The sequence below is a fragment of the Anolis carolinensis genome, chromosome 1 (assembly GCF_035594765.1).
Source record: "Anolis carolinensis isolate JA03-04 chromosome 1, rAnoCar3.1.pri, whole genome shotgun sequence".
Classification (NCBI taxonomy): domain Eukaryota; kingdom Metazoa; phylum Chordata; class Lepidosauria; order Squamata; family Dactyloidae; genus Anolis; species Anolis carolinensis.
Window position 1 is genome coordinate 184326100 of NC_085841.1, and position 144179 is coordinate 184470278.

Genomic DNA, 144179 nt, shown 5'->3' on the forward strand with positions numbered 1-144179 from the left:
AGAGACCATGTTGCTCCTTCATAAGTTTACTTGCAGAACGACTCTCTATGGGCATCAATGGAAATAACATAGTTAGCTGCTAGCCTCTTTGGCACCACAGCTGTATAAAATCCACATTGAACTGGATAATATGGCAGTATGGACTCAATCCAGTTCAAAGCAGATATTGTAGAATATCTGCCTTGATATTCTGCGTTATATGGCTGTGTGGAAGGGCCTTTTGTGATGCTAATATACCCAGCATTAATAGTTAGCGGAAATTGTTGGGTTCACCCTGCACTGCTCAAGCTTTACTGATATCAAGTTCCTAGTCCTCAAAGAGATAACTGATCAGAGACAGGACAGAGCCTAGGGAGGCCTCTACATTCCTGTGTGTGTTTGAAAGTTGCCTTCCTTCTCTTTTCAGAAGTCACTGTCTCCTCCCCTTGTGATGACATAGCAATGTAATTCTGGGAGGGAACTTGCTGTCGGAAAAGACTTGTCTCCTGGCAAGAAGGCCATATGGACTTGGGAGCCATCTCTTCTTCTTTCCTGTGTCTCTTTCTGAAAGCATGCTTTTGCCTCTAAGTGAAAAATGTAGTTTTGGGGATCTTTACCTTTCCTTCTTTTTAGAACGAGCTTATTAAATAGAAAACATAACCAAAAAAAAAAAAACAAAGCAAGTTAATTATATACATAAATCTCACAGAGACTCTTAAATTTTGCATTGGTCCAATCTCTTGAGATCTTGAGATACATATACATGTATTCTTCCAGACATGCTTCCTGAAACTAAAAAGGAGAGAGACACAGAAAGTTGAAGTTGCTCCTTGTCAATTGCACAAGATATATATGTTATTCTAGACATATCAACAGGAAGACATGGAAGTGGTAAAAAACACAAGTCTTCCCTTGCTGAGGAAAGAGTTGTCAGGAGTACTGACTGAAAGCTTTGACTATGGGCTAAATATATTGCATATATAGACCCAAATATAATCACTCATCCCAACTTTAGTAGGCCCATTAAACCAACAGAACATTCTCAAGGACTGATTCACCAACATTTCACACCAACAGATTCATCGATAATGGTCACAGACAGCCCAACACAAATATCTCAGAGACCAAACCATTTCACAAAGACACTTGGGTTTTTTTAATCAACCCATCTATTTGATTGCTACTCAGCACAAAAAGAAAGAGAAGAAGAAATAAGAATCAGACGAAAAGAAGAGAGTTCTTCACATACACAAAGTTCTGCGAAGAACTACCCACCTCATTGATGGAAGATATTTCATTCCCAACATGATTCAGGATCACAGAGTCCGGGTAGGTGCGTTGGGATACTTTGATTATTAGGTATCCCTGAGAGTCATCCAGGGACAAGCAATTTCCAGGTGCGTTATCGGTCTGAAAACCAAACACTCTGTAACTAAAAAGGGAACCAAGACTGGAAAAATCAGAAAACACTGTTTTGATATGGACTATTACTTGTTAATTTCAAAAGTCAGTTCTTCAGGATTCATTGATAGGGAAGATAGGGAAAGGTTGTGCATGCTATCTGACATTAATCCTTTCCTAGTCAAAAATAGGTGGCAAAATCCAAACAAAAGGTCAACACAAAAATGATCATTTTGTTTAGTGAAGTATTTTGAATGATTCCTCTGCATAGAAGCACATATCAAATGTGGTTGATTTGCATGAAAAGCATGGTTTTCTTCCAATAACACAAACCCCCTCCGGAAAATGGAGGGTTTTGCACACGCAAAAAATCTGCACACTCAATAAAGTGTTTTATGTGTGAAAAAAACAGAGTTTGGGTGAAAGCATATGTTTTGTGCAAAGGGGGGGGGGGGTTCTAAAACATACATGTTCTGCAAATGTGGCAGTTTGTATGCATTGATGGACATTTTTTGCATGCATTAATGGACATTACAATGAAGAAAGAAAATACAGCATAACTCTTAGAATATGGGGACAAGGAAATGTAACATTATCTCTATAAATATAGAGAAGCTAGAAGGCATGAACTGATGGAATCACAATGAAGAAGAATGGAAGCCACAAACTATATCCTCCCCAACCATCTACCACCAACCTCCCCCCTTTTACCTAAGCACTCCTTCCCTACTCAATTCAAACCCCGCCCCCGCTCTCCCCTCTCCCTATAACCCCCCCCCACTACCTTTCCACTTTCCCTTCCCTATCCCCATGTTTTATGTAAGTTCATTTTGAAAAGCTCAATAAAAGCAATTTTTAAAAAAAGTGAATCATAAACAACAATCCTGTAGACACACTTAAATCTTGCATTCCAGTCACTTTTTATGTTGAATTTAATATTTTTTCATTCTTCTAAACCTGATTCCTGAAAATAAAAAAGGAGAGTGCCCAATCAAAGACATTTTATTTACTTACCTTTCAACGGCGCAATATTAGTATATATTTAAAAAATGGAAACTAGAGGAAATACAAGCAAAAAAACACTGGATAGACAAATTGAACGAGATAAGAGACATGGATAGGTTAACCTTCTTTATGAAGAAAAACACACGACGACAAATAAAACAAACTGACTAGAGACTCTTTGATAATTATGTAAAACTTTAATTTTTGTAAATACAATTATCTCTATATCCCCTTTTTTACCTAAACACTCCCCTACTCAATTCAAACCCTGCCCCCCATCCTCCCCTCTCCCTAGAAACCCCCTCGATACACACACACACACTACCTTTCCCCTTCCCCTTCCCTATCCCCATGTTTTATATAAGTTAATTTTAAAAAGTACAATAAAAGCTATTTACAAAATAAAAATAGAAAGCTAATCATGAACAATAATTGTGCAGACGCACTTAAATTTTTTGTTCCGGACTCTTTTTATGTTGAATTGAATGTGTTTTTGTTCTTTTAAACCGGATTCCTGAAAATAAAAAGAGAGAGTGCCCAATCAGTGCCCAAAAAGATACTCTCTCATAAAACAACTTGTTTCATATCATTATAAAAGATGAAATGAGAAGAAGAAATAAGAATTGAATGGAAAGAAGGGAGTTCCTCACATATAGGAAGCTCTGCGGAGCACTACCCACCCTCTTGATAGAAGTCACCTTCATTACCGCGGATCCCTGCGAGGCGTCCAGGGACTCAAAACCTTGAGGTCTCTTATCCGTCTGAAAAACAAACACTGTGTAACTAAAAAGGGAAGCAAGACTGGGCAATTCAGAAAACACTGTTTTGTTATGGACTATGACTTGTTAATTTCAAAACCTGGTTCTCCAAGATCCATTGTGCTAAGGAAGATAGGGAAAGGTTGTGCGTACTATCTGACATTGCTCCTTTCCTAGTCAAAAATAGGCTGCAAAATCCAAGCGGAAGGACAGCACAAAAAGAATCATTCTGTTTATTACGGGCACAATGTATTTTGAGACATTCCTCTGCACAGAAGCACATCTCAAATGTGGTTGATTTGCACGAAAAGCGTGGTTTTCTTCCAATAACACACACCCCTTCCGGAAAAATTGAGGGGTTTGCACACACAAAAATTCTGCACACACAAAAAACTGTTTTCTGTGTTAAAAAACACCAGGGTTGGGTGAAAACATATGTTTTGTACAAAAGGGGGGGATTCTAAAATATACACATCTTTTGTGCAAATGTGACAGTTTGCTTTGCAGCGTGAACACAGAACATAGTGAACTAAACAGATTTCCTGGCTGGCAAGGGATGACCTTCCCGGGTATTTCCATGCCCCTCTTTGTCAGGGCCAAGAGAGCACCCACCCACCTGGTGCCCCTCTTCATCACAGTGTGTGGGGACAAACAGTGGCACTCTTCTGTCCAGTGTTCACCTGGGCAACCCATAGTTTTCTAGATTTGACTATGAAACGCATTCTTTGACAGCTCCAGGCAACTTTTTGATTCAGACAATTGCAACAGGCCTGGATCTCACAGCGAACAATTTAGAGAGGGAAAGGAGGATCCGAGGGAGGAGAGAAAAATACCAATGTAAATATTGAAGGTTCCCTACCCACAAAAGCATAATTCTTGACCTTCTTCTATTGAAACCAATCCATAATTTGCATTCATTGGTTCTGTAGGCTCCTGTAGATATTAGGGTACGACATTAGAGAAATTTTCCTCTCCAGAATTAGTAGGAGACAACCTAGGGTGAAAGGCTCCTAACTAAACAAGGAGTTTTGGTATATCTAGGTCGCACTGCTCAAAGAGCCCTAAATAAGAATCGGGCTTTTGACCCCTGCTTTAGATCTTTACAGTGATCTCTCTATTCTATTCAATACTGGAATGCTGAGTGCTCCGGCTTTTGCGTTTTCCACAGAGGAAGTCTGTCTGCTTGAGTGTAAAAGGGAAAGATGGATTGGAGAATCATGTGGATGCTCGTCAACTTCCAGTGATTCCAGTCCTTAGAGCTTGTTTTGCTAGTGATCAGTCTACATTGCAGAATTAGAGCATCTGACAATCGCTTTAGCTGGCATGGCTTCCATCACGTGTAATCCTGGGAATTGGGAGTCTAGCAAAGGGCTTGAATCCCCTGCCAGAGGAACAGGCTGCAGACTACTAAGTGCCTACCCGTACAACAGACACTGTCATTCTATGTGATGGGACCATGGCGATTAAAGAGGAATCCCATTCCCGCAGTAATGCTGTACGGATATCCCTAAGACAGAGAAAGGAAAGAAGATGGAACTCATTTCTAATGAAACGCTTCCTCAACTTACCTAAAGATTTAAAAGGAAAATCCTCCTTTGTGGCGTCATTGCTCGCGTCTTTGTAAGTTTTTAGTTGAACGATGTGTTACCAGGTGAGAGTATAGCGGAACCAGTAGCGTCCAGTTAACACCATGTGCAAAAGACTCACACTAGGCAGAGGAATTGAAAAGAACAAAGGAACTTTACTCTTGCTTGTTGAGTTGAAATATAAAACAGTTCTGCAATCATACAATGTCCATGTAGTTGCATAAGATCAATAACCTAATCAATCAGCATCAATATATACAGCACAGCATATCCAAAAATGCTACTTGACCGTAGCTAGAGAGAGAATGTCCCTTTCTGTGCTCTCTCTTGAAGCCCAGATTCCAACTGACAATCTCAGCCACCTGCCATCAAACAGATACATTGTTTTAGGCGTGGCTCTTTTGCAGAGTTCCCTTTGCAAACCAACTTTTGCAAGGATTTCTTTGCAAGGATTTCTTTACACACACACACATATCAATTTGGCGCAATACGATGTAACACTATTGCCAAAATACAAAGTTGCTGTTAGGCAAGTCCTAATGAGAGTGTATGCCAGTAAACACTGTGCACGGGGATAAGAAGATTTCTCTTTCCTCTATGCTGCACCCATCTTCAAAGCAAAACAGACAGGTATGGGGAGAGGAAGGAAAGGATGCTTCTGTCCCCTTCACTAGCCTTTCTGGACAACACACTTTGGCTGGGGAATTCTGTGAGCTGAATCATGGTTGTCCTCATGACATTTCCCCACTCCCAGTGAGCATTGCAGAGTAAATATTAATTTGGCTTTGGCCTGCATTAGTCAATGTCTGGCGGGAGAAGGATCCCACAGCTTGGGGACAGTGAAGAAAGCAAGATGAGGCCTAAATTGGACCATGGCACTGTCTCTAGAAGGCACTCCACCATCAATCACCATCAGTCACCCTTTGCCTGCCCCGATCAGCACAAGGGGAAGTGGGTGGATCTGCATCCATAGAGGGGCCCATGCCATCAGCAAGAAAGGGGAGGATCAGCTCCCTCCTTCTTCTAGTCGTGTGGGCACGGATGCTGATGCCAGGACTGGGCATCTGTGGTTGCCAGGCACTGGTTGGGAGTGATGATGGCATCACAGAAGGTGAAGTGACAGCCATTGGGGCCAATATAGTTTGGACTGAAATGCTGCAGTACTATTTCATGAAACTCCTTTATGAACAATTTCTCAAAGATCATTGTGAAAATTGATTCCATTATATCCTCACATGCCCCAGGTAGAGTAGATGGAAAGAGCAACAAAATAGATGCAAAGAAATAAGTCACATAAAATCTGTTCCCAAATCTTCCTTTTGTGATCGCTGGTTGTTTCTAGTTCCAGACTGACTAAGAACACCCATGTAATCTCTGTAACAAACATACACTGCTGACTAGATCTTGAACATTCCCTGGTTTCTTATGAATTCCAAGGCCAGATTATTGTTTTCATAAACCTTTCTGCATGAGCAAGATAAATATGTCTCATTAAAATTATTCTCTGTCATTCGGGCTGATGACAGTGGTTTCAAGGAGACGTTCAGTAGTCTACTTTCAAAAACATTTTCTCAGCCATTAGTTGAAGGATTGGCAGTCTTTGAAAATGGGTGAATAAATAGTAATTAGAGGGAAACCTAAACATATTCCTTCACCCATCTCCCTTGCTGCTCTACTTTATTTTTATTCAGAAGGAATTTTACATTTTGGTGTGTAACATAGCTGGCGTCCCTGCCAGATCTTTGACAGAAGAATATCTACCATTGAGTCTTAACATGATGAAGTACTGGGAGCTCCATTTCAGAAATAATTAAATTGAAACAGATAAATGTAGAGAACTGGAGCAAAAGTAATTACTACATGGAATCATGGAGAAATAGGTTGTCTATGCAGAGATGACCCTGGATATAAAATGAGCCATGTTGGATCAGACTAAAAGTCTACCTAGTTCAAAATTGTGTTCCCACAATTCTCAACCAGTTACCTATAGGAAGCCCATAAGAGAGACCTGAGCACAATAACATTATCCCACTACAAAGGAACTAATAGTGACAAGCACATTGCTTGAGATAGTGGTGATAATATACCGTGTTTCCCCGAAAATAAGACAGTGTCTTATATTAATTTTTGCTCCCAAAGATGATCTAGGTCTTATTTTCAGGGGATGTCTTATTTGTCCATGAAGAAGAATTCACATTTATTGTTGAACAAAAAATGAACATTTATTATATACTGTACATTAGTTGTCATCACAAATCAGCATAACCAGACAAACTGTGAATCCTATCAAGAATTTCTTGTTACTACCATTATTTCCATGTACAACAATTGATGGTACGTACATTTACCAATCTTGCATGCTCTGGTGTTCTGTTTGACGGGCATGCTTCCAAACAAAACCTTTGCTAGGTCTTACTTTCGGGGGAGGCCTTGTATTTAGCAATTCAGCAAAACTTCTACTAAGTCTTATTTTTTGGGGATGTCTTATTTTAGGGGAAACAGGGTAGTCATCAGAGAACCCCTGTCATTAGGACAAATACATTGGGAAGTTGAAGTCTTTGTTGCTCTAGGTTTTGTTCTATTTTAAAGTACAGTAGAGTCTCACTTATCCAACACTCGCTTATCCAATGTTCTGGATTATCCAACGCATTTTTGTAGTCAATGTTTTCAATAAATCGTGATATTTTGGTGCTAAATTCGTAAATACAGTAATTACTACATAGCATTATTTCATATTGAACTACTTTTTCTGTCAAATTTGTTGTATAACATGTTTTGGTGCTTAATTTGTGAAATCATAACCTAATTTCATGTTTAATAGGCTTTTCCTTCATCCCTTCTTATTATCCAACATATTTGCTTATCCAACGTTCTGCCGGCCCGTTTATGTTGGATAAGTGAGACTCTACTGTACTATACTATTTTCTGACAATTCTTAGCATGAGCCATATTACTTTATTCCCACCTTCAAATGAGTTTCATTTTATTCCTAAAACGGGTTGGAAAATGTTTGTCTTTAAATTTTTTTAAAACAGTTAAAGTGATGTAGTGCATCATTGCATCAGCAAAATTGCTCTTTTGTACTATGGTTATAGGTTTTCTTTTTAGGGGAGGAGAAAATATTCATTTCATATGATACAACTACTTCAGCAAACCACACCCCAATTCTTTAAAAAGTGCTTTGCAAGAAATCTCTAGTCCTCCAAAGAACAGAATGAGTGGACTTGGCAGAACTCAACAAATTATATTCTGAGACCTCACACTTCCTTGATCTTACAACTAGCAGCCAGTGAGAGTATTATTCTCAACGAATTTGCCTAATCCACACTGAAAGCCACTTGAATGGCAAGACAAATATGTACAAATATGTGAAGGGAAGTCATAGGGAAGAGGGAGCAAGCTTGTTTTCTGCTGCCCTGCAGACTAGGACACGGAACAATGGCTTCAAACTACAGGAAAGGAGATTCCACCTGAACATCAGGAAGAACTTCCTCACTGTGAGGGCTGTTCGACAGTGGAACTCTCTCCCCGGGGCTGTGGTGGAGGCTCCTTCCTTGGAGGCTTTTAAGCAGAGGCTGGATGGCCATCTGTCGGGGGTGCTTTGAATGCGATTTCCTGCTTCTTAGCAGGGGGTTGGACTAGATGGCCCATGTGGTCTCTTCCAACTCTACTATTCTATGATTCTATGATTCTATGATTCTATGACATGGTCCTATCTTGAGAGAGAAGATTCTATTAGTTCAGTGACTGAATTGTGTATACTTCTCTTTTTTATTTGTTCTGAATTTATGTTGATGTTTATGGTGAAATAATATATGATCATTTAAATTTAAAAATGTAAATGTTACACGGTAATATTTGAATTATCATTTATTGGTATAGTACATCCTCCATTTCCATACTCACTTTAAAGCAAATCTATAGAATATTTTCCCCTCAAAATTAGCTGAATTTAAGTTTGGGAAATCTCTGAAAGTTTGGGGGAAAGTAAATTTAGGATAGGACAGATAAACAATTGAAGAAACTAACAGATTATTTTATCATTAACAGTCGATTATAAAATTCCAACAGATTCACCAGTTATTATTTTCTTTTAAAATGCATTCATTTTTATAACTCATGAATAATAAAAATACAAGTAATAATAACATAGTCATGTATTAAAAGCCAAGAAAAATATCTGTAATAATAATAATAATTTATTTGTTTGACCAGTCATATGACCATTTCAACACAACACAAATAAAAACAAGGCAAAAAGGATGGGAGGACAGCAGCTGACATTCTATTTGCCGTCAAAATCTTATTTTCCTGATTCTTCTTTCAGGAAATGTGCTCTTTTCTTGATAACTTTCAGAATAAAAAGGCTTACTCTGATTATGGTGGATCTTTCTCGTCCTTGTAAAAGGAATGTCAAAAGATCATTTTTGTTGGGGGACCTAAAATTAGATAGTAATGGATGTAAATATCTGTGTCGAAGTTCAGCATATGCTGGGCAGTCAATCAAAAAATGTTCAATATCTTCCACTATTTGTTCTCCCCAGACACAAAATCTCTCATTCCTTGGGATGTTACTGTAGTGACAAGTTTGCATCATAATACCGAGTTGTTCAAACCTGGCCCTGGTGTATATTCTTCTTAAGGGCAACGGAACTGGAATAGTCAGATAGTGTTCTAAATGAATATTCATTTTGTGGGAGGCTAAAAACTTTGTGGCAGAAGACCTACCTATACTTGCTAGGTCCAATTGAGCATAGATATCATGAGTGCATTGCATGAGCACTTGTTTTGCCCTAGGTCATTCAGAAATTGTAAAAGAAGGCCAATTTTAGCCATCTCATTGTTTAAGGCCACTACCCATGATGACTTGTGGGCATGCTGGTCTTGATCCTCTAAACATAGGCGAGGAAGTTTACTAGAATTCGTCGATTTACTTTTGACTAGTAATTGAATTGTCACATTAAAATTTGAGCTTTTACTGGGAGCATTCCTAGCTCTGCCCTTACTGCAGCCGTCAGCGTTGTTCTGGAAAGTCCCAGGGGAATGTGAAGCTGCTTAACTTGGAAGGCTTCAATCTTGGCCAAATTGGTGTGCCCCCAAAATTTAAATTTAAAGATAAGAAATTAGGATTTGGGGAGAAACAAAGTTTTTAGGACAAGATTTTGAAATTGGAAAGGAAAACCATATCCAAAATTTACGAGAAATTACTAGAGTGGGAAACAGAAACTGAACCAATTAAGGAGTGTATGATGAAATGGGCGAAAAATTTTGGGAAACCGATACAATTGGATGAATGGGGGAAAAGTTGGAATACCAGACTAAAATTTACTTATGCGACGGATATGAAAGAAAACTGGATAAAAATATTTTATAGATGGTATTGGACACCACAAAAAAATTCAAAATTCCACAAAAAGACATCCAACAAATGTTGGAAATGTGGGGAACAGGTAGGGACCTTTTTCCATTGCTGGTGGACCTGCAAAAAGGCCAAGGGCTATTGGAAAGAAATTCATTATAAAATTCAAAAGATGTTTCAGATTAGAATAGATCTGGACCCAAAATACTTCCTCTTAGGGATGCTAAATATAGAAAAAGATAGAAATAAGGAAATCCTATTCTATTATCTTACTACCGCAGCAAGAATGACTTTTGCCAAATACTGGAAAGATAAAGAAGCACCGGAAATAAGGTGTTGGACAAATAAGATCTGGGAAATAATGAATATGGATAATTTAACATATTTATTAAAAAAACAACCAAGGAAGACCAAAAAAACAGATAGACTGGGAAATGGTCAAAAACTATTTAAAAGAAGAAGAATTCAAAGTAATTATTTAAATTGAGACAGAAGATAAAGTCTGCAAAGCATCAGGGTATGTAAATAATTGGCAATGTGTAAAATAGAGATACTAGAGTGTGATGGTGGAGAAAAAGATGGTAAAACTTCTTTTATGCAAGACGCCGTGTAAAAGATGGAAGTCTATGCTTTTTCTTTATTATTATTTTTATGTTTTTTTCTTTATTATTGTTTGTGTGTTTTTTTTCTCCTTTTCTTTTTTCTTTCTTTCTTCTTCTTTTCGCTGTTATATTTTCCTCCTATTTTAATGCTATGTTGAAAAGCATTAATAAAAATTTATATTAAAAAAAAAGAATTCATCGATTTACTTTTGACCAGTAATTGAATTGTCACATTAAAATTTGAGCTTTTACTGGGAGCATCCCTAGCTCTGCCCTCACTGCAGCCGTCAGCGTTGTTCTGGAAAGGCCCAGGGGAATGCGAAGCTGCTTAACTTGGAAGGCTTCAATCTTGGCCAAATTGGTGTGCCCCCAAAATTCAGCCCCAAGTATAAGTGTTGGCATTATTATTTTTTCTTAAAGACTTCCAGGGCGGGTCTGATTGTGCCCGGGTATCTATGATGGTACAGCTTGTAAATGGAACCTGCTGCTTTCGTTGCTCTTTGTATACTATGAGTAATATGGTTAGACCAAGCACCAGATGATGAAAACATAATGCCTAGATATTTGTAGCTATTAGTTTGTTCCAAGTGTACACCATTCATGGTCGAAGTATACTGCTTCCTGTTTTTTCCAAAGACCATAATTTTGGATTTATCCTTGTTCATAATGAGGGAATTTAGCTCACAATACAAATTGAATTTTGCTAGAGATCCTCTCAGTCCCACTGGAGACATTGCCATGATCACTATATCATCAGAGTAAAGTAAGATGTTGATAGTTCTGGTCAGAACTTTAGGGCCATGTAGATCGCCAGAGGATAATGTTTTCACGATGTCATTTATATAGAAGTTAAAGAGAAAGGGGGCTAATATGCATCCTTGTCTCACACCAGTTGACATTTTGATTTCATTGCTCAGGGCTCCACTGGGTCCAAGTCTGACTTTCAGTACTGTATCAGAGTACAACGTAATGATTAAAGTAAGTAATCTGCTGCAAATGTTTGTGGCAGCCAGCTTTTCCCATAATGTCTTGCGGCAGATTGTGTCAAACGCTGAAGACAAGTCTATAAATGCTGTATACAGACTCATCCCCCTTGAATTATACTTTTGGATTATATGCTGCAGAAAAAAGCAATTATCTATGGTTGAACGTCCCTGTCGGAAGCCTGATTGTTCTTCACAGAGAATATTGTTTGCATTTGACCATTCCTCGATTTCAATCAAAAGATATTTTGCATAAATTTTTTGCTGTGATATCAATCAGGCTTATAGGTCGATAGTTCTTAGAGTTGGTTTTTTCTCTGTTCTTATGAATAGGGACGATAATGCTCATCTGCCAGCCTCAGGTATACTGCATGAATTGTTAATGTGAGAGAACAGCCCTGCTAAAAGTTGGGCCCACCAATCACTGTTGTTCTTAAATAGTTCAGCCGACAAAAAATCTTCCCCTTGCGCTTTATTATTTTGAAGTGTGTTGATGATGGCTATTACTTCATGTGACTCAACTTGTGGCCAGGCCGGGAGGGTGTCAGGATTATAATATGTAGTTATGTGTTTTACATTGTTTGAACTGCCTGCCTTATTAAAGAGGTCACCATAGAAGGTTTCTCAATGAGATGCAGGAATTGGGGAGTCTATTGAGAATCTGACTTGTCTCAGTTTTGAAGAAACTAGTTGCCAGAAGACCACTGTGTTCTTTAAATGTAAGGCAGAGTCCAGTTCACTCCAGATTTTTATATTGTATAAGGACTTCTTCTGGGAAATCAGTTTTTATATGATCTTCTCAGGGATAGCATATTGTGGTGCAGATCTTGGTTAGGATGTATAGCTTTCCTCATGCCCTTTATTAGTGACTTCCTCAGTCTTTTGCAATCCTGGTCAAACCATGGGTTTGTTCTATCGATGTAATCTTTTCTTGCGTTGTGTGGTGAATATGTAAGCAGGCTTTTGAGGTTACAGCACAAAACGGAGAAAGTTTGGAGAACCTTGATAGGATTAGATGAAGATACTTTTATCACGTCACCACACGCAACAGCTTGCGGGTTACATAGATATTCTTCAATGGCTGTTAAATTGACTGTCTATCATTTTAATCTCTTACATTGAAGTGTGTACATGGAGTGTATGAATTTTGCATCCAAGGGGTTTGTTGGACGTATATCGGAGTGACTGTAAATAGCTGCTGCCAACAGTTGGTGGTCACTGTCTTCTCTTGGTTTGATTGTAACCTCGGAGAAGAACTCAATGAATTCCTTAGAGACACATATATAGTCCAGAGTGCTACTGGCTCTTGCTGAGTGATAGGTAAAAGGATAACAGTATTTCTTACTTTCCCCACTTAATATGTAAAGATTGAATTTGTATAGTACAGAAATCAGCTTAATCCCTGCCTTATTTCTGACCGTGTCTCTGGAGTTCCATTCAGCATTGAAGGGCAGGTCATCCTTGGGGATGTCAGATAGCTCTGTTCGTTTATTTGCTGAAATTCCCAGTCTTGCACAAAGAACCATCCGGTAAAGAAGGGAAAAATCTTTAACTTGCCGCAGATATCCATAGGAGGACAACTCAAGGGAGACGCCAGCCGAGCCTTCTGATAAAAGAGTTCTTCAGAGTTTCAAATTAGCTTAGATAAATTGTCACTCCCTTTCGTAAAAGTCAGAAAATGATCGTGTTAGCATACCTCAGCCTTCGGACTGTTTAGGACTCTTCATTTTTAGAAATTCTTCCCAAATTCAATGCAATAAGCACTATTTCAGTGGGTCTTTTTTTGCAAGAAACTTTCATCCACATCTATATTTTGATAGGATTCCAAAAAATCATTAACATAAATCTAAAGACTGAATAAGTTAAACAAGGCTCTGCATGTTTGGAATTGATCATTATGGAACTCACGTAAGGATATCCCAAAAATGAATAAAAACACCAGGAGGATCAGCTCCTTCCTTGGGCGTCTTGTCTTTGTGATCCAAGCGGGGGCATCTAAAACAAAAGATTTTATAGTCACTGTTCATGGAAATTACTTCTGAAAAAGGCAAATATTCACAGAATCTACAATGTCAGAGTGTGGCTTTTTTATCCCTGCATCTTTGGCATTTTAGGGTTTCAAAGGCTCTTTGATCTGAGCTTAGAAACAAAACAGAGGTCTAGAGATAAATTTGAAATAAAGGGGCTTATCATGACAGTCCCCAACAGCTATAGACTTAAGCAGCTTTATTGAGCTGTACTATCAAACCAATAGAGTCAGTCGCCATCTGAACCAAGGACAGATCTTTTGCTAAGCCAATGAGTCTTGGTGGCTCATTCATGACTAAGCCACCACAAAATACTTGGCATTAATGGTGCTGAGGATAGCCAGTTTTCTCAACCATCTACCCACACTGCTATGGAGATGGCAGATAACCTCAGAGGCAGGTCTCATCGGATGGATGGGTTATCAATGAAGTTATCGCCCTGCTAACCAAAAAACACTTCGCTATCCCTCAATTTTCCTGTGCTTCCTCTCAAAGTTGCTCTCAGGAGTCTAGATCTCACTCCTGCCAGTGTTCATTTCTTGGGGAAATAGGCATTCAGAATGTCACATCCCTACAACAGGTGGTTGTGTTTCCTTGTATGTTATGATGTTTATGTTTTGTGCCACCAGGCGGTGGGGATGGGGGTTGAATAAATGCCTTTTATCCACCAAGTTTGTAAACAGAGGCAACCGACCACAGCCCTTGTGCCCATCTGGCAGGCACAGGAAAAATACATGGGAAAGTTTATTTGTTTATTTTTAGATTTATAGTGTCATTTTGGCCTAGTTCATCAGATTCAAGATATAGGAAATTCAAGTATTCTTGTCTGGACCAGTTTTTTGTTTTTAATTCTGTCTGTTGATTTTTTGTCTTCATTGTGGAATTGCATGCAACTGTTATTATTAAGATTTTTTAAAAGTAGATAATATTAAATACATTATTTAAAAGGCCAAACAGATTGGGGTTATCTTTTAAAGTTGGGATTAAATGCAGAGGGGGATCTCCCTCCAAGTGACATAGGAGCCACCATCGATCACCCCACCAGCTGCCATTGACAGAAAAGAAAACCTCATTGAAGGTTTGAATGGACACGTTCATCCCAAGGCCAGCAAATATACCCTTAGTGAAGCAAGGGATGCCGTCATTCATGCCACGATCTTCTATGGCTCTTTCTCCAGCAGACAGATGGCTTCTCCTGTGGATTCTTTTGAAAACCCTGAAAAAGAAGAACCTGGTTTGTAAGCTCACAAGAACTTCAAGATTTGATTCTGCTGCCCTTTCTGTGCCCTCCATCTGTCCTGATTTGGCCGCCACAGTCCCAAATCATCCTCTTGTCACCCCACTTTTTCCTCTGCTTTTGAAATAGCCCCGTTTCTCTCTCTCCTTCTCCCAGTGTCCCTTTTGCTTCTCAGCTGACTTCACTTGCTGCCAACAGACTTCAAGTCCAAAAGTAGTTTGCACTCCATTATCTCCACAGAGAGGAGAGGAGAGCAGGGTGCAATCTTTCCCTTTGCAATAGTTTCAGGCAAAAGCAAACTGCTGCAGCATCTCCTAACTCACGGGTTCTTCTGCATTAATACCTTCTCCATCCTGACCACACTCTGCGGTTATAATGTCACCAGGGGCAATGTAGGGTAACGCATAGAAACAGGTTAAAGCAGATAATTCAAAGTGGTATGGGAGTGATTTTATTTCTCCATCTTCTTTCCATTTAGTGACAGTTTTTTATTATTGGAGGTTTTTACATGCCCCTCAAGGCTCCAATTTCCTCAATTACTCTTAAGACAGGAAGAAGGGGTGGTAATTCCTTTTTAAATTAATTGCTTTGAATGCTGAAATAGCGCGATGTTCTATTTATCTTGGAGATGAGACCCAAATATGAACAGGAAATTCATTTATGTTTCATGTACACCTTGTGCACATAGTCTGAAAGTAATTTGGACTCAATTTTTCAATGACTGCATGCATGAAATAGTTTGTGTACATTCTACCCATCAGAAAGCAAAGGCAGCCGTATCTCAGCCATCCATGTGGACAGTTTTGGATTTTGGAATTCTGAATTCCGGGTGACAGATGCTCCACTTCTCCTAGCAATGGTATGGGGAGTTGCTAGTTGGTCTTTCAGGAGAGATGTATTCAAAACCCTACACACCTACACCACAACCAAAGTAAAACAGACAGTCCAGCAGTTTGAGATGGTGTTGCCATGTCTCAACGGATGGAGGCTCCATGATCGAGGGGCAGCAGACAAGGGCCGTGTGCTGAGAGCCCTGCTGCAGCAATGGGACACTGAGCAGGACTCATGGTGCCCGAGTGTCGCTCTCTTCACCATTGCAACCTGCTTGGCCAAACTCCTCCGTCCTCTCAACTTGTGGTTGTGGAGGGAGAAGAGCCAGGAGATGCCCCTGCCTCATTCTCACTTCCCGGGAAGGAGGAGGGGAGGAGGAGACGATGCCACGTGAAACTCAAGACTCGGGAACAGCAGGGTCTTACTAAGAGGATTTTGCCCAGGGGACTCAAAAAACTTGGGCTGATATATGATTGATGACTTGTTATTTGTCAGGGAATCGTCACCCGTGACCAATTGTGAGATTCTCTTCTTCCAGTGGTGCTGTGGGTTAAGGCTTCTCCAGAAGAAAGCACCAAGACATGCTGGGTAGATTCAAACAGATTTATTGTACGGAATACCAGAATCTTCTCTGTAGCCCATTTATATAGGGGCCCCGCACATACTATAAGGTAATTGAGGTTTTATGGCTGGCCGGTTTTATGGCTGGCCATCTGTTCTTTGTCAGCGCTTGCTCTGTGTTTGGAGATGACATGAAATGGGGGATCATGACATCATGCCCCCTCCAAAGACAGTCCTCCTCCCCTTGTGTGGAGGTTTGTGTGGGTTTTGATCGTGAAACCTTTTGATGAGTATGGGTGCGTTTATGTCAGATTCCCTTACCCATTCTGATTCATTGGGAGGGAAGTGCTTCCACCTAATGAAATACTGGAGTGTTTTTTTTTTACTCTGGAGTCTAATATTTCTGTTACCTCATAGTGTTGGTTGCCCCCTATCATGATGGGTGGGGGCGGGGGCTTGACTGGGTGCCCTCTGTGTGCCATTGGGTGCCCTTTGGAGCTGGTTTGAGCAGACTGAAATGGAAAACTGGGTGAATCATTCTGTAGGTCTGAGGGAGTTCTAGTTCTGCGATCACTTCATTTACTACCTTTTGACCATGAAGGGGCCAATGTATCTGGCAGCCAACTTCTTGGTTGGCTGTCTACGTTTTAGGTATTTGGTGGAGAGGTATACCTGTTGTCCTGGCTTGAGGTCCCAATCTGGTCTCCTGATTTTGAGGTTTTACCCATCCTTGTATTAGGTTAGTTTTCCCAACATTAAATCTAGTCGTGTCTGACTCTGGGGGTTGGTGCTCATCTCCATTTCTAAGCCGAAGAGCCAGCGTTGTCCATAGACCCCTCTACGGTCATGTGGCCAGCATGACTGCATGGAGCGCTGTCATCTTCCCACCGGAGTGACACCTACTATTCTACTCACATGTGCTTGTTTTCAAACTGCTAGGTTGGCAGAAGCTGGGGCTAACAGTGGGAGCTCACCCCACTCCCCAGATTCGAACCACTGACCTTTCAGTCAGCAAGTTCAGCAGCTGAGCAGTTTAACCCGCTGTGCCACTGGGGGCTCCAATAGATAGGTAGAAGAAGCAAAATATATAATTTGTTCTTGGTTAGAGTGGGGAGCATCCTGCTTTGCATCAGAGAATTACATTCAATCTTTTTCAAGACAATATTCAAGTTTTAATTCTTTTTTTTATTTAAATACAAAATAGTATATCTCAACTTCACTTTGGAATATTACACTGCACACACAAAAAAAAGAAAATGGCATTCAAGTTTTATGTCATACACAATAAAATGTAACTAATAACGCAGATATCTACTGGGGATTAGTTCCAAAACGCACATAAATATTGAAAATGATGAAAGCTTGAGAAAGGGCTTTGATCTGGAAGTCAGCCAGGTTGTGGAGATGAGCGAGAGTCACAGGAAAGAGTGATTTGGCTTCCTTTATTCTCCCTCCAACTGTAAGGCTGCTTGATTTTTAGGTCTCCTGTGTTTTTAATAGTTGGTTAAATATGAAGAGCCACACTCTGAAGACACAGCGAACCCACTGTACATTTGTAACTTCAGACTGACTGGGCTAATCACAATTTTGAAATGACTGTACTTTTATATCAGAATGAGGTAGATCTAATTTAGGTTTTAATCCTATATATATTCTCACTTAAGGCACAAGTTCTAATAAAGTTAATGGGACTTAACTGCTACATAAAACTATAGCTGGATTAGTAGCTAAGCATGTCACCCGTACCCGCTACTAACATGCAATTTTGCTTTAAGGTTTTCGAGCTTCTTGCTCCCCCTCTTCCAAAAATAATTATTTAAATATGTAAAACTTTGTTTGTTATGGATGTGACACAATATAAAAGTACAAAAAGCTCAATAAAACAACTACACATTCTTTGATTCAAAAGATCTTTAAGTATTGTGTTATTACTTCTCTACTCATCATTGGTGTTTTAAAAATAGCAGATTTACTGTTTAATGATAGAGACATTTGCGACCTAACCTTTAAATCTTAAAATGGGTTGTATTTTAGGGGAAAGTCTCTCTGTCCCCAATTAACAAACTATCTAAAACAGTGGTTCTCAACCTGTGGGTCCCCAGATGTTTTGGCCTTCAACTCCCAAAAATTCTAACAGCTGGCAAACTGGCTGGGATTTCTGGGAGTTGTAGGTCAAAAACCCAGGGACCCACAGATTGAGAACCATTGATGTAGAATCTCCTAGATCTCTGGCATTCCTATTTTGGTTTGATCAAGTTCACACAGTTCCCTCCCCTAATTTTTTCCACACAACATGTGTACAAAATCAATAGCATATTCTGTATATACGGTATACTGGAAGACATTTGTTCATTCCCATAAAGGGGAAAAAAACATCAAGCTGCTCATAGCTAACCACATGTATTTTCAAATGCAGGCTACAGGCATGATACAAACAAGGAAACCTGAGGAGATCTACACAGATCTACAAGTTGATTTTGCTTACACAAGCTTTTACTCCATTATCATAAGTACAGAAGAATCCTTAGATTTCAAACCAGACTACCCTTCAGGGAATAGTTCAGCATCTGTGAAAAACCATTGCGAATGAACAGTTGAAAGCCTTCATACTTCTGTATCTTTTTGTAAAAATTCAGCCAGTGTTCCCATATCCACAGGAATTAATAAATACTCCACTCCATCGGCATTCTGAAAAGAAGAACACAGTATGGTTCATAGGTGTAAGACTAAAGCTTTTATTAGCAGAATGCCAGTTTACCGATAGGAACAGTTGGTTTAACTATAGGTCTTTGATCATCTCTGAACTATGCATAAGGGTTATTTTTATGTGAGAACACAGACGACCACTCAAAGAAGCATAGCAAACGTAAAGCAGCCTATTCTTCATGTCCTCACACATATGAGCGATTTCCACACTGACTTAGCAGAAGAACAGCAGTCACTCTCCCATCAACAACTAGATGTTCAAGAACCAGTCCTGCATTTAACTGCTGATGGCTTAAGAAATGCTGCCACTTTAGAGGCATGGATCGATGTGCTTAAGATGAATTCAGAAGCTGCCATAGAACTTGTGGAGAGGCTGCAAACAACAATAGGCTTAGACATTCTAGCCATTTTCAAGCTACGTGTATCAAGAGTTTTTGCATACATTCAATAGTAACACATGACTGTTTACATATTCAGTAATCAAAAGGCATTTGCATGTTAAAAAACCTTGGTTCCACTTTCCAGTCAATTCCATGTTCTCACAGTCCTCCGATCACTGACCTGTCAGATAAGGAGGGGCTTCATGTAGTAATAATGGTAGTTCTATTGACATTTACCACCTAATAAATCTTTCAGAAGTACTAGCAGCCACACACATGCTTAACATACAATAGCACTACTCACCCTCTTGGTCCGAATAAGCTTATGATCCCTGAATTCTGTAAGCTGAGCTCTAAGACTGAGGTCACTATTTACTAAAAAGGCCTCCCGGCAGTGTTGATACAATTCTTGAAAGGAAAGGCCTAAGATGAGGAATAAAATAGCACACGTTAAAATAATATCCAGTGAAGAGGAGAAGTAATTCTACTCTCCATTCTACACCTGCTACCACATGCTGCTTCTAGCCATTATGAATGCATAATGGGGAAATGGCAGCTTTTTGGTACTTTCCCTCAAACAAGTATGGAGATAGGAAAGGTGGTCAGTCCTTCATTTAGGTTCTGGGACGAACTATGCTCTCACCTTTTGACAATATACTCAGAAGAGATAATGGTTTCCTTTGTTACCTTGACTTAAGAGTTTAGTTTGTTCCGTGACAAGCTCTTAACTCAAAATCTCTTATGTCAAAGAAAATTTCCGCATTGAAGTGCTATTAATCTGTTCTGGGTCCCCGAAACCTCCCAGACATTATTTGTTACGCATTTTTAAAGAAAATGTACTTTATAAATAACAAATCATGCATAAATGCACATTCACGGAGGACAATAAAAATAAGATCAACTTCAAAATGGTGGAAACAGAAATTTGTGGCAAGGAAGCACATGTCACAAAGTGAAGAAGCAGAACCATCATTTCCTTCATACTGTATTCGTTCCTGCCTCCCTTTCTCTCTTGCTCTCTCTCCTCTCTCTTCATGAAGGCAAACATACCAGAAATAAAAAAACACAAAATTAACTAACCCAAAGTTCCTCAAAGTGGACAAGTGTCAAGGACACTGAGTTAATGACTCGACAGCATAGATACAGATACAGAAAGAGTCTCTTTAATCTTTACAGCAATGGGGAATGCTGAGACCAGTCCAAGTTCAATACGCAGCCAAGACATCCAAAAACAGTCCAAGGTCATACAATATTCCAAACACAGTAGTAGGCAAAACACATTGTCTATTCAATCTGAAGTCAAAACACAGCTCACCAAAACTCCACATAGCGTAAAGCAGATCCAAGAATCTAAATCACTGGCTGACAACATCAAAAGATGACTATTGCTTCCAGCAATGTTCTGTTCTAACCGTCCTTTCTTTATGCTCTTCTCTAACCACTCAACAGCTGGTCTTCCTTCTGTTGGACCTCCTTGGGCAGAGTGCATCAACTCCTTGCCCTCCCTTTTGAAGATCTTCATTCTGCTCTAACTTATTTGCTCCCTCAGAGACCTTCTCCTGCAGAGCAGCATCATATTCAAGCAGGTTCAACTGTTCCTTCTCCATAGGTTCATCTTCAGCTGTCAGAAGGCAAACCCCTTTGTCATCTTTCTTCTCTTCCTGACCCATGGTCCTGACAACAAGGGCCCAAGGCACGGAGCTGGACCTTTGAAGTCCTAAAGCCCCAGACTCTCATGCTGGTGCTCCCTCTGGCACTAGCTCTTAACTCAAAATGCTGATCTTATATTAAAGCGAAACCCAGGCCAAGAGACAGCTCTGAACTCAAAATGCTCTTAAGTTAGAATGCTCTTAGTAGAAGTTCCACTGCATATAAAAAGGAGTCATCCCTTTACCCTGAGCAGAGTGACAAATGTGTCAGCATGAATGTGTAGGCATGAAAGTGGCAGTGGCCCAGAGTAACTCTTCACAGAATGACCCTTGACTTATCAACAGGTCATATCAAAATTCAAATTTTTTTTGCCCCAAAGCTTGCCCTCAACTTATACATGAGATCAACATATACATGATTGTATATTATAATTGCAATGATTAGTTATAGATTTCCTCTTTCCTCTCTCACTGTGCTCTTGATCCATACTATTTCACTATCTTCTGTTATGTCTATGTTAATCTTAATAACTCTAGCCAATGGTTTGGCCTCTAACCAGGCTTCCCATTCTGTCCCCAGTAATCCCTTGCACAGGAGTATTCAGGTACAAAGACCTCAAAACAACAGATGAGTGCCTACTAGATTACGCTACACTGATCATTACATAAATGTCTGGCGAAGAACACAGAACAAGTTCATTTTTTGGTGTTGATCATCGACCATAATAAATAAATAAATATAACACAAAATAAGGGAATATTCAACATGAACAGGTTTTTGAATTTAAAGTGCTTGCACCTGTTTCCAATGGAACTTACTGGTACACACTACATATTCACTAATCTCAGGATTGTTTCAGATTTATTTCAAAACAGTGCTGTTAAATCCTCTCATATACACATGTTTTTAAACACAGTTGAGGAAAATGTTGCTTGTGGAGCACACATGGGGATCACAAGACCATTTTGTTGTTTCTAGGACTCTGTAGCAGCCACCTTAAAAAAAAAGTCAAAAATACCTCTCCCAAAGTGCCTTTTCCCACTAATAAGTTAAAATCAAGTTCCATCTTGCAAGGGGGAAGGCTTTTCCTGGGCCTACAATGGTCCAAGGAACATAAAACTCTCAAACCTCCTAGAAGAGGACTGTCAGGCATTTTGATGCAAAAACATTTAGAGAAAAATTGTTTTGAGAGATGGGGAGCCCTGGGGAAGGTAATATAGTCCTCTAAATTCCAACATTTCCCCACCCCATTTTTAAATGTTACGATGAAGTATATCAATAATTTCCAACAAAGAATGCTGTAATTACAAATGAAACTGCTTTTGTCATTAGTTTCATCTTCAGAAAGAATAAACAAAATTCATAACAACTGATAGATTACCTACCTGGCCAGGAAGGGTTATCCTTATTTTCTAGTTGACACTCTCCCAGAAGCCTGAAAATCCCTCTGAGGAGAAGGAAAACCAAATGCATTTTAAAAAAAATTGGAAGTGAATTATTTTCAAAGAACAACAAAATGTGGATTCAATTTTTTTTAAAAGGTTTGAAATCCACAGATGACCATAAATGACTATGATGACTATGTCCTTTGGCTTGTTCCATCTTTTGCAAACAGGAACACCCTTCTTTAGAATCCATTAATTTCAGATGCTAAATTAACACATACATATTCAACAAACTTGTGTGGGTATGCACAACCTGGAAAACATCACATACATCTAAACAACTCTTCTCAGAGAAAACAAAGAGAAACAATATAATCAGCAAGGAACTAGATTACACATGACCAATAGGATTTTCAAACGATCTGGTGTTCTCCAGATTTTTCCAACATCCAACCTTAACTAGTATGGCCAATAGTTAGGAATGCTGGGAGCTTTGGTCCTCCATGTATGGAGAACAGCAGAAGTTAGGAAAGGATGGTGCGTATTACAGAAAATGACAAGGATCTGTCTCAGTTGTGTTGTGACAAATTAATTCTGAGGCACTAGGAAAATACTGTATGTCAACCTCCAATTTCCCAATACAAAATGTTCTGTTTTCAGCCATTTTTTTAAGTATCTGGATATTAGAATCCTGGTCACAGTGAGGATTTCAAGATCCTGCACTTCACTGATAATTTCTTACCTTGCATTAGGAGTGAGACTATGTAAAACATGTGTGAGGGAGCTCAGAGCCAAAGACCCAGACCGCTGTATCAACAAAGAGTTCTCATAGGATGTTTCTTCTATGTAAGGGCTGTAAGTAGTTGTTTCGTACCACAACCAGTTATACATGCTTTGTTTTGCCTGATCCCACACTATAAGAACCAAAAACAGATAAAAGGAAAGAAAGGATAAAAAGGCTAAGATTCTGGAAGTGTGGTAGAATACTTTTCAGAAATTATTTTGTCAGATACTATTCTAAGGAGATAAGTGTATCATTTTCTCTGTAGTGACACAAAAAATTGCCTCAATATATTTACAGAAAATTTCCTATGCAGATACAACACTTTAATGTAACTATCTATACGACTTTAAAGTCAACAATGAAAAATTATATTTAGTGCTTTAATATGTTCATTTAATAAATTGATCTTCTGCCTGAACACTCTGTGGTATTCTTTTGGAGGAGGCCTGGAATCATTTATACTCTATACAGGGCTGTAACAGCTCTGAACATTTATTCATGCCTCTGAAGATTTGTAAGGTAAAGCTGTTTCCATCCTGATGACATAACAATGACTCCAACTGTGATATGCCTGTTGTCTAAACTCAAATGTAACAAGTAAGAAACAATGTTAGCACAAACTGTGCTTTTTATAAAAGAACACATCCTTAAACTAGTTTCAAATCCTAGTTTGTTCACCCAAAGAAGCCACCGTTTGTGAGAGATTTTCACTTCTTGCCTTTTAAAGAAAGCTCAAGGATTCCAAATCTGGTCTCATTTACATGGCATTTTAATAAAATCAATAATTTGACTTCACTCAGATGTAATACAAAACCACTGTTAATAATTACACTGGAATGCAGCCATAGGATGCATTACACTTCTATATTGGCTAGCTATGAAGACACATAAGTCTGAAAGATCCAAATACTCACTGAGTGGAGCATTAATATGATCAATGGAGGCTATGAGGTAGACATTGGGAAGGGATGACAACTGCCCTAGGATCTGTTGGCTTTTATCTCCTCGCAGCATCTGGCTGTCCAGGTTATGAATGAGCAAATAAAGCTCCAAGGAAGGATCTGGTGATGAAAAAGTGCCAACAGAGAAAGTCAAAAACAACGTGTCTAGAAGATTCTCAGTTTACTCCAGTTATTACAAGCTCACGGTTAGGCTCATCTCCAAATAACAAAACATATATATGCAAAAAAAAAACCCATATTTTACTCTGAGATTTTAAAAGCTATTTTTTCTGACAATCTAAAAATCAAGTCGGTGTCGATCTACACGATCTCTTGCTTGGATTCCTCAAAGTTATGTCTAGCACTTGGGATAATATTTCAAGTAGTTTTGCATGGAAAACTGTATATCTGGATTGCTATAGGCTCAGCCCCTTACTCACTACCCCATAACTTTATATGCTATTTCGGTACTCAGGACATGCTGTTGCTCCTGTAGGCCTTATTCTTATTCTGGTGAGGTAAATCTTGTGTAAATTGGCCTTAGCTACTACCTTAATGCGGCTATCATCATCATTACCTACTGTAATTTTATCCTATTTTATCAATTCCAGATAATAATAAAGATAATGCTAAGCCTCTTTATTTGTCTGCTTTGGTATTAAGTTCACTGTTATTGTTTAAGGTTTCTAAACTAAGATTTTGGACCAGAAGATGCTGGCTTTAGAGACAGGGCGGGGGTATTAAAGACAAGACATGTACATCTTCAGATGAACATTTGGTCTTTATTTTTCTTTTTTTTTTAACCTCGATGCAAAAGATCGGAAGCGGACAATTCTTCCCTCCCACTTTTGTGGGATAACTGTTTCTTCTTCTTCTTTTTTTTTTTTTTCTTTTTTTTCTTTTTTCTTTTTCCTTTCTTACTTCTCCCCTTGCTCTGTTTAGGTTTGTTTTGCCTTGTTTAGGTTTGTTTTGCCTTGTGGTTGTTTATATATAGGGCTTCACCCCCATCTTATTTTCCTACTTTCCTGTTCCACTTATGTTCTCCTACTTTCAATGTAAAGAAAAATAAGTACAGATGGACTACTATGTATGCTAAACGGAACATAATGTGGGTTTGTTTGTTGACCTCGTTCGTTTTTTTTTTTTTCCTTCTTTTATCTCCTTCTCTCTTTTTTTTAATGTATTCCCAATACTCAATGAAAAAACTATTAAAAAAAAAAAAAAAAAGAGACAGGATTTAAGTGCTACTGAGGTCTCAGCTAGACAGTCTGAAATAGTGGAGTGTCTACCAGGCTATTGTCAAACCCAGCGATACCTATTTACCACACACTATTTAATATACAGACAAGCAAGGTCATGACAAATAAATGACGCATCCCAGAACCTACAGCTATTAAGCAAAGACATAAAATAAGAGATATAATTTGTCTCAACCAACTCAACATAGTTTTGGCAGCCACAAAAATGAAGTTTCTGGAGTAGAACAACTGCTTTCAAAGTACGTAAGTACCGCACAATTAAACAGGAAATAACGCTTTCAAACCAGAAACAGAAAAATGTTCGAATTTTATTATGTGGTGTTAATGGCTACAACTAAGTTTTTTTAAATACACAGTAGAATTCAAATTTCTAGAATACTTATCTCTATTCATTACCTTCTTTAAATCTTTTCATGACCATATCCAACTGATCCTGGGAACTGCGAAAAGTGCTCTTGTCATCCAGCACCTCCTCTGTGATGGAATTCAGAATCTAACACAGAAAAGTGACAGGTTATCAGCTTTTAGATTTTTTTAAAAATAGAATAGATCTTATAAGAAAACCAAGGCTGGGTTAAAAACAGAACTGCAACTATTAAAACTGTTTCAACACTCAAAGTTACAAGAATTGAAAATAATTAATATATACAATGTACAGAAGTTCCTTCCAAGTACAAATTCTGTATGATGTGAAACACTCCTTAATGTTCTGTATAGCTATTCTTCATCCTATTTAATTATACTTCCCTCCCAAGAGCTTTGGAGGTACGCCTATGTTTCGCAATCACAAGTTGTTGAGTGTTTTTCAGACTGTATGGCCATGTTCCAGAAATACGGAACATGGCCATACAGCCTGAAAAACACACAATCTCCCCTTCATTAAAATAATTAGCCGCAAGTAATAACAGGCCATATAACATGATGGAAACATTGCTATAATAAACAGCTATACATTCTAGATTTTTCACATCTATTGCAGTAAAATCACTACTATAACAATGTCACCTGAAACAACAAGGATTCTCTTGCTTATCTTCTAGTATGTTAAGCTTCTAATGCAATATGGGCTATCCTCTACTTTTGTGCATTCAACACAGGATAAAAAGGACAACCTTCATGAAAAAGAATAAACAGATATAAATCTTTGTCTCAGATTTAAAGATTTAAATTTTTGCAAGATTAAAAAAACAGTTCCAGAACATGTGTTATCGAAGGCTTTCATGGCCGGGATCACAGGGTTGTTGTATGTCTTTCGGGCTGTGTGGCCATGTTCCAGGAAATTCTCTCCTGACATTTCCAGTTTCAGAACACTTCAGTCTATCAGGACCTTAGTCATTGCCTTTAGAGGTATTGTGAACTAAAAAAAACTGCAGAGAATCTGATAAAGTACTAAAATGTTTGAGTCTATCAATAAAGTTTTAGAATAGGATATTGATTTCTTATTATTTATTAGTTGCCTTATCTGTCAGGTTGTGTGGGCTATCAATAAGTATTTTGTGTATGACTAATGTTAAGGTACCAGAGGACAGTCTACTACAATAGAGACAGCTAATGAGATGTAGTGGTTTGAGTGTTTGGCAACTCTGGAGATGAAGGTTCGAATCCCCATTCCACTGGTGACCTTAGGCTTGCTACACAATCTTAGCCTCCGAGGAAGATAAAGACAATCCTTGCACCCAAACAAATCTTGTCACAAAAAATATGATGATAGAGTTGCCGTAAATCTGACAAAAAATGTCAATGGTATATGTTGGGGTTTGGTTGACACTAGCATTCACATCACCTTTGGCAATCATATTAAATCCACTAAGTTTAGGCAAGAAATTGGAATATAAATTACTTCCATGGCACACTTTCTCTCTAAGCACTGAGACAGAAAATCTAGATCCATTATTAATTTTAATTTGTCCTGCTCAACTGACAGAAATAAAGCTGCCTACCCGAACACCCTTCCTGCTAATGTTACAGAGACTAAGAATGCCACCTTAAACAAAATCATTCTTCTCAAACGCTGGCTAGCAAGTTCAAACAAAACTGTTGCCAATCAAGTCAGCACTAAATTTAAATTCCAACTTCTCCAAAACCCAAGCCTTCAAACTGAATAAGTTGGATTTGAGGGAAGAATGGACACCTGACATTTGAAAATGCATGAAAAACAAGTCTCTTATCCATAGGATCATCATAAGTTGAAGTCACCTAGATGGCAGTTAACAATAAAATTGAATGACATACATTAACTGTCTTGGCTATATTACAAGCGTATTACAAGCAGTCTGTTATCATCAAGTGGTTTTCTGAATGGCCACTTTTAATAATGCGGTTGTTGCAGTCAGGATTCCATCTGAATTCATTCTGATCTCAATAACACCCTATTCAAAATAATATGCTGTATATACTTCAACCTCAAGATTGTAATCCAGCACGTGAGAAAATAAATTATATCCCACAAAAAAAATCATGCAACAAAAAGATCTATTAATCTTAGAATGCCATACTTTGTTTCAATATTGTTGGTGTAATCTGTAAATAATAGCCAAGTTTTTTTAAATTATAAGTGAAGATAGCAAATAACCAAGATAAACTACAAAGAAGTCAATGAACTTGATTTAAGCAGTGGGATTGGAAAAGTTATTTATGCAATCTGTACCTCAGCATTCACAAACTAATCTGAAAGTATGAATGATCATTTTTCTTTTGGCTTACCGATTTAACATTAACGTTGGGGAAAAATCCATTCACAACAATGTGAACAGAGTCCCGAAGAAGAGAAATACGAAAATTCTCCAACAGATCTCTCTTTGAGCCTAGTCCATAGAGCAAAATATTGAATCCCAAGCTGTAAGAAAAAGTAGAAAAATCTGAGGTTTGCATATCATTGTACAATCAAAGTGTACCGTTATGCCTGATATGAAATATACGTTTTGACATTGTGATGAGACATGACATTCTGTTTATGGCAAATTTGAGGCCCAAAACATAAATAGAAGTACCTTCCAGTTTCTATTTTGGAAGTTCAGCAAGCCACTTTTTTGAACTTTTAAAGTTTGGGGAACTCTCCAGATACCCTGTTTCCCCGAAAATAAGACATCCTCTGAAAATAAGACCTAGTAGAGGTTTTGCTGAATTGCTAAATATAAGGCCTCCCCTGAAAGTAAGACCTAGAAAAGTTTTTGTTTGGAAGCATGCCCGCCAAACAGGACACCAGAGCATGAGGGATTGGTAAGTGTATATACCATATATTGTTGTATATGGAAATAATAGTAGTAACAAAAATTCTTGATAGGATTCACAGTTTGCCTGGTTATGCTGGTTTGTGATGACAACTACTGTATAGTATATAATAAATATTCATTTTTTTGTTTAACAATAAATGTGAATTCTTCTTCAAAGAAAAATAAGACATCCCCTGAAAATAACACCTAGTGCATCTTTGAGAGCAAAAATTAATATAAGACACTGTCTTATTTTCGGGGAAACATGGTATAAACCAATTTATCTTCAATACATTTCAACTGGAAAATGAAAGCAACAGTTGCTTATGGACCCTTACAATTTAAAATCTACTTTATACTGCATGGACTTATGCTAAACAGAAACTAAACTATAATGCAGAATCTTGAGAAGGTATTAGTATGTTCTAACACATTAACAATCTACAAGGTTGTCCATGAAAAGGTAGCCACTTATGCAAAGCTAATTCAACAAAATATATTAACTTATAATAATATTCTATCAAGAAAATTGAGGGCTGCAATGAGAACAGGTCTGTCTATGAAACAATTTTTGAATTGTAATTGTTCTGATAAAACTACTATAGTTCTGTAAAAACAAATATTGTTACAGGAACATATGGGGTACTTACTGCAATTGCAACATCCATTTACAAAAAAATGTGTCGTATTGTTTAGTTAACGCTTCACGTTCAGCAGCAAAAGCAACAGGTAGTTTATTTAAGATGTTTTGCAGTGATTCCTGGTTAAGAGAGAAAGAAACAGCCTTTAGACTACATGCTAGGCTGAAGGAAATTATTTAATATACCCATGAAGTACGTAATTACAACAGGTTGCATCCAATGGTGCTCTTCCTTTCAATTCAGTAGAGGTTTCCGTTTCCAAAGAGAGAGAATTTCCAACACTTACCTGCTATATCTAAGTTTATGCAGATATGTTAAAGTAAATGTTTTACCAGACTGAAAATATCAGAAAAATTGATATTACAAGAGAACATAAGCTCTTACAAGACCCAATTAAATTAAAAACATAGGCCTTCACATAGTATCAAATACATCAGACTAGATGTAAGCAAGTCTACTCAGAAAGGCATTCTAAAACTTAATCCCAAAGCCTGGAAGTGATACTTTTTCCAAGCTAAGGTTTTAATCAAGATATAATTTGTTAAGATTTTTACGAAGTGATTTTGCAACTTTTTATATAGTGTGGATGTATATATGCATGAGTGCATCTGCCTTCAAATACAATGCACAACGGTCCCAACAGAATGTTATGAAAGCAAAGACTGCAGATATGCTTCTCATGTAGATCTGCATTTAGTCTATCAGACTAAGTAAGTAAAAAGTAAAAACATTTCACAAAAGCCACATGTTCCCAAGAAGAAGAAGAGCTATCCATCCCAATCCCAGCACCAATACCCACATCAGATACTACATTAGTAGCAGTTCCATTATGTTGAGACTGAGTTCCATTTCAAAATCATGGGAAGGAAATGAGAGAAATATTAGTATGTCTATCATGCTATGGCCTAAATGGTTGTTATGCTCAATTAGAAGAACTTCATGAAGTCAATGGAATTTATATATGTGTTGATTTATAGACTCCCATTAAGCCAGTTGATCTTCTATAGTTGCAACTAACAACTATATTTAGCCATTATGACTAAGTAAAATAATACCATCTTACACTTAATCTACTTTTCTCAATTCAAAATATTATGCAGGATACTGGACAACATAAAACAGCAACACTGTGTTCTACCTAACTATAGTATCAATTTTACTCCTGATCATATTTTATGACTGAAACAAGACCCTTAATAGCCTCCTCCCTCTTCTTTTTAAATGTTAACATTTGCAAGCTCAAGTTGTGACATAATATAACCAAGGTAAAAGATGTATTAACAATTAAACCTGACCAAGGTAAAAAAAAATCCTAATAAAAACTACAAACAAGGTCTATGAGAAAACATCAAAAATAAACTCTAATACACACACATACTGCACCTGATCCAGTTTTTTCTTTTCGATCTTTTGAAGTGTTCGGTCAGAGGTTAAAACTTTAGAACTACTGTGTGCTTCAAAATACTCTTCTACTAAATCGCTCTGATAAAAGAAACAAACACAAGAACCATCATGTATTCTCTGCCAATATAATTAAATAATGGGCAGATTGGTGGCTTCATTTCATTAATGTAGGACACAGACTGAGTGCAAAGCTGATTTGGCAATGGCATAATAAAGAATAATAGGAAGACAAGAAAATGTATAAGAAGAAATCACTTTACGGATATACAGTAAATAAAAGTATGCATGTCTTTAGAACAAATAATACTTTTGCATCTCTTATGTCAAGAAGTACACTTGTCTTCATGCTGCCTTTGAATAAAACCTAAATTTGGGAGGAAAAAGGTAACTGTGCCCCTCCACCATTCAATTAACTGTGGAAGGAATTCAATTGTATTTGTTAAAAGCACATCTAAGAAAAATATGACAAAATTCAGCAACCCCTGTCCTACTGCCATTTTGATAACTTCATCAAAAATAGACTTCTTAAAACTTCTTCAAATATGCTGCAATCAAATTGCAGATAGAGGAACTTGCTTCAGATCATTTTTTAAATTACTAATTATTTGTGTAAAAGTTAAAATGGACAAAATAATTTCTGATCAAAAAAGCTGGGTCAACTTATATACTGGTCAATGTAAATATCTCTTTCCGTCAGATCTTTGAAATGCAACAATTTTCTTAATCAGGCATTCAAAAAGGCCCGGGCTGTGGCGCAAGCTGGTGAGCAGCCAGCTGCAGCCAGCTGAGACCAATCACTCTGACCAAGAGGCCATGAGTTCGAGGCCAGCTCGGAGTCTGCATTTGTCTTTGTCTTTGTTCTATGTCAAGGCATTGAATGTTTGCCTTATATGTGTAATGTGATCCGCCCTGAGTCCCCTTCGGGGTGAGAAGGGCGGAATATAAATACTGTAAATAAATAAATAAATAAATAAATAAATAAATAAATAAATAAATAGCGAGAAATAGGGCCATGGAAGAGAGAACAAAGGAAGCTAATCCTTCTGTTAGATTTTCAATTGTATTTTTTATCATGTCAAAAGCGACTTGAGAACATACTGCAACTTGTATTGACATACTTTTAATGTAAGCTGCTTTGAGTCTCCTTGTGGAGAGAAAAAGTGAGGTATAAGCAAACATAATAAGCACAATTATAATTATAATCCATGGGTCATATTTTGGCCCCAAAATCTGTCCTCAACTTATACATAATGTGAATTTATACATACAGCATATCTCTCAATGTTTTGGCAAATGAAAGGAAATGCAGCAGAAATTGTATTTAAAATGTAACTTTTTTTTAAAAAGTACATGAGACATTTGTCTTCATAATTAAATTCTAGAACGTCAAAGATAGTTTGAAGTACCGTACATTACTAACAAAACATTAATTGTTAATGTTTTCTAGTAGAGACAGAGACCCCAGTCCCAAGAAGAAATGGGAATTCTGCTTGCACAAATACCAACTGAAACAAACATTGTCTGCAATTGTGTTTTTAAAAGGCAAAACCCAAAATACAAATCACTGCTATGCTGTTATCAGACCAATGAAATGGATCTACAGTGTTCCCTCACTACTTTGCGGTTCGCTTTTCGCTCCCTCACTGTTTCGCGTTATTTTTCTGAGCAGTGGTGCCTGCCAGTTTCCCTTTTGCGCATGCGCCCTCCTCCCTCTCATCAGTGTCCAGCCAGGCCACTCTGAATGCCGACAAGAGGGAGGTGCATGCGCAAAAGGGAAACTGCCAGACGCCGGAGAGGAGGGCGTCAAGAAGCAGCGCAGGAAGATGGCTTGCGAAGGGGAGAAAGGCCACCTAAGTACTAATATAATATGTAAATACTAATACTAAATACTATACTAATATAATGTGTAAATATTGGAATAAATAGAGTGCCCCAACTTCGTGGATTTTCACTTATTGCGGGTGGTCCTGTAACGTAACCCCCGCAATAAGTCAGGGAACGCTGTATTCGCTTTCCAAGCTCCACAGCTTTTTGAAGTAAAGCTATTGAAAATCATACAAGATAAGAAAAGTAATGAGATTAGAGTCATGGCTTGCACTTTGTTTGAGACCCTTGTCTAAAATGGCATTTAACGTGTTCTTGTTAAAATGGTAACGCTAAAGGAAAAGGAGCAAACAAACTAGGTATTGCTTTTGGAGGTTTTTCCTCCAGCAAAAAGTAAAATAATTTGAATTAGGCTCACTGTCACATTACCTTTTACAATATCTAAACTTATCTCCAGATGTAACAATGCAATGGCTTCAAGAGAGACTCACTATATTCTGCCCAACAAATGGCTTAGTGTCACACAGAACAGATATGGTCTCAGTTTCAAAGGGAGGTCCCTTTTGTTTCTAATAGAGAAAAAAATACTTCCTTTTTACTGCTTTTGACCCCAGTCCCAAAAATACCTTAAATACCAACTGAAACAAACATCTGAAACAAGATGCAGGTCTGGATTTTTTGAGATGATGTTTAATTCTTTACTAGATAAGCAGACAGTGAACTTTGAAAGCTAATGTGATGTCTAGGTTCCTGTGAGTTTTCCAGGCTGTATGGCCATGTTCCAAAAGCATTCTCTCCTGACGTTTCACTCACATCTTTGGCAGGCATCCTCAGAGATGGCGCAATGAGTTAAACCCTTGTGCCAGCAGGACTGCTGACTTGATGGTTGGGCTGCTGACCTGAAGGTTACCGGTTCGAATATGGAGAGAGTACGGATACCTTGATGTATGGACTGTACTGCATTTTGCTGCGCAAGTAACATAACTACGCTTAATACATTTTTACACGACATGATTTCTTATACTTTTCTTGTTAATAAACTGAACTGCATATGCACTCACAGGAATATTTTGCTTCTGTTTCTTAGCTGGTGTTTCTTTACTGGGGTGAGCAGATGTCGTCTGCCGTCTGGCTGGCATTGCTTCATGAAAAGTTGAATCAGCACTTTTGCTACAACTCTCTTCCTCCTCTTCCTCGGAGCATGAAGCAGAATAATCGCTTTCACTATCAGAGCACATGTTCAATCCTGGAAAAACCAAAGGATTGTGAAGAGACAGTCAAGATTATCAGTTGCTCATGCAGTTTTCATAGAAAATATTGTTATTCACTGTACAGAACAGGATGATGGTTTGATAGCCCTTCAATGTACTCTCCAGTGCTTATGTTCTTCCTAAAAATCATCCTGCATATACTGCATATACTATATCCTGGACAATACAAACTAAAGGTAAAGGTTTCCCCTGACGTTAAGTCTACTCATGTCTGACTCTGGGGGTTGGTGCTCATCTCCATTTCTAAGCCAAAGAACCATAGACACCTCCAAGGTCATGACTGCATGGAGCACCGTTACCTTCTCGCCGGAGTCGTACCTATTGATCTACTCACACTGGCATGTTTTCGAACTGCTAGGTTGGCAGAAGCTGGAGCAACAGCGGGTGCTCCCTCTGCTCCCGGGATTTGAAACTGGGACCTTTGGGTCTGCAAGTTCAGCAGCTCAGTGCTTTAACACACTTCGCCACCGGGGCTCCTCTGTTCTACTTACTGTAATTGGATAGATGGATAGTTACAGACAAAATGTTACTATCTATTGCAGAATAGTATTTGCTCTTATCAAGAGTATGAAACAAAGTAACAAATAATTTGTTGTAACAATTTAATATCCAAACACAGCAGAAGCAGTTTCAGTGTTAAAATGTGGGCAAACATCATAGAACTGAATTCAACAAACTAAAGGAATTACACTTGGCCTGTGAATGTACACTGTGAAATAAGTTTATACATCAATCTTCTTCCAGGCCAACATCTTCCTGGACAGACATCAAAACAGACAGCTCTAATACTAACCTAACCAGCCGAGTGTTCCTCTTTTGATGTGGACTCAACACAATTGCAAATCATACTATACCTATGATACACATTGTCAGTCTGCACAATTGAATTAGTGATGTGTGAAACCTGACACAATATAATATCTTGGTGATATCACTATATTTTGGATTCACAATTAAAACACTTTCTAAATACAGCTTTCTGGAAACACTCTAAAGCTGAAGTTACTATATATATATAAGAACGAATCTCATATTGTAATGTCATAAACTGCATTAGCTAGAATTTATTGCAAATCACTTACCTGTAATTCTCTTCCTGAGTCTGTAAGGTGTGTTTGATATGCACACCTTCCTTCTACTCTTCTAAAAACAACAGAAATATTAATATTTTTAAAAAAATATTTTCTGTTTAAACAGTCTAATTTCCAACTATATTGTTGGAAATAGCAACCTTCTTCAAACTTCCACTAGTAATTTCTTTGTATATGATTCTGTTTGCTTACTGTATAATATATGTATGTTTTGGTATGCAGCTTTCCTTTTACTCTATGTTTCTTGAGGTTGTGGGTGGCGCATGATCATATCTGGGACTGCTCTGAGCTGAGACTCCATTTTAGAACACAGAAATGCTTGAGCCATGAGGTGTTTCAGACTGCTTGGAGCACAGACTCCTTCAGATACCATGAGACTTTGGATTGTTAAGAGCGAACTCATGTTGTTCTTGATTATAAGAAAGATGCCCTGTGTTATCTACACAGAGAAACTGCTTCAAACCTATCTGTAACTGGATGAACAAGTTATGTACCTGTATGCTGAATACATGAAGGTTGTGAGTAAACCAGAGATATTACTTTTAATGAAGTCTACTCTATTTCTGTCTCTTGAGAGCATGATATAGAAAGAAGGTATTTTATGGAAGAGTAGATCTTTTGAGCACTGAAAGGAAACACTTCCTAATAGATCGGAGACAACTAGGTTATCAGTCTAACAACTGAAAAACCAAATTGCCTTGCATAAATACATATGGTTATATACCAATGAAGAGAAGATTTTGATCAAACAAGTTTTTGGCTCGTCTCTGGAAGATCATGCTTTTACAAAAGGTTATGATTTTTAAATGGTTGTGAATTCAATTTTTCTCCAAAAGGTTATGGAGATTCTGGTTTTCAAAAAGGTTATGATCTCTAAAAAAAAAGTCATGCCTTTCCAAAACATATAGTGTTTAGACTCAAAATTTTAATTCATCTGGCAGCATCTGGTTGTGGGATCTCACATCGCTTGATCTACAAAACAAGCAAAGGCAATTAGGAATCTAATTTGTATTTCCTTTGAAATACCGTATTTATTTCTGGTAATGTGTACATCAGCTCATACTAGATCCTAGATATACAGATTTCCTACACCATTTCATATTGGTATCTTAAGATTGAACTTATATTTAAATAGATGCATATATTCATTTACTAAGGACTAGGAGAAATTGGAAAATTATAAATGATATACACTGGTGTGGCCTCCTGTTGCACCAGTGTTTGTGCTTCTGTGGCCATCATGGAAGAAATATTCAGAGCAATGGCTCTTCCTCTTCCCCAAAAGTAAAACTGCAGTAGGTTGATGTCCAAGAACTTCCTTGCTTCCTGATAGGGCAGTGGTTCCCAACCTTTGGGCCTCCAGGTGTTTTGGACTTCAGCTCCCACAGTTCCTAACAGCTGGTAAACTGGCTGGGATTTCTGGGAGTTGAAATCCAAAACACCTGGAGGCCTAAATGTTGGGAACCACTGTGATAGGCTATGGGGATGTGCTTTGGCAGCTCAAGCTAAGATTGTGTAAGGAGCAAAAAAGTGGTTCATCAAAACTGAACCTTGACCATTTTTTCCTGAGGAATAAGCAATCTTTATACTTCTCGAGGTCTACTGCTATTGTGGAAGTCCATGGACAAAGCTCTCAAGCCAGGTTTGTAACTGCATTTACATAGTACTCGTACAAATATTAGCTATCAAAATTGCTTACGTTACTATTGTAATAAAAGAACATACATATAAAATAGCAAAAACGTAGCCGCCATACAATTAATAAGACCTAATATCTATTTTAATGTTTGTGTCTTTTAAATTATACATTGTATTGCTTTTATTGTTAGCCACTTTGGGCCACTTTTTAGAGAAATAAAAGAGGGGTCGATGGTGATGATGATGATAAAAAGCAGCAAATGAAAAGGTGGTTTATTTTATTCAGACAATCTAAAAATAGGAAGAAGGCGAATTTGCAATATATGACCAGAAAAATGTTACAGAGCGCAAATATCCACAACCAACGCAGCCCTGTCCTTGGTAACCACCAATCAGATAGCAATTAAAGATCAGCCCGCTACTGATTTTGATGTTTAGAGCATTCATATAATAATTTAACAAAGCCAAATAACCTCAGAATAAATAATAAATCAGGAAAAGAAGAGAAGAATGTAAATGTAAAAGGAGAAAAGTTCTCTTCTCACTCTGAATGCAATAATGGTCATCCTTTTTAACAACCAAAAATGTCACTCACTTCTTCCTGGCCTTTGCCTGAAAATCAAATAAAAATTGTGTCACAGATTGTTGACAAATATGTTTCTAGATGTTCATAAACTAGTATCACATGATCTATTGCATACATCAAAGGGCATTCCAATTACTTGAACTAATTATGGCCATGTGATCAAATCACCATTGTACCTTCTCAGGTAATAATTCTGAAACCAGTTATATTATTATTGCAATAATTTTATATCTAGCTCTTGGGCTTATGTAATTTAAAAGCTTTTAAGATTATTTGTACATTATGTCATGAGTAACTATGATAATAATGTCACAGTCTTTTATGACTAAACACTTGCTGTCCTTCAAGAACTAACTGAATCAGCTGAACACGTGATCTTCAAGACAAAATACCTGTATATATTTTTATTTTATACAGGGATCTTGTATAAATGTATTCCTCATTTTATTTCAAGAAAAAGATTACACCCCAACAGAAAACAGCAAATTTATAAAACCAAATTATAACTTTCTTAGAATGACTAGCAAGTAATCATTCAAAAATTATTCAACAATAGATTTTTAAAATATTTGTATCAACAAACACTATTTTATATATAAAACAACATGCAAGGAATAGCAATTACAGAGAGTTGTAAACAGTACACTTCAGTATGTACTAAGCCAGAACATATATACTGTATAAAAAACATAAAGGGGAAGACACATGACTTTCAACTTTCCAGGTAACCCTACAATTCTTTAAATCCTATCACTACTAATAATTTTCCCCTATAGTCCCTAAAAAATCAATTATTAACACCAAATCCTTATTAAAAATCACTTAGTAATTTATGATTATAAAAATCAATTATTTATCCATCTTAGCAAGGTCATGTAAAGCATCCTTAAATGATTCACAAAGGTTTAAAAGGGAAATTAGACAGCTGGATGTGCTCTGTTTAACTGGCAAGCCTATGGAAGGACACAATATTACTATTCCAGTCTGTTCCATCTGCATCTTTGTAACACTAACACATGTCCCCAAGATGCCAGGAAAAAGAAATGGGCACACAAGTGTAATACTCTGAGTCTGAAAGGCATTTTGTGCCAGCTGGTGATTCTCCAAACCAGCAACTGCCACATCCAGAACCTCTCGCACAGCAAAACCATTTCAAGATGGAAACCCAATTACATATTATTATTATTATTATTATTATTATTATTATTATTATTATTATTTGAAACACAACAAAATGAGTCCACAGCAGACACTCTGCTGGCTGTTGTATTGAATCACACGTCAAACACTTCCCAAGTGTCTAGGACTGTGTGATGTATCAGCGAATAATGCACACAGATCCCAGTAAGGTGGCCTTCTGCAGCTGGCAGGTGGTAATTTTGTGTTTAAGTGCAGGCCAAGGTCTTTAGGCACTGCACCCAGTGTGCCGATCACCACTGGGACCACCTTGACTGGCTTGTGCCAGAGTCTTTGTAATTCGATCTTTAAATCCTCATATCGTGTCAGTTTTTCCTGTTGTTGTTGTTGTTGTTGTTGTTGTTGTTGTTGTTATTATTATTATTATTATTATTATTATTATGTCAGTTGAACTTACTTTTACTTCGTACTTCATTTTCAGGCTTCATTAATTTGCCCTGCACTGCATTTCTTTCAGGCTGATGAGCTAGCTCCGAGGCTTTTGAATAAAAAATATTAAAGTTATATTCAAGATTAAGATATTAATAATTAAAGATTATACTAATACAATATAAATAATGGTTCGGCATATATAACAAATAAGGTCACACTACAAATAATGTTTCAACTGGACAGTAACCCTGACAAAATACTGTAGTAATAGCGAGTCCTGAACATAATTACAAAGAAAAGATAAGCAGAAAGTATAGCTAATAATAGTTTAGGCTTTTCCTAAGTAATAATAAGGATCAGAACCAGTACAGCAGAGTGAATTGTTTTGCAACATTGTTATACTAAATGAATGAATTATTTTTCTTTTCTACTTTAAAGGCACAAATAAAATAAAAGAATAACAGAATACCTATTTCTGCCATCTTGTTAGTGCGTTTTGGAGTCTGAAATGGGAAAACATCACCACCACCTGTACTGCAGCCATTTCCCAAAGATCCTAAACACACACAAAACACAAAAACAAGTTTTTTGGGAACAGGAAATATTACAAAAAATGTATGCTAAAGAACAAATTGTTTATTAAATATCAAGACTGTTTAAACTCGATAGTAAAACTGAGTGGGCAAAGCCTCACAATCATTTTTAACATTAATATATATTTTAGTAAGCTTTCAAATTATGGCTGTGACAGAGATGGATTTCTCCAAAACAGCTTCTTTCTTTAGTACCTTGGACGTCCGTCCCCAAGTTAGACACATAACCCTGCTCTTCAAAAGTAACAGGATCCTCATCTTCTGAGCTGTTCGCTGATTTTTTCACCAATTTTTTTATATCCAGTGTGTTCAGAACTTTGTTTTTCCGAACCTTAATACCTGTAAATACAAAAAGAAAAGAAGGGAAAATAGTGAACCATTATCCCAAGTTTACTGAAATACCTGCCTCTCTCAATTAATTCAAATACTCTCACAAAACAGTTGAGCATTCAAAAGTAAATCCTACTTAAGGCAGTTCTACACAGGCACTATAATGAAGTCTGAAGCCAGCTTGAAAATGGGGTATACTCCCAATTCCCACTGCAACATCCATTAAGCCTGAAACAGCATGTCAAAAAAACTTGCCACAAAGTCTGGAATAAGGCAGAAAATGTGAGCACTGTATACCCCAGGCACAATAAGCAACAAACCATTCCATGAGGAACACTGTTATGGATGCGCTAGTAGGTCTGTAAGTGACTGTAGAAATCTATTCTGGATTTGCATGGTCTTTCTCAGTGAGGACATACAACTTCTGAGGATACCTGCCATAGATGTGGGCAAAACGTCACGAGAGAATGCTTCTAGAACATGGCCATACAGCCTGGAAAACTCACAACAACTCAGTGAGGACATAGATTTCCAGATGGAAGTGCCTTCCTCTTGACACTTTTCCCTTTCGCCCTCTGTTCATACCCCTTCAAATTCCATAGCACCTTTGGCAACAGCTGACCTCCAGTTAGAATGCTCAAGGACCAGGGCTTCACAGTTCTCTGTGTTTATGCCACAGCTATTAAGGTTAGCTTCAAGCCTATCTTTAAGCCTGTCTCTTTTGCTGTTCACCAACATTTTGTTTTCTGTTCTTGAGCTGAAAATAAAGCAATTGCTTCGGGAAACAGCACTCGGGCATTTGGACAATATGGCCAGTCTAGCAAAATTGATGGCGGACAATCGTGGCTTCACTGTTGATGGTCTTTGCTTCTTTCAGAACGCTGATGTAGGTAGCTGTGGGAAGTAAACACCCTTGACTAAGGACAGGGGTGGCTAATTGGAATCACTCTCTTGTGTGAGAAAACCAATGCCAATAGGAATTCTTGCTTACTATTTCTTTGTTCTCATTTCCTGTGCAGTGGTGAGATATAATGCTCACTGTGGGCAGAAGCTAGTGGCAGCACAAGCAAACGAGGGGAGGGGGGGGATGGGTGGGTCCTGGAGGCAGTATGAGACTCATAGTCTCATTGCCATATGGGGTGAGGAAACTGCAGGAACAGCTCAGAAGATCCCACAGAAATTACAATGTGTTTGAGAAGGTGGCATATTAGAAAATATGATCATAACCTGTTAGAATTATGATACCAATATGGTTAGATATTGGTGCAGAGTAGCAAAAATACAGAAGGCTAGGGGTTTATGTGAGCAGAGGTAAGAAAAAACAAAATAGCCAGCCTCCCTTTCTCTTTAAAGAGTCATGCGCATAAAATAACATCAGACACACCAAAAGTAAAATAGTAAAAGTATGTTTACTCACAATCTTGTATGATGATGGTCATACAGGTAAAAACATCTTTGTTCCAAAGAATATAATAGTTCAGGATACAAAACATAGTAGGCCAGGATCATGCAGGGCCTATCTCCATCAGGATACTACATATCTCTTAACAAAAGGTAACAGCAGGCCGCAGGGCAGGATCAAGAGAGAGAACAAAGGAAAGTCTCCCCTTATATACCCCAAATTCTAAAGGTGTACATCACTTCCTGTATGTCTCCAGGAAGTATACTCCCATTTCCCACTTCACATGCAAAACCCCTAAAATGGTGCCATCAACTTTGGAATGCAGCTTTGCCTCAGGTTACTAAGCAACCAAACAAACTAACTACATAAACCATCCCAAATTGAAAATGAATGCATGATTGCTAGATAACCCAACATGGCAGCACAGATTAGGGCAAAAGGGCATGATAAAGAAGTGAAGATGTACAGGACAAAAACAAGGCACTCCACCACAAATATAGTAAGATTTGCCCACAACAAAGCCTGCACATCCAACATACCCGTCTTCCAGGTGCTGAACAACATCCTGAGGGCTGGTGGAACTATATATCCCAAGCAACTGTGTTGTAGATTGACCCTCTTCCAGGGGAAAAGGAAGGTGATAAGCCTTGGCTTGCATCATACTTACTTCTCCCAAAAAAAAATCTGATAAAGAACATTAACAACAGCCTTGGAAAATTAGGGAAAAAACCCTAACCTCTAAACCAGTGGTTCCCAACCTTGCTCCTCTAGTTGTTTTGGATTTCAACTCCCAGAAATTCCAGCCAGTTTACCAGCTGATAGAAGTTACGGGAGCTGAAGTCCAAAATACCAGGAGAACCAAATGTTGGGAACCACTGCTCTACACCTTAGGTCTCTTTATTCCTCGCTATATTACACGATAGTATGCAACATCAGCGACCATAGGGTGTCTGCCACCCAAGCATCCACCAGCCAGACACAAATCAACAACACTGCTCCCAGCACTTCTTCCATTGCTCCCAAAGAAACACTGAAGTGCCAAGGAATTGGAGATGGGAAGGAGGGAAATGCCATTGCAGAGGGAGAGGGAAGTAAAGGATCGGGTCCATATCCACGCTACCCTCAGGGCACAGTTAGCGCTCCTGGCAAGGATAGTGTAGCTGATGGAGAAGGAAGGCAGAAGGGAGGTGGAAAGGAAGGATGTCCATGTCTGTCTAGTCCCAACCATGGAAGTAGATCTGCAGGACACCAATCCCCAAGGATCAAGCACTCCCTCCCCCACCCAGTCCTCAGGGGAGATGCCAGGTCTCTCCTTCTTCACAAAGTCACCAGACACCAGGCACCTAGGGAGAACAAATGGCTTACTGGTGCCAGGGTGTCTATGGGTAATATGTGTAATTTGTTCCAGGGATCTGCAGTGCACAACATCTGAGCATGAGCACTGCCAAGGTCATAGCACTACTACATGGATGTGGATGACTGCATTCAGAAGTGGTGAATTCACTGTTCATCCCACACGTTGAAAACAAACCTTTCCCACCAGTAACTACTGATTAGATAGACCCACCAACACTGTGTCCTGGGGATCATCATGAGATTGGCAAGAGCATGCATTGTACACTGTGGCTGTTGGGTGGGCTCAGCACCGCCAGCCAGCCAGCCAGATGGGGTGGGGGATACTTTCCTGTCCTGATGTTGACTTGTACTGTTATAGTTTGGGTTGGGGAATCCATTTTTTGTAGTAGCATGGTTCATGTTTTCTATCACCATTAGTGCCACCAGCAGTTCTTGGGGGATATCCATGGCTAAAAGTGGAGTGATAGTAGTCCCAGGGCGGGACCCCTGACCACTCGACGGCTCAAGGTAGCAAGTTTGCACATCATTTTACAGACAAAGTCTCTGAGATCCGCTCTGACTTGGACACCAGCATTGCTGCAGTACCAGTAGATGTCCTATTCAAATCCACTTCCTAACTCAATTTAAGTGGCTGTGTAGAATCGCCCTTAGTCTCAGTTCATGTTCAGATATTTTCTTCAATGCAGACACAAGAAATTAAAAGAACACTGATATAAATACTAAACGAGACACACTGTTTAGCAAAATAAACCCTACACCCATTTTTACAAAGAACAAGCAACCAAAATCTATTACTCTGAGGAGGAATGATGGTCATGGTGTTATTGATTCTTGCTTCCTAAAAGTAAAATAGCAGTGCTAGCAAAAGACATTCTTCAAAGAAATGTTTCTACATAGTTCCCCAAATCTAAATGGATTTTCACAGAAAGCATTCTAATACAGTTTCCATGAATATTAATTTGTAGTCCTAAGATTTTTAATACAACAAAATGATTGTCATTCTCTGTCAGTACACCAATATTATGAGTTAAAAATAATGCAAACTAGTCAATTTCTTCAAGAAACGTATTAAATCCTGAGCCTGAGTCAAAGCCAACTCAAAGCTTGAGACGGTAAATACTGTATTGCACATCTGCCACTGCCATTTTTAAAACTATGTATCCTAAAGGCATCTAAGAACATATAAAGTTATTAGTTACTTTTTGAAAACTGCAAATGGCAAAAATAGGCATCTCATTTTAATAATACTAAAATAAAGCAGCCTTCTATAGGTAAATAATACCTGCATCCTCAGAAATGTGCTTCAGAACATCTTCATCTCCTATAAACTTGACTTCCAAGATACTCTTCTTCTTTACCTTTGGATTACTCATCGCAAGCTGTAAAAAGAAAAGAATAAAATAGATTGCAATTTCTAGCAAAGCACAAAACCTGAAATGCATAGTGTATGAAAAAACCTAGAATGCCTTAGTAATAGTAATAACAATTTCTATTTGCTTGACTACACTTAATCATGATCTTATTTCTCTTCATAGTTACTGAAACTGTTACATACAAGCTAACTTTTATCACATACATTTATACTGGATGACTGGATTCAGAAGTGGTGAATTCACAGTTCTTCCCTCCCACACATTGAGAACAAACCTTTCCCACCAGTTCCTACTATTAGATATTCCTAGATATTATAGAGATACAGACCCATCTTTATAATATCTTGGGGACAAGATATCAGAAATATGCCTTTTCCCATATGAACTTCAGTAGACCCCTGTTGCACCCCTTACCACCCCAAGTGTCTAACTGGTGAGTGTACTTTTTCTACAGCACAACTCAGTTGTGAAACGCCCCTCTCCTGAGGTTCATGAGGGCAGACAACTTATGGCTTTTGGTCCTTAAAACTAGGGTTGAATTTTGGAACTCTTAACTTGCTGGGCTTATATACCGTATTTTTCGCTTTATAAGACGCACTTCCCCCCCCCCCCAAAATAGAGGGAAAAAGTCAGTGCGTCTTATAAACGCAATATCTACATTCACCATACAATGCAGTTTGAAACTACATTAGAGAGCAGTGTAGAGTGTGTCCTCCCCCCTCCCCGAAACATTCCAAACAACTGCCACTTATGGCGAGCGGGGAGAGCCAGTTCCTCCCTCATATCTCGCTGTCAAGCGGTCTCGAGCCCCCTCCCTCTTCCACCTCCCCCTCCCCCTCCTGCTTTCCCTTATCGCTCGCTCTGAATGGGCTCCGTCACGCGCGCGACGTGAGGCGTGGGCTGCTGCTCTTCCCCCTCCCCCCGCAGACAGTGTCCCCATGTAACCCTCGTCTCAGAGAGAGAAGGAGAAAGCACCCTACTGACACGCTGCCTCTTCCCTTATAGAGTCAAAAGGCACTTCCGTGTGTGTGTGTGCGTGTGCGTGTGGAGACAGACTGGCCCCCTCGAAGGCTGGAGGAGGAGGCTGGGCCCTTCCTGGAGGCCTTTCCGTGCCTGAGGCGCCTGTGGGGAAGGAAAGAGGGAGGGAAAGAGGGAGGGAAGGAAGGAGTGGGGAGGCATGCCCGGCACGTCCCCAGCGCTGGCAGCAGGCGAAGCGGCTCGCCCTTGCGCCTCCTTGTAACACAACAAGCGACACCATGGCCGCAGACCCCTGAAAGCGGCACCCCTGTGGAGGCTCCTTCTGCAGGAGGAGGCAAGATGGCTACCTTCTTGTGGCTCTGCCCGCCCAGGATGGAGCCCGGCCTCACTAGGCGCCCTCTCCGCATGGGACGGGCGGGCAGCAGGACCGCTGGTGGGTGCCCTTCTCCCCCCTCAGATGTTATTTTAGTAAAATGTTCTAAGTCATCTTTTAGTTCAAATTATTTTTCCCCATTTTCCTCCTCTGAAAACTAGGTGCGTCTTATCATCAGGTACGTCTTATAAAGCGAAAAATACGGTAATTGCTCAGAAGTAATATTTTTATCTGCTGTGCATTGCTGTGGAAGACTGGAAGATAATAAAAGCCTTAGAAAACATGCCCAAGTGGGTTAATTCAAATTTAAGAATTTTGAAGAACATACATATTTCAGACACAACCATCCGTTTTTGTAATGCTTTAAGTAAAGGAAAATTCAGACTTAGGCTCTCAATACACCTCAAATCCATGTGTACTCAAACAGCCTGCCTATCAGGATGAATGCATGGGAATGTGCTTTCAGAGGGAAACCTAAAAAGAAGAGCTTGGGATGGAAAAGGCCCATATGCATTTTGAGTCATCTGAAATTTAATTTTCTTTATTTTTCCCAGGCTTAGGATTTTAAGGCAGCCTACAAAAATTAAAGCAGATAATTGCTTATATTACATATAAGGAATTGTCAGAAGAAAAATCTTTAAATGACAAGAATAGGCACAATGTTGAATATAGTAACAGATTACTACACTATAACCAGCATCTACAACATGGGAAAAAGTTTGAAGATCTGTATTACTGTATACCGTTTCACACTTCTGTTTTGGAATGTGGAATTAGCAACAACCAATGGACCTAGAACTCCATACCCACCCACCCACACCTTACTACTTTCAAAGATGCTGAATTAGCTTTTCTGCTGTTGACTTGTATTTTACAGAAGTGAAATGAAAATCATTGGAAAATAAACAAATAGAACATAGTTAAACAAATAAAATACAAAAAAACGAATGCCAAGCACTCTACACACAAGTTCACGCTGTTGTTACAATGCTATTCGACTTCAAATTTGACGTCAACATTAAGGCAGAAAAATACAGGGATAGATATGCTTCCTGACTACATATGCTGCCACAAGCTACTTTCATATGAGATGTCACTAATTCAGAACACGTTTATGCACATTTTTCAGAATGTCACTGAGCTGTCACATCCTAAATAAATATGGGTAGAATTGAGCTATCATAAATTCACCATACCATTCTAGACATGCCTATTCAGAAACAAACTCATATAATTACATGGTGCTTAATCCTAGATGTGCTGTATTGCAATCTTACTTAACATGGCAGGATTTGTTTCCAAGTACTGCCCCCAAAGGCGCAGCGGGTTAAGCCGGTGAGCTGCTGAACTAGCCGACTAGCGGTTCGAATCCAGGGACTGGGGTGAGCTCCTGCTTTTAGCCCCAGCTTCTACCAACCTAGCAGTTCGAAAACATGCAAATGTGAGTAGGACAATAGATAAAGCTCCGGCAGGAAGGTAACAGCACCCCATGCAGTCATGCCGGCCACATGACCTTGGAGGCATCACGGACAACACTGGCTCTTCAGCTTAGAAATGGAGATGAGCACCAACATCCAGAGTCAGACACAACAAGATTTAATGTCAGGGGAAACCTTTACCTTTACTACTGTACAAATGTTTATAATTAAACAGCAAACCTGCATTTCCTAACTTATATTGCCAAATAATCCATAATGGAATAAATTATGAAGGAAGATATCTCTGGAATTGGTTAAAACACCAACTCTAAAGGAGTTTACTAGGGAGTAAAGAAATGTAAAGAAATCTCATCCCACAATTGTACAAATGTTTATCACTGGGTATACATTATATTCTGTATCACATCCAAAGAAGTAGGATTTATAAATCTGTTTTCATAACAGATCAGCGATAACAGGTTGTGCCTTCCTGCATGGCAGGGGTTTGGACTGGATGGCCCTTGGGGGTCTCTTCCAGCTCTAGGATTTAGATCAGGAGTAGGCAATACGGGGTCTCATGGATACAATTTATTTCTCTCATCCACCATCTCATCCTGACCAAGATCAACCCTTTTGGGATCCAAACGTTTCCTGTCTTTCCTTCACTTTCTGCCTCGAAAAGAGAAGGAGGAGGGGAGGAAAGGGCAGGGAGGGAACTTGGGAGGCCCTCCATGCCTGCTATAAACGCAACGGATTCTACCCTAAAGGGTTTTTGGCTCTTCTCTAGCATTTTCCAAAAACAAACGCTGTTGCAAAGTAAACACATGAGCCACATTTCTTCTTCTTTGTCTAATAATAATAAAAAAAACTTTATTTGTAAACCGCCCTATCTCCCTGAAGGGAATTGTTAAGGGTGTTTTACCCTTTCTCTGAATGCGTTATGCAATGCCTTTGTATGTATACAGCAGTGGTTCTCAACCTGTGGATCCCCAAATGTTTTGGCCTTCAACTCCCAGAAATCCTAACAGCTGGTAAACTGGCTGGGATTTCTGGGAGTTGTAGGCCAAAACACCTGGGACCCACAGGTTGAGAACTACTGCTATATACAGAGTACATTGTAGAACAAATGCAGTTTGACCAGGCTCCATGCTATGGAATGGTGGGAGTTGTAGTTTGGTGTGGCACACCAGCACTCTTGGGCAGAGAAGACTCAGGGCCCTTTCACACAGCCCTGTATCCCAGAATGTAATGGCAAAAAATCCCACAATATCAGCTTTGAACTGGGCAATATGAGTCCTCACTAAGATAATGTGGGATTTTCTGCCTTGATATTCTGGGATATAGGGGCTGTGTGGAAGGGCCCTCAGAAACCTTGTCAAACTACAGCTCCCAGGATTCGATAGCAAGGAGCAAAAGTGGTGTCAGACCACATTATTTCTACGGCGTGCAATGAGCCCACGGCCCTACGTTCGTAATCCGTAGCTGTTGAGGTAGCAAAATATTTCTATTTCACGTGGCACGCCTGAGGAGAACGTGGAGCCTCCTAAAGAACTGCATTAAGTCACATTTTTGGAAGTAGGGAGGGAGGCCAGAGACTTCCGTGGGGGTTTCAAGCGCTCCTCAGCAACAGCTCTTCCCCTTCAACTAACTAACCAACCAACCAAGGTCCACGCGCGAAACACTCACCAAAGTCGGCCTTGGAAGGCCCGCCCACGCTGCCCAAGAAGAAGCAAATCAGCTACAGCCCGCCGGAAACCACGTCACCTGTGCAAACTTTAAGGGCGTCACTACTCGCTCTAGTTAACGGGGCGATCTCCTCTCCGTTCCCTCGAGGCTCCGAGGAGAGCCGTGATTGGTCCTTTGGAGAACCAATGGCGAACCAACAGTGAACCCTTTCCATCCAGGGAGGAACACAAAACGCTCAGTAAGCGAGGCGCAGCACTGAGACTGGCGCGCATGCTCAGTGATGAGCCCCAAACCTGACATGTGGGACTTCACTTCCCAGAAGCCTTAGCCACTGTATCCAATTGCCAAAGGTTCTGGGAGCTGAAGTCCAAACTACGAGAAGACGCTGCCGCTACAATACTTCTCCTGTAGCAGCTGTTGAAGGTTGAAGAAATGTTTTGTCTCTTCTCAATTGAGAATTGAGTGATTATTTAAACAATCCATTGAGAATGATGATACAGTAGAGTCTCGCTTATCCAACGTTCTGCATTATCCTACGCATCTGCCTTTTAGTAGTCAGTGTTTTTGTAGTCAATGTTTTCAATACATTGCAATGTTTTGATGCTGAATTCGTAAATACAGTAATTATTACATAACATTATCATGTATTGAACTGCTTTTTCTGTCAATCTGTTGTAAAACATGACGTTTTGGTGCTTAATTTGTAAAATCATAGTGTAATTTGATGTTTAATAGGCTGTTCCTTAATCCCTCCTTATTATCCAACATTTTCGCTTATCCAACGTTCTGCCGACCTGTTTATGTTGGAGAAGTGAGACTCTACTGTACTAAGAAGGAACAGCAATCTTGTTTGTCTCTTGTTTATGAAAGTTGTCTTTGAAGTGTTGCTGTGAGTTCTCCGGGCTGTATGACCATGTTCCAGAAGCATTCTTTCCTGACGTTTCGCCCACATCTATGGCAGGCATCATCAGAGGTTGTGAGATCTGTTGGAGGAAGCTAGGCAAGTGGGTTTTATTTATCTGTGGAAGGTCCAGGGTGGGAGAAGGAATTCCCCCAGGCAGGAAGCAGCCAGGCTTTGAAGCGGCAAGGCCATTCAGCACTAATCAAGCTGGCCAATTGTAACATTCACACTTGCCTCAGGCAGACAAGAGTTTTCTCTTTCTTCCACGGATATATAAACTAAACCTCACTTGCCTAGTTTCCAACAATTCCCAAAACTTCTGAGGATGCCTGCCATAGATGTGGGCGAAACGTTAGGAAAAAATGTTTCCGGCACATGGCCATACAGCCCGGAAAACTCACAGCAATCAAGTTATTCCGGCCATGAAAGCCTTCGAAAACACATTGAACTGCTGTTTTTCGTTTTACCACAAGATGCCGCTATTAAACTAGAATTCGAATGTATTTTGGAGGTTTAGAACTTTTTGAGAACATAGGTAAAGGTTTCCCCTGACGTTAAGTCCAGTCATGTCTGACTCTGGGGGTTGGTGCTCATCTCCATTTCTAAGCCAAAGAGCCGGCGTTGTCCGTAGACACCTCCAAGATCATGTGGCCGGCATGACTGCATGGAGCGCCGTTACCTTCCCGCCGGAGCGGTACCTATTGATCTACTCACATTGGCATGTTTTCGAACTGCTAGGTTGGCAGGAGCTGGAGCTAACAGCGGCCCCTCACGCCGCTCCCGGGGTTTGAACCTGGGACCTTTCGGTCTCCAGCTCAGTGCTTTAACACACTTCGCCACCGGGGCTCCATTGAGAACATACCTATTGCTAATAGATTAAACTTTTTGTTATTATCTTCCAGGAGATCTGGGACTGCACACAAACCATCTTGGGCCCTTTCCACACTGCCCCTTATATCCCAGATCTGATCCCAGCTTATCTGCTTTAAACTGGATTATATGAATCTCCACTGCCAGAAGACAGGAGAGGCAGATAATCTGGGATCAGATCCTGGGATATAGGGGCTGTGTGTAAGGGCCCTGGGATGTCAGTCAGCTGGCAACCTGTTTAATTCTTCTTCTTGGTATATGCATTTTTTTCGTGTCAGGAGCAATTTGAAAAACTGCATGTTGCTTCTGGTGTGAGAGAATTGGCTGTCTGCAAAGACAATGCCAAGACAGGAAAGCTTGGAGAAGATAATGAAGGCTTGGAGAAGCCTTCTTTGGAGGCTTTTAAGCAGAAGCTGGATGGCCATCTGTCAGGGGTGCTTTGAATGCAATTTTCCTGATTCTCGGCAGGGGGTTGGACCGGATGGCCCATGAGGTTTCTTCCAACTCTAGGATTCTATAATGATGCTGGGGAAAATGGAAGGAAAAAGGAAGAGGAGCCGACCAAGTGCAAGGTGGATGGATGGTATCCTTGGAACTGGGAGTGGCCACAGCCGACAGGGAGCTCTGGCGAGGGCTGGTCCATGTGGTCACGAGAAGAATTGGAAGCGACTGAACGAATAAACACCAACAAAGGATTTTGACCAGGGGATGCCCGGATGTTTGATGTTTTACTACCCTGTGGTAGGCTTCTCTCATGTCCCCACGTGGGGAGTTGGAGCTGACAGGCAGGAGCTCACCTGCGCTCTCCCTGGGTTAGATTTGAACCGCCAACCTTTCAGTCAGCAGTCCTGCTGGCACAAGGGTAGTACTGTTGTAGTAAATTTACTAATTAGCCCTTAGGCCATATCACAGTACCAAACCAAACCAAAAGGCTTGATAAAACATTATTACACTCCATACAGTAAGTAAAAAAAAACACATAATAATACTGTAAATAAATATGATAAAACTGAATATATATATCGCGTTTCCGTATCACCCCTACAATTTACCCTGATCAGTCACAAGGGATTAACACATTACACCACCAGGGGCTCCAGTATATAAATGATACAAAAGAGACATGACCATTTCACATGTGCTCACTCCTTAAGGCATTAACCAACATCTCCCCTTGCCAAAACAATGCCCAGATAGATTTGTGCTATTATTGGTTATATACATTAAGCAAATAATAGTGAATTTGAAAGGTGGGACCCTGAAGCATGTGGACTTACATAAATTCCATACATTAAAAATTCAAATCTTCCTGTAGACAAATTGTTCTCTTTGGCAGGTTCAGCTCCAGTCCAGGGCTTCTTAAAGTTTTCCACTCATGGCCACTTTTGGCCCGATAAATGTTTACATAATCCTGGGTATGTAAGTATATAAAATAGGTGTAAAGATCAACCATTTACTGATAACAAATCCACTGTAAACAAGCTGTTTTTTTCCTTCTTTATTAAATACTCTTCTGCAGAGTCCACTGTAAATAATGCATAAAGGATTCATGTAAATATCTAAAACAGCCACGGTGGTGCAATGGGTTAAACCCTTGTGCCAGCTGGACTGCTGACCTGAAGATTGGGTTGCTGACCTGAAGGTTGTTGGTTCGAATCCGCAAGACAGGGTGAGCTCCCATCTGCCAGCTCTAGCTTGCGAGACATAAGAGAAGCCTCCCAGCTAACACATTCTGGCATCCCCTGAGCAACGTCTCTGCAGATGGCCAATTCTCTCATACCAGAAGTGACTTGCAGTATGTTCTCAAGTTACTTCTGACATGAAAGAAAATCCTTTGATACTGTGTGATCCTGTTTATGGCATTGAATGTTTGCCTTTTATCTCTCGGAGTCCCTTTGGGGAGAGAGGGCAGTCTAGAAATAGTTATTTATTTATTCAGAAAAGTTTTACCATTTCTAGGACCTCAACATTTAGCTTAAGGGGACCCCTATTTGGGGTCGGGCCCACAGTCTAAGAAGCAGAACTCGATGGGATCTGTGTATTTATTTAATACTTCTACTGTATAGAGCCAAGACTCATCCGTTCTGCATCCATCTAAAAGCAAGTAGGTTAGATTAAAAGTTGCTCCTCTCATATCCCTATGTAAACAAGAAGGAATAATCCCATTTCACCCCACCCTTTAGCTAAAATGTCTGCCTTGAGTTTCAAACAGGAAAATATATATTTGTGTGTGTGTCTGAATAACAAGCTGTTCACAGCGGTGGTTGATAATAAATGCATAAAACTTAGTATCACTAGTGCCATCCCTAGATCTCAGGCGTTGCTCTGAGACAATCCTGAACTGGCAACCCTAAGCACTAGCAAGGTGGACTTTTCTAGTGAAATATTTGTCATTAGAAATGTCTGTCCATGAAGTAGCTATGGATCTCCACCTTGAGGATTTTTTGCATCTCCTTTTTACTGACGTTTTTATGCTATGTTCATTTTGTTAGCACTATTTTGTTAAGTTAACAGAAATTTGTAAACACAATTTTTGTTTGTAGTTTGTTTTTATCAGAATTACTGTTTGATAGATTCACTTTTAAATTATAAGATGCCTTTCAAGAATTACATCCTAAAAAGTAGGTAATGCATTACATAAAATGCCTTATCTTAACACACCGCAATGCACTGATTCTTAAAACGGTGAGTCCCGAACCTCAATGGCACCCCCTTAGCTCAATGCTGGGATCCCCAAATATTTGGCAACAGTAAATGATTTCTGAACATCATCTAGTGGTTGTTTTAGACATTTGCATTAATCTGTTGTGAAGCCCTGCTGTAGAGAACAAAATTAAAGGCCGGATTGACATTTTTAATAGAACAGCAGCGTGGTTGGTCTGGAACTATAATTTTAATCTCAGCAGTGTCTTTGGTCATATGCAATATCAGCCTTTTAAAATCACTTGGAAGTGATTTGGCGCTAATTATCTGCTTGTCTATTTACAGGTCAGGAGGCTTTGATCTGAAAAGAATGGCCAATAATAACCTGCTTCTGTGATACTACATTTGTGTACATTGTTGCAATGAGAACATAACTTACTTTTAAATATTCTCTTGATGAGTCCACATGTTGGAACAGTGGAACAAACCTAGTTGTGAAATCAAAATTTTACACATTTTTACACTGTATAAAGTTAACATTGTAAATGTGCAAGCCACAGTCTTGTTTTCTGGCATGTTACTGGGAATCCAAGATGAACATTGTAACATCCTACTTCCTGAGTGTGAAACAATCACACTATGTATACCCAAAAGGCTATCATATTGTAGGTTTTATCCACAAGTCTGATTGTTACTACTTACTAGGGATGGGCAAAAAAGTCGTATCCGTCGTAGTATGTCGTATCCAATTAGTATGTTTTGTCGCTTTTGAACGCGGTTCCGACGCGGGTTATCCCATCATGTGTATCCCGCGATTTCGAACCGGTATATCCAATTTTTCTAATGGTGTCTTATGTTTTTTGGTACTAAAGCCATGCATTTTTAAAACACCCAAACTTGGTTTTGAGGGAGGTATAGCCAAGCCTGTGCTTGCCTCGCTGTGGCCAATCGCAGTGCACATTCATGTAAGGGGAGATGCTTCTACGTCCTCCATGAAAAGCGCCTGCAGAATGCCTCGTGGCTCATTCACACTCGGGAATTGGAGAGGGAGGTTGGGTGTTGGTGTGCTGTCAGGCAGGAATTTTCTGCTGTGCCATTGCTTCCTTGCCTGGTGGGCAACTGGGCATTGCTGGCTGCGTCACTGATTGCTTGGGGCCAGGGCAGGGAGGGCACTGAAAGAAGATACTGGGGAAAGGTTGGGTAGGGGAAAGGGCTTATTTGTTGTGTGTTTCTGGCCTTGGCCACTGGCCAGGCCTCCTCAAGGGTACTGCTCCAAGGCTTACTCAAGCCCTTGACTGTCTCTGGCTTTGTGTGTGTCATAGGGTTGCCTTGCAAGGCCCATCGCTCTCCACCCGCATCAATACCTGCCGGGTGGGGCACTCCAAAGCCAGGAGTGCTTTGCAAGTTACATTCTCTGGCGCCTTCCAAGCAGGCCCCTCATGTGCCAGGGTTGCATTGCAGGAACAGATTTCTGCAATTATTAAAAAATAGTTTCTTATATAAGCTATGAAAATTCACCAAAATCAGAGGATAAGGGAAACGTTATGAAATTTGGTGAGCTAGCAGTGTTAAATGTGTTCTATCACTGTAACAAGTTTGAAGAGGATAGTTAAAAAAAATGAGGGCGGGAGAGTCCTGTAAAATTCCCCCCCCCCGGGTGCTGTTTTTGGCCATGGCGCATGCGCATCCACCATTAACGAATTAATTACGAATTTTCTGAATATTCATAAGTTCCAAAAACATTTGGTTCAAAATTCAGAAGTAGTTTCAGAAACGAAGCACCAGCGCCCCCTACTTTAAAAGCGAGTATTGAACAATTGAACACATGCCTACTACGTACCGTACTTAAGTGATCCCTTGTTGTCAGAGTATGATGGCGTAGTGTAGTGTCTTGGTGGTAGGTACGTAGGTGACAGTAGAGCCCACAGAACAAATTAAACTCTTAAGCCAAGGTATCACTCTATTTATTTATTTAAATGAATGAATGAATGAAAAATATCTCTCACCTGCTGCACTAAACAAGGGAAGTCTGTCTTATCAGAGGTTCATCTTCAAAGATATAAAGCAGACAGGAAGAACCTCATGCCCTAAGCCCAAATTTGGCCCAGGAGAGAGAAAAATCGGGCTTCCCCATATGTCTACATCCCCTTCCTGTGACATCACAGTGTTTTCCTATGCTGTATGAGATCTTCCCTTTCTGAATAATTAAAATCTCCCCCTAAGGCTTCTTGATTGTAGTAATTAAGAAGCTAAACTATATTGACCCTTTTCTGATCCCATTCTCTGCCTCCTTTGGCCTTTTCCCTCCACTGCCACCAATAATATGCACTCCATCACTGAGAAAATATCTCCTATTGAATCTGCTTCATAAAATGAAAAGTTTTCCCCTCTACTTTATAAACAGCAGTTTAACTGGGAAGAAATATGACAGTATTGCACTTTTCCAGAAACAGCACAATATTTATTTAAACATCTTTATATCTTTATATATATATATATATATTTCTGCATTGCAGATTTGTTTCAATTTTATACACTTGTATTTACAATGATTTAAAATATTCTCTATCTCTGGCAGATATTTACAAGGTTAACAACTAATTATATTTCACATTTCAACAACAGTCAACAGCATTAACCAGATTCAGTAAGACAGTTAAGATAATGGCTAACATGCACCAATATAAAGATCTTCAAACATGTCATCTGATCTCTGTTAATACGAGTTTTGTCATGGTCCCAAGGTTATGGTCCCAACATTGTGAAGACTGTGTTTATTACATACCCATTTCAATCAGCATTTCACCAGCACCAGGGGCTGAATATTTCAGATCATACCAGCATGCATGCTCATGCTGGTAAAATATTAACATAGTTCAAGTTTTTCGGCCAAATAGATTTTGCTTACAGTAGGTGGGTTATTTGCTGCCTATGCTCCTTTTGTGAACGAGGTAAAACAGGTTTACATAATGCCAGAAGAGTAAAAATCCTTCAAAAATCTTAGTTCAGAAGTAAACTATTGTATGAGAAACAACTTGGAGATGGGGGGAGCTTTCAACACTATATTATATATTTGCTCGTCAAACTGACTGCAACTGCTGCAGGAAACAATAAAAATCAAAAGATTTATTATAGACCAGCTGTTCATATTACAAATATTACAAATTTAACAGGACTTCTCCATTCACAACCTAAAATACTGAGACCTGTCATTTTATAACTGAATTGACTAGCTCTTAAATGAATAACCCTGTTATATGTCTATTATATGGAAACAAAATTATTTCCACGAAAGAGCTTACATCTTATACAAATCGTTTCCCAAAGAATATCAAGAGAAGATTCACTTGTGGCTTTCCCACATTTTTTCACTAATTTTAAAATAAAGGATTTACACACACACACACACACACACTCATAGTCAAACAACCATGAATGTTTTTCACAAACATGCTTCTACAGATGGTCTGTGAATCAAAATGTTACAGCTTAGAAGCTATCTAAATTCTTGTATATCATAAATATAGTTTCAAGTCAATGAGAAAGTTGGATAAACTGGCGGAAGTTCAATATGCCTCCCCCCCCCCCAAATTGATTTAAGGTTATTTTATACATATAATAATGATCTGGATCTTGGGGAAACTAGATGAGCAAATGCTTGCTGGAATTCATAGTATTAGAAAGGAAGGGATCTTGGTTTCCCTTGACTTAAAGCACCGACAAGTGTTCTATTACTGCTTTTCTATTACCAACATATATTCTGTATTCAAATTCTTCAGTATCCAATACAAAAAGAACCCTTTTAAAATCAGCTATTCAAATAAACAATCGTCAAAATATACAAAAGTCCCATTTGTGCTAAAATCTTTGCAAAACAAAATCTCTCTTTCATGTAGCTTTCCTTAACATGGAAAAGGATAATCTATTACAATGCATTTTATCCAGAAATATTTCTGGAAAAGGACAGTAAACGAATTCTCAGACCTTTGTTCTAAAGCAGGGGTGGGGAAAATGTGTTATAGACTGTGACTTCCAACCTCCGAACCGCAACAGCTAAGAGAGCCAAATGTCCTCCTTATCTTAAAGGTTCCTGATGTCTACTGGATGAATTTCAAACAAATATGTTCAAGAGCTTTTCAAAGCAATATTGCAACACTACACTTACTCTAAATGTTATAGGTTTTTAAAATTCTATAAGTTCTGGACAAACTTGAATGTATCCAATAACAAGCTCCAGTCTTGACAATCTCTAAACCTTGGGAGATTAAAAGACAACTTAAACGACCACATCTGCTCCTGAAACTGCTGAAATTAGATTTGGGGTTTCATCTGATAAAAATGGCTACAAAGATAGACATATCTCTCATTTTCAAAACATGATGCATTTGATGGTTGGGATTCTTCAAGTTTCGTGACTTTACATTCTTTTCCACCAAACTCAGGTAGTTATCTCCACCTATTTGGAGGAAGGTTACTCATATTGCTTACTGCACATATTAGAATACTATATGAAATTATAAAGTGAGGCCACAATCCTAAACTCCAAAAATAGCTCCATAAATCCAAGTAGGATGACGGAGATGAATTTTCAGCCATCCAACCACTATTCAATGCCATATAGCAAACAGCTGTAAAAATCGCAATAAATTTTCAAAAGCAGTTTGCAGGATGCCAGTGGGTCAGTGATGGTGTCCATTGTTGAGCATAAATAATATCTGGAGACTAACAAATAATAGACAACTTTTCAAAAAGTAACATGTTCTGAGACTAAGAGTAACTGGTGTGGCACGGGCCAGAAACATTTATACATTCAGTAATATGCACCAATAAGAAGGAAATAGTGCTTTCACTTCCAGTTTCTTCTTAACGTAATTCATCATTGAAACAAAGTGCACAGAGGGAACATGACATGCAATATGTGAATTATGCACTTCTCAAAGGCTCCCAAAGGTGCAAATTTCCTCCAAAACAAAGTGTATACTCCCTGCATGCCTTATTTTAATGGGAAAAGGTAAATGAGGTTACAGCTTCACTACCTTTGGCAATTACTACATTTTGCAAGTCAAACTTTGGGTACCAATACCAATGTTTTGCATCTTTCTATTAAAAGCAATGTGTTTTTGTGAAATTAACCTCCTGAAATTATAAATTTATTCATATTTTGTTTTCGATGGGTTGACTCCCCTTTTGTATATTCTGATAATATATTATTGCATTTAATACGTAACATCATTCTTCAACTAAACCATCAATTTAATTTCCCTAACTATTCATTTTATAAATCATATGAAAATTTGTCTGTTCCTGTGGGAAAATAAATAAAAATAAGCCTTGGTTTTAGGTAGGACTTCCCCTGCCAAAATGATTCATTCAGAAGAACACAACTGTAACAAATTGGAAGTATTTTTCCTCCCAGGCCTCTTCTTGCCCCTATATCCCAGGATCCGATCCCAGTTTATCTGCTTATACCAGATTATCTGGCAGTGGATACTCATATAATCCAGTTTAAAGCAGATAATCTGGGATCAGATCCTGGGATACAGGGCAGTGTAGAAGGGCCCCTAGGTGAATACTGATAACTGAAAATGAAAAAGTAGATTTATTTTTGAGAAGCAAAAAATAAAGCAAACTTTTTTTTAACTATTTAGGAATAAGACTTATCATATGACCTTTATAATTATACTTACATATAGCTTAAGAATAACTGATTGTCAACACAACAAATGTATGTACTTATTTATATTCACACCACTTACAAAACAAAATTTCCCCCTTCTACTGTTTGCTAAATAGTGCAAATAAAAATATATGAAAACATTGTGATTTTTCCCCTCAATGGCAAATATATGAATATGCCTATTTTCAATGCAGGAAGAAAGAACAAAATGCTGGACATACATAAAATATGTCTCAGAAACAAGTAAACTTTTCTATATGCTTCTATATACTTAAAATTTATCTTAAGTGACAAGTATGATATGAATGTAACCTTCCCAACAGGAAGTAGATATGGTTTCACATTTAAAAAAATTAATGAACCTAATAGGTGCCCATTTTTGCAGCTTTTTATAGAATTAACATTCATTCATTATAGTCAATAGCTTAATGCTATTTTGGATCAATCTAGCCACTGTGTTTCAAGTGTTGCCAGCATTATGGAAAACTGCCCATCCCAAAAATATAACCAGTGTTAAATAATATAATCAAAGAATCGAGATCAATCTGTTTTTCTCTTCCTATGTATAGCCTGGGGCAACATTAATGGTGGCATATTGTTTAAATTGTGGACATAGCTAGACATAACAGCCCATAACAGTAACGTTGCTCTATCCTGCTAACCAATTCTGCTCATAAACCTTCCATGAAAAATCCACTGCAATGTCCCCCACTAACTCTTTCAACATACTTGTTTATAATAGTTTCCTTTCATTCACAACCATCAACCACAAATTACTGGTAACATTATAGTACATAAGTGAATCTATGATGGTGATTACAGATAAAGGACTTTAAATACAGGAATTTATCAGAGAACTACTTGACCTAAATTTTAGTGTGTAAAAAACCAAGTGGGGAAAATTATAACTGTGAGTTCACTTGAACGTTCTAAACTTTGCATGTTAATTCAAGGTCATTTTCTTTTATTTCCATTTTTGTTCACCTTAAAAAGGAGAGCAGCTCTGTGATGGCTTACAAGTTCGGCTATCTCTTTTCTGACTAAGGCTGGATCTACACTGCCCTATATCCCAATATCTGATCCCAGATTATCTGTTTTGAATTGGATTATATGAGTCTCCACTGCCAAGTAATGTGGAATAAGCAGATCATCTGGGATCAGATCCTGTGGTATAGGGCAGTGTAGAAAGGGCCCAAGAGAGTAGGTTCTCCATCCCCTTTCTCCCCTTCCTTTCCAAGGTATCTGTTTCAAGCTAAACGATAACTAGTTAACCTTAAATTAGTAACTGAAAGAAGTTGATTATTTGAATACTTGGGGTGAAGTAGGTGTTATAAATTTGTATTTCTGCATTACATTTTGCACAAAAAAGTACTTTTAAAAGCTAAGACATAATTCAACAGAAGTAGGGGGATGTACCTGAGGTGAAGAGTATGATTGTACAAACCCAAGGGGGAATAAAGAGATAGCAAGAGAAATGGAGGGAAATGTTACATTTGCATTGGACCAGTACTTACAACCATAAAGCATCAGTACAGTGTATTCATTGGAAATTTGGGTCACCTTAGCAGAGAGCAAGAGATACAGAAAGAAATACTGGAACAGTACCAACATGACCCCTTAAAAAGTCTGCTTAGCATCTGCAAGTACGCAGCACTGCTTTAAGGAAAGATGTTCAGTATTTATTCATCACAGAACATAAAGGCCCATGGGAACGACATAAGCATACCATTTAGCACACTATACAGAGAAATTGCATATTCAAACAGAGACAGAATCTGAGATCTGGGTCAAAAGTGTACAAGAAAACCAATGTCTGAGGCAAAAGACCAAGCAAACGTTTGTAAGAGATTTGATTACCTAATATGCCAAAAGGCACTAAAAACAAACCAAGTACGGTAAATTTTACTGCACAACAGAAATGAACCAAACAGCGAACCAGTTTGGGTTTCAACACCCACATATGAATAATTTCCAATCCACAATACACATATACACCTGAAAATGCTGCCATTTTAATGTGCTCAGGCCACAACAAAACATGATTTGGTTTGTTATAATATATAAGATACAACCCCCTAAGATGAAAACTTACTGCTAAACACATTCAAATGTGATAGCAAGGCTTTCTGTCATCAGTACATATAGGACACTTGCATAATGTTTGTATCCAGTGACACCCCAAAGTATACTGACATTTTCCTTTAAAATAAACTTAACCATCTGCTTTGTATTCCTTTAAAAAAAAAGATATACAAATAAACAGTTTTGTCCTAGTCGTATCTCTGTCATTATTTGCTTAACTTAATGCCCCTTTTGGTTTGCTCTCTGAAGTTTACATGGAGCTGGATTTAAACAGCAGTTCTAAACATGCTTCTAGATATTTGGGATTTTTAAAAGCAAGTTATTTTGAATAGGAGACACCATCATGCCCATGACCTGGCCATAAAATAACCAATCTGGAGTCCTCTCCGGCTCCAACATGGTCTGACATTTGGCAGGGTGTTTGCTGAATATCACAAAAAAATAAAATAAAAATCCTTTGGCCCATTCATACAACTCTTTGGATCCTGGCCATAATTTCTTCAATGTTAAAAAGGGAAGCATTTATATAGAATCATGGCCATTGAATAAGAATCGATTCCACCAGTACTTTAGAAAACTGATAGGCATTATCAACACGTACATCAATTTCTGTGAGACATAAAAACTTTCACAAAAGTTTGCCATGTTGATCAAACCCTGGAAAAGGTATTTTGCGGACTGCAATTCCCAGAATCATACACCAGTCTGGCCACTGGATCCTGGAAGTTGTAGCCCAAACAATTTTCCTCAAGGTCTACTCTTCTTAGCCTGAATTATTGGTTTCAGAAACAAAGGAGGCAGGGTTTACATGCCTCTGGATATTAGAATTGTGTTTACTCACACGCAAAACTTTCCTGAGTCTCAATTATACAATATTTAATTATCTAAGGGTTTCAACAGGACAGCTGCAACACCCTATATCAATTTTACTAATACAACAAAAATACTATTAGCTTGGCTGTTTCTTTTGAGGAAAAAAAATCCAGTTTTAACTCAAGAAGCCATGAAGAAAACAGCAGAAGAACTGGAAGCTGTTAATTACATTTAAAATTGTTTTAATTGTCCTTTAGCAGAGTAATGGCACTTCATAGTTCTGAATGTGATACTTTTATCTAAAAATAATCTATTGTGTATCTGTTCTTCTCAACTTTCCTCCCTGATATAATGCACACAAAATGCCAGCCAAAGGAACACATAATTTACATCTGCTCCTTACAATGAATAATCTACATATTTCCAGGTCAATAGATAATGAAGGATAAAAGAGCAAACACTCTCGTTTTCTTCTTATGTGAACACAAGACCATCTGATACATGCTGAATAGCTTCCTTTAGAATAAGAAAAACAATTTAAAGCAGTGATCTATAGCAGAGATGTCAACTATTGCTCACACACCACTCACATGCATTCAAGATTAGGTTCAATGTGATGAGCTCCCAGATTAGTACAGCAGGGAAAGAAACTGTCTCTAACATTTCCCATGAACCATTACATTAGCTGGATGAAATAATGACAACTGCAATGGATTAATCAAAATAGGCAGTGAAGTGTTATCCTTCTGAGAGGGAGAAAGAGAGAGGGCTGCCAAAAATACCACCATTTAGGCAATGATTTGAAGAGAATCCTGTTGCCTCAAGGTTTCCAGCAGCCGTTGCTCTGTCCCTGGCACATCATGCAGGAGAACATTCTGTCTTTACTGCAGGTTTCTGAGCCTGTTCTGTGACAACGGTGAGTCACACCATAGAAAGCAGCCTGAAAAAATCCCATCACACAAGCTATACCGGGCCTTGTGCATTTCAATAGGCTTACAAACCGTAAATTTCTTTTCAAAGGAGCAGTAATTTTTGATGGGTTGGGGGAGGTCTGTATGCCTATTTTCTACCTTTCATTTTTTTTTAAAAAAAAACAAAACAAAAAACAATTCATCTTTCAAAGTCCTATCACATAGGCAGGGCAACCCTGTGTCCTGGATGGGGAAGACATGTAACAATAGATATGGCTACAACGCCATTAAAAAGTGCCTTGTAACCTCCACTGCCAATTTCACAACCCACTCTCTTTGTGGGGCAGAGGGACAACCTAATAACACGTATCTCTGAGTGATTGAACATTAAGCTTTAGGGGTGGGGGAAGAGTGGAGGATGGTTGAGAAGGAATACTCTCATTTTTACATCAAAGTGCATTAATCCACCAGGAGCAATGGCAGCATTCCTGTCCCTCAGAATCGATTGCACTAACTCAGAGGTCCACAGTCCTACTAGAATCTCTGAGGCACTCCTGGTTCCAAGAGACAAAATATAAAGTCACAATCCAGTAGTCTTCGGAGGACCATAGATTGAGAAAACTAACCCGTTTCTATTTCTCAAAAAAAAAAAAAGCAAAAGCTTCATTTTTATAGGGATCACATTCACCATTTCCTCCGATCTTCTCAAGACTCACAGTGTTGAAATGGGACTGATCAGCCTACAATGGATTGCACATCACCCAAGGAGAAAGGAAGGCATGGAAAAGGCATAAAAGTACATTTTATACTGCTTCACAACCACATTTATCAGGGGCATGAAAGGAAGGGAGGGAGGGAGGAGGTTTTATTGCTGTTTCAGTACAAAATATAGTATGATATCTAAAATGGATTGAACAAGATCACAAAAGCCAGGATTTTCACACTATAGGAAGATGGCTGGAGGTGTTGCGTGAAGAACTGGATAAAGGCGGAAAAAAGATAAGGACAACGAAGTTAAACCTGGGATATCAGTTGCATATTGAAACTTGGGGATCGGGACTGCTTGGTCAGAGGAGCTCCTGATGAGAGGCCATCTTTCCCATTTCCAGCTTGGCCCAAGCGGTCCTCCTGCAGACTGATGGTTGAAAACCGATTCGTATTACCTGCTGCCAAGTTAGTGACACCATTACCACCAACACCGGAGCCTGCCTGACTGCCATTCACATAGTCAAATGATTTTGTGGAAGAAGCACTAGCAGTCCGGATCAGGCTCACGCTATTGGCTTTTGGCACCACTTGCCCAGCAGGCAGACTCAAGTGTTTCTTTGTAGGAGTCATTTCAACTGCGTCCGTACTGAGGTCAATGGACTGGTGCAGGTACTGCTTGCGGCCAGATTCCCGGGGGCTCTCAATGGGTTTGGTGGCTGAGGCCATTTCTTTTTCCTTGGCTGCACGGCCACTTGCTCCTTTTCTTAAGCTCCCTCTCTGGGATCCAGATGAAGGTTTGGTCCCAACCGGCTGACTGCTCAGGGATGCCCCAGAAGAAAACCCTTCGTCGGCATCATTGAGATTCACAGATTCTTCTCTATCATTCACACCCTCAACACCTAAAAAGTCAAAAGAAATCAGACTCAGAAATTAGACCATAATTGGGAACATTTTCAGCATGTTAAAGACTGCACTGAATACAATTAACCTTTGTTCCAGCAAACATTTCATTACCCTAACTCTGGGCTGCAGTATTTTTATTTTAGGAAAACTGCTTTACATTGCAGTCCTGAGAAAAATGAATTCCACTTAATTTAATCCTCTCTACCAAGCATGCTTAGGAGTGTAGCCAGAAAGTCTTAAACCATGTCTATTTACCATAAACAATATAAATAGGGAAGTTATCAGAAATTACTGATTAATATACTGGACTGATTGCATTACACCTTTTCTCTGGAAACAGAAAAAAACACAGTAAGCATTGCAAAAGGATACTAAATAGGAAGGAAGCAATTTTTATCTGAGTGAACGTGTTTAGGGTTGCTTACTTTTCTGAAACTAAGTCTTAAAAGATCAAACTGGAGATTAAACAGAATGTGATATTTCATGTGTCTGTTTTTTCTAAACAGCATCTTTGGCAAAGACATCAGCATTGGGAGTGAAGCATTATGGGAAAGGGAGTAAAACTCTTCAGTATCCCATTCCCACTCCACTTCAGTGTCCCAATGAAAGCAACTTTTTGTTGCTTTATTGGCAATGATCTCAGGAACTGCATTTTAGAAAAAAACATTAAAACACACAGATAAACGACAATTATATGTGTACTATTATATTATATACCGTATATACTCGAGTATAAGCTAAGTTTTCAGCCCTTTTTAGGGCTGAAAAAGCCCTTCTCGGCTTATACTCAAATGAGGGTCCTGGCCGGCTTATATTCAGGTTGGCTTATACTCGAGTATATAGGTAATCAGTTGGACAGTCTTATCTTGTTAAAATCTTATTATCATCTTAAATTACAGTTTTATGTAAATATTCAAAAACATTTAGCCTACCAATGCCACAATTAATGTAATTTTATTGGTATCTATTTTTATTTTTGAAATTTACCAGTAGCTGCTGCATTTCCCACCCTTGTCTTATACTCGAGTCAATAAGTTTTCCCAGTTTTTTGTGGTAAAATTAGGAGCCTCCACTTATATTCGGGTCGGCTTATACTCGAGTATATACGTTATGCACTATATGCTCTCAAGTATTGCTACCAACATTCTTTAAGCAATATTTCTGCCTTACTATGAATGATTTTAAAATTAACAAAATTAATAACAAAAGAGTGTTGTTTTTGGAACTCTAATGTATGAAAGATGGAAGTACATAATCAGTTTTAGATGGATAATGGAAAATTCCTATCAAATCTTGGCAGACTTTGCTTCTTTGTAGTGATATTAGCAATATGCATGCACTTTCCTAAGACACTCCCTCATTGTAATGATCTCTGTCTTGTGAAATGTCTTTTGAAAGCTATTGGCACTTATTTACCCCAATGATGTTAGCAATCTCCTAGCTAATATCAGATCCACTTGAAACAGGGAGTACCAGCAGAAAGTTTTGTTACATTTTGTGACTTCTCAATCATTAATGCTGTAAGATAAAACTGATACCATTTAGAAGCATTTATAGGACCAACTCCAAGTAGGAATGTAAGGAAGATTGGCTTCTTGTATCATCGGCGAGAAAGAGTTTAACTAGTTAATAAATGCATCTGTAATGCTGAACTACGGTAGTTTGACAATTTACTGCTATCTTCCATCGCACAACGTGGAAGCCATTGTTCTAGACCAATTCATTATCAATTATTTTGTCAAGCAATTTTAATTCAATTTATCCTGCCTTTCATCTCTCAAAAGTCTCCAGAGAAAAGATTATAACAGTGGCAGACTCCAGAATTTAGAATTAATTTCAACAGTCAGGGGAACACACAGCAGTTTCATACTGGGAATCTGTTCTATTCATTTCTAGATAACAAAAAGAGCTCTTTAGCAACACTGTATCTTTTTATACAATGCTTACCAATACATCAGAAAAGACATTTAAAAAAGAAAACCAGCCACTTTGCACATGGTATTCTTCACATCCCCAAAAGGAAAAACGCCATTTAATACATACCTAAGACAGAATACCCTGAAAACAAAAGCACCCTTTTATCAGATGCAGCATTTTATATTAGTTAATTAGACCATCATGCAAAGCTAGATGATAGTGCACTTGGGCTGAACAGCAGCAGCTATTGCTGACACCAACACACCACCTCTCTCAGCCCTTTCTTATTCTAATGGAGAGTACAAGGAGTGTCCGATAAGCTTCAATGCCAACGTTTTCCATCTGTACAGCTGCAGTCTGATGGTGCCCAAGGATAAACGGCAAGATAGCAGACCAGAGAGCATATTTGTGAAAAGTGTTCCCCTCCACTTTGAGAAAAGAGTCAGAGAGGCTCAGCGTGAATGTTTGGGATGTTACCACCATGCAGTAGCCCAGGCAGCCCAGCAGCACTCCAGAGTGAGAGGTGGGCAAGGCAGCATGCAGGGAAGGGCTGTTCAAGCCAGATCAGTGACACTCCAGAGTAAGGTTTGAGTAACTTGATACCTTATCATTTTAAATACACAGAATTCAGTTTATCGATATCCACTACCCTATCGTAGTTCAGGTCTTGAAACAAAACAAAGCTGTGCCATGGAAAACAAAGAATTAACTTCTCCCCAAAATAAGAAATATCAATTTTCTTTACTAAAATCCGTGACAGAAAAGAGAAGAGAAGCAAACAAAGAAACAAACAAAACCAAAGTAAACAGTTCATTTTCTCTGCTGATGAAATACTAAATTATTTTGGCTCCACTTAATATCAATCCCCGTCTTTTGATCAAAGAGTTGCAAACTACTACTGAGGCTCAAGGCTGATACCATTGTCTACTGTGGTGTAAGCACACTGATGTTAAAGTACGCTCCAGTCCTTACATACATCTACATCTATATCTATACCAATCTATCTATCTATCTATCTATCTATCTATCTATCTATCTATCTATCTATCTATCTATCTACACATACACATATATAGAAATGTAGATACTTATGCAAATATATAATTTGTAAACTATTTCTTCTCCCCCAAAGATGAGCTGTTATGAATGCACTTCCGGCTAACGTGCAGAATATTCATCCAGAACTGATGCAAACTATTTCACCAAAATGTTAAGAATTACATCTATCATATTTGATTAAAAGCACTAAAAACTGCAACATCAGAAATCACCAGTAGCTAAGGGAAGTAATTTTGGTCCCATTCTGATGTTAGGCAATATCTTTAAACATGAGTGCTGTACACCCTCCACTTTCACGGGCATTAGGAATGGAGAAACCCTGCAATAATGGAAAAAATGAATAAAAGGCATTGTTGTTGTTTTTAAAGTACAAGAAAAGCTTGCAAGGAATTTTGAGGTCCTGCATTGGAAAAAAACAATAGAATCGAATTGGAGGACCAAGAAAATACTTGGAAATGTGTTCTCTTTAGGAATTTCTAGGTCGTGCAGCACAACTAAGGTCAATTTACAACCACTGAATTGCACTGGAGAACTTAGAGGTTCCCTAGAGAAAATATATTAATCACATTTGTAAATAGCCAAATCTGCAAAAGTTAAAACTCCAAATGTTGAAAACCAACTATTTATTAGTTTTCTGTGGGACAAACACCAGTACACAAAGTGAAATTGGACTATCAATCTGGATTTGGAGGTTTTGTGACTAAACTCAAACCTATTTCTTTATTTAATCTTAATCCCACAATATCCCTGGAAGAGACAAGTTCTGCTCAGCTGGAATGTAAACAAAATTTTAGTGCACTGTGTTCAGAACTATCCTCTTCGCTTTATCTGTCCAGACTCCATGACAGGATGATGCACACTCCAAAGGAAAAAAAATCATATGGTACAACATTTAAAATTATTACAATTTTTTAAAAAAAAAACTGAAAAAGAAAGGGAGTGCTGTAGCACTTAAGCAACCAGTTGCTATTGTTTTTTTTTTTTTTTAAAAAAATCAGTGTGTGAAGATTTCACAGCATCCGTCTGGTCATGCACGTGCAATGTTTAGTTAGTACAACAAAATAAGACCAGCTGGAAGTAATGGTGAAACGTTCTGGTCAGAGCTCATTTACTGAGCATGCTCAAACTCACTCTGCACCAAGAGCAACTTCTAAAAACTTTGTGCTTCCACAATTTTCCACAGACCCTTGGGGCCTCGACTTCCCTGTCACTATTAAATCTCTGATTACACATGATGAATTCATTCCTAACATAATATTAACTCTATTGGATATTAATCCTCCTTAGGGCAAGGGCAAAGCATGAGCAGTACATACTCTGCAAGTATAATACCAGCAGTGCCAAGAGGCTGCACCAAAGAGAGAACAGATTTGGAAGATGTGAGGAACAGCAAACTATATTATCAACTGCTCAGCAAATTAAATACCCCTACACCATCACCATAGGGACTCCAGAATAATTATATGCACTGCATATACATGAAAAAAGAATTAATATCCTCAAGAATACCACGGTATGAGGCACTATGATTTTTTTTCTTTTCTCACAAGATGCGAGGCACCTATCAGGACAACCTGATAAGAAGCATTATCTCAAAATAACTAAAAACATGGTGATGTAAGTCCACCTTTATGAAATATATGATCCTCTCACAATAGTCTCATGATCAAAAAATTAAAAATGCTCCAAATTGAACGTTCAGCAAATAAAGCAGCACATGAAAAATTCTTGATTAAAAAAACCCTCAATGATTGGTGATGATTTTCACATATCCTAAGTGGGTTTCAAATTTCTAAAATGATCTGTTTACTTGGTGCATTTTCTTATTCTGCTTAAAAAAAACCCAGAAAAACAAGAGTTAACATGCTCAGTAACAGGGTGTTTCCAATCAATCCCAAAGTTGCAAGGTGTGGATTTTTTGCCTTAATTTAGCCATGCTAAGCTGGGTATTACACGAAGAGTCAGAAAAGGAAGTTATCTCGACGTGGTGCAAGGCATACAGGAGATGTGCACGTTAGAAAGAGAAGAGAAAAGTGTACACTTTGGGATAGTGGAAACACGCTCTAGAGTGACAAGGTATTCTGCTTGGGGAGAAGGAACCAGGATCCTGCCCCAGCCACTGCCTTACTGACTGCTGACTCCTCATCTCTGTCCTACCCTCAGTTGTGGCTGCTGCCAAGTTGGGCTCCGGTGAGCCATGCTCAGGGGTCCTGAGCACCAGCACGTCCCCCTCTTCCTTGCGTTTGATCCCTAGGTCTGTGGAGCCGTGTAGGATCGGAGATCCGGGAATGCTCAAGTCAGCATCATTTGAGAAGTCAAAGCCATCTGGGATTCAACATATAATATTTTAGTGCCTTTCTACTCTTTTCTAAAACATTCCAACCCAGGAAGGTAAAGGAAGGTTTACATGTAGTACACAAGCACGCTGCCTGATTTTAATTTTAATGCCAAAAGTCAGGTGGACACTGGATAGCATATAAATAGATAAGCAAGCTCTACTGTGTAAAACAGATCAGCAGACAGAAGCACATCAATAAAGAGGACAAACATAACTAAGGATGTTTTTTTTAGAATCAAAGACATGATGCACTTTGATTATGTATTATCCATTAAAGCAATATAATATATAGAGTTCCAAGGGATATTATTATGATATAAGTTTTGCTTAAAAAAATAATTTCAGTTTAGTTAGGATTCAAGTGCCATTTAGCAGCTTTGTCAACAAACCCTGAATATATCCATAGCTTACCAAATACAAATTCTTCCTTATCTTCTGTTTAACTATAATTCTGGAATTTGAGATATATATACACACACACACACACACACACACACACACACACACACACACACACACACACATATTTCAAATTCCCAAACAAATTAAATTCCAAGGGGCATTTTGGAAGATATAATACTTTTGATAAAGATAAAATTTCAGAGAAGCTATTTAGCTGCAGCTGAACACAAACCGCTGGCATTTCTTATTTAATTTATTTATTTATTTATTTATTTATATTTATTTAATTTAAGCGACGGGAGACAACATGGCCCATACCACAAAATATAGAAAAGGCTATCAGCAAGCTGCAATCTCCAGCCCTGTAAATAAACTTTCTGTACCACAAAACACAATTTAAGTAACTTAAACCTTTTCCCCAGGACATAAAATAAAAATAATACTTCTACCTCCACAAGATGAAACCATAATTATACATTCATGCAGATAGTTTATGGAAATGATCTGCACTTATGTACACTACTGAAACTGACATTAATAATCAACCTCAGAAATCAGTTTGAAGCAATGGAGGTGAAAAATGCTTTGTTAAAGCTAAGTAAGTTTTACCTTCTCTTCTCCAGCGATGTCGACGAATTGAAGCTGTAGTAATGGCAGTCCGAGAAATTCTCGGAACTGTTGGGGTAACCTCTACTTTTAAGATCTTCTGTCCTCCTTGTGATGCATCAGGAGCATCAAAGGGTAATGAGTTCTTCATAGCATTTGCAACCTATGATAACAGGAAAACATTATATAAATGTTATCTCTCCACAAGCAGATTTTTAAGAGACTGGATAAGGAAATGGTAAGAAATATTACAAACTATCATTGCAATCCAAGGGGTTATTGCTAAATAGCCAAAAGAAGCCTGCTGTGAGACTCAGGACTGGTTATACTCAGACTAACCCAATCTACATGTTTATTGTCAAAATTAAGAAAACTTCCATGATCCCTCCTTGAAAGAAGGGCAGAGCAGAGTGCAGCACCTGCCTGAGAATAATTTGCTGTTGTTGTTCGCTCTCCACTACAAATAGTTCCCTATATGGCTTACTATAAAATACAAGATAAAATTCAAAATAGTGGTATTTCCTTTTCCCATAGAGAGATATTACACCACTGTATGGCAGGTGTGGAAATCATGTTGGAGTGCTGTTCCTTCAGCCATAACCAGCATACCCAATATTGAAGGGTGCTGTGAGCTATAGTTTAACTTGGAAGGTTGCATGATTACTGCCTTTACTGTGGAAAAAAAGTAAAATACAGACAGTCCCCAGGTTATGAAAAAGATAGGTTCTGTAGGTTTGTTCTTAAGTTGAATTTGTTTGGAAGTCAGAACAGGTACATTTTAAAGTGTAACTCCAGCCTATCTATCTTATCTATCTATATAGTGGATAGCAAAGGAAAGGGTTAACACCCCTGTAGTGTTTGTTTTGCGGTCTGTGCCCCTGATCAGATGATTTCATCTCATTTTCTGTCCATATGATAATTGGATTTTGAATAAATTGGCTTGTTGTGGAAACATGGATTGGTGATAAACGTTCAGTGGAGCTCCCTTTTCCCCATGACAACTCTTTCAGGAACGAATTTCCCTTCTAAAGGGTAGATTTCTCTCACTTCCTGTTGTCTCACCCCTATTTGTAACTATGAGTTGGTTGTAAGTCCAATGTTTGTAACTCGGGTACTGCCTGTACCTCAAGATAACCACAAATATAAAAATAAGCCACAGTTCATTGAAAATGAAAACTATTAATATCCTTCTCAGAGCCACATCAGAGGAGGAAAGGGGTGGGTGGAAAAAGAGAAGCACAAGGCACATTCATGTGAGGCTAAAGCAGTAGCTAGCTAGGCTTTTTGGTGTCATGATCCCCTCAGAGCATCTGATGAAAGCTATGCAGTTAAACACAATATTTGCAGTAACCGGAAGGGAATCAAAGGAAAAACATATTTTTCTCTCCTGTGGGTTCACTAATGCCTTGAGATCATCTATGTCCCCCTCGGGGTCCATGGGTCACAAGTTAAGAATCCCTGTGTGATAAAATATAGACTTCTATTTTCAATCATATTTGAAATATTATTTAAAGCATTGCTGTAAGAAGCCAGACATTGTGTTTGTCTTTTGGAAAAATGAAATAAAATGTTAGAACAATAATGTTCAAGGTCACTGGCAAACAATCCATCCTTCTAGGACCCAATTAACACTTTTGAGACTGCCTTGGAAATAAACTGCACTCAGTTTAATTTTTAATTAAAGGAAGACTGTATAAGCAAGACACTTCCAAGAGAAGAAAGTGGGCTGTAAAAAACTTAACAAATGACTGATGTGATTGCTCCTATATTAGTACTACAAAATAAGGCAAATCAAACAGGAATAGCAATCAGATTAAGTTTCTATTGGGCTCACTGCTCAGCATCACTCAAAAATGAAACATAAACTGAAATATCAATCCACCTTCAAGCTTTCCAGTCTTTCAGAGGTAACCCCAAAGCAGGTTCAATTTTATTTACATTTTCAATCTAGTAGTGCATTCAGTCATGTCTGAAAGGAAAACCCTGCTCCAATATTTTACGGTGAGGAGCACTTATATTACTATATTGAAAAGCATAGCTATATGTTCTAGCCAACAGTAATTCACTAAAAGTGACATTTAGCTAAATCTATTGGAAAGATTAAAATGCTTTTCTCATTTGCCAAGAAATGATCCCACAATATTCTCTTGCCAAAAAAGCTAGTATTTAAACCTCTGCCTTCTCCACACACCCTTATTTTTCTTCAGTATGATTAGTCAATTCTTCTGCAAGAATATATGATTTAGCAATACTTTGTTGTTTATGAAATATACCTTGTATCAATACTCTGCCTCACATTTAAAATGGAGTAGAATAAATTTATTGTCATTGTACAACGAAATTAAATGCTATCCCTAATACATATGTAAAATTACAAAAACAAACCTCTCTTCCTTCCACATTAGCAGCTTCAAACCTGTCTCAAACGTGTCCTACCCTATCTATAGACAGTATAGAAGGGAAAGGCACAGATAGAAGGTGATAATGGGTGCAACATGAATTGACAGCAGCTTATATTACTGATTCCTTGTCAAAGTAACACTCTTAAAGAAATTAATTGTTGGCCCATTGGCCCATCTTTTCTATATATTGATCTTGTCCATCACCACTCATAGATGAAGATGTTGAACTCCCATTTCAATATCAGTTCTATTATGCCTGTATATAGGTATAATCAACTACTTTATCAGCTTTTATGCTATGGTTATTATGATTTTCTATAGGGAAAGCAGATAAAGACTGGCAGATGGCATATGTTCTGTACCTCAAAAACTAGATCTGACAGGGGAAAACTGGTGCCATTTTTAGAATCAGTGGGTCAAATATACCCAGAAACAGGGCTAACATTTGAGCCTCCAAAATGTGTGTTGGCAGTGTTATTTCTTAGGTCCCGTAACTGCTTATCCACACAGAATTATCTGTATAAAATTAGAGAAAATAAAACCACGTATCTCTTTCAACTCTCAATCATGCTGAAGGATTGCATACAGTCTCATCAGATGTCATCTAAACTTTCTCTTATCATCACAATATCTTATCTATTGGAACTTTGTTTATGCCTCTGTTATTCACACGTTAATATGCCAATAACCAACTAGAGCATGAAGACCAGACTTCATTAAGCCAACAATGTAATTATGAATCCAGAGAAACATCAGCTTGCTTTTCTGCTGATTCAGCACGACAAACTGGTTTTGAAAATGTGAGAGTTGGGAAAAGGGAAATGTTAAAAGCTCTATGCTATGGCAGAGAAATCAGCTGTATGAGCAAGCAGAAAAATACCCATTGGCACAAGCATCTCATGTTAGGAGTGGATGAATGTCAGCCATGCTGAATCACAAATCTTTGCTAGTTGTGTGTCATTCACAAAATGGCTCATAAATGGGGGAATAAACATTGTTTACCAAAAAATAAACACACATTCGTTCATGAATAACATGAAATAAAAGTAAATGTGCAATACTAATCCTGGTTAACATTTTTTTTCCAAAAGAAAATCTAGCTTAACCATGAAGAAGTCAGAATCCTTCTCATCCTGCTCACTTGGATCTTCTCTTAGAATACCTGAGGACTCTCCATCCATGTTTTGTTTCAGCATAACATCTGAAATAGGAACTCTCAGTTCTCAGGAAAAGACAAAGTACTATCATAAGCCATGATCAAATCATGGCTTACGACTCCGGCTGCTGTGGGAAACTAGCCAGTTTCAATCTTACACTAAACAAATGAGAGATAGACAGTCCCTAGCTTGTTTAAGTTGCCTCTGAAGGGAGGGGCAATAGCGAGCAAGCATAATCAAACAGCATGGACCAGCTCACAGACTCATGCCTCGTAAGCCATGTCTTTCATTTAAAAAATAAGGTTTTTGCTTACTGTGATGTCCAACCATAGTCATTCCCATGAATAGCCAAATAAAAAGAGATGATGATCAGTGCTATAAATAAGAAAAGGTACACTATCCAAAAATTCCTAAATCTAACCTACTACAAACAAACCTTATTATTAAAAACCAACATGTTTTCTCAACATTTATAACATTTAGTTAACAGTACAAACATTGTCCTATTTAACATTAAATGATTAACAATAGAAAAGATAATACCGTACTGGTTTGCCATGTTTGAACTAATTTAATGGGCTATTTCAACAAAATGTTACAAACTTTGATAAAACATGTTGATCATTAATAATAATTGAGTTTGCTTATAACAACTTAGACTTAGCAATTTGGGGACAGCATACTTTGTCTTGTTCACAACATAGCACTGTGCCTATAGTGTGTGGCCTTACTCCAATGTTTGCATTTACATGATCTGTCTCTGTCATATATGTATGAAAGAACACTGACAAGTATTATACCTGAATATACAAAGGTGGAAATGTATTATACAACTTATGTACAAAACATGCACTGCCGCTGCATCGCTTACTATTCCTCCTGCCATAGCAAACATACAAGTGTGGGCTTTAAGTAGAAGGGCTCACAGCAAGCAGATAAACATATTTCAGGCAGCCTGAGGAAGCTCTTCAGATTACTAACTGCTGATCCTGTTACCTTGGTCTTCAAAGAGAAAGAATTGTGGGGAAATAAGATGCCAGGCTGGAAGATGTTTCTTCCATTTCCACATAAATTTCTTTGAAGATTGGAAGGCAAACCACCCTTCATTTATATTCCCGGCTTGAATCTTCAACAGAGCAGGAGCTATATTATCTGCCGTACTTGGTAGTAGAAATCTTGGCTTTCTAACTCCAGGAGCTTTTTTCTTTGCTGTGCCATAACCTGCTTTCCTTTGAATCACGAAGTGAAGGTGAGGGTGGCATAGTGCTGGCCAGTAGAAACTAGACCAAGCTATTCCCTCTACATGGCCCTGGTCAAGTACCAATACACCAAGTCCCACTTATACTCTGGAAACAAAGCAAACATGTGTATGATTCCCCAAGAGCACTCTCACCTAGGGCACAAGTGAAAGGAAAGTTCACTGGTCTACCTCCAAATCTTCTTGAGTGGTTGCCCTGCCCATCATCATCATTATCATCATCACAGGCTATCATTCATGGCCAAATATGATTGCCTTCCAAGTGTAGGGTCTTGGTGGAGGGTCCATAGGTGACTGTAGAGACCTATTCTTGATTCTCATGTTCTTTCGTAATGAGGACATCGATTTCCAGATGGAAGGCAGTCCCAACAAGGGTGGCTTGACATGCCTTCCTCTTGACACATTTTCCCCTTTCACCCTCCTTTCATTTCTCAAGATCACTTTGGCCAATAGCACCAGTGAAAGGAAAGTTCACTGTTCTACCTCCAAATCTTTCAGTTTAGTGGTGCACTGCCCATCTCTACCTTCAATGGGTTGGAGCTTGGATATCAGAAGCCTTTGCCTGTGTATTTGTGTCTCATTGTTTTTCATTGTAACAAGACACTGAATGTTTGCCTGTGTCTTCTTATATGCTGCAATTTGCTCTGAGTCCTCTTGGGAAGAAGGGTGGAATATAAATAAAGTCATTATTATAAAACTGTACTGTAGTTACAGTCTTCCTTGGACAGAGATCAAGTAGCAAGAGTAGTTCATGTCACAGTGATTTTCCAATTAGACTAGTGCAACATGCTCAATATAGGTCTGCCCTTGAAGATACAGTAGAGTCTCACTTATCCAACATAAACGGGTTGGCAGAACATTGGATAAGCAAAAATGTTGGATAATAAGGAGGGATTAAGGAAAAGCCTATTAAATGTCAAATTACGTTACAATTTTACAAATTAAGCACCAAAACATCATGTTTTACAACAAATCAACAGAAAAAGAAGTTTAATACACAATAACGTTATGTAGTAATTGCTGTATTGATGGATTTAGCACCAAAACATCGCAACGTATTGAAAACATTGACTACAAAAACACTGACTACTAAAAGGCAGACTGTGTTGGATAATACAGAACGTTGGATGAGCAAGACTCTACTGTATTACAGATACTGAAAAAATGTAGCAGCTAGATGTCAACTAGAACATTGACTAGAACAGAATAACACCCATCTTGAATTTGCATTAGATGTCAGTAATAATAAGCTTTATTTATATCCCACCCCGTCTCCCGAAGGGACTCAGGCTGATCACCACACAAATAATACAATAAAAGACATAGAGTGGAATAAACAATTAATAACACATCCAATCAATATAAAACAAGATACAACACAACAAGCAAACAAAATTATAAAACATTAAATTTAAAACATAATAGTTCCTATGAGCTAAAGGGACCTGTTAACCTAATCAAGGTATATCCATATCACAGTGATTGACTAATCATTGTTAAAAGCCTGTTTAAATAGTCGCGTTTTCAATTCCTTCCGAAATGTAATCTCCCTGTGGAGGGTGTTCCAGAGTGGGGGGGGGGGGGGCACTATGGAGAAGGCGAGATCGAGAAGACGGCCTCCCCTGCAGATTGTAAGACCTGAACAGGTTCATAAGGGGGGATACGGTCGCGTATCTTCTGATGCAATGATATTCAACACCCTATACAACTTGGGACCTCAATATTTGAAGAATTCTCCCACTACAGAATCCTGTCTAAGGGTAAAAATCATCCTGTGTGTCACCTGTTGGGACAATACACCTTGTGAAGCCATGGGAGAGAGCTTTCTCCTCTGTGGCACCCCAGCTGTGAAATATCTTTCCCTTAAAAAGGCCTGACTGGTGACAATTCTAGTGTCATTCTGGCATCATGATCCAAAGCCTTTTAGGTCAAAATCATTTAAAACATCTATAGAAATGCTATTGGTTATTTTAAGCTGTTTGAATTCGTTTTAAACTATTTGGCTTTGACTTGTAAAATTGTTTACTATCCTGCTAGTGTGTTTATGTTATTTTTTTTTCAATTTTCAATTTGCTTTAATTAGTCAAGTTGTATACCATACTATCTTTAGATATAGGATAAGACATATTTTTAGAATATGTATTTATTTAGAGCATTTTTAGCCTCCCTTCAGTCAAAAAGGTTCCCAGAGCAGCTTAAATAACTGAATAATAGCAAAATTAATAACAAAATGGAAAATAAATAGCATTACAGATGCTACTGCCCAGAAGAGCAAATTAAATTGGAAAGAGAATCAGAGTGCTATGCAAGCCGTTTAGGAGTAACCTATTGAGATTAGTAATGAATGCATATTTTAATCATATCAATGGACTGTAGCATTTCTTCCCCTTACCAATAGTGGCTGAGAATAGAGTTCAAGCTGTGCTCTGTAAATTATGTCATCCAGCGCTTCTTGTCCAATTTCCCACTGCCCGTTGTAACTGCATATGGATAAACAGGATGCAGGTTATTATTTTTCTGAACCACCGTTTTCTGTCCCCATCTTTTATCTTCCAAATACAGCTCCTGAACACAGGTCTTCTGCACTTTTGCAGGATCAATAATTAGAATGACAACCAATCATTCCTACTGCATTCTGCTTGCCTTCCAGTCTGAATAGTATCATTAGTAAGATTATAATTTATAATTCAGTAGAAAATATATATACACTATCAAGTTAATTTCCACAGCAGCACATCACACAAAAGAACATATTCATGAAGAACAAAGGTTAACTATTTGTTAAGTACTCCAACAGCGGGTTATTCAGGCAGACTCTTTCATTATTGTTTTTTCTTTGCACATAGACACACAAACAACTTGAGTGTACTCACATGTGTAAAGTTAGGTGTAGGAGTATATAATTCTCTTTTTTTAAGGTACGCTGATGTGATACGTCTAAAACAAGCCAGAAGTGTAAACCTTCAGGATCTACGTTGATGGACTCATGAGCTAACAGAAGCTCATAAGGCAAATCGGAAGGAAAAAATAGATGACAAGAGGGGGTAGTGTTCAATGCTGCAGGGGTGTGATTAAAAAAATACATCCCTGCCTGGTTTAATCTAACCCAGGGAACTCTTCCTTATACGGATTTCAAATACTTACACAGCATAATAGACTCCAGTGAGTAGTTGTACCATGAATTCAGGATCAAGTACCACTCTGCAATATTCTTCCTTCCAGGGTTTTTCATGTTGCCGTGGAAACCCACACACACAGAGTCTGGGAAAAGATTATTAACAATGGACTCACATGTTTTCATGATGTTAACTACATACTGAGATAAATTCAAATCTGTCATACTGAAAGAGGACCAGTTAAATCCATGGGAGAAGCCAAACTAATTGAAGTCCCATTGCATTCAATGGGTCTCCTCGAGAAGTTAGCCAAGCTCTGGAAATCAGAGGGCCAAGGGCCAATCAGAGGGTCAATTCCTGCTCCTCTTTGAACCATGAGTATGCATTGTGTGTCTGCTGTATTTTGGTCTTTGTACCATGCGTTTTGCTGTGTGTACTTTATAATAGTGTGTTATGACGTATGTATTTTATATTGGTGTGTTTTGACTGTGTTATACCCTGTGTCAAGCTATGAGGAGAGGTGGGTAACAAATAATAATAATAATAATAATCATCATCATCATCCTTTATCAGCAAAAGCGAGAACCCTTTTTGCTGCTAAAAGAACAATAAATGGAGAAGAAACTGAGCTCTGACAATGAATATTGTGGTGCCCAAATTCATCTTCCTCTCTATATATTTTTTTCAGGAACACATTTGAAAGGTGCTCCTTTTCTTTTCTATTCTTTATTAATTTCAACACAAAGAATCTGATCCACCATCAAACTAATATTCTTTCAGGGGAAAAATAAAACAAAATGAAATAAAAGATTTTTGGATTCTAGCCTAAATACATTGATTCACTATGCTGAGTCTTGTTTACTTGACTTAATAGAGAATATCTAAATCACATGTGTCAAATGCAAGATCCACAGGCCGTATCCAGCCCTCCATGTCATTTTATGTGGCCCTCCTCCAGATGCTAGACTACATGACTAGAGCTCATCAATCAATCATCATACAGTAACATCTGGTAGGCTGCCATTTGTTCTGTTTAGTCAGGAAAGTGAGCTTTAATTGAAATATAAGGCTTGCAAAGGTGATGTCTGATTTTAAAATGTCCTTTAACCTTTCCCAACCTTAGAGCCAAAGGGTTGAGGGGTTGCAATTCCCGTTAGCCCCAGCCTGCATGGCAGATAATAAAAAGTGATGGGAGTCGTCATTAAATAACATCTGGGAACCCAAACTGGGTAAAAACTAAAGAGTACCAACTACTATGAAAAAATTTATAGCTGACCCTCTGTATCCATGGTTTCTCCGTTCATGAGTTTAATGGCCTTTTGAAGCCGACCATAAGACTGATGTGTCCCCTCGATAAAAATGAGTTTGAAATTCCTGATCTAAAGGATATAAGTTGATTTATGGGTCTCCAATAAATGAGACTAAACATACCAATTGATCAAACACACAGGATGGGGACAGAGATAGATACTTCTAATATAAAAAAGAACCAGATATTTCAGTGTTTAGTCAAATATAACAATACATGAAACTTAAGTGTTTTCCTTTGAGTACTGATTAAATATTCTCTGAAACACCTTCAATATAAAGTAAACATTCTCCTGAACAACTTCAAATTTCTTACCTGGAACTCATCCTGCAAAGTGACTGATAGGAAGAAGCAGGCATATAGACAATAGCAGAGTTGTAACAGAGCATAAGAAAGCTCAGAACCTCAAACCTACGGAGACACAAGTTAAACAGAACAGTGAGATTCCTCATATTGTATATGAAATAATTAAATTGTTGGGTCTTTGGGGACAAAAGAATTACCAGAGCTTGCATCTATTCTACTTCACTCTGCTTGGGTTTGGAATAGAGAGTTTAGAAGATGTAAAGATGTAATTAAGTATCATATTGAAAAAATATTAGATAAAAAAGGCAAAGAATTTCCACAATTCCACACAGTGTGCTAAATTAGAACTGGAAGTCATACATATACTCCAAAGTTTTTTCCACATCTTATACATTCATAGTAATTTATAGAATTTTTAAAATTAAGGCTATCACAGGAATAAAGGGGTATTTGAATAAAGGAATATTAGAAATTGCCGATTAGAAAATCCAACATTTGCTTTTCTGTATAATTGTTACACTAAAGCTTACAAACATTCTTCGTTTCATACCTGCTGGTCTAAAAATATATGTACAGGCCATTAATAAAAAACAGGTACATCTCACACTCACCTGTTCTGTGCTGTGAATGTTTCTCTTTGAGGGTGAAGATCACTATAAACCACTCTGATAAGATCATGCTGACACAGAGCTCCCTCAGTCAAAGCCATGGATCCAATAGTCGATGGCTTAAGGTGTACAAAAAATATGAAAAGGTTGTTTAACTTCAAAACACCATTAAAATGCAGGAAATAGAAGAGACATGGGAAGGTGGCATGAAAGAATAACACATGATCACCCCATTACAGTGCACCAGAGATGCATAGAAACTCCAGTATAGTTTTTTAAGAATAACCTGTTGTTCTCCCACAAATGAATGCTAGGGACAATTAGAAACACTCAGTTAATGCAACTGTATTCCTACCTCATGGTAAATTGATGGCTTGGATAAAGAAGGAATGGTAAAAGATAACACTTTATTGTTCCCATCTTTGTCAGCAATTTCCTATGAAAAAAAAAGAAAACATATTGGAAAGTTAAATGACATCACATTAATTTAAATAGTGATTCCCAAGAAAGAAGGAAGAACCATTTGAATAGCATACCAAAGCACAACATCTATGGCAGCATATTTTCAATAACTACTTTTTTGCCTTTCTTTTATAGTCCTGGATCTATATTTTATTAGAAATTAAATATATATAGCATTTCAAAAGACAAAAAAGTGGCAGATTAAATTTCAAAATAAGTCTCCAAAATTAATTAAAACATTTAGTATAGCAAGTCCAGATCTGATAGAAAAAATAAAAAACTAAGTCTGGGGTACTTAAAAATCATTAGGAGCAGCCTCAAAGTTTCCTCACTTAGGAAGGATGCAAATTCAAAAAATGTTCTCTTAAATTTTTGATATTGGCAGAGTGCAAATGAGAGCCTCTCCAATTAATCCTAAAAAGAGAGCAAGGTCATATGAGAAGTATTTTAAGTTTCATGTCCTTAAATTTTCTCATGTTGAAAGCCTCAATGACCTAATTGATTAAACTTATTTGATTTGATTTATATCACACCTCTCTCCAGATATAGGATTGCAAGGCCTCTTACAAGAAATTAAGTACAGTTAAAACTTATTTGATTTTTAATTATTTTTAAATAATAAATGAGTTTTTCTATTGGAAGTGTAACTGGAAACAGACTGGAAGACAGTAAAGTTCTTGCAAAATAAGGGTCATGTGCTCCTGATCAGTAACAGTGGCAAACATGCCAGTTACCACATTTTGAATACTGTTTACTAGAGCTTCAAATACCACACATTTCAGGAATCCCAGATATAACTTAGACATATCTCACTGTAGTCAAAGTCATCCTGTTTGGTACACTTTCCATTAGCACTGCCATTTGAAGAACAAAAGCTTGATCCAAAAGCACCCTTAGCCTGAAAATCTGAATTTTCAAGAGGTGTGCAGCTTCATACAAAGTGGAATTCTTTTTCTCTAAACAGCAGTTCCATTAACCCAAAGAACTCCTGTTCTAGTCTATATTAAACTTCAAAGACAATTTTAAGAGTATCTATGATATTCATTCCTCTAAAGTACAGTAAAACCCCGCTAAGTCGAGCCCCGCTCGTTCGAGCGTCCGGGCAATTCGAGCCAAATTCCTCCTCCCCCCCCTCACTCACCCCATGCCTCGGCTCCCTCGCCAGTGCTGGGTGAGTGAGTGAGCGAGGGATGGAGGGTGGGCTCTCTCTCTGGCTCCTCCGCCATGCTGGGCAGCGGTGCTGCCGGCCCCAGCATAGCGAGGGAACCGAGGCATGGGCGGGCCCGGAGAAGGAGGAGGGCCTCAAAAGTCCTCCTGGCTCACCCGCTCGCTCTCTCGCGCCTCCTCCATGCTGGGCGCCGGTGCTGCTGGCGCCCTGCATGCGAGGGAGCCGAGGCAGGGGCGGGTGGATGAGCGAGGAGAACTTTTGGAGCCCTCCTAGCTCACCCACTTATTGCCTGGCTCCTCCTCCATGCTCGGTGCCAGTACTGCCGGCGCCCTGCATGCGAGGGAGCCGAGGCAGGGGTGGGTGGATGAGCGAGGAGGACTTTTGGAGCCCTCCTGGCTCACCCACTCGCTGCCTGGCTCCTCCTCCATGCTCGGTGCCGGTGCTGCTGGCGCCCTGCATGCGAGGGAGCCGAAGCAGGGGTGGGTGGGTGAGCGAGGAGGGCTCCAAAAGTCCTCCTGGCTCACCCACTCGCTGCCTGGCTCCTCCTCCATGCTCAGTGCCATTTAATAGTCTTTTCCTTAATCCCTCCTTGTAATCCAAGTTATTCGCTTATCCAAGCTTCTGCTGGCCCGTGTAGCTTGGATGAGTGAGACTCTACTGTATTACCAAAAGATGTCATGGGGTTGGGGGGAGGAGAGAAAGAATCACAGTCCAGGATTTAAAAGACCAAATAGTTATATAAATATTCTAAAGCAGTCAGTGTCTTGGAAAATCCTGGATAGTGTCCAGTATTGTTATAGCTATTGTGAGAGGAGCTCACAACGTCCCATACACCCTGAACACTTGTTTCAAAAGATTAGGATACTTTTTGGAGCAGTTCTGAGAGTTACAGGAGAGAGAAAGAAGAGCTCCAAATCCAGGTAACAGATTTAGGCCCTCCTAACGCAATATGGAGCAACTGCAATGCCCTAAAAACCCCAGATCAGTGGTTCTCAACCTGTGGGTCCCCAGATGCTTTGGCCTTTAGCTCCAAGAAATCCTAACAGCTGGTAAACTGGCTGGGATTTTTGGGAGTTGTAGACCAAAACACCTGGAGACCCACAGGTTGAGAATCACTGCCCTAGATGCTGCCTGATCTTGGAAGGAATACAAGGTCAGCTCTGGTTAGTATCTGGGTGGGAGACCAACAAATACTAGATGCTGTAGGCTATATCTCAGAGGAAGCAACTGGCAAAACCATTTTGTATTTCTTGCCTATAAAATTCATAGGGTCACAATAGGTGACTTGTATATCTATGGGATATACACCAGAATATGGAAGACCTAGTGATGCAGTGTTTTGTGTTAGCATTACTATATAAAAAGGTCTGTTCACTTCAATTACTTACCTGTCCAGTTTTACTTACCAAATTATAAATGCCTAGAAGCAGGGCCTCAATGCAGCCATTGCTCTGCCTATCTTTGCTGGCAGTAAGGTGCAGATAAACCCAAATCAATTCTGGTAAGAACTGCAACGTAAACCTTTTGAGACGAACCTCAGAACTACGATAGAGTTCAAAAAGTTGGTGGCAGACAGGTTCCAGGAGCTGAAGGAAACCAAAAATAAAAGCCCAACATAAACAACAGATCAAAGGTTATTATTATGATCTATTAATTCACTCATAGGATGCTGATAAATGGAAAGTTGTTGAGAATAAAACTTGTTAGTTTTTAAAAACTGGTTTTGCAATTCTACTGAAACTGAGTTTTGTCAACTTTTAGAACAAGATGATAGAAAAACAGTGAAAAAGATTAAGAAAACCTGCCAAGACAACAAGCAAGAGACAAAGAAAGCATTACCTCAGAGAATTTATTCATTTAATGAATCCAGAATAAAAACTGTGTTTCCTTGATGTACTTCATTTCCTTCTAAAATATATTATAGTGCATTTTCAGTTCAAAGAAGAACCCCAAAGTATCATACAGCAAATACATTAAAACCTAGAACGCTTTTAATCAGTCAGACTGAGACCAACAAAAAACTAACTGGAACAAAACTAAATTCAATTCTTATCAAAAGCTGAACTGAATGCCAAGGTCTTAACATTCTGAAGATTATAAATGAGGAACTTCATGGCTCTATTTCACATCCTAGTCCTCGGGATGTTAGAAGACAATGGAACACACGGAGAAGTGAAATTTCATAATTATATTAATTGGTAAAAATATTTTAAATTGTTTCTAGCAAAGACTTATCTGAATTAACACAGACCTGGGAATATTGTGCGTTTTCTTTAAGACAGTTGTCTCTAAACCCGTGTCTCCAAGTGTCATTGGACTTTAAATCTCTGAAGTCCCAGTCAATGTAGCCAACGATTAGCTATTCGGGGAATTGTAATTAGTGACATATGGGATCTAAGTTTGGGAACTATTGTTTCAAGAGATATAACTGCAGAAATCTATGTCTTTATTCCCTCTTTATCTTACATTAACCTTTTTTGATCTTGAAAACTACATTAGAAATTCACCCAAAGAATGCATTAATATATTAGCATGTGTATTTTTTTAATTTCTCTTCTTTGGATTAATGTAAATAGCAATCCTAATATGGCTGCTTGAAAGTAGTGCTATTGCAAGTTCTGGAAACATATTTAAACATAGCCATGTTAACCATACAGCAAAATGAAACGAAATGCAAAAGAGAGTGATACCTGTATGGGCCAACTAATATATTTTACTTCCATTTTGCGCAGTTTTGTGCACTTGAGTTGGCCAATAAAGATACAGCTTTTTGTTGATTTCATTTAATATTGCAAGTTCTATCATTCTATTTTAAGTTTACATTTCCTCACATGATTTAATAGCAATACACCATATTTCTAGAAATCCCCCCAAAATGTAAAATTTAAAATCTTGGTCAGCAACAAAAAGTTAAGGAATTAATAAACTGCTATTTTTATACACCTAAGCAAAAACTACATGGAAAAGTTCTTCTGACACTGAGGGGAGGGAAATTTCAAATAATGCCACCCCGTAAAATGTCCACAGCGATAACAGCTGTCATCCGCACTGCTGCTATGTTTTTGCTCCATTCAGTTTGCTTCTTTCTGCTTTTAACTATAATTCAGAAAACAACAGTAGCTTTCTTAAAACCTATTATTCACATAACTGTAACTCTGGTTTATTTAAAGCTAAAAAGTCAGGGTGGTTTAATCATGACTAGTGTAGAAAATATTATTCCTTTGAGGAATCTATTAATAAACTAGACCCAAATGTATTTATTATGTTTTAAAACATATGACTAACCTCATGCAATACTGAATGAAGTGAAACATTACTCCCTGTACGTTGACTACCATTAAAATCAAGAAAATATGTTGAATACTGTTAAGTATTTTAAATAGAGTACATGCAACTGGGAAAAAAAAATCTCCAACAGTCAATGATTACTGAAGTAGAATAAAGTAGGGTAGATGAAAGCAAAATTTCACTCACTCTAGTTAGGTTAATGGAAAAGCAATTATAAATCTCTTTAAATGAAGTATATTATTATGTATTTTGCCACTGCTTCTAAAAGCCATGGCAAACCACATACCTCATTATTTGGATCTTGAATGACCTTATAAAGAGCTGGCACCAAAGGTTTTTTTCGGTGAAGTGTTGCCGCATAACTGGATATTTGCATTTCAGGTAATGCCTAGGAGAAGAAGAGAATGGGTTGGTTATTCTACTTTATTTCTTGCCACTGACTGAAGCAAGAAAATCACCAACTTCCAACTCATTCTCCTAAATCAATAGGCCACTGCGAAGGGAAGAAAAAAAAGGCTGGTGAAGTGCAAAATACTTTTGCTTACAGCAGCCACATAGGGCAGTTTTGATGCATGCTTACAATTTAAAATAATTTTACTCACCTTGAATTCCGATAGCCATTCTTCTACCACACCACGTTCTGATCCTAGCATCTTCTTACAACTTCTACTCCTCTTTCACCTTTAAGAGGGAAAAGCAGTAATGAAGCACAGTGTCAGCTACAAGGCAGACTCGGAAGAAGCTGTTCCAATATTTGATAGTGTGATTTTATTTCAGGTAATCTGATTGCTACCTTTAATCCTAATCTTTATTGCTGGTTTTTACACAACTGGTAAGAAGTAAAATCATCTGTAGGCAACAAAAAACCCCATTTTTAACATGAGCATGCAACAAAGAACATAGGAATACTATTGAAATCAGGAGAACATGAGATGAACCCTTCCAGAACCTATTTTTCATGTTTCATTTCTAAAGGCTGAAGTTATAATCATACTTTTAAACATAACTGGTCATACAAAGGGAGAAGGAGCACTATCTTCAAGATACATTAACCATGCTTGTTTTCTTATCAAATATAATATAAGCAAAGATCAATCAGAAAAAGTTGAAACACATCATAGACCCAAACCATGTGATGTCCTCTAACAATAAATTTGGCCATGGAACAAAGCAAAATAATGTCCTGAAGTTTAATAGTATTACGGTATATCCGTTTCCTCTACCTGTTGCTAAGAATTTCTGAAACTTCTATTCAGCAAATAACAGCCTGATGATACATAGTGTGGTCATTTAGAAAGCAATAAAAGAGACTTTATTGAGGTTATAAAATTATCTCCCAAATTTATAAGTAAGGTTTTATAAACTTTATCTCTGCACTAAACCTCCACTCCCCAATGTTGCATCAACATTCAAGTTTACAAGATGTATGCTGAGTATTTTTTGCTATGAAACAATTCTGTCTGAGGTGTTATGAGTCAAAAAGAGCAGAATAGCTAGGTGATTTTTCCTACTACAGATGGTAATCTGAGGCTTAGTTCAAACTAACTCAACTAATAACGAGAAAAACTGCTAAAGATTATATAATAATTACCTTACAATAAATTGATTTTACTCAACATTTACTAGAGAAGACATTTTATAAAAAAAATCTATGCATACATATTGGACGTGCCCTGTGTATTACGTCTCCTTTCTCTTTGCAGATCAGTGTGTGAAAAATATCCTGACGATGAGCTAAACGTTCCCTTCGTACTAAAGCTCTTTGACAGAAGAAGTCAAACATGTGTTCCCCCGGTAGTCTGCTACACATGCGTTCTTCATGTCAGCCACTGAGCTCAAAAATGCATGAGGTAGAGGAAGAGAGGGGCTTCTACTTCTCAATAGCCTCTACAGATACCTTCAGCAGCCCCCCATTCTGCCCTGCACTGTCAAGGGAGCCCATTGATGTCCTAAATAAATTTTCCAGAGGACATGGCTATATAGGAGGAAGGACGAACACAATACTTTTTTCCATGTACCTTCTTAATTCAACTTCTTGTTGGCTTCTCCTTGCATTATGTCGTAGATTTTTTTTAAGTATAAAGGGATTAAAGTATGTTGGTATTCAGACAGATTTAGTTATCACATGCATTCATATAATTATTTCATTTTTGGGTTTTGAGATATGTTCTAGCAACTTTTCAGTAGTCATTTTAATTTTGACAACTGTCTCTTAAACTAAAGGCATAAATTACTAGTTGCTGTATCTTTCAAATCATTACCAAGCTAGGTTTTGAAATCTCTATCTGTGTGTGTGTGTGTGTGTGTGTGTGTATTTTTAACAAACTACAATCAAGTCTGTTCAGATAGACAAGAAACAATGGTTGCCCACAGTTCCCCAAGTCCAAGAATGATAGAAAATTCAGATTTGTTCACATGTTAAATGCAAGCAAAATTACAGCTGACCCCTCTAGGTTTGCTTTTTCTGTATCCAGGGTTTCAAGTCATACACAGGGGACCTTGGAACTAAAATGCAGCAAATATATTGGAAATATCAAACAATATCCTTTGCATATATGAACTGTTTCTTCTGTAACTTACAGAATTGTTAGCCAGAGGAAAACTGGCAGTATTAAAATCAGAGTTAATAATCTATGGTTAGTCTGTCTCTGTGTGTGTTTGTCTTTACGTTGCTTGTCACCTTATGGCAACCTCATGAATTTCATAGGGGTTTCTCCTTCCTCTGAAATATAGTCTGCAGCATATGGTATTTGCCAGCAATCTCTCATACGAGTACTAACTGGCTGACCTTGCTTAGATTTCAGAATCAGACAGGACCTGGCACCTTTAGGGAGAGCATTTAGTCCTGCCACCCTGATTGTAAAGGAAATATATGAATGATCTACTTTACCTCTGTTTGAATAAGTTAGTCCTCTAAAGGAATTGATGGAGGTATGCCGTCATTTTCTAGTTTGGAATGCATTTGTCTGCCTTTCAAATGATCACAAGTTCTGCCAACAAAGAGACACAAAAAAGAATACATTTAAGATAGCAAGAAAACTTGAAGTCAGTTAGAATACACTATGAATATCTAAATCCTTCTAAAATCAGGTAATATATCTTTATAGCATCAACCAAACTGGATGATTTCATAATTTCTCTTACAAAATTTGTTTTTGTAGAAAGTGTAATATATCAACCCATATCTAGTCAAAATTAATATAAAGATTATGAACCTTGAATATATATGATAGTGACATTAAAACGAGTTTACTTTGATAATCAAATGTGTATATAGTCACAGCCACATCAGACACCAGGACAATGTAAAGTTCCTGTGAAGAGGTTGGAAGTTTTCATTCTCTTTTTTAAATGAACAAAAGTTTAGTGCCATGTCAAAATTCGTTTTTGCTGCTCCTAACTGCATTTCATTGTTACCTTTTGCCTAATACAGTAGAGTCTCACTTATTCAAGCTAAACGGGCCGGCAGAACCTTGGATAAGCGAGTATCTTGGATAATAAAGAGGGATTAAGGAAAAGCCTATTAAACATCAAATTAAGTTATGATTTTACGAATTAAGCACCAAAACATCATGTTATACAACAAATTTGATAGAAAAAGTAGTTCAATACGCAGTAATGTTATGTTGTAATTACTGTATTTACGAATTTAGGACCAAAATATCATGATATATTGAAAACATTGACTACAAAAATGCATTGAATAATCCAGAACCATGGATAAGCGAGTATTGGATAAGTGAGACTCTACTGTAATTGCATTTAGCAGTTCATCACAGATGACTAAAATGTCCTTTAGTTATCTTTTGGCTTATTCTTAAATTACACTGGCCAATACAAATGTTGGTGCCTCAAATGTTAGACCTGTTTCTGCATATATTTGACCTACTAGTTTCAAAAATGGCACCAGTTTCCCCCTATCAACTCTAGTTTTTGAAATACAAAACGTATACCATATACCAGTCTTCATCTGCTTGCCTACAGAAAGTCATGGTAACCATTTTCAAAAAAGTAGAGCTAATGCAGTCTATGCAATGCAATTTTCTGAATTAGTATCCTAAATAACCCCAGGAACAGGCTTAAATACCAAAACACCAAGAAAAAATTATTGAGCTGCATTATCTCCTGCAGGACACAGTATAATTGTAAGGAATAAAAAGGACTCTATGTAGAATTAAAACTGTGATTTCTATAGTGTGTCCTAATAGAGCTAAATGTAAGGTCGACCATTCTGTCATCTTTACTTCTATCCACTGTATACATCTGGCACTCCACATCGATAGGGATTAGGGATGCAGTACCTTTGTGAAAATGGGAAAGCCACAAATATTGTAAGCACTCCCCAATCATGCTCGCACCCTCCCAATGCTCTCCTCTCAATCTCCTGTCCTTCCCCAAAAAAAAATTAACCACAAAGCAGATGTCAGAAGAGTGAAGTCCAAATGGATCTAGCTGCTATGGGCCCGGGAATACTCAAAAGCTCTGGTTGTTTGGCCAAACCACACCACACTTTCCTTATGTTTGGCCAATGATGGTACGCAGTGGAGTCAGCACCCTGAAAACAAGGCATGAGAGGTAACTGTGGTATTATTGGCCAAGTTGCTAGCTTGCTCAAGTAAAAAATGAGGGTTCCAGTAAAATTTCAGATTTCATACCATTTACAAGCTGTATGGAACAATCTCCTAATGTACTCTATTTTTTTGCTATTAAGAACAAAGCATGACATTTGTCATTCTGCTAGAACCAAGTGACACTTGAAAAAATGAGGCACTTCAGAATACATAATGAAAAGAGTACAATTACACAATTTATATCTTTTTTGAAAATGCTATAGCAATGAAGAAATTAGATTATGGTGAAGCTGGATTAATTAATGCACTGGGTTCTATGTACTTTGACCGGAAAAACCATGTTAAAGCTCATCCTTGAATAATTTATTTATGTTGTTCCGAGTCCTCTAGTTTCCTATTGCCTTTTCCCTCTGGGCAATGCCCTTCCCACTAGTGAAGTTCAATTTGCAAGCTTATCAAGGCAGCAAGAATCCAACTTTCCTGAAATGCTATTCTGTAATGCACTATGTCTAATAATCCTGGCATATGCTGGAGTATAGCAGTTGCACATTCTCCTTGTGATACAGCAGCGAGGAGGAAAATTAGACACAATGTGGTCACTCTGAGCAACCTCTTTTTCTTACACCATGCTGCAACCATCCCAACCTTTTCCTTCCAGCTATTGCTATCTATAGAATCATAGTGCATCATCAGGATTTAAGCCATGTTATTAAAGACATTAATTGTTGCATAGGCTCTGGTAATATAACTTCAGATAAAAAAGCTATTACTTCACAACATCATTACCATTTGAAATGGTGAAACAAAAAAACACTGCTGACACCAGCAAAATAAAAATAACATATTTCTCCCTAATCTCTCAATTCTGATGCATCCCACCATTAATGGAAACATAACAAGGTACAGAATACAAAATTACTACAGTGATTCACAAATACAATTGATTTACTAATGATTGTATGCAATAATAATTTCTGTTTGATACATATTTAATCACCAACATACAAATATGTCTATAACAATATAGCATTATGTAATATGGGCTGTGTGTGTGTACACGCGTATCAGGAACTCCGACGTATACCAGGTCAAAATTTAAAAAAATACTTGTACCACAGAGGAAATGACATCTTTACAGTACTCAAATGCAAAAACATTTAGTTTTAATATAAACATTTGAAAGAATACAGTCCATCACTCTAAGTTTCTTGAAAATAGAATTAGAAGAGGAAAAATATAATGGCATCTTCTAAAACAACTCAATGCAACACACAAGTATTGCTTGTAAGTGATTGTTTTGAGACCAGATTTCTTTACCTTTTTACATGCTCCCACCACCAGTTTCCCTAGAAACAACATCATGCAGTCAACCTACACTAAGCCTAAAAGACTCTCGTCAGCTACTGTGTGATAACCCAACCAACGCAAATCAAGACAGATTACCAGCCCATCTTTCATCAATTTCTCTAAGAGGGTTTGCTCTTCTGCTAAATGTAATACTGAATAATGCCTTGTTCTAAAAAAAAAACCCCAAACACTTCTATAGTCTTCATGCATCTCAGATCTGTTCTCCTTTTCTGACAATAAGACTTCCGTCCTTTTACAATCCATCTGTTCTGTCACATTAAGCATCAAGACATATCCAAACAAATGTTTTCAAAAATCTGGATGAATTTTATTCAAATAGCAGCAATTTCCCATTCACATTTTGGGAGGTACACATCACACATCTATTTCAATGAAGAAAAACAAATATAGTCACCATTTTTCTTAACTAAAAAGCAGGTGGTACGGTACTGTTATACAGTGACTATATTTCCCTGAAGGTATGTATAACCAGAGGAAGGCAGTGGGATTCAGAAAGATGCCATTCTGATTCCTCCCCTTGACATTTGATGTTTTCCTTGCTGGAATGTATTGGAAACCCTCTCTACCGCTCTCACTGCAAGGGGAGCAATGCAGCAGGAGAAATTACTGAGCAAGATCATGATGATTTCTGTCCATTGTGTTGTGATTTTTGGGCTTGTAACATATACAAGCCCAGGTGCCAATCTGAACTGCATGTTTTGGTTCCCAAATGGAAACTTCATAAACCAAGAAGCCACTATGCATAAATCCTTCTGCTCTCAAGAATTTCAATCATGCACTCTATTATGATTCCCAGAGATACATGAGAAAACTACATTTGTATTTGGGCCTTTAAGGAACAGCAATATGACTCTCATCTATACAAATACTTTCTTTTACGCTGTGAAAGAAGAATACTTCACTGAAGTATTAGTCTTTGTACTGAAAGGTTGTAATCAACTTCCATGGCCAACCAACTTAGGAAGAATTTATACATGTCTTAACTTCTAGGGAAGACATCACATATATAGAAGTTCCCGTTCTATAATCCAGCAAGACCAAATAACATCTGCTCCATAAGGACACAAAGGCAATTCCAGAACTTCTGAAATAAAGCAGAGAGCAACTGCATTCACCTTTGTTCAGCCAGACTCTTGAGTTTGCTAAGGTGTTTGAGCAAGGTTATCCATACCTTTTGTTTACAGTGTCAATGAAAACAAAAGTTGAGGTAACCAAAGAGGGTAAATAGGAAAGTTCTCCAATGAAAACAGAAAAGGAGCAGAGGACATCTAGTGGGCTCTCCACTGAACATTACTGATCAGCTAAAATTTATTTCAAGGCCAGGGTCTGCAAGATGAACCATTCATTGCAATGGTAACAACTTTATGCTACCATCAGATAGGACACAACTCCCTACCTGAGGCGAAGCAGGCCTAGGGCCTGAACACTCCATGGAAAGAAGACCACATAAAAATGTATGTGCAGTACTTGTGTTTCATAATGGTAGACAGGCAAAAATATAAATTCTAGATAAACCCAACCTTTTGTAATTATATTTGGCTAATCTGAAGATGCATACCTTAAAGTTTGCTTAGTCAGGCACTTTGTGAATTATCTCACTTGAATACAACAGCAATTGTGCTCCTCATCATTCTGTAGCATGAGCATAATTTGGATGAATAATGTTAAGAAACAATCTTGTGCCAAAATGATTATTCAGTCCTTAGTAAATAGTGAACTATGGAGTAAAACAACAGATTAAAATAATAGTTTCACAGAAAAAGAGATTCGCGTTTTAATCAGGTACTTATTTTGTCTCTTTGGGACTTTCTTACATGCTCAGATTTATGTTACATATTAACTAAAAGTGCTGTAGCCAACTATCTTCAATGTTCGAAAAGCCCAGCACAGAATGTAACCTATTAAAAGAGAACAGAAACTCGATTATCATTGTTCACCTAAACAAAGTCTCTTTCCATTTTAGGCCAGAGACAGGTATCTAATCTGACCAAACACTCATAAAAAGCAATTATTACTGTAACTGTGATCTACATCTTCACCCTTATTACTAGTTTGGTGGTAGAACCTTCAGAAAACTCCAGAAATAAAAAAACACACATTTGAACAACAGAATGTTAAGCTGTTGAAAGTAAAATAAATAAAATGTGAACAGTTGTCTGCATGTGTTGACAGCATTGCTAACTGATGAAGGAAGCTGCTGGCTTTTCACAAATGCTGATGAACTGCTTTAATTGAAGTGGAAATCAAAGCCAGCAAGTAAAAACAAACGAAGTTGATCAAAAACAATTATAATCCAGGACGAGACATTCAGAAACAAACAGTTCTACAAATTACGATTTCCCCACACTCCAGTAAAATAACTTGCACTAGATCAATGTCCATTGTACCACTGCAATCACCTTTTATTTCAGATGAAAAATGGTTTTATCTAATGTGTTGTCGAAGGCTTTCATGGCTGTGATCACAGGGTTGTTATGTGTTTTCCAGGCAGTATGACCATGTTCCAGAAGTATTCTATCCTGACGTTTCGGCCACATCTATGGCAGGCATCCTCAGAGGACCTCTGAGGATGCCTGCCATAGATGTGGGTGAAACATCAGAAGAGAATACTTCTGGAACATGGCTGTACTGTCTTGAAAACACAAAACAACCCAGTATTATCTAATAACCACATTAGCGGCCAGATATGAAATGTAAGGTAGTTATACTGCTACTATCGTTGTTATGGTTATTATTCCCTCTAAATCTCTTGATTCCTAACATACGCTTAAGTTGTACTTGAGACAGAAAGAACTAATGCCATATTTTAGGACTTACTCTACTATCAAATAAAGACTTGACTGGAGTGCAGCAGAGCAGTGCCACAAAATATAGTTCCAGCGCATGATAAACATTTAATGGACACTTAAAACCCAACGATTAAGACAGAAGTGATACAGTAAAAATCAAGTGCTTTTATGGCTTTTATGGTTATTTTTCAAAACAACAGATGCATTGACAAGCTATGTATTTTACAATGAACATACATATGAACTTTTTTTTATGTCAGGAGTGACTTGAGAAACTGCAATATGAATAGCATAATAGTTGCATTCCCCCCTTTTAGAGGTGAGACTCTATAATAGTTATACAATAATATAATAGTTTCCTTTGGGGGGAAAGGCCTGATTGCCTCTCCCCACCGAGCTATGGAGGGTTGCTTCCTTACATAATAGTCACACCTGTCAACTGTGGGTACAACTATTATGCAAGAAAAACAAAAACAAAAAAAAACATTTTGGGCATCCAAAAAGAGGGGTGAAACTATTATGTGATGGTGACTACTATGCAATGAAATGTGGTAACCTGTTTCAGAACCGGGAAGAAAACTTAAAATAGCTTTATAGTACCTACCACCCTTATCGCTAACTGAATATATCTTCCTTTTTTTGAATTTGAGAGTCAAACCTGTTTAATTTTTCCAGAAGTCAATGTAACTTGATGTTATACACAGACATCTTCCATTATTATTTTATACTCAAATATCATAAAAGATTACAAACCAAAAAGTACTCAAATAAAGCAATAACCAATGAAGAACATCGGCTGTTGGCCAAAGTGACCAGGAAGACCTCAAATCTTTCCTAGATTCCTCATGCTATTATGCCCTCCTATTCAAGATGACAATAAATGTATTATGTTTGGAACAGTAACAATCGTATACCTTTTCTGAGATTCTTTCCCTGGCTTAGTCTCCCGGATATCATTCAACCACTACTCTTATAATTCCCAGCTACCACACCAAGCAGATAAAAAATATATAGTATCTAGGAATCCAATGTTGTAAAAGGCTGTATTGTATGTTTTGAGTTCTCCTAGAACAAGTTCTAAAACTAGAAGACAAGTTTTACATTTATTTCCTCAAATGTACATGATGCATTTTTCCTAAAGTGGAAATCCATTCCTGTAAAGAGGGACAGCCAATGACAACACTGAAACTACAGTAGAGTCTCACTTATCCAACACTCGCTTATCCAACGTTCTGGATTATCCAACGCATTTTTGTAGTCAATGTTTTCAATATATCATGATATTTTGGAGCTAAATTCATAAATACAGTAATTACTACATAGCATTACTGCGTATTGAACTACTTTCTCTGACAAATTTGTTGTCTAACATGATGTTTTGGTGCTTCATTTGTAAATTCATAACCTAATTTGATAATTAATAGGCTTTTCCTTAATGCCTCCTTATTATCCAACATATTCGCTTATCCAACATTCTGCCGGCCCGTTTATGTTGGATAAGTGAGACTCTACTGTAATAGAAGGTGGTCTCAACTCAAACATAGCTTCTCATAGAGTACTCATGCTGTTCAAACAATAAATAATATCACTAATTAAGAACGAGCAGCTCAAATGTTTTTAAGGTCACGTATCAGTTACATGCAACATGCAACAATTATGGAAAAAGGGGGCCACTGCTATTTTAAATATAGTCTTTCAAAAAGTTGCTTATGTGGAATACCAGAAACAAACTATCACATTTTATGGCAATTTGGCAAAACAAACTACAGCAACAAATAAACAAGGCATTGCCCTATAAAATAATACACCCAACCCTTTACCTTTTAATACTAGTTTAATAATTCACTGCACTACTGAATAGTTAAATACAATGCTGCCTATTGTTTCCACAGTACAGTTATTCTTCAGATCTGATGCCAACAATGCAAGAGCTACTCAGAGGTCTGTCAAAGACCTTATGTGATTCAAAAAGCAAACACTTAACATTTGAAACAAGCCAGACCACTAGCCCACTGAACACACATTGCTTCATCTGAGAAGTAACTTCTGTATATAGCTGTGTATAAATAAAAAAAAATGACTTGCCCCCAAACTGGATTGATTTACCCATGAATCAATGCTAGAGGAGAGACCCAGCATGAAGGCAGTGACAATAGACCAGGGGTCCCCAAACTTTTTAAACAAGGGGCCAGTTCATGGTCCCTCAGACCGTTGGAGGGCCGGACTATAGTTGAAAAAAAACCTATAAACAAATTCCTATGCACACTGCACATATCTTATTTTAAAGTAGAAAACAAACAAACAAACAGGAACAAATACAGCCTCAATGCTAATCATAATCATAGTAAAAATAATAAAGAGGGTTGGAAGAGACCCCTTGGGCCATTTAGTCCAACCCCCTTCTACCTTTGTGCACCAAAAGCACAAGCAAAGCACCCCTGACAGATGCCACCCAGCCTCAATGTTGTTAATAATAATGATAATAATAATAATAATAATAATAGTAATAATACAGTATATCTATCTTGTTTGCTATGTCATACAATGTAGTTGTGTCAATAGTAATAATAATACATCACACAGTCCTAAACGCTGGGGAAATGTTCAACTTGTGATTTTGTGATACAAAATCCAGCATATATATCTTGTTTGCTGTGTTATGCTGTGTCTTTGTGTCAATAATAATAATAATAATAATAATAATAATAATAATATCAAAGAGGGTTGGAAGAGACCCCTTATGCTATTTAGTCCAACCCCCTTCTGCATTTGTGCACCAAAAGCACTGGTAAAAGCACTGGCAAAGCACCACTTAAATAATAATAAAAATACCATTATAAACAAGCAAAGCTTTGGAAGGCACGCACCAGGCGAGGGAGGAGGTGGGAAAGGCGTGCACCTTTCCCTCCTCCCTTGCGCTGCACGCGCATTCCACGGTGGAGGAGGAGGGAGCCACCGCCACCATGGGGGCCGGTGTCACACTCAAGGCAGTGGAGCACCAAGAACCGTACACGGAGGCCAATAAACTATCTAATATCTTTATTAAGGAAATATATAAGAATAATAATAGCAAGTAGAAAATATAGTCCAGAGGCAGACCTTTCAAATGAGGTCAAATATAGTCCAGAAATAGTTTGTCCAATAAATGATATTAGAGTCCAAAGATAAAATCCAATAAACCGAAACACACACTATTGCCAAGCAATAGTGTGGGGAATTGTCCAGGGTCTTCCAAGGTCCAAGGTATGATTCACAACAAGCTGGAATAAAAACTTGATTCTAGGAACAAGGTCCGTGACTAAGAACAAGGCAAGGCAATTCTTGAAATACTTGAATGAGCAAGGCAAGGAAACTGGATTTGCGGACTTTGCGAAGTCCACGCAAGGCTGGAACGTGATTTCACTCCTGAAGCTGTTCTGTTGACTCTGCACCGGACCAACCGTGCCAGGCACCTATATCTGGGTCTCATTTTCCCGCCAAGCAGGTGTCCAGCGTTCTCTTTCCCTAGAGAACGGGAAACGAAACCCAGCTTTCTCCAGATGTGAGACTCCCTGGACTTTCCCAGGGGAAACATGGCTAACCAGTGTCTTGTTTGGCTGCAATTCTCAAGCTCCTGTGAACCCGCTCTTTCACTCCCCTGTCTGCAGCAAAGGACTGTCTCCTAGCGAAGGGAGGTGAGAGCTGCTCATGGTCTGTCTTAATTGGTTCTGGGGCGAGAACATCAACATCAGGCATCTGGAAAAATTCCGGCTGTTGTTGATCCGGAGAAAACCCCATGTTTTCATCTTCATCTGCCACAGTGACACTAGGAGCGGGACTACAAGGCCCATGAGACATCACAGCCGGATAAATGGCTTTGATGGGCCGCATGTGGCCCCCGGGCCTTAGTTTGGGGACCCCTGCAATAGACAGTCAAGAAACACTTCCACCTCCTTGCCCAAACAGGAGGAGAAAAAGATAGTCCACCCCCTTCCGCATTTTCATTTTTGATCCAAATGGAGTTCTTCAGAAATTTGAGTTACTTGACAAACACTTTTATTTTCCTTTGACTTTTGCTACATGCCCTTAACTTTAACCCTGAAGTTATCCATGGGTCAAAGCAAAATCCATATTTATGGCCCCAAAATTTGTGTTTCACTTATAAATGTGGTTGACTTATACATGAGTATGTAATGGAAGTCTTCGCTATTCCTGCTGTCCAATGCCCATCTCACCATAGCAGCCAGAGACTGAAACTAGATTTTTATGTACCCAAAGAGGCCAAAACTTTATAGACCTCTGAACTTGCACATTGTAGAAATTGAGTAATATTCCAATCTGAGAAAATAATATCTCAACTGTAAATTTAGTTAATATACATTAGATTCAAAATGTGACATACAACATGCTGCCCTAGAACTCGAGAAAGTTACTTTTGAGGACTGAAATTCACAGAATAATAGTTAAAGGATTCTCTAAGCTGTAGTTCGAAAGCCAAATCAATATAGTATTATAAAATCACCAGATTATGCTTGGATTGCAACAAACTAGAATGCTAAACTGACAGCAAGATTACAGTACATCAACCCCAATATTCAAAATACTCCAAATCTGTAATTGTCCACATGAATGGCCAAGGGGAGTGGTGGTTTAGACACAAATTTTGATGGTTTAATAGACACAGATTTTGTTTCACGCATAGAATTCTTTAAAAATATTGTATATAAGGTTGTTTCAGGCTATGTGTGTAAAGTGTACATGAAACAACAATGATTTCCTTGTTTAGATTTGTGTCCCATCTTCAAGATTCCATTTTGTAAATACAGTATATACAAACATAAGTATTGCATTTTTTAAAATCCAAAATCATGAACACTTCTGTATTTTGGAGAAGAGATACTCAATCTGTACTAGCTATTGACATCAGTAAATCAGGTATGTTTAGGGTATGATGGCTGTTAAATGTTATCCCATAGGATACACATAATTGTTATTTAAATCCCTTTCAATGCTTGCACCCATTTGGTATGATGGGTTTAAGAAAAAACCTCATATTGGTTTAAAACATTTAACTCATAACTGTCCTTCTGTAGTCAGATGTGATTATCACAAGATTATAAAATATAGTAAAAACTGACACCAGTATCTGGAGGGCAAGCAATCCCCCATCCCTTCAATATGGCAATGTTTGGTTTATCTTTAGTTGACTACAGTACTCTCCCCAATTTAGCAATAGCAAGGTAGTGTAAGGCTATACACATACAGTAGAGTCTCACTTATCCAAGCCTCGCTTATCCAAGCTTCTGGATTATCCAAGCCATTTTTGTAGTCAATGTTTTCAATATATCATGATATTTTGGTGCTAAATTCGTAAATACAGTAATTACAAGATAACATTACTGCGTATTGAACTACTTTTCTGTCAAATTTGTTGTATAACATGTTTTGGTGTTTAATTTGTAAAATCATAACCTAATTTGATGTTTAATAGGCTTTTCCTTAATCCCTCCTTATTATCCAAGATATTCGCTTATCCAAGCTTCTGCTGGCCCGTTTAGCTTGGATAAGTGAGATTCTACTGTATCTGTGTATATAGCCTATCTGTGAGGCTATATAAAGAAGCAGTTTATTTCTGACAGCAGAATATTTGACTTTAACTTAATAATAATACCAGTCTTACAGATGTGTATACAAACCAAATATAGATGCATTATTACTGTTCAGTACACATTAGCCTGGAGCACAAACACAAGCTATGAACAGATGCTTCTCTTGCAGTTAAAACAGCTGACATCTCAGTACAAGCTCACTGCTCTTTAAAGCTATTTCCCACAGACAGTGACATGTTTCTGTTCATTGTTTTAAAAAAACAAAGATTTCTAAATGTTACATGAAAGCCTTTCAAAAGATCTGGGTTTTGAATACTCTTATGTGTGTCTTTCTTTTTGAAACTGAATGCTGCTTTATATTGTTTCTTTAAAAAAAGCAGGACAGAAATGTTTGGTATCTTCTTCCTCACCACAATCTGAGCTGATGATCCCAACAATTTACCATTTTACCTCCAGCTTCTAAAACAGTCTGAGCATAATGCTCCCAAGAAGGGGGCAAAAGGCAGGAAAAATAATTCTGCAACCAGCCAACAACCGATGGTTTGTTCTCCATATACAGACACTCTGATTACTTGAACTGTAGGGGGAAAATTTAGTAGGAAGCAGAAACCAGAGCAATAAAGAACAGCTACTGCAAAGGAAGCACTGGTGGGGTGAGGTGGAAGACAACACTTGCTCCCCTGTGTCACCCGGTGGCAACAGCATTTGAAAAGTGACAAAGAATTCCTCCCCATGGCTGACAACCCTTCTATATTTCATCTGAAAAAGTCAAGCATGCTCCAATGATAAACAGGAGAGAACTGCAAAAGACCTACTAACCCCTGTGGCAACGGCCACTCCAAGCAGATTGCTCAGAAAAAGAACAGCAGTAATCAACAGACCAGCTTTCCAAACCTTTTGCTTCTTTAATTACTTTGCCAGCCAAAGCAATAGAGACAGTCTGCCTTTGAGGCTCTCAGAGCTTCCAAAGAATCTAGATACAGTAGAGTCTCACTTATCCAAGCCTCGCTTATCCAAGTTTCTGGATTATCCAAGCCATTTTTGTAGTCAATGTTTTCAATATAGCATTATATTTTGGTCCTAAATTCGTAAATACAGTAATTACAACATAACATTACTGCGTATTGAACTGCTTTTTCTGTCAAATTTGTTGTAAAACATGATGTTTTAGTGCTTAATTTGTAAAATCACAACCTAATTTGATATTTAATAGGATTTTCCTTAATCCCTCCTTATTATCCAATATATTCGCTTATCCAAGCTTCTGCCAGCCCATTTAGCTTGGATAAGTGAGACTCTACTGTATAAGCATTACATACATCTGAAGAAAGGAGTTATTTTTAAAAATGGCTCACTATTCAGTACTGTAAAACCAAAAGACTTAAACATGCGCTTACAAGCGAGGTCTTTTATTTGTTAAAACAATGCTGGGTAGCTGGGAAAGCCTTCCAAGAGCCCGAGACAGGGCTGAGCCTCTATATCACTCCTGAGAGGCCTTTTAGGACTAAAGGGTGGGGCTGGGGCGGGGCCTCTTTCCAAAAGCACGAGACAGGGCTGAGCCTCTGTATTCCTCCCCTGAGGCGCTTGTTAGAACAAGGGAGCGGAGTATAGAGGTTCAGCCCTGTCAGGCACTTGGGAAGAGGCCCCTCCCCCTCCTCTAGCCCCGCCCCCTGTGTCCTGGCAGGTGTCGCAGGACAGCCCTGCCTCAGAGCTCATAACTCCACCCATCCCAGTCCTGGCCGCCCATTTGTGGCCCTGCCCACCTCCCCCTCCCCCTCCCAGCCCTCCATCTTGGACTAGGGGAGAGGCTCAGTCCCGCTCTCTTGTGCAGGAGCCACACCCACCCCTCTAAACCATGCCCTCCTTTCCAGGGAGCACTGAGTAATATTTTTTCTGGAAAGGGGGCGGTAGGCCAAATAGATTTGGGAACCACTGCTTTAAAGCAAGCACTATATTAATGACAATAATATTAGAAGGATCTTCAGGACACTCAGTGAATCCACTTAATTAATTACCTGTTGGGAAAAGTCAAGAGAAACAGGCAAAGTCAAGAGAAACAAACTTTGACAATATAAACAGGTAAATCTATACACACAATAAACATGAAAATATGTATGTATGTGTATGGCTGGGGTACCCATTTACACAGACAAGCTGCCACTTCCACAAATAGCTATAGTTTCCACAGCTCAGAAGACACCAATGTCCTTCCCTCCAATGACATTGCAGGTTACAATGAGCGCCATAAACATGTACAAGAGTCCTGCCAATGTCCTCCACAAACACCATACTGCCCACCACCCAAGTGAAAGCTTTCATACGAGGACAATTTCTTTCTAGATTTTCTGTTTTTCCTCCACCACAGGCATCCCAGTGCTTTTTACTCTCTCCATTGGGGTAGAATTTGCATGACCCCGCCCACTCCCTCTCCCACAATCCTTTCCTATTCTTTTCTATGGCACACAGCACACAGAGGAATTGATCAGCAACTGAACATACTAGAGAGATTTGGGGAGAAATCATCATGATTTATAGGAGTTGTAGGTACTGGTATAGTTCACCTGAAATCTAATAGCACTCTGAACTCCACCAACGATGGACTTGGAACCAACTTGGCGCACGGAACCCCCATGACCAAGAAAAAATACTGGAGATCTTTGGAGGGATTTATAGGAGTTGTAGTTCGCTTACATCCAGAGCACACTATGAACCCAAACAATGATGGATCTGGACCAAACTTGGCATGCATACCCAATATGCCCAAATTTGAATACTGGTGGGTTTTGAGGGGAATTGGTCTGGGCATTTTGGAGTTGTAGGTACTGGGATGTATGGTTCATCTGCAATCAGTGAGCACTCTGAACTCCACCAAAGATGGAATTGGATCAAACTTGGCACACAGTCCCCATGACTAGCAAAAAATACTGGAGGTCTTTGGGGAAAATTCACCTTGAATTGGGGGAGTTGTAGTTCATCTACATCCAGAGAGCACTGTGAATCCACTGTGAGAGCACTGATGGATCTGGACCAAACTTGGCACACATACCTGATACGCCAAAATTTGATTACTGGAGAGATTTGGGAGAAACTGACCTTCCTTTCTGGGAATTGTAGTTCACCATAACCAGAGAAACTACAACCTCCACTGATGACAGATCTGGACCAAACTTGGCACACAGAGCCCCCATGACTAACTCAACCTACCGGAGGGGTTTAAGGGGACTAACTCCAATAGTGGGAGTTGTAGTTAACCCTACAGCCAGAGAGCATACTGAACCCCACTGATGATGCATCCAGACCAAACTTGGCCAACATAACAAACTTTAAGTACTGATGGAGTTTCTCGGGGTGAACCTGGCATGATGTCAGTCGTAATTAATCCACAACCTTATGCATTTCGTATATTTAAAAAACTGACTTTTTCAAATAACCCAGGCAACGCTGGGTACCCATGCTAGTCTTTCATAAATACTAAATGCATGCAATGGTTTTGTGCCTAACATATCAAAGACAAGAGGCTGCATCAGGGACTGGACATCAATCTAAACATGGCAGCAGATCTGTAATATTTAACTTTTAACTAACTAAATCTACATTTCCAACATTTTCCATAATGGAAAAATCATTTTATACCCAATAATTGGTTGGTGCAAACACTGCAATGCTAACTTTAACCAGGAAAGGAAAATAATAGTATTTTATATTCAGCAACACATTTAGCAACAAGGACAGAGCTATATTAAGTACAATGTTAGACTTGTACTTTTAAGTAAGAACAGCTTGATGGGAAAAAAACAAAGAAGAAAAACAAGTAAATCCAGGAAGAAACTGAAGAGCATGTATAAACAAATGTTAAGCTATACTACATGTTTTAACTTATTTCACAATTAGCTGCAAATTTTAAAATATATATCTGATTGTTTACTATCTCTTAACATTTTTAATATCCTTGGTGAAAATAATTTCTAATCTGCTCCAATTTTCTATGGCTAATAATCAAGAAGGATATTAGCATAGTAAATCAGATTACTATCCCACTGTAATATAGCCTGATCCTCATTGTCAGTGGCTGGAAAGCAGTAGGATATTGTACAAATTGCTTTCTGCCAGCCCCTCTGGACTTGTCTACATTGACTGAAACAACCATATTTATCTCATAGGTGCTCTAATTCTGATACATGATATCTAGGAACACTTGTCTACAGTGCATTTCTTTGGGCTTTCATCTGTCTTACAGAAAAGTCAGACTTTTAGGAATATGGACAGCCCTCCAAGGGCCCTTCCACACAGACATATAACCCAGGAATATAAAGGCAGAATAACCCACAATATCTGCTTTGAACTGGGTTATCTGAGTCCACACTGCCATATATCCTAGTTCAAAGCAGATAATATGGGATTTTACTCAGCTGTGTGGAAGGGGCCCAAGTGCCATTGCTTCACTATGTAGGAATTAGTGGTGGGAAGAACTGGTTGGTGGGAGGTGAGCATTCCTACCAAGAAGTGGTTCTATCCTGGGTTGAAATGTATGTATTTATTTATTTTAAAAAAGAAAGTTTGTGTTTGCAGATACTTGCATATCAGTGTTAGCATGTCTCTTATTAACAAAAAATGTGCTTATTCGCATACGTGACAGGGCAGGGAAGTGTCACTGAAAATAATGTGAACAACTGAAAATGTGGACTGTCCCCTTACAACAACATGAATTCAGCAGGGGGAAAAGAATGGATAGTTATGGTAATCTTACTATGTTGCATGTGGCATTAATAGAGTTACTGCTGGGCCAGTACGAACCCAAAAAATGCTGTCCCAAACTTAAGCTTTTCATTTGTGTAAACAAGCCCTCCACTTACAGATATATAAATCACCCATAAAGGTACTGCCAAAATTCTGGGCTCAGGTGAACTGAAAGCCACCACTAGGAGCTGCTACTATGATCGGCCACGGTACCAGCAGCTTTGAACCCTCCAGATCCAAACCCCCCAAAGTCCCCAAACAACGCAGTCATTGGATCCCTCACATTTGGATTAGCAGAACAAAGAAAGAAAAGGAAAACACTTGCCTCATCATCTCCAACTCTGACTGACGCAAGTCATCGAGGCTTGGAATATTGCACTGAATTTACTACTCTGATCTTTCTTGAACAACTAAGAAGAAGGAATCATGTTTGCAGGGCGAGATACAGAAGGCTGCTTCTTTTAGAAATGTATCACATAGCTGGTTTATTCACAAGTCATACTGGTTTTAATATTACCTGCTGTGAAGTAAAGAAGACAGGGCTTCAGTATGAGAGTTAATCAATTTCTGGTAATTTGTTAGTCGTTGCTGATAAAATATTTTCAAGATGGGCAGAGTATATGTCCAGTGTTTGTGCAAAGTAGAGGACCCAGGCATTCAGTCTGAGAGTGAGAAGCATGAAAGAGCACATGACAGTGCATAACAGAACAGATTAAGTGGCCAAACTCTTCCCTTGTAAGAGTAACAATTTGCAAGGTGGTTTATTGACAAGTGGGACCAATTCCAAAAACAAACTAGAAAAGGAAATCCCTGCAAACACATTACTTCATTTCATACACAAAAGGCTCTAGCTAATCAGAATTTGTCATACCATCATCTGAACAAAGGAGAAGATTATTATTATATCATTGTAGCCTTGAGCTATACACCATGTCAAATAGCAGGTATGGAGAGAAAATAGAAGTGCATTTGGAAAGGTCAATGAAACAACTATCTTGTAAAACAAATAAATTATCCCCCAATATAGATATACAATACGTATAAGATAAAGTTTTCAGTCAATTGTTTAAGCAAACAAAAGTCCATTACTGAACAAATAATGATATTCCAAACCTCATAACATCATGCCTCATTACAGAAACAGGTCTCCTCAATGTGGAAACTTAAGGCTAGCTTCACCTGTACCTACAGTTTCATTTGTGAACTAAAGGCAATGAAATATTAAAGAAAAAATGCCAGAAAACAGAAGGAGCCCTAAATTCTATCCATTTTTGACACTTGTAAATACTCTTGTATCTATCCATCTGTTGGATTTTACTTTCAAACAATAATTTCAGGATTATGTAACATATGTGTATTTGAATTTCGGAAACAACTTTTTAATTAGTTTTATTGATACCTATGCAAACGGTGAATTGCGATTTCAATAGAGGATTGAGAAAAGCCATCCCTTGCAGATGTTTTAAGCTACTGTCATCAAGGCTCACAATAAGGTCAGAAACCTACTTTCTTCAAGGATGTTCCCTTATTAGAAAGCCTTTGAAAATCAGATAAAAGTCTTCAGTAACAGGTTTTCATTTCATTAAAGAGATTAAGGAAACTGAATGTGAACTGAGATATTATTTAAACAGATAATATATTCTAAAATATGAGAATTAAAGAGGTGAGCACATGGCAAATTAACTCATAATCTGTTATGAAATTTTGATTAATGCATTTACAAAATACATGCCACCTAATTCATATGACTGAATATGAAGCACCTCTAAATTTACAAAATTAACTTCACCGTTTCTGGATCCTAACTAATGGTCACAAACCAAAAGGACATTTGATATGTATTTTATACTACTATTCTGTAATCCTGTTAAGAACTCTCTTCACAATAACCAAGGGAGCCGGTTCTCCAGTTTCAGAACTAATTGCATAGGATCCTGAGGTTGCTTCAAAAATCGTAAACAAAAAGTTATCTGTACATTTAACATGAGGATGTTCACAAAGGGAAAATATTCTACATATAACAGCTTCATTTCAAAGTAGGTCTTGCCAGTTCCTAACGCGATGGTAGGGTTTTCTTTTGAAATCTTAAGTTTAGGGGCAGGAGTTTCTAATATGTAGGGTTTCCAAAAAGAACACTCAGCAAATTAAATTATTTCCCCAAAAGAAAATTGAATGTTCATCTTCTGAAACATAAAGACCATTCCTTCCTTGATAGTTTTGTAGAGCCATTACTTGCTGAAGTAGTATAGGATTGAACGTAACTGCTAATCCCAAACCAAATACAAATTGAGTATACAGACAGTCCCGGAGTTACAAACATCCAACTTACAAATGACTCACTAAAGAATGGGGGTGAGACAACAGGAAGTGAGAGAAATCTACCCTTGGAGGGGAAATATACTCCTAGAAGATTTGTTATCATAGGGAAAAGTTATCTCCACCAAAGCTTTCTCACTAATCCTTGTTTTTACAAGCCAAATTTTTCAAAATCCAATAATCACAGGGACAGAAAGCGAACAGGGGCACAGACAAAAAAACAAACACCACATGGATGTTAACAATTCCCTTTGGTATACAAAGAATACATACACATACACACACGTAAACAATATCCCTGTTCCGACTTACAAACAAATTCAAATGAAGAACAAACTTACATAACTTATTTTGTTCGCAACTTCGGGACTGCCTGTACCTTACCTGAGACCAAACGTGTTCAGGATTTTGGATTTTTCAGACTTTTAAAAACCTAGGTTTGCATATATGTACACAATGTGATACCATATCCGGCAGATATGAGCCCAAAGTAAATACAAAATCATTTATACTTCAGATACACATTATACACATAGCATGAAGGTAATGTTATACAATGTTTTAATTTGATGCTTGAACAAAATGTGTGTACTATGGGCTATCAGAAAGTAAAGATGTCACTATCTCAGTCTCCCATCATTACAATTTTGGAGTATTTCAAATTTGTCGGTAAAGGATGCTCAACCTGTAGTAGACTTATTAAATCAACTGCTGAATGGCAAGTCAATACTTTTGTAAACACCACCCATTCAACTGGTCTATAGTATTCATGAGCAAATGAATGAAGTTGTATCCTGCAATAGCCATTTTCTATTAATTATAATTGTTTATATTAGTGCCAGGCAAAATACAGCCATCCAGCTGTAGCTCCCAGTACAACTAGGGCTGATCATAGCTGAAGTCCAACAACATCTGGAAGGCTGCACTTTGCCCAATACTGATCAAATACAAAACAAACAAACAAAAGAAATACAATGTTTGTCACCTGAAGACCATTGAAAGCACCATCATTATTATTTTGCCTTCACAATTCAAAACATTCTAAGTTGGACACTGAAACGTGGGTTTTTTCTTCAAGGCATGGTTTTTCAGAGGTGCAAGACTGGAATGGAGAGAGTAAAGACCTAGCTTTAAAAAAGGAGAGGGAGTTTCAGGGGGGAAACTGGTGTGTGGGTAGATATAATATAATAGGGGATATTTTCTTTCAGAATGATGAAGAAATATTTAAGACAAAGTTCCTCATACTTCTGTCTCAGCTACAGGACATATAGACTTTTTGTTTTTATTCTATTTAAAAAATTCTCCACAAAGAAGATAATCCCCACTAGTGTCCATTATACTATCCAAAGGGATAGGTGGATGAGAAATATTTGGAGCAATGAAGCAAGAAAACAATGAGCTAATCAGGACAGGACTGTATGAATAGCAAAAGACAGCACTAAAAGTTATCCAAAGCATTTGCACTGTTTCGGGTGGGTGGTTGAGTTAAACCAAATGCTTCAAGCCCCAAACCAAGAGACTTCCACTGCTGCTTCCATATACATGGGTTGTCTGTTAAATGGAAGCAGAATCAGGTGACAAATGTGTAAGCCTTGCACAGACCTTGATTGCAGGGAAATGAATGTGAACTCATGTAACCTTGACCAGCAAGATAAACTTCTTGCATACACCTCCCTCTGTTCTCAATAAGACTATCAATCAGAACTTCAGAGCATAAGCATTCCCAACATTCAACTGAAAACCGCCCTATCCCAAAACACCTCACCACAATCCTTCCAGCCCAGACATCTTGCTGGTTTCCACATGCCAAAAGCAGACCATGAAGCAATTAAGGCACACAAAGTGAGTAAACCATGCTCAGAGATAGAATAAGAGAACAAATAGTTGGCCAGACACAAGGCACCACCTAACTTGTTAGAGTACAAGCAACACCTCGGTAACAACCATCTTCCTCTATGCAAATCTGATATTTCTATATTATTCAAACTGTTGTGTATGTCTGGCTGCCGCCACATATTTACCCATCCACTAAAGTTTACAGAAGACCAAGTGATGAGAACAAACAGTTACAGTGCTTAATCTTCACATTTTGTTATAGATCTTAGAGCACCTAAATGACAGGAAAACAAGCTAACAACATATGCTCCCTTGTAGTACAGCAGAAGGCACAGTGCTTTTACAGTGAACATAAGGCAATTCAAGAACAATTTACAGGTTTTTGTTCTTATTTGATATGGCTTTATCAAATACACATACACATACATACATACCAATTCAGGACTAAATCCAATTGTGATTTCCAACTAAATAAGGCCCATTAAATCAATGGAACTTAAATAAATACTTACCTAACAAGTTTCATTCATTCAGTGTGGCCTTCTTTAGTTGACTAACAATCAGATTTGGCCTTCAGTGTTTATGTATCACTGCACACCATCTAGTCCAATTAAGATCAATATAAACACTTGCTTACTCAAAGTAGATTCTACTATAATATAGAAATATGTCCAAAAGCTAAGTCCAATGAATTAAAAACAACATACAAAATAACATTTTCTTTTTAAATAGTGATCATTATCAAGAATGTTGAAACGCCAAAAACCCAAAATATTCACTTAGTATTAACTACACATAGGTAAAGCATGTAACATACCAGCAAGCAAACAGAATTATTGCACTTATTACCATCTAAAATGCCCATTTTGTCTAGACTCTAGAGATACAAAGCTAATCGGTTTTACATCTTATGTAAAACTAAGCCTGCAAAGGCAACTTTACTCCCACCTAGTTTGTCATTGCATCCCAGGAACTGAAGAGGCTACCCATCTGTCAGATCTTATCTAAGAGAAACAAAGATACTGGCTACGAAATAAAATAAGAACAGGAGACATTAATCTAAATGGAACAATTTAGAGCTAAGCTCTTTTCTCCAGCCTTTGATTGTCCTATGATAAACTTTTAAGACATTCTAAAAAATTAAGACTAAAATAAATGAAAGATTGCTCTGAATAGGGCTTTTAAAAAGTGTGATTCAAATATGCCAAAAAGATGTTGTTGAAGACTTTCATGGCCGGAATCATTGGATTGCTGTGAGTTTCTCGGGTTTTATGGCCATGTTCCAGTAGCATTCTCTCCTGACATTTCATCTGCATCTATGGCAAGCATCCTCAGAGGTTTGTACAGCCCAAAAAACTCACAGCAACCCATGCCAGAAATAGTTAAACTGAGAAGATGTTTAAGGAAATAGCCTAATCTGCATCAAAACTTTGCTCTGAAAAGAAACATCCTCAGCCCTCATAGGAGAACCGGGAAGGGGGAGACATAACACTGCCCAGATAAATAAGCAAACCTGTCTGCATAATGACATATCACTTGTAAATTAGTATCATTTTAGTAAGACAATTTACTCATCACTTCAAAAACCTAGACATTACCTACAGACAATTATCAGAGGTAAGAATGCAGTAAAAATGATAATTGAGTGTCTCGCTAAAGAAATACTGACTTTCACTTAGTAATTTAGGGAATATATGATTGCCAATTCCTGAAAAAAAGCAGCATTTATCGTGACAGTCCAACAGCCCAACCCATGATTTTGAGGAAGCTATTATAAACTGTATGAAAGGCAATAAGGTGACCCTTTCTCCTCAAATCTTATAAGCACCTATAGTTTTGTTATTGCCTGTTTATAATCTGTATCAGTCTAGATGCCCTACACCAACTCTGTAAGTGAACATCTGCATTGTAATATAGCCAAATGGTTACATAACTGGCTATAGAAATGTCTCTATCATGTTTGCTTATGCATTTGTTACACTTTCTATGGGATCATGCATTAACACATTAAAGCAGAGATTCTTAAAAAGCAATTAAGTGCTGTCAACATGAAAAGAAATTTTACTTGGTTTTTTAAAAGGGAGCTGTTAAACATCTCAGCATAGGCAGCATTGGTCAGAAGGGAGGGGAAGAGGTTATTTTGAGTAAAGGAGCACAATGTCAGAGGCTTCTATCCTTATCAAGAATACACACTGAGGCTTCCAGTGCCTTCAGGAAATGACAACGTCTCTCAATATTTTTAATACTTGAGACCAGGATATTTTCAAATCAATACATTAAAAACAAAAGGATTCATTGAGATAGCCTCATTTTGTCCCTAAATTAAAGATCTAAAGAACGACAGTGCGTTTTTGAGGAGAGGGCCTGCAGAGGTACATGTTATTGTAAGAGCAAAAATATACCTGGAAGAGCTAAGAAAGTCTTGTCTTACAAAACAAGACAAGAAGGGATGAAAAAAAGGATAGAAGCCAGCCATGATATGTAGGATGAATACAGTTTGACGCCACTTTCATTGTCATGGCTCAATGTGATAGAATCCTGGGATCTGTAGTTTGGTGAGGTGCTAGCAATCTTTGGCAGATAAGGCTAAAGGCTTCATAACAGTACCACTCCCAAGATTCCATAGCATTAAACCTTGGTGGTTAAAGTGGGGCCAAACTGCATTAACTCTATAGTGTGGATTCACTCTTTGAAGATGTGTTGGGAAGGAAGAAACGTCATGTTAAGGTGTTTGGGAAACCAGGATAGGTTGAGGCCTTATCTACACAGCCATATTTAATCCAATTATCTGCTTTGAATTGGATTACATGGAAGTGTAGACACATATAACCCAGTACAAAGCAGATACTCTGGGATCAGATCCCAGGATACAGGGCAATGTAGATCTAGCCTGAGATGGACCTGAGTGTTCCTACAGAGGGGAAGGATGCAGGGCTGGATCTTCAAGCAGTAGATTTTTAAGCAGAGGCTGGATGGCTATCTGTCAAGAGTACTTTGACTGTGTGCAGAAAGGGGTTGGACTGGACAGCCCTTAGGGTGAATTTCATTGTCCCAAAACGAAAGGTTTCTACAACGTAAGTGGGGTTTAGAAGGACTCATGTTACAATATGTTACAAAATTCGAAGACGAAAAACATTATGTTCCTGGTTTGAAAGTATTATTTCCTGTTTAATTGTGCATTCCTTACTTGGAAAGGAGTTGTTCTACTCCAGAAACTTGGTTTTTTGTGGCGACAGAAATTACGTTCAATTGTGTTGTCGAAGGCTTTCATGGTTGGAATCACTAGGTAGGCGTGAGCTTTCTGGGCTGTATGGCCATGTTCCAAAAGCATTCTCTCCTGATGCTTTGCCCACATCTATGGCAGGCATCCTCAGAAGTTGTGAGGTCTTTCGGAAACTAGGTAAGTGGAATCTATATATCTGTGGAATGTACAGAGTGGGAGAAATAACTTTTGTCTGCTTGAGGCAAGTGTGAATGTTGCAGTTGGCCAGTTTGATTAGCATTGAATAGCCTTTCAGTTCAAGGTTTGGCTGCTAACTTCCTGGGGGAATCCTTTGTTGGGAGGTGTTAGCTGGCCCTGATTGACTCATGTGTGGAATTTCCCTATTTTTTAGTGTTGTTCTTTATTTACTGTCCTGATTTTAGAGTTTTTTAAAATACTGGTAGCCAGATTTTGTTCATTTTCAATGTTTTCTCCTTTCTGTTGAAGTTGTCCATGTGCTTGTGGATTTCAATGGCTTCTCTGTGTAGTCTGACATGGTGGTGGTTAAAGTGATCCAGCATTTCTGTGTTCTCAGATAATATGCTGTATCCAGGTTGGTTCTATTATGGCTAACTTCTCTGGTTTAATTAGTTAGCAGTGCCTTTCATGTTCCTTGATTCGCATTTGGGCAATGCTACATTTGGTGATCCCTATGTAGATTTGTGCACAGTTGCACAGTATACGGTAGACTCATGCAGAGGTGAGACGAACCCTCTTGTCCTTTGCTGAATGTAGCATTTGTTGGATTTTCTTGGTGGGTCTGTAAATAGTTTGCAGGTTGTGTTTCTTCATCAGCTTCCCTATGCGGTCAGTGGTTCCCTTGATGTATGGTAAGAACACTATTCCTCTGGGTGGATCTTTGTCTTTACTCTCCCTTGCCTAGTTTCCAATATAGTTTCGATTCTAACAATCACTATGTTTGATGTTAATGGATGTACTTTACTATTTATTCTGTGGTTTTAATTATCTATCATTTTTTAAATTTTGATTATTATGTATTTTATTTCATTTTATATTTTGTGTACTTGTTGGGCTTGGTTCCCCATGTAAGCCGCACCGAGTTCCCTCGGGGAGATAGAAGCGAGTTATAAAAATAAAGTTTTATTATTATTATTATTATTATTGTGTCAGACTACACAGAGAAGCCGTTGAAATCCACAAGCATGTGGACAATTTCAGCAGAAAGGAGGAAACCATAAAAATGACCAAAATCTGGCTACCAGTATTTAAAAAAACTCTAAAATCAGGACAGCAAATAAAGAATACTCAGAAGACAGGGGAATTCCAGTCATGAATGAATCAGGGCCAGCTAACACCTCCCAACAAAGAATTCCCCCAATCAGGAAGCAGCCAGACTTTGAAGCTGCAAGGCTGTTCAATGCTAGTCAAGTTGACCAATTGTAACATTCACACTTGCCTCAAACAGACAAGAGTTCTTTCTCCCACCCTGGACATCATTCCACAGATAAATAAACCCCACTTGCCTAGTTTCCAACAGACCTCACCACCTCTGAGGATGCCTGCCATAGATGTGGGTAAAACGTCAGGAAAGAATGTTTCTGAAACATGGCCATTCAGCCCGGAAAACTCACAGCAACGCAACGATTTCCATGTTGTTTTCGTGACAGGACCAATTGGGGAATGACATTGATTACCCAGGAACAAAAATCGGGAGGGGGAGTATATACAGAGGAGGCCAAAAGGGCTCAAGGAGAAAGAAAGGTGGGGAGGCAGGCAGATTTGAATGGCCCTATCTATTCCTACAGATAGAGGAGAATAAAAGAGGCAAGGAAGGGAGCTCCATTCTGAGGCGAAGCAAAGGAGAGCGGCTAAGAAACCGAATCTATTGTGATTATTCTTCCTCCCCGCCCCCTCCCTCCGACTGTGGAACGAGAGAGCGGCTTCTCCGACTTACCTTTCCTGCTTCCCTCAGCGGCGGCCTCCCCGCGCCCAACCCGCCTCCGCCACCATCGCGGAGGAAGGACTGGCTCCTCGAGCGCCTTCTGCCCGGCTCCCTCACCCTCGCCTCCGCCGGCCAAGCCTCCCCCGCAACCAACAAGGAGCGCGTCCATTGGGCCAGCGCCGTCCCGCCCTCCAACAACCGCCCCGCTCATTGGCCCGCCGGCTCAAGGCGGCGAAAGGGGGAACCAGGGAGGGAGGCAACAACGGAGGCTCTTCCAAGGAGATTGGGGAAGCGCCCCGCCGGAGCCTGAAGAGAAGCGCACTAGTTTGTGTCTTAAACCCGTCAACTGCCTGCTTTAGTCGTTTCCCGCACGGAACCGTTTGAAGCGGGTAATATTTTCCTGAGGAGGCTGGTAACGGCGCAAAGGGAGCGGGTTTCCGGTTCCGGTGAAGCTCCCTGAAGTCCTGGCAGAGGGTCACTTACTAAGCCTCCAGGTAGGGCCTCAGGCCTTCTTCCCTTCAAAAAAAATTTTTTAGGAGACAGACCTGAAAAAGGTGTCATGCTTTCGACATGGTGGTCGGGAAAGGAACGGGAGAGTTGGTGGGGCTTCTCTTGAGTGGGAAACGGGCCCATTGGGGCATTTTCTAGGGCCGCTTCCTCACAGCTGTATAACATCCACATTGAACTTGATTATATGGCAGTGTGGACTCAGGTAACCCTGCTCAAAGCAAATATTATGGGATTATCTGGCTTGATATTCTGGGGCCCCTTCCACACAGCTGAATAAAATCCCAGATTATCTGTTTTGAACTGGAATATATGGCAGCGTGGACTCAGATATCCCAGTTCAAAGCAGATACAGTAGAGTCTCACTTATCCAAGCTAAAAGGGCCAGCAGAAGCTTGGATAAGCGAATATCTTGGATAATAAGGAGGGAGTAAGAAAAAGCCTATTAAACATCAAATTAGGTTATGATTTTACAAATTATGCACCAAAACATCATGTTATACAACACATTTGACAGAAAAAGTAGTTTAATATGCAGTAATGTTATGTTGTAATTACTATATTTACGAATATAGCACCAAAATATCATGATATATCGAAAACATTGACTACAAAAATGGCTTGGATAATCCAGAAGCTTGGATAAGCGAGGCTTGGATAAGTGAGACTCTACTGTATTGTGGGATTTTCTGCCTTGATATTCTGGGTTATAGGGCTGTGTTGAAAGACCCTCAGATAACCCAGGGCCCTTCCAGACAGGCCCTTTGTCCCAGGATATGATCCCAGATTTTCTGCTTTAAACTGTTATAGGAGGTCTCAATGCTGTGGGACCATGCAAGTTGTAGTTTGGTGAGGCACCATCACTCTTTGATATAGAAGTGAAAGACCTTACTGCTTCCAAAACGTTAAGCCATGGCAGCCAAAGTGGTGTCAAGCTACATTTATTATATAAATACACTGTCAGTCATGAAATGCCATCTTCGCTTTGGTGGTCCAAGTGACACCAATGGTAGTTTCATTCTAACATCAAATTAAAACATGAGGTTCTTGTTGAACTGTGGGGGTTTGATGGATTTTTTCCAAATCTATACAGACACACATTTTAAATTGTTTTAACTTGCTCAATATACCTTTTGTTTTAAATTGTTTCTTAGTGTTTTAGGTTATTCTCCATTGCTTTAAAGTTTTTTGTATTCTTCCTTAAGATCTTGTGATCCAGCACATGATACAGATATTTTAATAACCAATAAAGAACTAGCAGCATTGTTACATTGCCACTTGTAGTGAGATGTAAGAAAAGCAAGATCAAAAATTCTTTATTTCCAAGGGATCCTTTTTTGTATATCATTAGTTTCTAAATCGCAGTATAAACAACCCAGGAACATTCCTATCATTTGAGGGCTGTAGTTGTAAAATCTAGAGGGCCATAAGATCCTGTATTCCTCCTTGTAAAAAATATGTTGATCATCTTGTCCAGACTTTTAGCCTATGTTCATTTTTTATATAAGGACACTACACTAGGTAATAGAGAAATACGGAATTTAATGCATATAAATTTATATGTATTTGAATTTTAATCTTTATCGTTAGAAAGACTTGTGTGTTTTGGGGGAAAATGGTTGAATTTGAATTAATCAAGTATGTATAAAGATGTCCAATGAGCCATATATTCACCACTCTTGGGCTCCTGGGTCTATCCTTCTTTGACTTTCATTTTAAATGTGAATCTGTTTATCATAATTCTAGATTCAGTAGTTATGGTCAATAGATCTGAAATAAAATAATTTAAACTTAATGTCAGTTATTACCATTTGTGTGGCTTGGTAACAAGTACTAGGTACAATGGTATGCCATGCATTGCAGACTGGTTGCAAAAATATGTTACACCACATTATGATAATAATTGGATTCTCATTATAGAATGTGTTAGTCTGCTTTATCATTATGATTTCATTTTATCCTACATTCTCTGATGCAATGAAACATAAGTAACAGTAACATTTTGAATAAATGCATATGTTGGTTATCGTCTGACAGGGGTGAAAATTGAGCATTTGAAATGATCTTTTGCAACATAATTTAATCATTAAATTGAAGAAATGCAGTCTCTTAAATTACGGTATATCTGTACTTATATTTAGAGAATCGAGCATGGTGACTTCCAGGCAACAATAGATTGCTCAGCATTTCATCAATGCTTGGCCATAGTCAGAAACTGGATGTTAGGCAAGGTGATTGAAAATGAATCCAAACAAAGTGGGCATGATAATGATTGGCTATGAATTGCCTGTGCTCTCTGTTGCTCCAGTTACTCAGGTTTTTAGTCTCTGGGTGGTCTTGAGTTTCTCTTTGTGTCTGGCAATGTTTTGCATTATTTTTATCCATAGTGTCTGACCTAGCGTCTGACCTATGAGGTTTCCAACTCAGAGGGAATTTGAACCTTCTAGTTCTAGTACGACGGTCTCGCAAAACTCATCGCATCATTGATTATGGCAAAAAAGGAGAAGCTTTTCAACTAAATCAATTCAGTAAAAAGAGCAGGCAGACCTCCTTTGTGATTTCATTACCTTGAGTTTAGGTTACTGTAACTTATTTTGTGTGAGCTGTCCTCGATGACAGTTCAGAGGCTTCAACTGATATAGAAAGTCTAATGTTTTTAAAATATCTGACCTTTGACTTTACACTATTTAATTAATAGTGATCATCAATATTAGATAGTGGACTTTGTAAAGTAAGGGATGGGCAAGGTGTGGTGCACAGACCACAAGTTGCCCCACAGTATTTTGTGACCCTCAGCCCCCACCCCCAAGGTAAAACAAATATTTGTAAGAAAAAATATGGGGGTTTTTTCCCTCCCAAATGCCCTGTACAAATGTGAAGGGCATTTTTTGTCAAATTAAGCACCTTCAGACCACATTAGCCCCCCAAATAACCTTTTTTAGAACTGGAAGTTGACCGGAATTGACTTCTTGCATTGGAAGACATTTAGAGCAAAAGAAAAAAGTTTGATTTTTTTTTTCTATAAAGGAGTGCAGGCTCCTACGTTTTCCTAAAGAGATAATTCAGTTTCCTCTCCTTCCACAGTGGTCAACTCCTGGTGTAGAACATATACAACTAGGAACTTGAGATGTGGCCTTGTACCAAATTCACACTTGGTTTTTTTTAGTTTGTTCCATAACGTGACCCTTTGTCAGAGCACATCCTGCATCAGGAACACAAAACTGTCTTCTAGCCTCTCAAGAAAGATGGTATCAGTGAATTGAGGACAATGGTTTATTGAAACACACAGTGCAGAATTTGGAACAAGTTAAAACAAACTTAACTAGAACTTTTAAAAAGCCATGTGACAACCACATATTATGACAGTCGTATAAATTCACAAATAATGAGCCGTTCCTCCAATAGACACATCATGCTTGTTCTTTGTATATCTCAGTGGTTTTCTAGCTGGTATCCTCATCAGCAGAACCTGTCAAGGTGTGCGAGAACAGAGGTTAGAATACACATTTAACTTAACTTGAAATTTCTCAGGAGCTGAAAACATTTTTTTCCTCAACAGACCTTTCCTTCAACACTGATGTACGTATTATGATCACTTTCTGACTTTCTGACTTTCCCTCTTCAATGTTCCCCTCTTCAATGTTTTTGAATTAAAACATCAAAAAATGCTTTTAGTTGCATAGTTCTAGATCTGACATTTGCAGGCACTTTTCTGTGTGCTTATCTTGCTGCTGAGTCAAACAAGAGCAGAATGTCTCTTAAGCCTCCTATTCTAATTTCTTTTATGTACAGATCTGGAGTATGACTAATGCAAGCCAGTACATCTTGTTCTCAAGCAATTGATGTGTTATGATTGAGCCTCATGGCTCTGTTACTGACAGACGTGGGCGTAAGACTCCTCGGGAGTCAGATACTCTCGAGGAGCGAGAGAGAAAAAGACTGCGAGACATATTTGCAGCACCATCTGACGAAGAATCTTTCGAAGGGTTTACGGAGAGAATGGAGGAGGGGCTGGTTAGCTCAGAGGAGGATGAGATGGATTGGACTCGGGTAAGGGAGGAATTGGGGGCCACTGGCCATGATGGGGCAGAAGATGAATGGGGACCTTCAGGATTAGACCCATGGCTTAGCTGGAGGGATGGGACGGGATCCACAGCTGGAGATGCTGTTGGGCGTAGTCAGAGGTGTTCCAGCTCTGACGAGGAAAGTGATGAGGAAACGCCCGGGTTAAGGAGGACAGCTGACAGTGACGAAGATTTGTAACTGGCATAAAATGGGGCTTGGGAGCAATTGCAAATTGCGTCAGGCAAGGTAATCTGGGCAAACGCTTGGGATCCGTGTGTGTGTGGGACGCTTCCCTGAAGACTTGTGTACTTTCCTGTGCTGAGACGTAAGTTGATTGGAATCCAGGGTCAGACGGCGGGAGGGATTGTGTGGGCATTTGTTTGTGCAAACCTGTGCTTACTCTTATTAGCTTGACCTTCCGTCGTCTTTCTGACGGACGCCATCTCCTGCTTTGAGAACCCGGACTGAACTGACCACGGCTTGTCTTCCCCCCTTCTTGGACTTGGAAAAACTACAAACGTCTGCTTCTGGCTTTGATCTACGGAACGGAACTGGTCTACTCTACTTCTACAATCCTTGGCTGAATTGCTCGTGTTGGAGATCCTGTCTACTGTGTGTGTGTGGGAGCGACGCAAGTTACTCTAAGCACAGTGCTGGCAGCAGAGAGGAATCTGCTGCCAATTAGTTGCATTCTTTGTATCTTTTGTTCCTTGGCTTTCGTTCTGTTAATACCTAGGCTGAAGCAAGCAGTTTGTTTTTACCCGGATTAAACTCCGGTTTAATCCGGTTTATCTTTTGAACATTTACTTTTGTCCCTTTTTGCTCCTAAAGGCAAAAACTGCCTGGCCCTTGTGTTTTTACGGGCATTTTTGAGTTCTGTAATCTAATAAACTCTGTTACTTTGAATCTTGTGGCGTTCTGTCCTTGACAGATTGCCTGACGCCCATAAAAAGTTTATTGCAGCAATAAACCCGTCAGGAAGACGATGGATGAGTTAAGAGCCAAAGTAGACCAATTGCAAACGGCCTTTACCGTAAGCCAAACAGCTTTTGCTGTGAAAGGACATGTTTTGACTCCTGAACGCTTTGACGGAACCAGGTGCAAGTTGCCAACCTTTTTGGCACAAGTGGAGCTTTATTTTTCTCAGCTCAGTGCTCATGCTTTTCCTACTGACACTAGTAAGGTGGCTTTTATTTTGAGTTTGTTGACCGGTTCCGCAGGACAATGGGCCACTAATTTAATTTTGGGAAATGACCCAGTCAAGGACAATTTGAATAATTTCAAAAAGTTGTTAACTGATACTTTTGGGGATCCTCTCCGCACGGAGAACGCTGGGTGGGCCCTGTATCGGTTGAAACAGGGAAAGGGGACTGTTTTGGATTACTTAAATAAGTTTAACCTGTATCGCCACCAGCTGGATTGGGGGGAAAATGCATTCATGCTTTTATTTACTGCCGGGTTAAGTGATATGCTCCAGGATGAATTAGCACGCTTGGAGCCGGCTGAAAGCTGGGACGCCTTAGTAGCTAAGGTGCTGCGTTTAGACGCAAGGTTCGAGGCTCGTAAACACTCAAAAGCAATGTGTGCGCCACCCATGCATGTAACCAGGGCACCTGTGGTGATGGGGGAAGAGCCCATGGAGCTTGGGGTCTTTAAAAAACTGTCTACAGAGGAAAAGAGCCGTAGGAGGCAGCTGGGCTTGTGTTTGTACTGTGGGAATGCTGGGCATTTTGCCAAAAATTGTAATGTGAAACCTTCCCAGCTTTCGGGAAAAGGCCAGCCCTAGTGCGACGTGAGTCCAACGCACTAGGGCTCCTCAAGCAGTCAACTGAGGGGAGGAAGCATGTTTTCGTACCCATTACATTATCTGTTGGGGGAAGGGAACTTGTTTCTACTCTGGCACTGCTGGACTCAGGAGCTACGGTCTCCTATGTAGATATTGAGTTTGCTAAGAAGCATGGCATTCCTAGAGTGCGCAAGGCATGCGACGTGTGGGTGGAGGGAGCAGATGGGAGACTGCTGGAGACTGGGGTGGTTAACCAGGAAACCTCAGCAGTAACGTGGGAGGTGCAGGGAGTAACGGGAACGTTTGTGTGGGATATTACGAGCTTGCCTCGATATGATGTGATCCTGGGGATGGATTGGCTAGCTGTAGTAAACCCACAAGTGGATTGGGCAACACGTAAAGTGATCTTAAAGAGGCAGGATTGTTGCACTCTAAACGTTACTCATGCTGATATGGAGGGAGTGCCTGCTGAGTATGGGGAGTTCTCTGATGTATTTTGTAAAAGAGAAGCGGACAAATTACCACCGCACAGGCCATATGATTGCGCCATCAAGTTGGCAGAAGGTGCGAAACTGCCAGCAGGGAGGCTGTATGCCTTGACTGTACCGGAAAGGCAAGCTTTGCGGGAGTTTTTAGATGAAAATTTAGCCAAGGGGTTTATTCGCCCATCTAGTTCTCCAACTGCGGCACCAGTATTCTTTGTAGCCAAAAAGACTGGGGAACTTAGGCTGGTCTGCGACTATCGGATCCTAAACAAATACACCATTCGGGATAGGTACCCGCTCCCTTTAATCTCGGAACTGTTATCAAGGGTGCAAGGGGCTAAGGTCTTTACCAAGCTTGACCTGCGGGGGGCCTATAACTTAATCCGTATACGGGAAGGGGATGAATGGAAGACGGCATTTAACACGTGTTTCGGATGCCACGAGTTCCGAGTCATGCCTTTTGGGCTTTGTAATGCTCCTGCGGTCTTCCAGAGGTTCATGAACGATGTGTTCAGGGACCTAATTGACCAATTTTTAGTGATTTATTTGGATGATATCTTGATTTTTTCTAAGGACGAGAAAGAACATCGTCAACATGTCAAGCAGGTTCTGCACCGACTGCGGGCTAATGGGCTTTTCGCCAAGGCTTCCAAATGCGTCTTTCATGTGCCTGAAGTGGAGTTCCTAGGTCATGTAGTGTCAGGTAGGGAACTTAAAATGGACCCACATAAGGTTGACGCCGTCAACTCATGGCAGGAGCTGAAAACTAAGAAGGATGTACAAAGGTTCTTAGGTTTCGCTAATTACTACCGGGAGTTTATTCCGAATTTTGCAAAGCTCACGGTACCTTTGACGCAGCTTCTGCGCAAGAAACAGCCATTTGTGTGGGGGCGGGAAGCTCACGAGGCGTTTCTACAACTTAAGTCTAGTTTTCAATCGGACAACATACTAACCCATCCTGATGTTGACAAACCGTTCGTGGTAGAAGCGGACGCTTCTAGCTACGCGTTGGGGGCTGTATTGTCTCAGAAGGATTCCTCAGGGACCTTGCGTCCCTGTGGATTTTACTCGCGGCAACTAACACCCTTCGAGCAGAACTATACCATATGGGAGAAGGAGTTGTTGGCGATTAAGGTGGCGTTTGAGGTGTGGCGGCACTGGCTTGAAGGGGCACGGCACCAGATCGTGGTCAGATCTGATCACAAGAATTTAGAGCACTTGCAAACAGCAAAGAAGTTAAACCAGCGTCAAATCCGATGGGCTTTGTTTTTCTCCAGGTTTAACTTCAAGGTGCAGTTCGTAGAGGGGAAGGCAAACTTGCGGGCCGATGCTTTATCCCGCAAGCCGGAGTTTAAGACCAATGAGCAGGTTGTATGTCAGACCATCTTGCCTACTGCCTCTCTGTGTGTTGTAGATAATGAGCTCGGGTTACATGACCAGATCCTTGAGGCTCAGAGGGATGATGTGTGGACACAGGAGCAACTGATGCTGCTCTCAGCAGGTAACCGTACCATACTGCCGCATCTACAAGATCAAGACGGAGTATTGGTACGCAGGGGGCAGGTCTACGTACCAGTGGGGGCCCTCAGGTTGGAGGTGATTAGAGCCCACCATGACGAACCCATGGCTGGGCACTTTGGCAGATTCAAGACCGTGCAGCTCATTACCAGGAGCTATTGGTGGCCAAAGATGCGGCAAGACATTCTGCGCTTTTGTGACAGCTGCGCCGTTTGCCAGCAGAGTAAGACGCCTGTTGGGCGCCCTAGAGGGTTGTTGTCGTCTTTACCTGTTCCGGACAGGCCATGGCAAATCATTTCCATGGATTTCATTTCAGATTTGCCTAAGTCTGGGGGTTATACTTGTATTTGGGTGGTGGTGGATTTATTTAGTAAACTGGCTCATTTTATTCCTTGTTCAACCATTCCGGCGGCCCCTACGTTGGCCCTACTATTTACTAAGCACATCTATCGTTTGCACGGAGCACCCGAGGTGATTATTTCAGATAGGGCTCCGCAATTTGTGTCACGCTTTTGGAAACATTTCCATGAGTGCTTGGGGACTAAGTTAAACGTTTCTTCAGCCTTTCATCCGCAAACGGATGGACAGTCGGAACGGGTTAATGGGCTCTTAGAGCAATACCTGCGTTGTTTTTGTTTAGATCAACCCACGGCTTGGGTGAAGTGGCTACCGGTGGCGGAATTTGCTTACAACAATGCGGTGCACACATCTAGTCAGCATACGCCGTTTGAGCTAACTTATGGTTTTCACCCACGGGGAGGTGTGGCGCCGTCGACCAATGTGGTCTCTTCGGACCCTGTGTACCGCTCTACGGAAATGGCTGCATTGCATGATGTTGCCCGTCGCTTACTGTTGGAAGCTAAGGCAACGCAGAAGACTCAGGCTGACCGCCACAGGCAGGCAGGGGAGGAGTTGGAAGAAGGGGATTTGGTGTGGTTATCTTCCAAACATATTAAACAGGCTGGGGGAAAGTTTGCGCCTCGGTATTTGGGTCCCTTTCCTATCGTTAAAAAGATTTCTTCCGTTGCGTTTCGTTTGCGTTTACCGTCTAGTTTAAAGGTCCATCCAGTCTTTCATCGTTCGCTGTTGAAACTTGATACCTCTAGTCGTCGTGGTGCTATAGCGGAGGGTATCACTGCCACTTCTCCGCCATCGGGGGAGGAGGCCTTTGTGAGAGGGGATAGTGTTATGATTGAGCCTCATGGCTCTGTTACTGACAGACGTGGGCGTAAGACTCCTCGGGAGTCAGATACTCTCGAGGAGCGAGAGAGAAAAAGACTGCGAGACATATTTGCAGCACCATCTGACGAAGAATCTTTCGAAGGGTTTACGGAGAGAATGGAGGAGGGGCTGGTTAGCTCAGAGGAGGATGAGATGGATTGGACTCGGGTAAGGGAGGAATTGGGGGCCACTGGCCATGATGGGGCAGAAGATGAATGGGGACCTTCAGGATTAGACCCATGGCTTAGCTGGAGGGATGGGACGGGATCCACAGCTGGAGATGCTGTTGGGCGTAGTCAGAGGTGTTCCAGCTCTGACGAGGAAAGTGATGAGGAAACGCCCGGGTTAAGGAGGACAGCTGACAGTGATGAAGATTTGTAACTGGCATAAAATGGGGCTTGGGAGCAATTGCAAATTGCGTCAGGCAAGGTAATCTGGGCAAACGCTTGGGATCCGTGTGTGTGTGGGACGCTTCCCTGAAGACTTGTGTACTTTCCTGTGCTGAGACGTAAGTTGATTGGAATCCAGGGTCAGACGGCGGGAGGGATTGTGTGGGCATTTGTTTGTGCAAACCTGTGCTTACTCTTATTAGCTTGACCTTCCGTCGTCTTTCTGACGGACGCCATCTCCTGCTTTGAGAACCCGGACTGAACTGACCACGGCTTGTCTTCCCCCCTTCTTGGACTTGGAAAAACTACAAACGTCTGCTTCTGGCTTTGATCTACGGAACGGAACTGGTCTACTCTACTTCTACAATCCTTGGCTGAATTGCTCGTGTTGGAGATCCTGTCTACTGTGTGTGTGTGGGAGCGACGCAAGTTACTCTAAGCACAGTGCTGGCAGCAGAGAGGAATCTGCTGCCAATTAGTTGCATTCTTTGTATCTTTTGTTCCTTGGCTTTCGTTCTGTTAATACCTAGGCTGAAGCAAGCAGTTTGTTTTTACCCGGATTAAACTCCGGTTTAATCCGGTTTATCTTTTGAACATTTACTTTTGTCCCTTTTTGCTCCTAAAGGCAAAAACTGCCTGGCCCTTGTGTTTTTACGGGCATTTTTGAGTTCTGTAATCTAATAAACTCTGTTACTTTGAATCTTGTGGCGTTCTGTCCTTGACATGATGTTTCATGACTTTGCGCAGCAGTTTTTAGGATCCAAATCCTATAAAGACTAAATCTAAAATTAATTGTAACAAATAAAGGCTCTTCAAAGACAACTTCATGCATTTAAAGGCAACTTAAAATAGCTCTAAAATAATAAATACTATATACTTCACAAGAAAAAAATATTATTTCTTCTTGATTTGAATTATTTTAAAAGAAAGAATCTATCCCCCCCATTCACTTTTATCATTCTATTTGTTGCATGGCCAGGAAATGGCCAGGAAATGAAACCCAATGGCCAGGAAATGAAACCCAATGCATTACTGGTTGAGAATCCCTTATCTAAAATTACTGAGTCCAAAATTTTCCAGATGGGTGAATGAAATAGTGGTATCTTTCATTTCTGATGGTTCCATGGACATACATTTTGTTTCATGCACAAATTTATTTTAAAACATTATGTGCTAACTGTACCCGGCCACGTGTTACTGTGGCCCGGTCTGGTTAGGTAAAACAGCCTGGCGTCCTCTGGTCAACCTCCCTGGAGGGAGGGAGAAGGGAGGGAAAGGGGCAGGTACCAAGGTGCCTCTGGGCATGAGCAGAGCGCTCTCTCTCATTCAGGCCTGGTGCAACTTGAGTGCTCCCTTCAGGTGTCTTGGACTTCCTCCCACCATTCCTAACAGCCTCAGGGCCCCTTACTATTTCTTTTCTCTTTCCGTTTAATCGGCTGAGGGGGGAAAGGAAGGGGCCTGTGGCTGTTAGGAATGGTGGGAGTTGAAGTCCAAAACACCTGGAGGGAGGGCCCAAGTTGGGCCAGGCTTGTTCTATAACATAAAGAAGTGCAACAGGCCTGGACCAACTTGGGCTTCAACTCCCACCAATTCCTAACTGCCTCAGGCCCCTTCCTATTCCTTTTCCCATTCTTTTTCTGCTTAAGCAGATGAAGGCCTTCATGAGGGAAAAAAAGCCTTGAGGAATCTGTTCCCCTTGCGTTCTGCGGCCCCGCCCACACAGTTTGCTAAAGGGTGGGAACTGCTTGGCCATTGCTTGTGTCGTTGCTAAGGGGAGAAGCCCTCTATTACAATGGTTGCTAAAGGAGGAGGGAAGTGATTGGCCGATGCTAAGGGGAGGAGCCATCTGTTAGGATGGTAGCTAAGAGTGGAGGTGAATGATTGGCTGTTGCTTTTGGTTTTGGTTTTACCTTTCTCAGGAGGGTCAGGTTTGTGAGAGTAAGCTTAAAACACTCACCACGTCAAATGTTATGTTGTTTCCAAATTTCATTGCCATCAGTGGAATAGTTTGGAAGAATCTGGAAAAAAATACTTCTGGTCCCATGCATTTTAGATAAGAGATACTCAGCCTGTACCAGATAGCAATGTGTTTAGTCTTCTGGAACAGTTCCAAGAATATTGGGATCAAGTTAAGCTTGTATCATTTTCAACCTAGAAACTGACAATATTGAAAATAAGTGTGTATCTTTTATTTATTTTGTTCAAATAAATGAATGGCTGTTATGGAAGTCCCACCTAAAGGCACTACCTTTCCATGGTGGTGGATTTATGTCAGGCAAGAGGATATGCTAATGGTAGTACTCCTGCTCCGACACCAGTGGCCCCATCTACACTGCCATATAGTCCGGTTTCCAAATCCAGATTATCTGCTTTGAACTGGATTATATGGCAATGTAGACCCATATTATCCAGTTCAAAGCAGATAATCAGGATTCAGAAATTGGATTATAGGACGGTGTAGATCCAGCCAGAGAAGCTTTTGCAGAGGAGCCAGACTACATATGCTAAGCTGCTACTGGGCAACAGCAGTAGTAAGGAACAAGACTGGTGACAGATTTCTCCTATAGCACAGCACAGTAGTTCTCAACCTTGTGGGTCCTTAGATGTTTTGGCCTTCAACTCCTAGAAATCCTGACAGCGGTAAACTGGCTGGGATTTCTGGGAGTTGTAGGCCAAAACACCTGGGGACCCACAGGTTAAGAACCACTGCAGTAGCACGGTAGAGGGTTTCCCCTCTCTATTGTGTCTTGAAGCGCCTTAGAACAAGCAGCACATCCAGTTGTTGCTAGTCTTCCTGAAACTATATGTATTAGAAATAATTTCCTAATGGCCTTTGATGCACTATGTTCCAAAAGGGTCTTTTTAATGAAGACAATATGACATGCTATATCAAAATAAATCTCAGGAGCTGCTTTTTACAAATATTTTCTACAGACATGGGCCATGGACATGAGCACGGTCATGGGAAAGTGGAGCTTCCAGATTACAAAATGTGGAAGATAGAAGGTACTCGCTTGGAGGAAGTCCAAGAAAGGCTGGCTCGGCGGGGACTCAAGGATCCATGGCTTCGGTAAGAGCTGTCATTAATGCCTCCTCGGCCACAAGATTTTCCTCATGTGGACACTTTTGGTCCTACAGATTTTAGGCCTATAGTTCCCATCAGTCCCAGCCATGTGCCTAACAGTCAGGGACTATAGAATTGTAGTCCAAAACATCTTGAGGACCAAACATTTTCCATTTCTGTAGTAAATAAAGTCAGTTCTTTTTAAAATCACTTTAGGAGCACATTGCTTTGAGACACTTAGACCCCTTTTACACTGTCCTTATATCCCAGGTTCCGATCCCAGATTGTCTGCTTTAAACTGGATTGTCTCCACTTCCAAATAATCTGGGATAAGCAAATAATCTGGGATCAGATCCTGGGAGATAATGCAGTATGGAGGGGGTCTTAGAAACGCACATCAAGGTTTCTATTCCCTAAAAGCAGATGCTTTTCCTGCATTAAGTACAAAGCATCAAACAGAACCTGCAGCTAGTGGGAGCATTAGTTGCTTAGTTCTGAGGATGAGTTTATTGATTTGAGAGGAGAAAAGGTTCAGAAGGTTTCTATTTTTAGATTACATAGTTACAAAAGGACCCTACTTGTCTAAATCTGCTCATTGCTGGTTTAATGCTATAATAGTTCACCTTGTCTGACAAAAATATTAATATGGACTGAAGCTGCTCTCTTTTTTTTTAAGACTATAGTGGAAAAAACATATTGTCCAATTTAATTATTTATTAATGTGCTCTTCATGGAGTGTTTTGTACTCTTAGATCAAGCACCTCTACATCAATTAATACTGGCATTAGAAGGCTGGTCCCCCAGTCCCATGACTTATTAATGCCGATTTTTGTCTAAATGTAACTATTACAAAGTCTTTCAGGTATATGGCATCTGAAGTTCTTTATCCAAAGGAAAATTCAAAGCTTTTGTAACACAGCCTCTTTAATTCACCAATATAGGGAACTGGTTGCCACAAGTGCATAAGCGTGATTTTTAATGGATTAGGAAACATTTAGAGTGATGTTTTGAAAAGCATTTCAGATTGTATCCATAAAAATATTCTTCATATGTTAGTATTTGTCTACTGAAAGAGCTCTCTATATACAGAAGCATAAAGTGGATCTCCCACAGCAGTACACTAACAGTCCAGTTCGTTACGCATTTTGATATACATTGTTGAGTTACATGGGACTTATACCCAGATAAAGGTATATTGTAGTCAATGCTTATTAACATTCAGCATTTATAGTGGAGTGGGAAACTGCACTGAAAGTCTTGTTCACCCTATGGCTGGATGTGGTTTCTTCCATATGACTAATTTTATGAGTTTAGACAAGGGAGCTGGAAATTTGGGCAACACTTTAAGCTGATATTTCCCCATCTGAAGCTTTAGATGATCTGGAAGCCATAAACTGGGTGGGGCCCACATGCCCTGGTTTCCTGAGACTTTACTGATGGCCATGCAGCAAGGGCTTTTGCAAGAGGTGTTGCAGTGCCTTGTAAAAGACCATTTGACCATCTGAAAGAAGATCTCATGACACTAAGCATGTCAAGAGCTGTTCTTTCAAAGGCTTCCATTCCAAAATGGTACCAGAGACATAGTGATTATGGTGAATAGTCCTGGAAAATTGCATGTTGCCCTGTGAATATAGTATTATAGATTGTAATTAAGAAACCACAGACCATTGACAATCTGTACATAAAATGTATACTTTAATGAATAATACAGAAAAAATACTTTGTTGGAATGGTAATTGGAAGCTTTATTTTTCTGAACTTTAATAGGTAAGAACAATTTTGAGTTTGATGCCATCTGTATGCAGATGTCATTCAACTCTATTACTCCTTTCAACCTGCTGCTAAGGAGGCTGTTCAGGTCCTGAACTGGTGCTTGGTAGCTGTGACAGCCTGGATGAGGGCGAAGAAATTGAAATTGAGCCCAGACAAGACAGAGATACTCTTGGTCAGTCGTAGGGCCGAACAGGGTATAGGGTTGCAGCCTATGTTGGATGGGGTTACACTCCCCCTGAAGACACAGGTTTGCAGCTTGGGAGTCCTCCTAGACTCACCGCTGAGCCTGGAACCTCAGGTTTCTGCGGTGGCCAGGGAAGCATTCGCACAGTTAAAACTTGTGCGCCAGTTGCACCCATACCTTGGAAAGTCAGACTTGGCACAGTAATCCACGCTGTGGTTACATCCTGAAGAGACTACTACAATGCACTCCATGTGGGGTTGCCTTTGAAGATTGTTCGGCATCTTCAAATGGTTCAACGGGCGGCAGTCAGATTGCTCACCAGAGCAGCATACAGGGAACATACAACCCCATTACGTCACCTCCACTGGCTGCCATTCTGCTACTGAGCAAAATTCAGAGTGCTGGCTTTACCCTATAAAGCTTGAAATGGTTTCGGCCCAGCTTACCTGTCCAAACGGATCTCCCCCTATGAACCATCTTGGATTGTCTGGGGAGGCCCTGTTCTTGGTCCCGCCTCCTTTGTAGGTGCGACTGGTTGAGATGAGAGACAGGGCCTTCTCAGTGGTGGCCTTTCTGCCTTGTAATATCCTCCCTAGGGATATTAGATCAGCCCACTCCCTCCTGCCCTTCCGTAAGAGAGTGAAAACATGGCTTTGTGATAAAGCCTTTGGGGAACCTGTGCAATAGATAAATATGGAATTATGTGCACTGAGTATTGAAATGGCCCGGACTTGGGTTTTGGATAGCATGATTAATAGTGAATGTACTGCTTTAAATGTTTTAATGTTTTATAACTCTATTTTGTCTGTACATTGTTTTTAAGGCATCTAATAGTTGCCTTTGTGTAAAGCTGTTTTGAGCCCCTCCCCCCCCCCTCAGGGTTGGGAAAGGCAGGATAAAAATATGTAAATAAATAAATACATTTAGGCAATTCCTCTCGTCAGGGATCTCACATTCTACCCAACATTGTTTTCCCTGACCATCTTCTGATATTTCAAGTGATAGGCAAGGACAGGAAATACCCTGCCATGAGCTTCCTTCAAAAACTTATTCTTAAGAACAGAAGCCAAATCATTCAGCTCTTTTCACTCAAAATGTTTCTTCAGAATATACTGATAAATTTGTAGGCCAGTAAGTAGCATTGCAGAATGTTCTGTATTCATTTCTTGTCTTTGTGTTACTCTCATCACAGCAATGAAGCATGGCGATACATGGGTGGTTTTGCAAAACCTGTCTCTTTCATGGATGTTATGAGCAAAGGATTCAAGTGGGGATTTGCAGCCTTCGTGGTATCCATTGCAATTGAGTATGCATTTTTCCCACCAAAGAAAGACGGCGGGCATCACTGAAGACATTTTTTTCTTTTGCTTCTAAATTATCAGTCACTTACATGTTCTGATTTTGCATGGCAAGATCCTATTAAAGCTGTTCATAAATAATGCTAGTGTATTGTTTCCTTTGTCCTTATGGGAGGCAGGGACTTTGAGGTGATGGATCAAAACCAGTGCTCCAGACTCCAGAGTAATGGGCTGCATTTGAAGTTGTGTCAACAAATTTCCTATTTCACAGCAAGACTTCATCTTATTATTTTATATTTATTTACGTTTTCCTCTCTTCCTGTCTACTTAGCGAACTTGGAACCCTGATGCACCTTTGTTTATGGTTTTCTGTCTACTCCAGCTGCAGGGAATAAACCAGATAATACTAACTTCCACAAATTTTATGGCCAACTAGATGTACATTGCTGAAAATTGGCTGAAATTTATAAATTTTCTAGAGTGCAAAGGCATTTGTCAGTGTTGAGAGATCTATGCAAATTTCAGATGGGAATGGAAGGCAACCTAAGGTTCAAGTTATGAGAAAAATGTCTCGTGTTCTATTCAACCAAGAAAAGGTTCATTTTTTTCTTCCAGGAAAGCAATGAATTCTGTGCCTATTTCCAGCAGCCATTTTCCAACTCTTGGCGTATTTAAACATTACCAGGCACTATTTTGAAAGAGTCTCCCTCAGTATAGCAGGGGCTGCATAAAACATTATAACCTCCCCTTTGTGCTGCACATCACTTTCACATCACAATCAAAGCATTTTGTTTAAAAAATTTCCCTCTCAATGTATCACCTGGGTGATCTGTATGTGTAAACAATACAGTGGATACAATTGTCAATTTTCAGCAATTGAAATCTAGTTATCCAAGAAAGGAACAACGGGATATGGAAATATTGTTAAATGTTCTCTCTCTTTACCTGTATGACTGTGAAGGAGAGGGAGCTACAAAATACCCTGTAATTACGCTGCTGTGGGCAACTTTCTGGGGGTTAGACATACTCTCCACCATATTCTCCCAACTTTTTCAAAAACAACTTGATTAAAAAGTCCTCTGGTTTGTCTTTTAAGAGCCCCCCAGTACCCATTAAAAAGCATAAGAGATGTGTATTTTTTCATCTTAAAAATTACAAACTGGTGCAAGAGCCCATACTGAAATCCTAGGACTAAATTTGGCCAACACACTTCACCAATTCCTGAGTTAACACTGATATAGATACCTTCCATACATGCTAGGCATTAAATTTTGGTCATTTTCTATTCTAGTTCAGTTTTCATATGATGATGGTTTGACTGTGTTTTCTTTTTATTACCCAATTTTTAGCTAATCTTTTCTGCTTTTGTAAGCTACCTTGCGTCGTGTCCTGGGAGAAAGGCAGCATATTGAACAAGCAAGCAAACGAATAAATGAAACCAAGAAACTACCGACTGCAGAGACGATTCTTGACAACAGTAATTTGTTTCTGGTTACATATAGTAACATATAGGAGCCCCCAGTGGCGCAACAGGTTAAACCATTGAGTTGCTGAACTTGCTGCCCAAAAGGTCAGCAGTTCAAATCCGGAGAGCGGGGTGAGCTCCTGCTGTTAGCCCCAGCTTGTGCCAACCTAGCAGTTCAAAAACATGCAAATGTGAGTAGATCAATAGGTACCACTACAGCGGGAAGGTAACAGTGCTCCATGCATTCATGCTGGCCACATGATCTAGGAGGTGTCTACAGACAACGCCGACTCTTTAGCTTAGAAATGAAGATAAGCATCAACCCCCAGAGTTAGATCCGACTAGACTTAATGTTGGGGGAAAACTTGTACCTTTACCTATAGAGATTAAAATTGTATTTCCAAATGAAAGTAACGTGAAAAGGTTTTTAAAGAGCAAGTGTATTGTATTCCAGTTTGATGATGATGGAGAGTTGGGTTTCAACAGCAGTTTGTCCCAGGAAATGTTGAAGATTCAGAAATGCAGGTGGATTCGGGGAATGTTGATGGCTTAGAAAAGCAGGCAGATCAGGGGAATGTGGAAAGTTCTGAGTTTAGTGATAAGGGTGACTTTTCACAGGAGTCTGAAGATTGTCAATATCAACAAAGTCCAGATGGGAGCGAGGGTGAAGAATTATCGTTAGTCAGGAATTCTAGATTAAAGTTGAGAACAGGCCTTAGACGCTCCGTGAGAATTGCAGGCAAGCGCGGGGGAGCCAGATCTCAGAGGAATGTGTTTCTAGCTTGCAAGTATGGTTAAAAGGGAATGCAATTGGGGTCAGATTTTAAACAGAGCAACATTGCTTTTGGAGATTCAACACTTGCCTTGTCTCAGTTCATGGAAATATATCTTGCTTCGTCTCATGCTTAGAATCTGTGTTTGGATTATATATTTGGAAGCTCACGTTACCTTGTTTCTTCGGAATTGCTTTGCTAATTTTGGGACTTTGTATTATTGTCTATGAAGACTCTGAACTGTGTTCTGCAGATTGCCTCTGCAATCGGATTATTGCTTTCTTTACTGATTTTAAGTTTATTAAGCTGTTTTTTATCAATAAACTGAAAAACCCAAGCTTGCTGTGGTGGAGTGCATGTGTTGTAGCAAGGTGAATCAGTGCTGAGGTGCAACAAAGTCTTTAAAATCAGTGATATATGCCAGAACAGAGAAACATGTAGATACAATGTGATGCTATTCCTTAGGGGAAAAAGCCCAAAACAGGATTATCCTCACAAGTAGTTAACAATAAGAAATTAGGCAACTGATTGTAGTCTTAGGATGACTTAAATTGAATTATGATTCAATTTTTGTGGAATTATGATAATATTTTGGAGAGGAGAGAAGGAAATAAAGCAAATAGGGTGGGAGTAGAAATAAATGGGTAAAGGATCCAGTTCTTTATGGGCATGGCTGCTTAAATCAAGCATACAAAGGAAAGTTGTTTGTTAGAGCATTAAAAAATTCTTCTGAAAAGAGGATACTAACATCTCTTATCAGAATAAAAACAATATTCGTAATAGAAAAATGATTTAGGACAGCCCAGCAGATCTGGAGAGCTAATGTGTCAATCACAAAGATAAGATATTGTCATTGAATTATGGCTTATAGCACTTATGTCCAAAATACCAGACTTTCAGAGGTATGAGAAAGATATATACTTAGATGGCTTTATCTGTTGTATTCTAGAACTGTAAATTATGAGATACTGTATTAGTTTTTTTATTCTCATGTAGATTATTTTTAATTAGATTATCCTCTCTCAAGGACACTTTTGGATATATTATGTAGTGGGATAACTTCTATAATTTGCGTGTCATAAAAATTAAAACATTAAATGAAGCTCCTACTAAAAGCAATCCTATTTACAGCTAAGAAGACATGCTTTAAAAGGAAGTAAAACAGTTGTAAATTGCTCACATCCTAACAAAGCATTGATTAACTCACTGACATCCTCTCAATATTTGTAACAATGCTCTGTAATAGAAATAGATTTTTAACTACTGATGGTTACTTTGCTTTATACTATATATTTCCTATTGCAGATAGCAGGTCCATGTGGTTCTCCTTCTGTCACTGTAACAACCACAATCCTACAACTGAAAGCATCTTAACTGCAAGGGGGAGCATGATCGCTTTACAGATCAGGGTTTGCAAATGTTGATAGCTACAGGGATCTAGAGATCTCCTGTGCTGACAACAGGACTCAACAACAGGAGACCTTGTGCCAGATACAAGGGTCTAAAAATAGATTGTTTGTCAGTCAGAACTGGCTGGAAGAAAAGCTTTCTCCTGTTCATTTGTTGAATCAATTGATGCAGAATCCATGGATATAGAAGGCCAACTGTGATTTTGATCAACAATCCAGCTATTTTTATCAGGAAAGAAAATCCCATTTCATTTAATGTAATTGCTTCTAAGCAAATATTCATAGACTTTCCATCTACTTTGTCACCTAGATGTTTCAATATTTTTCCAGTTTGTTTCCCCCCCACAAATTCAAATGCAAGATTGGGATGATATGGCTTATATGTTTTAGTTGAGAATGTCTGTGTATTCTACCTACCATGAGCCTTCTACTTTAACATTAATTACATATTTATAACTACTTTGGTGTTGGCCAGAGGGTTAGTATCGGCTGTAGTCAAGGGAGGGGGGGGGGGTAGGGGTTCACACCCTCCCCCGGAAATTTTTCAGGTTTAAAAAAAAACCTGGTTCGCTCATGAATTTTAACTGATTAACCAAATCCCCATGAGTGTCCACTGAAGTTTATCGATGGAGCCTGATTTCTAAATTGTTTTGCATTATGGAACTACTCTTCATGATTCACTAAAAACAAAGTTTCAACCCTCCCCCCCCCCCCGAATTTTTTTCTAGCTATGGCCCTGGTTAGTATTATTTCATAAAATATTAATATTTTAACAAGATTATTTATTGTCCCTTTTTACAAGTGAGAAGGGTTCCCAGAGAGAGGGAAGAGGCAGAATTGGAAGCCTACGGAGCCCTTTCCAACTAGACTTTTTATCCTCCTGTGGGGTTGTCTACTACCTTTTGCCCAAGGTGTTGGATCATGATGATAGTTAATATTGCTTATTATTCTTTCAGTGTATTTTTATACTATTTAGATGACAACTTGGAAGGACTGTTATCTTAAAGAGTGGGCTTCCTTCCCTGAAACATCAATTTGATTGCAATGAGTGAAATTCAGGCCTGGGATGATTTTATAATATCTTCTTCAGATCACTTCCACAAATATCTAGTTTTCTCTGTGTGTATGTGTGTGTGTGTGTGAAATGAATGCCAGAAAAATAAGAAAGAAATAGGAAGAAAAAAGGGGACCAGAATAGTACAAAGGATATGAACATGGGGTATTGTGACTTCCAAAAACCCATTTGCATGGAGTTGGCATCTATAAAATACATGCTCATGCATAGCTAACAGTGAGATCTTCTCACCATTGAACTTTCTTTTTTTTTTTTTTTTGTAAAAATGCTTCTCTTACCAGCTTTGAAACACAACTCTTTTGGCAACAATAAGCGCATGTAGGATCAAACCACATAGCCCTTCAACCAAATGTGATGTTTCAGGAATATTATTTAACAAAACATGTATTTCCACAAATATCAAATATTTTTATAGCATGAAACTGATATGAAAGTATTTAGTTCACATAAGAGTGGCCCAATGGAGTACGTGAAAATGAGAAATATCCATCTTACACAAATGTGGGTGCCTATTTCTTTTTAGCTACGTATGTTCCTTATTTGGAAATACATTCTGGTAAAGGGAAGGAAATTGGGCATGCCTCAGTTTCATTCAAACAAAGAAAGAAAAGAATGACGGCTTGCTTGCTCCATTATGATCTTGAGAATGCAATACTAAGAAAATATAGGTACTACTAACACTAGTTGCCCTATTTTTACCCGTCAAACCTATTTCATTATATCTACAGACAAAATATATTTTGTCTGCACTTATACCACACTGCAATTACTATAATAAATTATAAATACCCCTTCCACAAATCTTTAGCAGATATTCTTTAGGGATGGGCTTTTCATAGCAATTTTCTGTTTTCCATCTCTATTAACATTCTGCATTATTAGATACGTATCCATAGATTTGCATACCAATTTATTTACAATAAATATAATGGATTACACATGCAGCTTTGGGATTGAGCTGTTTTCTGCCAGACTGCTGTGGTATGGTTTTGAATTTTGCAGAAAAACATGGGGGTTTGCCAGCATTTTCATTATTTGTTAGGAAGCTTTTATGATAACCACTTTCCTGGGAGGAAGACTTTAAAGCACAATTCAGTACACTATGACCGCAGTTATGCCTGCTTTTAGGCCACTGTGGGACAACTTATGTAACTGTTGTGCTGTATAGTAAATTGCTCGTTCTTATTGTGTGAAATACAATACAGTTAAAATGCCTAATAGGAAGAAAATGCCTAATAGGAAGAAAAAAGTTGCCTTACCAATTGTTCAGGGCTCTCAAGATGATAAGAAGGATTGTAAAAGAAAGAAAACATCTCCAAAGCCAGTAGGTGAATCTATCTTACTAAAACAAAGTTACTTAGAGGACTCTGCAGCTGCACGCCAAGCTCAAGCCTCAAGGACGCCTGAAGAGACAGCTATCACTTTAACCAACAGATTTGAGCCCTTGAGGGTTGGGGAGCTGACACCACTCCCTGATCAATTCCACAAGGCTCGTGATATATACCTGAGTCCTGAGAGGGAAGATCTTCAGATTCCTCAGGTTCCCCAGTCTCCTCAAGTTTTCCAGGTTTCTCGGGCCTCAGTGGATCTCCATGAGGGGACCACAAACAGCCCCGTGCGATTCCTGGATCTGAATGCGATCTTGGATCTACCGAAACCCCTGGAAGAAAATCTGAAGGGGCCAGACCGCTCAAACTGTTCGGATGATCAGAGACCTGGTCAAGATGGTGGAAGATCAGATTCAAGATTGGTGAGTCTGCTGTTTGCAGAATTCAACCAACTGGCCGATCAGCTTAATCGGTTTGGGAGATTGCTTTGCCTACTGAACCACCCATCAGCTCAATCCCTAGATTACACACAAGGGAGAACCATATGGAATTCATTGGGTCCTGACCCTCAGAATGCCAGAGACCTAGCTTGGGCTCAAAACCGGGACCACCCCATGGAGCCTTCTTCAATTCTGCGAAGAGCTTCGCTGGAAACTGGAGAGCCATTTGAGAGTCCCATGATGAGCCAGGATGCGCTCTCGATGCCGAAGGTAGAGATTTTAGAGTCAGCTTCCCATGGCTGCTTGTTTGGTGGTCTATGCCCTCTTGATCTTGGGCCGATCAACCCATGTCCCTGGTCTGGGCAGGGACCCCCTGGGACCACCAGACAGGAAAAGGACTGGCCCTCTCTGCCTGAAATGGACGCATTGGATGTGACAGAGATCCTTGGACGGGTGCCTGTCTCTCCTTCAGTTCCCCCCTTTTGTGGAAGCCCCCAACGACGTCGCTGCCTCTCCCTGTCAAAGAGGCAAGCACCAAAGATGGCGGCTGACCTTGGGGACGCCATCGGTGAGCTCATGCCTTCTTCTCCAAACCCCAAAAAGCTTCGGCACAGGCGTGCGGGTCACACCGACTGGAGACAGAAACGCTGCCATGATATGCGCCGGACTTCTGGTGAGAAGCCAGAACAAATTATTTTTCTAGCAGAGGGAGTTCCTGGCACTTTGCAGAGTGCTGGATTGGCAGCGGGCCAAGATGGTCTGACCACAGACTCTGGAGAACCTGAAGCCCCAGACATGGACAAATATACAATGATGGGAACCGGTAAGCCTCCAAATCGTAGGTCTCAGAGACGTGGCTGTCATCAAAAGAAATTTAAGACTAGAATCTTCTGGGGAGTAGGATTCGGTAACCGGACAAGACCTGCAACTACTCCCTTCTCCCATAAATTGGCCAATGTTCCACCAAGTGGTTCTAGATCTGTTAATATGGAGAAGGGAGCACGCCCCCAAAACACTAGTACCTGGGATTCGAGTATCAGAACTGTGGACATAAAAGAGAGAGTGACCTCCCGGTGTGGTGGAGTTAAGAACTTATCCCAACACTCTCGAGGGAACCTAGACTTGACGTCCCCTAGATCACCCCCCCACCCACAATGCTGGCCGGGTGTTCTGGCCTTTACACCTGCCCCTCATTACTTTGAGGGCTCTATTTATGACCACTTGGTAATTGGCCATGCCCCACCTCCTTTTCAGGGGGCCAGTCGAACATTGGGCACCTAGTTTCTGCTGTAGAGCCCCCAAGAGAAGTAGGTCTGTGTATGGGAATTCCTACGATCTCTGGGAGGGGGAGATATGACGGTAGGCTTAGGCCGAATATTAGAGGGAGGCTGAGTCGACGGAAGACTCGGCCCCCCTCTGACCTGCGGCCTATCCCCAAGTGCACCTATGACAGGCGACCAGTTTCCTCCCCTCCTACCCTGGTGTTGGTGAATGCTAGGTCCATAAGGAATAAAACTGCTACTATCAGAGATTTTCTTACTGACCAGGGAGCTGACCTAGTGTGTATCACTGAAACCTGGATCCAAGAGGGGGACGAGATCCTACTCCAGGAAATAACATCTCCAGGTTATGTAATCACCCACCAGATGCGGAGTGGGAGGCGGGGGGGTGGGGTGGCTATGCTCTCCCGAGAAAGCTTTTCTCTTAGGGCAGTTCCTGTTGTGGACATCTCTGGCACTGAATGTGTTGGTCTGGTGTGGGATTCCCCTGAGATCATGGCCTTTCTGCTGGTGTACCGTGTGCCTAGTGCACCAGCAGACAGCCTATCCCAGCTGCTCGAGACTGTGTCGGAGTGGTCCTTGAGGTTCCCCAGACTTGTTGTCCTGGGGGACTTCAATGTCCACGCTGATACGGACTCTTGCTCAGCAGCGGCTATGGACCTAGTGTCTACCATGGAGACACTAGGACTCTTGCTCTGCAGTACTGGGCCCACGCATCAAGCAGGACATACGCTAGACTTGATCTTCAGCGCAGGAATTCAAGTGACCCAAGCCTCTATTTTAGAGGTTCCATGGTCGGATCACTGTGCCCTGAGAGTCAGGCTGGAGCATGCCTACCCACCTGGCAAGGGCGCCGAGCCGATTTGGGCTCGCCCAAGAAGACTTATGGAACCTAGTAGGTTCCAGAATGCTCTGAAGGATCTGGAGCCTGTCAGTGACTCAATCGATGTGCAGGTGGACATGTGGAACATCAGGCTGTCCAATGCACTCGACGAGATCGCCCCTAGACGCCCTCTCCAACCCCGCCGAAATCGGTCTCCTTGGTTCACCGAGGAACTTCGATCGATGAAGCGGGAAAAGAGACGGCTAGAGGGCGTGTGGCGAGAACTTCATGACAGAGCTTCGAGATCAGCTTACAGGGCATTTATGGAGTCCTATGAGCATGCTACCATCGAAGCAAAGAGAGTATACTATGCCTCTTTGATAGAGTCCGCCAGCTCACGCCCGGCAAAATTGTTCAAAATAATTAGATCTCTAACGACGGTTCCTACCAACCCAAAAAGTGATGATCAGACCCCTTCAGCCGAGGCTTTTCAAAGCTATTTTGCTGACAAGATCTCACTACTACGCCGGGACCTCCCCGCCACAACTGATACAATGAGAGAACTTGAGACTCCGTGGCCACTTGCTGGGCCCACCCTCGACCAGTTCATCCCACTGGACGCAGAGGGTCTCGATAGGCTCATAGCTGCAGCTAGACCGACCACTTGCTCCCTTGACCCGTGTCCCTCTTGGTTAGTAAAATCCTGCTTGGAGGGATTACGTGACCCACTGCTGAAGATAATAAACAGCTCCCTTGAGCAAGGAGTCTTTCCAGAGGGATTAAAAGAGGCAGTGGTCTCTCCTCTGCTGAAAAAACCAGATTTAGATCGTTTGGTTCCCTCCAGCTACCGCCCAGTTTCGAATCTTTCATTTCTGGGCAAGGTGATTGAGAGGGCAGTAGCGGTGCAGCTGCAGCAGTTCCTAGACGACACAGCCGGACTGGATCCTTTCCAGTCTGGCTTCCGTGCGGGGCATGGGACAGAGACTGTATTGGTTTCCATCACAGATCATCTCCGATGCCAGCTTGACCGGGGCGGGTCGGTGTTGCTTGTGTTATTGGATCTCACAGCAGCATTTGACACAGTCGATCACAATCTTCTGACCCACCGCCTTGCCGTTGCTGGAGTTAGGGGGACAGCTTTAAATTGGCTGGCCTCCTTTCTTCACAACCGTGGACAGCGAGTGGAGAGGGGGGGCCTGGTCTCTGAGAGGTCCCCTCTACATTGTGGGGTTCCTCAGGGGGCCATTCTCTCCCCTCTGTTGTTTAACATCTATATGCAACCACTTGCTCAGCTGGTCCGAGATTTCGGGCTCGAGTGTTATCAATATGCTGACGACACTCAGCTTGTGTTAAAGATGGAAGGCCAACCGGAGTCTGTACCCGACAGTTTTCACCAGTGCCTCGAGGCCATTATTGGATGGTTGCGTTCCAGTAGTTTGAGGGTGAATCCAGCAAAGACGGAGTTCCTATGGCTGGGCCGACCGGGCAGTGGGGATATCCAGTTGCCAACCCTGGATGGTGAAGTGCTACGCCCGTCTTCACTAGTAAAGAGTCTGGGAGTCCTCTTGGACCCTTCACTGACGATGCAGGCCCAGGTCTCCGCCGTTACCAAAACTGCCTTTTTTCATCTTCGGCAGGCTAGACGGCTAGCCCCCTATCTATCTAGGGACAACCTGGCTACAGTGATCCAGGCTACAGTCATCTCGAGACTGGATTACTGTAATGCCCTTTACATTGGCCTTCCTGTGTCAGTGATCCGGAAGCTCAAATTGGTGCAAAATGCAGCTGCCCGGCTCCTTGCGGGAGTCCCCATAAGATGCCACATAACACCAATCTTACGGCAGCTGCACTGGTTACCAATTGAGCACCGGATCACTTTCAAAGTGATGGTGCTTACCTTCAAGGCCTTACATGGTCCAGGGCCGATGTACCTGAGGGACCGCCTCACCCCTTACAAACCCCAGAGATCCCTCCGTTCTGAGGACCAAGACCTGCTGGAAGTCCCCAGTTTTAAGACCTTGCGTCTAACTGCAACTAGACGCAGAGCCTTTTCAGTAGTGGCGCCATCTCTGTGGAACACCTTGCCACCTGAAGTTCGTGCCTTGCGGGACTTGTTGGCCTTCCGCAGGGCATGTAAGACACACCTGTTTCGGCAGGCTTTTGAGTTCTGTTGCTGATGTTTTAAAAGGTGCTTTTAGGATGTTTTAAAGATTTTTTTTTTTAAATGATGTTTTTAAAATGTTTTTTAAATTGTTGATTTTAGCCGGTTCTTGTAAGCCGCTCCGAGCCCTAGGGGAGTGGCGGCATATAAGTTTGAAAAATAAATAAATAAATAAATAAATAAAATACATGCAAACTGAACAACAAAGAGATCAATATATGCCAAGCCTACTTTATTTCTATGATTAGGTTTTATTTCTTTTAAATAATAAATCCTTATTACAAAAAGTAGAGAAATGCAATCACAGGATGGTCTGTTGTACAAACATGAGAGTACAATTGCAGAAGGAGGAATTACGTAACAGATGTTTATAAAACAATGGCAAGAGAACAAATGTTCTTTTCTCAGTTATCTAACTTGACGTTACCTAATGAAGGACCCATGCAGAGCATCAAAATTGCTGTGTGTGTTTATCCCAGAGACAAACAGATTATAGGGAAAGATGACAGCAGTCTTCAAATATTTGAAGTGTTATGATGCAGAAGAATCAAAAGCTGGATTGTTACCCATCAGGGATTCTATAGTTGTATTCATGATTATGAATGATGAGATGCAGCTCTATTGAGACCTACGGCGTGCCTGCATTGCCTTTTTATTTTGCCCTGTAATAACCTCTTATGAATTCCCTTGAAATGTTGCCCCACCACACTTTGGCTTCACGAAATGATTCCCAAATTGTCATAATCCTTTCACAATGAACCAGGAGACTAGGGGGAGGGGCACAAAATGGACTTGCATAAGAACCCCTGGGTCCTTTTCCTGTTTCACCTGATATGACTTGAGTTACCTCTGGGAATACTTCCACTTCCATACCCCCAAACCAGACCCACCTTGGTAACACCCACTGAGACGGCCATCGCCTTAAGCACCCTTTGTTTATCTGGACTAACCTCATTGTATCAGCCCATTATTGACTGCCCCATCACATTCCTTTCCAATTGTGCCCCTCTCATGGGTGGATTGATAAACCGACACACTCTTCAAAATAATTCAGTGAATACACAAAACTATGGAGACAACTAAACATACCAACTTCAGAAGATTGGATTGCAAAAGCTTTTGAAATGGCCAAAATGGCTAAATAAACTTTAACTCTACAACAAACAAATACTGTACACAGAAACTTCAGGAAAAATGGAAACCCTTTCTTGAATTTGTAAAGAACCAAAGAAAGATGGTCACAGCAGGATTTGTTGACTAAAATAGTATTAATAGTATATAAATACATTATGTACTATTAATGTACTTTACATTCAAGGGACTTTAGATAATTGACTTGTTAGTACTTTTTAACTATAATAGAAATGCTTGCAAGCTTTGTAGCTATTTCAAAACTACATATATACACACATATAGTTTGTGTAGTGTTTAAAAGAAGAAGAAAAGATGACAATGTAACTTAGTAAGTTCTCACCTACACAATATTAATTTACTAACAAATGGAAATTAATTTTTAGATTTCTATGGCAATAGTTAAATTAGATAAAATACCTGTAAAGAACTAGAAGAGAAGATAGGAAGAACATTGGGCAGTATGGGAAGACACGACTACCAGTTCTGACGTCGGATGACAAGAGTGTGTTCTTTTCTGTTATAGAGGATATATGGAATTTTCAAAACTTTAGACAATGTGCATAATAGTACTTGAGATGAAGATGAAGATGTAATAATTCTAACAAATATAAGGCTTCTCTTCCCCCTCAATTACTTTCCTCTTCCTCAGTGACACAGAAAAACATTTAGTAAGGTAAAGGTTTCCCCTGACGTTAAGTCCAGTCATGTCTGACTCTAGGGGTTGGTGCTCATCTCCATTTCTAAGCCGAAGAGCCGGCGTTGTCCATAGACACCTCCAAGGTCATGTGGCCGGCATGACTGCATGGAGCGCCGTTACTTTCCCGCCAGAGCGGTACCTATTGATCTACTCACATTTGCATGTTTTCGAACTGCTTTGTTGGCAGAAACTGGAGCAACAGCGGGCGCTCACTCTGCTCCCGGGATTTGAACCTGGGACCTTTCGGTCTGCAAGTTCAGCAGGTCAGTACTTTAACACACTTCGCCACCAGGGCTCCCAGAAAACCATTTATATAGTCCTAATTTACTACCCAGAGCTTCACAACCCTTTTTTGTGTGTGCGTGTGTGTGTGTTTTTTTTTAATGCTTAATAAACACTTTTGGGAAATAACAGTTTATTAAAGTTTCCCACCATGGTAGAAATCAACCAGCAATAATGTTGGACGGAGCACTGGACCACTCAGGTAACAGATCCAAGCCAGACATTTTCTGAGCCAATCAGGGGCCAGCGCAAGAGACTCAAATAGCTGTCAAAGACTATAAATATTCTTGTATGTTCGCATTGACACAGCCATTGTAACCTGTACCATGTTATCCTCCGCCTGATCCGTTGTTGAGGTTTTTGGGTCTTCAGATTGTGCTCGGTCTAGATCCTCCGCTGCGGCCCCTCCTGGGACTGCATGACTCTGGTGGTTGTGCCCACAGGTTCATTGGAACATGCAAGAACACGCAACAACATCTGTTATAGAATCCAATATGCTGATGGCAACATAGTCTGTACGCATTCAGAAGAAGATCTACAAGCCACTCTAAACACCTTTGCAGATGCATACAAGAAGCTCAGCCTCTCATTGAACATAGAGAAAACCAAAGTTCTCTTCCAACAGTCACCAGCCAATCCCTCTGCAATGCCAGGAATACAACTTAATGGTGTAACATTAGAAAATGTTGCCCATTTCCGCTACCTTGACAGCCACCCCTCCACAAAAGTCAACATTGACACTGAAATACAACATTAACTGAGTGCAGCATTTCTCCGAATGAAGCAGACTGTGTTTGAGGATCGGGACATCCATAGGGATACCAAGGTGCTTGTTTATAAAGGTAATATGCCTACAAAACGTGGTCTGTCTACAGATGTCACATGCAACTTCTGGAACAATTCCATCAGCGTTGCCTCCGAAAAATCCTGCAAATCTCTTGGGAAGACAGGTGGACAAATGTCAGTGTGTTTGAAGAAGCAAAGACCACCAGCACTGATGCTCCTACGCCATCAACTCCATTGGACTGGCCATATTGTCAGAATGTCCAATCACTGTCTCCCAAAGCAGTTACTATACTCCCAACTCAAGAACGGGAAATGTAATGTTGGTGGACATGAAAAGAGATGTAAAGATGGGCTCAAAGCCAACCTTAAAAAGTGTGGCATAGACATCGAGAAATGGGAAGCCCTGGCCCTTGAGCTCTCTAACTGGAGGTCATCTGTTACCAACAGTGCTGTAGAATTCAAAGAGGCACGAATGGAGTGTGATAGGGAGAAAGGTGCCTAGAGGAAGGCGCATCAAGCCAACCCTGACCAGGACTGCCTTCTGTCTGGAAACCGATGTCCTCACTGTGAAAGAACATGCAGGTCAAGAATAGGTCTTCACAGCCATCTACGCATCCACCACCAAGACTACACCTTGAAGACCATTATCCTTGAACTACAAGGGATCACCTAAGTAAGTAAGTTTGCATTGAGGTTTGTCAGCTCTTTGCAGTGCTGTCTTTGCTGACATCCTCTCTGGCCATTGAAAATAAAGCCTCTGACTTTGCCTTCAACCCATATGTG

The 144179-nt window shown here is 39.5% G+C and overlaps 3 protein-coding genes and 1 long non-coding RNA gene across 7 annotated transcripts; 1 reads left to right on the forward strand and 3 right to left on the reverse strand.

Annotated features, from left to right (window-relative positions):
- Positions 1-17493: 17493 nt before the first annotated feature.
- On the reverse strand, positions 17494-48405 carry orc2 (origin recognition complex subunit 2). The gene is made up of 17 exons (XM_003227346.4): positions 48180-48405; positions 43634-43730; positions 39459-39602; positions 39140-39226; positions 38696-38776; positions 37111-37127; positions 34869-34929; positions 33577-33761; positions 30671-30769; positions 29297-29406; positions 28138-28270; positions 25831-25927; positions 24149-24295; positions 23193-23364; positions 22451-22512; positions 19720-19838; positions 17494-19017 (listed from the first exon to the last, which is right to left on the reverse strand). Exons 2-17 carry the CDS (start codon positions 43722-43724, stop codon positions 18934-18936), a joined length of 1689 nt encoding a protein of 562 aa, XP_003227394.2. The 5' UTR covers positions 43725-43730; positions 48180-48405; the 3' UTR covers positions 17494-18933.
- Positions 48406-54546: 6141 nt separating this feature from the next.
- hycc2 (hyccin PI4KA lipid kinase complex subunit 2) lies at positions 54547-113616 on the reverse strand. Of its 4 annotated transcripts, none has more exons than XM_008120531.3 (13): positions 113466-113616; positions 87974-88073; positions 85686-85764; positions 85370-85471; positions 83202-83381; positions 80521-80601; positions 80169-80284; positions 79567-79662; positions 77971-78087; positions 77219-77306; positions 70013-70172; positions 68821-68988; positions 54547-63683 (listed from the first exon to the last, which is right to left on the reverse strand). In XM_008120531.3, the coding sequence occupies exons 3-13, from the start codon at positions 85734-85736 to the stop codon at positions 63091-63093; spliced, it is 1752 nt and encodes a 583-aa protein (XP_008118738.1). In that variant the 5' UTR covers positions 85737-85764; positions 87974-88073; positions 113466-113616; the 3' UTR covers positions 54547-63090. The 4 variants fall into 4 exon arrangements, with proteins under 4 accessions (XP_008118738.1, XP_062817894.1, XP_062817903.1 ...); XM_062961824.1 differs by lacking the exon at positions 113466-113616 and adding an exon at positions 108801-108866; XM_062961833.1 differs by lacking the exon at positions 113466-113616 and adding an exon at positions 92581-93358.
- Positions 113617-117219: 3603 nt separating this feature from the next.
- On the reverse strand, positions 117220-117813 carry LOC134293673 (uncharacterized). The gene is made up of 2 exons (XR_010000631.1): positions 117522-117813; positions 117220-117429 (listed from the first exon to the last, which is right to left on the reverse strand). It is a non-coding gene; the product is annotated as an uncharacterized LOC134293673 (long non-coding RNA).
- An 8547-nt stretch (positions 117814-126360) lies between these two features.
- Positions 126361-129884, forward strand: ndufb3 (NADH:ubiquinone oxidoreductase subunit B3). The gene is made up of 2 exons (XM_003227336.4): positions 126361-126494; positions 129638-129884. Exons 1-2 carry the CDS (start codon positions 126361-126363, stop codon positions 129792-129794), a joined length of 291 nt encoding a protein of 96 aa, XP_003227384.1. The 3' UTR covers positions 129795-129884.
- The last annotated feature ends 14295 nt before the right edge of the window (positions 129885-144179 follow it).

Bases quoted from the DNA above. Each gene is read 5' to 3' on its own strand.
- orc2 (XM_003227346.4), bottom strand. From the start codon at position 43,724: ATGAGTAATCCAAAGGTAAAGAAGAAGAGTATCTTGGAAGTCAAGTTT. The intron at 33,762-34,868 runs GTAAGTGATTTG...TGGTTTTTCCAG, and splicing joins ACTCAGGAAGAGAATTACAG to GATTGAACATGTGCTCTGAT. The intron at 24,296-25,830 runs GTAATGAATAGA...TTTCATCACCAG, and splicing joins CATGAAAAGATTTAAAGAAG to ATCCTTCCTTGGAGCTTTAT.
- hycc2 (XM_008120531.3), bottom strand. From the start codon at position 85,736: ATGCTAGGATCAGAACGTGGTGTGGTAGAAGAATGGCTATCGGAATTC. The intron at 85,472-85,685 runs GTGAGTAAAATT...TTCTTCTCCTAG, and splicing joins AATGGCTATCGGAATTCAAG to GCATTACCTGAAATGCAAAT. The intron at 83,382-85,369 runs GTATGTGGTTTG...GGTTTCCTTCAG, and splicing joins TTCAAGATCCAAATAATGAG to CTCCTGGAACCTGTCTGCCA.
- ndufb3 (XM_003227336.4), top strand. From the start codon at position 126,361: ATGGGCCATGGACATGAGCACGGTCATGGGAAAGTGGAGCTTCCAGAT. The intron at 126,495-129,637 runs GTAAGAGCTGTC...CTCTCATCACAG, and splicing joins CTCAAGGATCCATGGCTTCG to CAATGAAGCATGGCGATACA.